The sequence below is a fragment of the Gorilla gorilla genome, chromosome 20, assembly GCF_029281585.2.
Source record: "Gorilla gorilla gorilla isolate KB3781 chromosome 20, NHGRI_mGorGor1-v2.1_pri, whole genome shotgun sequence".
In the NCBI taxonomy this organism is placed as follows: Eukaryota; Metazoa; Chordata; class Mammalia; order Primates; family Hominidae; genus Gorilla; species Gorilla gorilla.
In genome coordinates this window covers 74092693-74236871 of record NC_073244.2, presented here as the reverse complement: position 1 = coordinate 74236871, position 144179 = coordinate 74092693, and positions in this window count along the sequence as shown.

Here is a 144179-nt window from a genome sequence, read left to right as displayed (position 1 = left end):
TATCTACACCGCCATCTGTGTGAACATGGAATATCTTCACCGCCATCTGTATGAACATGGATGTATGTACACCGGCATCTGGATGAACATGGAAATATCTACACCGCTATCTGCATGAACATGGAAATATCTACAGAGCTATCTGAATATACATGGAAATATCTACACAGATTTCTCTATAAATATGGAAATAACTACAGCGCTATCTCTATAAACTTCGAAATATCTACACCGCCATCTGTATGAACATGGAAATATCTACACCGCTATCTTTATGAACATGGAAATATCTACACCGCCATCTGTCTGAACATGGATATATGTACACCAGCATCTGCATGAACATGGAAATATCTACACCGCTATCTGTATGAACATGGAAATATCTACACCGCTATCTGTACGAACATGTAAATATCTACACCGCTATCTGTATGAACATGCAAATATCTACACGGCTATCAGTATATCAATGCAAATATCTACACAGCTATCTCTATTAACATGGAAATAACTACACTGCTATCTGTATAAACATGGAAATATCTACACCGCCACCTGTATGAACATGGAAATATCTACACTGCCATTCGTACAAACAAGGAAATATCTACACCGCCATCTGTATGAACATTTGAATATCTTCACCGCCATCTGTAAGAACATGGAAATATCTACACCGCTAAATGTATGAACATGGAAATGTCTACACCGTTATGGGTATGAACATGGAAATATCTACACCGCTATCTGTATGAACATGGAAATATCTACACCGCTATCTGTTTGAACATGGAAATATCTACACCGCTATCTGTATGAACATGGAAATAGCTACACCGCCATCTGTATGAACATGTAAATATCTACACCGCCATCTGTATGAACATGGAAATATCTACACCGCTAACTGTATGAACATGGAAATATCTACACCGCCATCTGTAAACATGGAAATATCTACACTGCTATCTGTATGAACATGGAAATAACTACACCACTATCTGTATGAACATGGAAATATCTACACCGCTATCTGTATGAACATGCAAATATCTACACCGCTATCTGTATGAACATGCAAATATCCACTCAGCTATCTGTATATCAATGGAAATATCCACACTGCTATCTCTATAAACATGGAAACAACTACACTGCTATCTGTATAAACAGGGAAATATCTACACCGCCATCTCTATGAATATGGAAATATCTACACCACCATTTGTATGAACCTGGAAATATCTACACCGCCATCTCTATGAACATGAAAATATCTACACCGCCATTTGTATGAACATGGAAATATCTACACCACCATCTGTATGAACATGGAAATATCTTCACCGCCATCTGTATGAACATGGATATATGAACACCGGCATCTGCACGAACATGGAAATATCTACACGGCTATCTGTATGAACATGGAAATATCTACACCGCTATCTGTATGAACATGGAAATATCTACACCGCTATCTGTATGAACATGGAAATATCTACACTGCTATCTGTATTTACATGCAAATATCTACACAGCTATCTGTATATCAATGGAAATATCTACACTGTTATGTCTATAAACATGGAAATATCTACACTGCTATCTGTATAAACATGGAAATATCTACACCGCCATCTCTATGAACGTGGAAATATCTACACCGTTATCTGTATGAACATGGAAATATCTACACCGCTCTCTGTATGGACATGGAAATATCTACACCGCTATCTGTACGAACATGGGAATATCTACACCGCTATCTGTATGAACATGCAAAAATCTACACGGCTATCAGTATATCAATGGAAATATCTACACAGCTATCTCTATTAAGAAGGAAATAACTACACTGCTATCTGTATAAACATGGAAATACCTACACTGCCATCTCTATGAACATGGAAATATCTACACCGCCATTTGTATGAACCTGTTAATATCTACACCGCCATCTCTATGAACATGAAAATATCTACACCGCCATTTGTATGAACATGGAAATATCTACACCGCCATCTGTATGAACATGGAAATAACTTCACCGCCATCTGTATGAACATGGATATATGTACACCGGCATCTGCATGAACATGGAAATATCTACACTGCCATCTGTATGAACATGGAAATATCTACACCGCTATCTCTATGAACTTGGAAATATCTATACCGCTATCTGCATAAACATGGAAATATCTACACCGCCATCTCTATGAACATGGAAATATCTACACCGTCATCTGTACGAACATGGAAATATCTATACCGCCCTCTGTATGATCATGAAAATATCTACACCGCCCTCTGTATGAACATGGAAATATCTACACCGCTAACTGTATGAACATGGAAATATCTACACCGCTGTCTGTCTGAACATGGATATATGTACACCGGCATCTGCATGAACATGGAAATATCTACACCGCTATCTGTATGAACATGGAAATATCTACACCGCTATCTCTATGAACATGGAAATATCTACACCACCATTCGTATGAACATGGAAATATCTACACCGCCATCTGTATGAACATGGAATATCTTCACCGCCATCTGTATGAACATGGATGTATGTACACCGGCATCTGGATGAACATGGAAATATCTACACCGCTATCTGCATGAACGTGGAAATATCTACACAGCTATCTGAATATACATGGAAATATCTACACAGATATCTCTATAAATATGGAAATAACTACAGCGCTATCTCTATAAACTTAGAAATATCTACACCGCCATCTGTATGAACATGGAAATATCTACACCGCCATCTGTATGAACATGGAAATATCTACACCGCCATCTGTATGAACATGGAAATATCTACACCGCTAAATGTATGAACATGGAAATGTCTACACCGTTATGGGTATGAACATGGAAATATCTACACCGCTATCTGTATGAACATGGAAATATCTACACCGCTATCTGTTTGAACATGGAAATATCTACACCGCTATCTGTATGAACATGGAAATATCTACACCGCCATCTGTATGAACATGTAAATATCTACACCGCCATCTGTATGAACATGGAAATATCTACACCGCTAACTGTATGAACATGGAAATATCTACACCGCCATCTGTAAACATGGAAATATCTACACTGCTATCTGTATGAACATGGAAGTAACTACACCGCTATCTGTATGAACATGGAAATATCTACACCGCTATCTGTATGAACATGCAAATATCTACACCGCTATCTGTATGAACATGCAAATATCTATTCGGCTATCTGTATATCAATGGAAATATCCACACTGCTATCTCTATAAACATGGAAACAACTACACTGCTATCTGTATAAACAGGGAAATATCTACACCGCCATCTCTATGAACATGGAAATGTCTACACCGCCATTTGTATGAACCTGGAAATATCTACACCGCCATCTCTATGAACATGAAAATATCTACACCGCCATTTGTATGAACATGGAAATATCTACACCACCATCTGTATGAACATGGAAATATCTTCACCGCCATCTGTATGAACATGGATATATGCACACCGGCATCTGCACGAACATGGAAATATCTACACGGCTATCTGTATGAACATGGAATTATCTACACCGCTATCTGTATGAACATGGAAATATCTACACCGCTATCTGTATGTACATGGAAATATCTACACTGCTATCTGTATTTACATGAAAATATCTACACAGCTATCTGTATATCAATGGAAATATCTACACTGTTATGTCTATAAACATGGAAATATCTACACTGCTATCTGTATAAACATGGAAATATCTACACCGCCATCTCTATGAACATGGAAATATCTACACCACCATTTGTGTGAACATGGAAATATCTACACCGCCATCTCTATGAACACGGAAATATCTCCACCGCCATTCGTATGAACATGGAAATATCTACACCGCCATCTGTATGAACATGGAAATATCTGCACCGCTATCTGTATGAACTTGGAAATATCTATACCGCTATCTGCATAAACTTGGAAATATCTACACCGCCATCTCTATGAACATGAAAATATCTACACCGCCATCTGTACGAACATGGAAATATCTATAGCGCCCTCTGTATGAACATGTAAATATCTACACCGCCATGTGTATGAACATGGAAATATCTACACCGCTAACTGTATGAACATGGAAATATCTACACCGCTGTCTGTATGAACATGGAAATATCTACACCGTTATCTGTATGAACATGGAAATATCTACACCGCTATATGTATGGACATGGAAATATCTACACCGCTATCTGTACGAAGATGGGAATATCTACACCACTATCTGTATGAACATGCAAAAATCTACACGGCTATCAGTATATCAATGGAAATATCTACACAGCTATCTCTATTAACAAGGAAATAACTACACTGCTATCTGTATAAACATGGAAATACCTACACCGCCATCTCTATGAACATGGAAATATCTACACCGCCATTTGTATGAACCTGGAAATATCTACACCGCCATCTCTATGAACATGAAAATATGTACACCGCCATTTGTATGAACATGGAAAAATCTACACCGCCATCTGTATGAACATGGAAATATCTTCACCGCCATCTGTATGAACATGGATATATGTACACCGGCATCTGCATGAACATGGAAATATCTACACCGCTATCTGTATGAACATGGAAATATCTACACCGCTATCTGTATGAACATGGAAATATCTACACCGCCATCTGTATGAACATGGAAATATCTACACTGCCATCTGTATGAACATGGAAATATCTACACCGCTATCTCTATGGACTTGGAAATATCTATACCGCTATCTGCATAAACATGGAAATATCTACACCGCCAACTCTATGAACATGGAAATATCTACACCGTCATCTGTACGAACATGGAAATATCTATACCGCCCTCTGTATGAACATGAAAATATCTACACCGCCATCTGTATGAACATGGAAATATCTACACCGCTAACTGTATGAACATGGAAATATCTACACCGCTGTCTGTCTGAACATGGATATATGTACACCGGCATCTGCATGAACATGGAAATATCTACACCGCTATCTGTATGAACATGGAAATATCTACACCGCTATCTGTACGAACATGGAAATATCTACACCGCTATCTGTATGAACATGCAAATATCTACACGGCTATCATTATATCAATGCAAATATCTACACAGCTATCTCTATTAACATGGAAATAACTACAATGCTATCTGTATAAACATGGAAATATCTACACCGCCACCTGTATGAACATGGAAAAATCTACACTGCCATCCGTACAAACATGGAAATATCTACACCGCCATCTGTATGAACATGTGAATATCTTCACCGCCATCTGTAAGAACATGGAAATATCTACACCGCTAAATGTATGAACATGGAAATATCTACACCGTTATGGGTATGAACATGGAAATATCTACACCGCTATCTGTATGAACATGGAAATATCTACACCGCTATCTGTTTGAACATGGAAATATCTACACCGCTATCTGTTTGAACATGGAAATATCTACACCGCTATCTGTATGAACATGGAAATATCTTCACCGCCATCTGTATGAACATGGATGTATGTACACCGGCATCTGGATGAACATGGAAATATCTACACCGCTATCTGCATGAACGTGGAAATATCTACACAGCTATCTGAATATACATGGAAATATCTACACAGATATCTCTATAAATATGGAAATAACTACAGCGCTATCTCTATAAACTTAGGAATATCTACACCGCCATCTGTATGAACATGGAAATATCTACACCGCCATCTGTACGAACATGGAAATATCTACACCGCCATCTGTATGAACATGGAAATATCTACACCGCTATCTGTATGAACTTGGAAATATCTATACCGCTATCTGCATAAACATGGAAATATCTACACCGCCATCTCTATGAACATGGAAATATCTACACCGCCATATGTACGAACATGGAAATATCTATACCGCCCTCTGTATGAACATGTAAATATCTACACCGCCATGTGTATGAACATGGAAATATCTACACCGCTAACTGTATGAACATGGAAATATCTACACCGCTGTCTGTATGAACATGGAAATATCTACACAGTTATCTGTATGAACATGGAAATATCTACACCGCTATCTGTATGGACATGGAAATATCTACACCGCTATCTGTATGAACATGCAAAAATCTACACGGCTATGAGTATATCAATGGAAATATCTACACAGCTATCTCTATTAACAAGGAAATAACTACACTGCTATCTGTATAAACATGGAAATATCTACACCGCCACCTGTATGAACATGGAAATATCTACACTGCCATCCGTGCAAACATGGAAATATCTACACCGCCATCTGTATGAACATGTGAATATCTTCACCGCCATCTGTAAGAACATGGAAATATCTACACCGCTAAATGTATGAAAATGGAAATGTCTACACCGTTATGGGTATGAACATGGAAATATCTACACCGCTATCTGTATGAACATGGAAATATCTACACCGCTATCTGTTTGAACATGGAAATATCTACACCGCTATCTGTATGAACATGGAAATATCTACACCGCCATCTCTATGAACATGTAAATATCTACACCGCCATCTGTATGAACATGGAAATATCTACACCGCTAACTGTATGAACATGGAAATGTCTACACCGCTATCTGTATGAACATGGAAATATCTACACCGCTATATTTCTGAACATGGAAATATCTACACCACTAACTGTTTGAACAGGGAAATATATACACCGCTATCTTCATGAAAATGGAAATATCTACACAGCTATCTGCATATACATGGAAATATCTACACCGCTATCAGTGTAAACATGCATACGTCTTCACCGCTATCTGTATAAACATGGAAATATCTACACCGCTATCTGTATAAACATGGAAATATCTACGCCGCTATCTGTATAAACATGGAAATATCTACACCGCTATCTGTATAAACATGGAAATATCTACACCGCTACCTGTATGAACATGGAAATATCAGCACCGGTATCGGAATGAATATGGAAATATCTACACCGCCATCTCTATGAACATGGAAGTATGTTCACCGCCATCTGTATGAACATGGATATATCTACACAGCCATCTGTATGAACATGGAAATATCTACACCGCTATCTGTATGAACATGGAAATGTCTACACCGCTATCTGTATTAACATGGAAATATCTTCACCGCCATCTGAATGAACATGGATATGTCTACACAGCCATCTGGATTAACATGGAAATATCTACACCACTATCTGTATGAACATGGAAATATCAACACAGCTATCTGTGTAAACATGCATACATCTTCACCACGATCTGTATAAACATGGAAATATCTACACCGCTATCTGTATGAACATGGAAATATCAACATCGCTATCTGTTTGAACATGGAAATATCTACAACAATATCTGCATGAAAATGGGAATATCTACACAGCTATCTGCATATACATGGAAATATCTACACAGCTATCTCTTTACACATGGAAATAACTACACCGCTATCTCTATAAACATGGAAATATCTACACCGCCATCTGTATGAACATGGAAATATCTGCACCGCAATCTGTAGGAACATGTAAATATCTACACCGCCATCTGTATTAAGAAGGAGATATCTACACCGCTATCTGTATAAACATGGAAATATCTACACCGCTATCTGTATGAACATGGAAATATCTACACCGCTATCTGTATAAACATGGAAATATGTACACAGCTACCTTTATAAACATGGAAGTATCAGCACCGCTATCGTTATGAACATGGCAATATCTACACGGAAATCTGTATGAACATGGAAATATCTACACCGCTATCTGTATGAACCTGGAAATATCTTCACCGCCATCTGTATGAACATGGATATATCTACACAGCCATCTGGATGAACATGGAAATATCTACATCGCTATCTGTACGAACATGGAAATATCTACACCGCTATCTGTATGAACATGGAAATATCTACACCGCTATCTGTATGAACATGGAAATATCTACACCGCTATCTGTATGAACATGGAAATACAACACATCTAACTGTTTGAACAGGGAAATATATAAACCGCTATGTGCATGAAATGGGAAATATCTACACCGCTATCTGTATGAACATGGAAATACATACACCGCTATCTGTATGAACATGGAAATATCTACACCGCTATCTGTATGAACATGGAAGTATCTACACCGCTATCTGTATGAACATGGATACATGTACACAGCCCTCTGGATGAACATGGAAATATCTGCACCGCTATCTGTATGAACATGGAAATATCTACACTGATATCTGTATGAACATGGATATATCTACACAGCCATCTGGATGAACAAGGAAATATCTACACCGCTATCTGTGTAAACATGCATACTTCTTCACCGCTGTCTGTATAAAATTGGAAATATCTACACCGCTATCTTTATGAACATGGAAATATCTACACCGCTATCTGTGTAAATATGCATACATCTTCACCGCAATCTGTATAAACCTGGAAATATCTACACCGCTATCTGTGTGAACATGGAAATATCTACACCGCTATCTGTTTGAACATGGAAATATCTACACCGCTATCTGCATGAAAATGGAAATATCTACACAGCTATCTGCATATACATGGAAATATCTACACAGCTATCTCTTTACACATGGAAATAACTACACCGCTATCTGTATGAATTTGGAAATAACTACACCGCCATCTGTATGAACATGGAAATATCTGCACCGCCGTCTGTATGAACATATAAATATCTACACCGCCATCTGTATTAAGATGGAGATATCTACAGCGCTATCTGTATAAACATGGAAATATCTACACCGCTATGTGTATAAACATGGAAATATCTACACCGCTATCTGTATAAACATGGAAATATCTACTCCGCTACCTGTATAAACATGGAAATATCAGCACCGCTATCGGAATGAATATGCAAATATCTACACCGCCATCTCTATGAACATGGAAATATCTTCACCGCCATCTGTATGAACATGGATATATCTACACAGCCATCTGTATGAACATGGAAATATCTACACCGCTATCTATATGAACATGGAAATGTCTACACCGCTATCTGTATCAACATGGAAATATCTTCACCGCCATCTGAATGAACATGGATATGCCTACACAGCCATCTGGAAGAACATGGAAATATCTACACCACTATCTGTATGAACATGGAAATATCAACACAGCTATCTGTGTAAACATGCATACATCTTCACCGCTATCTGTATAAACATGGAAATATCTACCCGCTATCTGTGTGAACATGGAAATATCTACATCGCTATCTTTTTGAACATGGAAATATCTACACCACTATCTGCATGAAAATGGAAATATCTACACAGCTATCTGCATATACATGGAAATATCTACACAGCTATCTCTTTACACATGGAAATAACTACACCGCTATCTCTATAAACATGGAAATATCTACACCGCCATCTGAATGAACATGTAAATATCTACACCGCCATCTGTATTAAGAAGGAGATATCTACACCGCTATCTGTATAAACTTGGAAATATCTACACCGCTATCTGTATGAACATGGAAATATCTACACCGCTATCTGTATAAACATGGAAATATGTACACAGCTACCTGTATAAACATGGAAGTATCAGCACCGCTATCGGTATGAACATGGCAATATCTACACGGCTATCTGTATGAACATGGAAATATCTACACCGCTATCTGTATGAACATGGAAATATCTTCACAGCCATCTGTATGAACATGGATATATCTACACAGCCATCTGGATGAACATGGAAATATCTACACCGCTATCTGTACGAACATGGAAATATCTACACCGCTATCTGTATGAACATGGAAATATCTACACCGCTATCTGTATGAACATGGAAATATCTACACCGCTATCTGTATGAACATGGAAATACCTTCTCCGCCATCTGTATGAACATGGATGTATCTACATAGCCATCTGGATGAACATGGAAAATTCTACACCGCTATCTGTATGAACAAGGAAATATTTACACCGCTATCTGTATGAACATGGAAATATCTTCTCTGCCAACTGTATGTATGAACATGGATATATCTACACAGCCATCGGGATGAACATGGAAATATCTATACCGCTATCAGTATGAACATGGAAATATCTACACCGCCATCTGTATGAACATGGATATATCTACACAGCCATCTGTATAAACATGGAAATATCTACACCGCTATCTGTATGAACATGGAAATATCTACACCGCTATCTGTATAAACATGGAAATATGTACACAGCTACCTGTATAAACATGGAAGTATCAGCACCGCTATCGGTGTGAACATGGCAATATCTACACGGCTATCTGTATGAACATGGAAATATCTACACCGCTATCTGTATGAACATGGAAATATCTTCACAGCCATCTGTATGAACATGGATATATCTACACAGCCATCTGTATGAACATGGAAATATCTACAACGCTATCTGTATGAACATGGAAATATCTACACCGCTATCTATATGAACATGGAAATACCTTCTCCGCCATCTGTATGAACATGGATATATCTACACAGCCATCTGGATGAACATGGAAAATTCAACACCGCTATCTGTATGAACATGGAAATATTTACACCGCTATCTGTATGAACATGGAAATATCTTCTCTGCCATCTGTATGTATGAACATGGATATATCTACACAGCCATCTGGATGAACATGGAAATATCTACACCGCTATCAGTATGAACATGGAAATATCTACAACGCCATCTGTATGAACATGGATATATCTACACAGCCATCTGTATGAACATGGAAATATCTACACCGCTATCTGTATGAACATGGAAATATCTACACAGCTATCTGTTTGAACATGGAAATATCTACACCGCTATCTGCATGAAAATGGAAATATCTACACAGCTATCTGCATATATATGGAAATATCTACACAGCTATCTCTTTACACTTGGAAATAACTACACCGCTATCTCTATAAACATGGAAATATCTACACCGCCATCTGTATGAACATAGAAATATCTGCACCGCCATCTGTATGAACATATAAATGTCTACACAGCCATCTGTATTAAGAAGGAGATATCTACACCGCTATCTGTATAAAGATGGAAATATCTTCAATGCCATCTGTATGAACATGGATATATCTACACAGCCATCTGGATGAGCATGGAAATATCTACACCACTATCTGTATGAACATGGAAATATCTACACCGCTATCTGCATGAACATGGAAATATCTACACAGCCATCTGGATGAACATGGAAATATCTACACCGCTATCTGTATGAACATGGAAATATCTACACCGCTATCTGTATGAACATGGAAATATCTTCAATGCCATCTGTATGAACATGGATATATCTACACAGCCATCTGGATGAGCATGGAAATATCTACACCACTATCTGTATGAACATGGAAATATCTACACCGCTATCTGCATGAACATGGAAATATCTACACAGCCATCTGGATGAACATGGAAATATCTACACCGCCATCTGTACGAACAAGGAAATATCTATACCGCCCTCTGTATGTACATGTAAATATCTACACCGCCATCTGTATGAACATGGAAATATCTACACCGCTAACTGTATGAACATGGAAATATCTACACCGCTGTCTGTATGAACATGGAAATATCTAACCCGCTATCTGTATGAACATGGAAATATCTTCACCGCCATCTGTATGAACATGGAAATATCTACACCGCTATCTGTGTAAACATGCATACATTTTCACCGCTATCTGTATAAACCTGGAAATATCTACACCGCTATCTTTATGAACATGGAAATATCTAAACCGCTAACTGTTTGAGCAGGGGAATATATACACCGCTATCTGCATAAAAATGGAAATACCTACACCGCTATCTGAATGAACATGGAAATATATACACCGCTATCTGTATGAAAATGGAAATATCTACACCGCCATCTGTATGAACATGGAAATATCTACACCGCTATCTGTATGAACATGGAAATATCTACACCGCTATCTGTATGAACATGGAAATATCTACACAGCCATCTGGATGAACATGGAAATATCTACACCGCTATCTGTATGAACATGGAAATATCTACACCGCTATCTTTCTGAACATGGAAATATCAACACCGCTAACTGTTTGAACAGGGAAATATATACACGGCTATCTGCATCAAAATGGAAATATCTACACAGCTATCTGGATATACATGGAAATATCTGCACAGCTATCTCTTTACACATGGAAATAACTACACCGCTATCTGTATGAACATGGAAATATCTACACCACCATCTATATGAAAATGGAAATATCTGAACCGCCATCTGTATGAACATATAAATATCTACACCGCCATCTTTATTAAGATGGAGATATCTACACCGCTATCTGTATAAACATGGAAATATCTACACCGCTATCTGTATAAACATGGAAATATCTACACCGCAATCTGTATAAACATGGAAATAGCTTCACCACTACTGTAAAAACATGGAAATATCAGCACCGCTATCTGTATGAACATGGAAATATCTACACAGGTACCTGTATGAACATGGAAATATCTACACCGCTATCTGTATGAACATGGAAATATCTACACCGCTATCTGTTTGAACAGGGAAATATATACACCGCTATCTGCATGAAAATGGAAATTGCTACACAGCTATCTGCATATACATGGAAATATCTACACAGGTATCTCTATACACATGGAAATAACTACACCGCTATCTGTATGAACATGGAAATATCTACACCGCCATCTGTATGAATATGTAAATATCTGCACCGCCATCTGTATGAACATATAAATATCTACACCGCCATCTGTATTAAGATGGAGATATCTACACCGCTATCTGTATAAACATGGAAATATCTACACCGCTATCTGTATAAATATGGAAATATCAGCACCGCTATCTGTGTGAAAATGGAAATATCTACACCGTTACCTGTATGAACATGGAAATATCTACACCGCTATCTGTATGAACATGGAAATATCTTCACCGCCATCTGTATGAACATGGATATATTTACACAGCCATCTGGATGAACATGGAAATATGCACACGGCTATCTGTGTAAACATGCATACATCTTCACCGCTATCAGTATAAACATGGAAATATCTACACCGCTATCTTTATGAACATGGAAATATCTAAACCGATAACTGTTTGAACAGGGAAATATATACACCGCTATCTGCATGAAAATGGAAATATCTACACCGCTATCTGTATGAACATGGAAATACATACACCGCTATCTGTATGAACATGGAAATATCTACACCGCTATCTGTATGAACATGGAAATATCTACACCGCTATCTGTATGAACATGGAAATATATACACCGCCATCTGTATGAACATGGAAATATCCTCTCCGCCATCTGTATGAACATGGATATATCTACACAGCCATCTGGATGAACATGGAAATATCTACACCGCTATCTGTATGAACGTGGAAATATCTACACCGCCATCTGTATGAACATGGATATATATACACAGCCATCTGGATGAACATGGAAATATCTACACCGTTATTTGTGTAAACATGCATACATCTTCACCGCTATCTGTATAAACATGGAAATATCTACACCGCTATCTTTATGAACATGGAAATATCTAAACCGCTAACTGTTTGAACAGGGAAATATATACGCCGCTATCTGCATGAAAATGGAAATATCTACACCGCTATCTGTATGAACATGGAAATACATACACCGCTATCTGTATGAACATGGAAATATCTACACCGCTATCTGTATGAACATGGAAATATCTACACCGCTATCTGTATGAACATGGAAATATCTACACCGCCATCTGTATGAACATGGATATATCTACACAGCCATCTGTATAAACATGGAAATATCTACACCGCTATTTGTTTGAACATGGAAATATCTACACCGCTATCTGCATGAAAATGGAAATATCTTCACTGCTATCTGCATATACATGGAAATATCTACACAGCTATCTCTTTACACACGGAAATAACTATACCGCTATCTCTATAAACATGGAAATATCTACACCGCCATCTGTATGAACATGGAAATATCTGCACCGCCATCTGTATGAACATATAAATATCTACACCGCCATCTGTATTAAGATGGAGATACTTACACCACTATCTGTATAAACATGGAAATATCTTCACCGCTATCTGTATGAACATGGAAATATCCACACCGCTATCTGTATAAACACGGAAATATGTACACCGCTACCTGTATAAACATGGAAGTATCAGCATCGCTATCGGTATGAACATGGCAATATCTACACGGGTATCTGTATGAACATGGAAATATCTACACCGCTATCTGTATGAACATGAAAATATCTTCACCGCCATCTGTATGAACATGGATATATCTACACAGCCATCTGGATGAATATGGAAATATCTACAAGGCCATCTGTATGAACATGGAAATATCTGCACCGCCATCTGTATTAAGAAGGAGATATCTACACCGCTATCTGTATAAACATGGAAATATCTACACCGCTATCTGTATGAACATGAAAATATCTACACCGCTATCTGTATAAACATGGAAATATCTACACCGCTACCTGTATGAACATGGAAATATCAGCACCGCTATCTGTATGAACATGGAAATATCCACACTGCCATCTGTATGAACATGGAAATATCAACACCGCTATCTGTATGAACATGGAAATATCTTCACCGCCATCTGTATGAACATGGATATATCTACACAGCCATCTGGATGAATATGGAAATATCTACACCGCCGTCTGTATGAACATGGAAATATCTGCACCGCCATCTGTATTAAGATGGAGATATCTACACCGCTATCTGTATAAACATGGAAATATCTACACCGCTATCTGTATAAGCATGGAAATATCTACACCGCTATCTCTATAAACATGGAAATATCTACACCACTACCTGTATGAACATGGAAATATCAGCACCGCTATCTGTATGAACATGGAAATATCTACACCGCTATCTGTATGAACATGGAAATATCTACACCGCTATCTGTATGAACATGGAAATATCTTCACCGCCATCTGTATGAACATGGATATATCTACACAGCCATCTGGATGAACATGGAAATATCTACACCGCTATCTGTGTAAACATGCATACATCTTCACCGCTATCTGTATAAACATGGAAATATCTACACCGCTATCTTTATGAACATGGAAATATCTAAACCGCTAACTGTTTGAACAGGGAAATATACACACCGCTATCTGCATGAAAATGGAAACATCTACGCCGCTGTCTGTATGAACATGGAAATACATACACCGCTATCTGTATGAACATGGAAATATCTACCCCGCTATCTGTAAACATGGAAATATCTACACCGCTATCTGTATGAACATGGAAATAGCTACAGCGCCATCTGTATGAACATGGAAATATCTTCTCCGCCATCTGTTTGAACATGGATATATCTACACAGCCATCTGGATGAACATGGAAATATCTAAACTGCTATCTGCATGAACATGGAAATATCTACACCGCCATCTGAATGAACATGGATATATCTACACCGCTATCTGTATAAACATGGAAATATCTACACCGCTACCTGTATGAACATGGAAATATCAGCTCCGCTATCTGTATGAACATGGAAATATCTACACCGCTATCTGTATGAACATGGAAATATCTACACCGCTATCTATATGAACATGGAAATATCTTCACCGCCATCTGTATGAACATGGATATATCTACACAACCATCTGGATGAACATGGAAATATCTACACCGCTATTTGTGTAAACATGCATACATCTTCACCGCTATCTCTATAAACATGGAAATATCTACACCGCTATCTTTATGAACATGGAAATATCTAAACCGCTAACTGTTTGAACAGGGAAATATATACACCGCTATCTGCATGAAAATGGAAATATCTACACCGCTATCTGTATAAACTTGGAAATACATACACCGCTATCTGTATGAACATGGAAATATCTACACCGCTATCTGTATGAACATGGAAATATCTACACCGCTATCTGTATGAACATGGAAATATCTACACCGCCATCTGTATGAACATGGATATATATACACAGCCATCTGTATAAACATGGAAATATCTAAACCGCTATCTGTATGAACATGGAAATATCTACACCGCTATCTGTTTGAACATGGAAATATCTACACCGCTATCTGCATGAAAATGGAAATATCTACACTGCTATCTGCATATACATGGAAATATCTACACAGCTATCTCTTTACACATGGAAATAACTATACCGCTATCTCTATTAACATGGAAATATCTACACCGCCATCTGTATGAACATGGAAATATCTGCACCGCCTTCTGTATGAACATATAAATATCTACACCGCCATCTGTATTAAGAAGGAGATATTTACACCGCTGTCTGTATAAACATGGAAATACCTACACCGCTATCTGTATGAACATGGAAATATCTACACCGCTATCTGTATAAACACGGAAATATGTACACCGCTACCTGTATAAACATGGAAGTATCAGCATCGCTATCGGTATGAACATGGCAATATCTACACGGGTATCTGTATGAACATGGAAATATCTACACCGCTATCTGTATGAACATGAAAATATCCTCACCGCCATCTGTATGAACATGGATATATCTACACAGCCATCTGGATGAATATGGAAATATCTACAAGGCCGTCTGTATGAACATGGAAATATCTGCACCGCCATCTGTATTAAGATGGAGATATCTACACCGCTATCTGTATGAACATGGAAATATCTTCACCACCATCTGTATGAACTTGGAAATATCTACACCGCTATCTGTGTAAACATGCATACATCTTCACCGCTATCTGTATAAACATGGAAATATCTACACCGCTATCTGTGTAAACATGCATACATCTTCACCGCTATCTGTATAAACATGGAAATATCTACACCGCTATCTTTATGAACATGGAAATATCTAAAACGCTAACTGTTTGAACAGGGAAATATATACACCGCTATCTGCATGAAAATGGAAATATCTACACCGCTATCTATTTGAACATGGAAATATCTTCTCCGCCATCTGTTTGAACATGGATATATCTACACAGCCATCTGGATGAACATGTAAATATCTAAACCGCTATCTGCATGAACATGGAAATATCTACACCGCCATCTGTATGAACATGGATATATCTACACAGCCATCTGTATAAACATGGAAATATCTACACCGCTATCTGTATGAATATGGAAATATCTACACCGCTATCTGTTTGAACATGGAAATATCTACACCGCTATCTGTGTAAACATGCATACATCTTCACCGCTATCTGTATAAACATGGAAATATCTACACCGCTATCTGTATGAACATGGAAGTATCTACACCGCTATCTGTTTGAACATGGAAATATCTACACCGCTATCTGTATAAACATGGAAGTACCTACACCGCTATCTGTTTGAACATTGAAATATCTACACCGCTATCTGCATGAACATGGAAATATTTTCACCGCCATCTGTATGAACATGGATACATCTTCACCGTCATCTGTATGAAAATGGAAATATCTGCACCGCCATCTGTATAAACATGGAAATATCTACACCGCTATCTGTATAAACATGGAAATATCTGCACCGCTACCTGCATAAACATGGAAAAATCAGCACCGCTATCTGTATGAACATGGAAATATCTACACCGCTATCTGTATGAAGATGGAAATATCTACACCGCTATCTGTATGAACATGGAAATATCTTCACCGCCATCTGTATGAACATGGATATATCTACACAGCCATCTGGATGAACATGGAAATATCAGTACTGCTATCTGTATGAACATGGAAATATATACACGGCTATCTGTATGAACATGGAAATATCTACACCGCTATCTGTATGCACATGGAAATATGTTCACCGCCATCTGTATGAACGTGGATATATCTACACCGCTACCTGTATAAACATGGAAATATCAGCACCGCTATCTGTATGAACATGGAAATATCTACACCGCTATCTGTGTAAACATGCATACATCTTCACCACTATCTGTATAAACATGGAAATATCTACACCGCTATATCTATGAACATGGAAATAACAACACCGCTATCTGTTTGAACATGGAAATATCTACACAGCTGTCTGCATGAAAATGGAAATATCTACACAGCTATCTGCATATACATGGAAATATCTACAAAGCTATCTCTTTACACGTGGAAATAACTACACCACTATCTCTATAAACATAGAAATATCTACACCGCCATCTGTATGAATATGGAAATATCTGCACCGCCATCTGTATGAACATATAAATATCTACACCGCCATCTGTATTAAGATGGAGATGTCTACACCGCTGTCAGTATAATCCTGGAAATATCTACACCGCTATCTGTATAAACATGGAAATATCTACACCCCTATCTGTATAAACAAGGAAATATCCACACCGCTACCTGTATAAACATGGAAATATCAGCACCGCTATTTGTACGAATATGGAAATATATTCACCGCTATCTGTATGAACATGGAAATAGCTACACCGTTATCTGTATGAACATGGAAATATCTACACCGCTATCTGAATGAACATGGATATATCTACACAGCTATCTGGATGAACATGGAAATATCTACACCGCTATCTGTAGGAACATGGAAATATCTACACCGCTATCTGTGTATACATGCATACATCTTCACCGCTATCTGTATAAACATGGAAATATCTACACCGCTATCTGGATGAACATGGAAATATCTACACCGCTATCTGTTTGAATATGGAAATATCTAAACCGCTATCTGCATGAAAATGGAAATATCTACACAGCTATCTGCATGTACGTGGAAATATCTACACAGCTATCTCTTTACACATGGAAATAACTACACCGCTATCTGTATGAATATGGAAATATCTACACCGTCATCTGTATGACATGGAAATATCTGCACGGCCATCTGTATGAACATATAAATATCTACACCGCCATCTGTATTAAGATGGAGATATCTACACTGCTATCTGTATAAACATGGAAATATCTACACTGCTATCTGTATGAACATGGAAATATCTACACCGCTATCTGTCTGAACATGAAAATATCTTCACCGCCATCTGTATGAACATGGATATATCTACACAGCCATCTGGATGAACATGGAAATATCTGCACAGCTATCTGTATGAACATGGAAATATCTACACCGCCATCTGTATGAACATGGAAATATCTACACCGCTAACTGTATGAACATGGAAATATGTTCACCGCCATCTGTATGAACATGGATATATCTACACAGCCATCTGGATGAACATGGAAATATCTACACTGCTGTCTGTATGAACATGGATATATCTACACAGCCATCTGGATGAACATGGAAATATCTACACCGCTATCTGTGTAAACATGCATACATCTTCACCGCTATCTGTATAAACATGGAAATATCTACACTGCTATCTTTATGAACATGGAAATATCTACATCGCTAACTGTTTGAACAGGGAAATATATACACCGCTATCTGCTTGAAAATGGAAATGTCTACACAGCTAACTGCAAATACATGGAAATATCTACACAGCTATCTCTTTACACATGGAAATAACTACACTGCTATCTGTATGAACATGGAAATATCTACACCGCCACCTGTATGAACATAGAAATATCTGCACCGCCATCTGAATGAACATATAAATATCTGCACCGCCATCTGTATTAAGATGGATATATCTACACCGCTATCTGTATAAACATGGAAATATCTACACCGCTACGTGTATAAACATGGAAATATCTACACCACTATCTGTATAAACATGGAAATATCTACACCGCTTCCTGTATAAACATGGAAATATCAGCACCGCTATCAGTATGAACATGGAAGTATCTACACTGCCATCTGTGTGAACATGGAAATATCTTCACCGCCATCTGTATGAACATGGAAATATCTGCACCGCCATCTGTATGAACATATAAATATCTACACCACCATCTGTATTAAGATGGAGATATCTACACCGCTTCCTGTATAAACATGGAAATATCTACACCGCTATGTGTATAAACATGGAAATATCTACACCGCCATCGGTATAAACATGGAAATATCTACACTGCTACCTGTATAAACATGGAAATATCAGCACCGTTATCTGTATGAACATGGAAATATCTACACCGCCATCTGTATGAACATGGAAAAACCTTCACCGCCATCTGTATGAACATGGATATATCTACACAGCCAACTGTATCAACATGGAAATATCTTCACCGCCATCTGTATGAACATGGATATGTCTACACAGCCGTCTGGATGAATATGGAAATATCTACACCGCTATCTGTATGAACATGGAAATATCTACACCACTATCTGTGTAAACATGCATACATCTTCACCGCTATCTGTATAAACATGGAAATATCCACACTGCTATCTGTATGAACATGGAAATATCTACACCACCATCTGTATGAACATGGAAATATCTGCACCGCCGACTGTATGAACATATAAATAACTACAACGCCATCTGTATTAAGAAGGAGATATCTACACCGCTATCTGTATAAACATGGAAATATCTACACCGCTATCTATATGAACATGGAAATATCTACACCGCTACCTGTATAAACACGGAAATATGTACACCGCTACCTGTATAAACATGGAAGTATCAGCACCGATATCGGTATGAACATGGCAATATCTACACGGCTATCTGTATGGACATGGAAATATCTACATCGCTATCTGTATGAACATGGAAATATCTACACCACTATCTGTATGAACATGGAAATAGCTACACAGCCATCTGGATGAACATGGAAATATCTACACCGCTATCTGTATGAACATGGATATATCTACACAGCCATCTGGATGAACATGGAAATATCTACACCGCTATCTGTATGAACATGGAAATACATACACCGCTATCTGTATGAACATGGAAATATCTACACCGCTATCTGTATGAACATGGAAATATCTACACCGCTATCTGTATGAACATGGAAATATCTTCACCGCCATCTGTATGAACATGGATATATCTACACAGCCATCTGGATGAACATGGAAATATCTGCACCGCTATCTGTATGAACATGGAAATATCTACACCGCTATCTGTATGAACATGGAAATATCTACACCGCTATCTGTATGAACATGGAAATACCTTCACCGCCATCTGTATGAACATGGATATATCTACACAGCCATCTGGATGAACATGGAAATATCTACACCGCTATCTGTGTAAACATGCATACATCTTCACCGCTATCTGTATAAACATGGAAATATCTACACTGCTATCTTTATGAACATGGAAATATCTACACCGCTAACTGTTTGAACAGGGAAATATATAAACCACTATCTGCATGAAAATGGAAATGTCAACACTGCTATCTGCATATACATGGAAATATCTACACAGCTATCTCTTTACACATGGAAATAACTACACCGCTATCTGTATGAACATGGAAATATCTACACCGCCATCTGTATGAACATGGAAATATCTGCACCGCCATCTGAATGAACATATAATTATATACACCGCCATCTGTATTAAGATGGAGATATCTACACCGCTATCTGTACAAACATGGAAATATCTACACCGCTATGTGTATAAACATGGAAATATCTACACCGCTATATGTATAAACATGGAAATATCTACACCGCTACCTGTATAAACATGGAAATATCAGCACCGCTAATAGAATGAACACGGAAGTATCTACACCGCCATCTGTATGAACATGGAAATATCTTCACCGCCATCTGTATGAACATGGAAATATCTGCACCGCCATCTGTATGAACATGGATATATGTACACAGCCATCTGTATGAACATGGAAATATCTTCACCGCCATCTGTATGAACATGGAAATATCTACACCGCTATCTGTATGAACATGGAAATATCTACACCGCTATCTGTATGAACATGGATATATCTACACAGCCATCTGGAGGAACATGGAAATATCTACACCGCTATCTGTGTAAACATGCATACATCTTCACCGCTATCTGTATAAACATGGAAATATCTACACTGCTATCTTTATGAACATGGAAATATCTACACCGCTAACTGTTTGAACAGGGAAATATATACACCGCTATCTGCATGAAAATGGAAATGTCTACACAGCTATCTGCATATACATGGATATATCTACACAGCTATCTCTTTACACATGGAAATAACTACACCGCTATCTGTATGAACATGGAAATATGTACACCGCCATCGGTATAAACATTGAAATATCTACACCGCCACCTGTATAAACATGGAAATATCAGCACCGCTATCAGTATGAACATGGAAGTATCTACACCGCAATCTGTATGAACATGGAAATATCTTCACCGCCATCGGTATGCACATGGAAATATCTGCACCGCCATCTGTATGAACATATAAATATCTACATCGCCATCTGTATTAAGATGGAGATATCTATACCGCTATCTGTATAAACATGGAAATATCTACACTGCTATGTGTATAAACATGGAAATATCTACACCGCTATCTGTATAAACATGGAAATATCTACACTGCTACCTGTATAAACATGGAAATATCAGCACCGCTATCTGTATGAACCTGGAAATATCTACACCGCCATCTGTATGAACATGGAAAAACCTTCACCGCCATCTGTATCAACATGGATATATCTAGACAGCCATCTGTATGAACATGGAAATATCTTCACCGCCATCTGTATGAACATGGATATGTCTACACAGCCGTCTGGATGAACATATAAATATCTACACCGCCATCTGTATTAAGAATGAGATATCTACACCGCTATCTGTATCAACATGGAAATATCTTCACTGCTATCTGTATGAACATGGAAATATCTGCACCGCCATCTGTATGAACATATAAATATCTACACCGACATCTGTATTAAGAATGAGATATCTACACCGCTATGTGTATAAACATGGAAATATCTACACCGCTATCTGTATGAACATGGAAATATCTACACCGCTACCTGTATAAACACGGAAATATGTACACCGCTACCTGTATAAACATGGAAGTATCAGCACCGCTATCGGTATGAACACGGCAATATCTACACGGATATCTGTATGAACATGGAAATATTTACACCGCTATCTGTATGAACATGGAAATATCTACACCACTATCTGGATGAACATGGAAATAGCTACACAGCCTTCTGGATGAACATGGAAATATCTACACCGCCATCTGTATGAACATGGATATATCTACACAGCCATCTGGATGAACATGGAAATATCTACACCGCTATCTGTATGAACATGGAAATACATACACCGCTATCTGTATGAACATGGAAATAACTACACCGCTATCTGTATGAACATGGAAATATCTACACAGCTATCTGTATGAAGATGGAAATATCTTCACCGCCATCTGTATGAACGTGGATATATCTACACAGCCATCTGGATGAACATGGAAATATCTGCACCGCTATCTGTATGAACATGGAAATATCTACACCGCTATCTGTATGAACATGGATATATCTACAGAGCCATCTGGATGAACATGGAAATATCTGCACCGCCTTCTGTATGAACATATAAATATCTACACTGCCATCTGTATTAAGATGGAGATACCTACACCACTATCTGTATAAACATGGAAATATCTACACCGCTATGTGTATAAACATGGAAATATCTACACCACTATCTGTATAAACATGGAAATATCGACACTGCTACCTGTATAAACATGGAAATATCAGCACCGCTATCTGTATGGACATGGAAATATCTACACCGCCATCTGTATGAACATGGAAAAATCTTCACCGCCATCTGTATCAACATGGATATATCTACACAGCTTCTGTATAAGCATGGAAATATCTTCACCGCCATCTGTATGAACATGGATATGTCTACAGGGCCGTCTGGATGAACATGGAAATATCTACACCGCTATCTGTATGAACATGGAAATATCTACACCGCTATCTGTGTAAACATGCATACATCTTCACCGCTATCTGTATAAACATGGAAATATCCACATCGCTATCTGTATGAACATGGAAATATCTACACCGCTATCTGTTTGAACATGGAAATATCTACACCGCTATCTGCATGGAAATGGAAATATCTACACAGCTATCTGTATATACATGGAAATATCTACACAGCTATCTCTTTGCACTTGGAAATAACTACACCGCTATCTCTATAAACATGGAAATATCTACATCACCATCTGTATGAACTTGGAAATATCTGCACCGCCATCTGTATGAACATATAAATAACTACACCGCCATCTGTATTAAGAAGGAGATATCTCCACCGCTATCTGTATAAACATGGAAATATCTACACCGCTATCTGTATGAACATGGAAATATCTACACCGCTACCTGTATAAACACGGAAATATGTACACCGCTACCTGTATAAACATGGAAGTATCAGCACCGCTATCGGTATGAACATGGAAATATCTACACCGCTATCTGTATGAACATGGAAATATCTACACCGCTATCTGTATGAACATGGAAATATCTTCACCGAAATCTGTATGAACATGGATATATCTACACAGCCATCTGGATGAACATGGAAATATCTGCACCGCTATCTGTATGAACATGGAAATATCTACACCGCTATCTGTATGAACATGGATATAACTACTCAGCCATCTGGATGAACATGGAAATATATACACCGCTATCTGTGTAAACATGCATACATCTTCACCGCTATCTGTATAAACATGGAATTATCTACACTGCTATCTTTATGAACATGGAAATATCTGCACCGCTAACTGTTTGAAAAGGGAAGTATATACACCGCTATCTGCATGTAAATGGAAATGTCTACACAGCTATCTGCATATACATGGAAATATCTACACAGCTATCCCTTTACACATGGAAATAACTACACTGCTATCTGTATGAACATGGAAATATCTACACTGCTATCTCTATGAACATGGAAATATCTACACCGCTAACTGTTTGAACAGGGAAATATATACACCGCTATCTGCATGAAAATGGAAATGTCTACACAGCTATCTGCATATATATGGAAATATCTACACAGCTATCTCTTTACACATGGAAATAACTACACCGCTATCTGTATGAACATGGAAATATCTACACCGCCATCTGTATGTACATGGAAATATCTGCACCGCCATCTGAATGAACATATATATATCTACACCGCCATCTGTATTAAGATGGAGATATCTACACTGCTATGTGTATAAACAAGGAAATATCTACACCGCTATGTGTATAAACATGGAAATATCTACACCGCTATCTGTATGAACTTGGAAATATCTACACCGCTACCTGTATAAACACGGAAATATGTAAACCGCTACCTGTATAAACATGGAAGTTTCAGCACCGCTATCGGTATGAACATGGCAATATCTACACGGCTATCTGTATGAACATGGAAATATCTACACCGCTGTCTGTATGATTAGGGAAATATCTACACCACTATCTGTATGAACATGGAAATAGCTACACAGCCATCTGGATGAACATGGAAATATCTACACCGCTATCTGTATGAACATGGATATATCTACACAGCCAACTGGATGAACATGGAAATATCTAAACTGCTATCTGTATGAACATGGAAATACATACACCGCTATCAGTATGAACATGGAAATATCTACACCGCTATCTGTATGAACATGGAAATATCTACACCGCTATCTGTATGAACATGGAAATATCTTCACCGCCATCTGTATGAACATGGATATATCTACACAGCCATCTGGATGAACATGGAAATATATACACCGCTATCTTTATGAACATGGAAATATCTGCACCGCTAACTGAACACGGAAATATATACACCGCTATCTGCATGTAAATGGAAATGTCTACACAGCTATCTGTATATACATGGAAATATCTACACAGCTATCTCTTTACACATGGAAATAACTACACCGCTATCTGTATGAACATGGAAATATCTACACCGCCATCTGTATGAACATGGAAATATCTGCACCGCCATCTGAATGAACATATAAATATCTACACCGCCATCTGTATTAAGATGGAGATATCTACACCGCTATCTGTATAAACATGGAAATATCTACACCGCTACCTGTATAAACATGGAAATATCTACACCGCTATCTGTATAAACATGGAAATATCTACACTGCTACCTGTATAAACATGGAAATATCAGCACCGCTATCAGTATGAACATGGAAGTATCTACACCGCCATCTGTGTGAACATGGAAATATCTTCACCGCCATCTGTAGGAACATGGAAATATCTGCACCGCCATCTGTATGAACATATAAATATCTACACCGCCATCTGTATTAAGATGGAGATATCTACACCGCTATCTGTATAAACATGGAAATATCTACACCTCTATGTGTATAAACATGGAAATATCTACACCGCTATCTGTATAAACATGGAAATATCTACACTGCTACCTGTATAAACATGGAAATATCAGCACCGGTATCTGCATGAACATGGAAATATCTACACCGCCATCTGTATGAACATGGAAAAATCTTCACCGCCATCTGTATGAACGTGGATATATCTACACAGCCATCTGTATGAACATGGAAATATCTTCACCGCCATCTGCATGAACATGGATATGTCTACACAGCCGTCTGGATGAACATGGAAATATCTCCATCGCTATCTGTATGAACATGGAAATATCTACACCGCAATCTGTGTAAACATGCATACATCTTCACCACTATCTGTATAAACATGGAAATATCCACACCGCTATCTGTATGAACATGGAAATATCTACACCGCTATCTGTTTGAACATGGAAATATCTACACCGCTATTTGCATGAAAATGGAAATATCTACACAGCTATCTGCATATACATGGAAATATCAACACAGCTATCTCTTTGCACATGGAAATAACTACACCGCTATCTCTATAAACATGGAAATATCTACACCACCATCAGTATGAACATGGAAATATCTGCACCGCCATCTGTATGAACATATAAATATCTACACCGCCATCTGTATTAAGAAGGAGATATCTACACCGCTATCTGTATAAACATGGAAATATCTACACCGCTATCTGTATGAACATGGAAATATCTACACCGCTACCTGTATAAACACGGAAATATGTACACCGCTACCTGTATAAACATGGAAGTATCAGCACCACAATCGGTATGAACATGGCAATATCTACACGGCTATCTCTATGAACATGGAAATATCTAAACCGCTATCTGTATGAACATGGAAATATCTACACCACTAGCTGTATGAACATGGAAATAGCTACACAGCCATCTGGATGAACATGGAAATATCTACACCGCTATCTGTATGAACATGGAAATATATACACTGCTATCTGTATGAACATGGAAATATCTACACCGCTATCTGTATGAACATGGAAATATCTACACGGCCATCTGTATGAAAATGGAAATATCTTCACCGCCATCTGTATGAACATAGATATATCTACACAGCCATCTGGATGAACATGGAAATATCTGCATCATTATCTGTATGAACATGGAAATATCTACACCGCTATCTGTATGAACACGGAAATATGTACACCACTATCTGTATAAACATGGAAATATCGACACTGCTACCTGTATAAACATGGAAATATCAGCACCGCTATCTGTATGCACTTGGAAATATCTACACCGCCATATGTATGAACATGGAAAAATCTTCACCGCCATCTGTATAAACATGGATATATCTACACAGCTTCTGTATAAGCATGGAAATATCTTCACCGCCATCTGTATGATCATGGATATGTCTACACAGCTGTCTGGATGAACATGGAAATATCTACACCGCTATCTGTATGAACATGGAAATATCTACACCGCTATCTGTGTAAACATGCATACATCTTCACCGCTATCTGTATAAACATGGAAATATCCACACCGCTATCTGTATGAACATGGAAATATCTACACCGCTATCTGTTTGAACATGGAAATATCTACACCGCTATCTGCATGGAAATGGAAATATCTACACAGCTATCTGTATATACATTGAAATATCTACACAGCCATCTCTTTGCACATGGAAATAACTACACTGCTATCTCTATAAACATGGAAATATCTACACCACCATCTGTATGAACATGGAAATATCTGCACCGCCATCTGTATGAACATATAAATATCTACACCGCCATCTGTATTAAGAAGGAGATATCTACACCGCTATCTGTATAAACATGGAAATATCTACACCGCTATCTGTATGAACATGGAAATATCTACACCGCTACCTGTATAAACACGGAAATATGTACACCGCTACCTGTATAAACATGGAAGTATCAGCACCGCTATCGGTATGAACATGGCAATACCTACACGGCTATCTGTATGAACATGGAAATATCTACACCGCTATCTGTATGAACATGGAAATATCTACACCACTAGCTGTATGAACATGGAAATAGCTACACAGCCATCTGGATGAACATGGAAATATCTACACCGCTATCTGTATGAACATGGATATATCTACACAGCCATCTGGATGAACATGGAAATATCTACACTGCTATCTGTATGAACATGGAAATACATACACCGCTATCAGTATGAACATGGAAATATCTACACCGCTATCTGTATGAACATGGAAATATCTACACCGCTATCTGTATGAACATGGAAATATCTTCACCGCCATCTGTATGAACATGGATATATCTACACAGCCATCTGGATGAACATGGAAATATCTGCACCGCTATCTGTATGAACATGGAAATATCTACACCGCTATCTGTATGAACATGGATATATCTAAAGAGCCATCTGGATGAACATGGAAATATCTACACCGCTATCTGTGTAAACATGCATACATCTTCACCGCTATCTGTATAAACATGGAATTATCTACACTGCTATCTTTATGAACATGGAAATATCTGCACCGCTAACTGTTTGAACAGGGAAATATATACACCGCTATCTGCATGTAAATGGAAATGTCTACAGAGCTATCTGTATATACATGGAAATATCCACACAGCTATCTCTTTACACATGGAAATAACTACACCGCTATCTGTATGAAAATGGAAATATCTACACCGCCATCTGTATGAACATGGAAATATCTGCACCGCCATCTGAATGAACATATAAATATCTACACCGCCATCTGTATTAAGATGGAGATATCTACACCGCTATCTGTATAAACATGGAAATATCTACACCGCTATGTGTATAAACATGGAAATATCTACACCGCTACCTGTATAAACATGGAAATAGCAGCACCGCTATCAGTATGAACATGGAAGTATCTACACCGCCATCTGTATGAACATGGAAATAACTTCACCGCCATCTGTATGAACATGGAAATATCTGCACCGCCATCTGTATGAACATATAAATATCTACACCGCCATCTGTATTAAGATGGAAATATCTACACCGCTATCTGTATAAACATGGAAATATCTACACTGCTATGTGTATAAACATGGAAATATCTACACCGCTATCTGTATAAACATGGAAATATCTACACTGCTACCTGTATAAACATGGAAATATCAGCACCGCTATCTGCATGAACATGGAAATATCTACAAAGCTATCTGCATAAACATGGAAATATCTACATAGCTATCTCTTTGCACATGGAAATAACTACACCGCTATCTCTATAAACATGGAAATATCTACACCACCATCTGTATGAACATGGAAATATCTGCACCGCCATCTGTATGAACATATAAATATCTACACCGCCATCTGTATTAAGAAGGAGATATCTACACCGCTATCTGTATAAACATGGAAATATCTACACTGCTATCTGTATGAACATGGAAATATCTACACCACTACCTGTATAAACACGGAAATATGTACACCGCTACCTGTATAAACATGGAAGTATCAGCACCGCAATCGGTATGAACATGGCAATATCTACACGGCTATCTGTATGAACATGGAAATATCTATACCGCTATCTGTATGAACATGGAAATATCTACACCACTATCTGTATGAACATGGAAATAGCTACACAGCCTTCTGGATGAACATGGAAATATCTTCAGCGCTATCTCTATGAACATGGATATATCTACACAGCCATCTGGATGAACATGGAAATATCTACACCGCTATCTGTATGAACATGGAAATACATACACCGCTATCTGTATGAACATGGAAATATCTACACCGCTATCTGTATGAACATGGAAATATCTACACCGCTATCTGTATGAACATGGAAATATCTTCACCGCCATCTGTATGAACATGCATATATCTACACAGCCATATGGATGAACATGGAAATATCTGCACCGCTATCTGTATGAACCTGGAAATAACTACACTGCTATCTGTATGAACATGGAAATATCTACACCGCGCTCTGTATGAACATGGAAATATCTGCACCGCCATCTGAATGAACATATAAATATCTACACCGCCATCTGTATTAAGATGGAGATATCTACACTGCTATGTGTATAAACATGGAAATATCTACACCGCTATGTGTATAAACATGGAAATATCTACACCGCTATCTGTATGAACATGGAAATATATACACCGCTATCTGTACGAACATGGAAATATCTACACCGCTATCTGTATGAACATGCAAATATCTACACGGCTATCAGTATATCAATGCAAATATCTACACAGCTATCTCTATTAACATGGAAATAACTACAATGCTATCTGTATAAACATGGAAATATCTACACCGCCACCTGTATGAACATGGAAAAATCTACACTGCCATCCGTACAAACATGGAAATATCTACACCGCCATCTGTATGAACATGTGAATATCTTCACCGCCATCTGTAAGAACATGGAAATATCTACACCGCTAAATGTATGAACATGGAAATATCTACACCGTTATGGGTATGAACATGGAAATATCTACACCGCTATCTGTATGAACATGGAAATATCTACACCGCTATCTGTTTGAACATGGAAATATCTACACCGCTATCTGTATGAACATGGAAATATCTACACCGCCATCTGTATGAACATGTAAATATCTACACTGCCATCTGTATGAACATGGAAATATCTACACCGCTAACTGTATGAACATGGAAATATCTACACCGCTATCTGTATGAACATGGAAATATCGACACTGCTATCTGTATGAACATGGAAATAACTACACCGCTATCTGTATGAACATGGAAATATCTACACCGCTATCTGTATGAACATGCAAATATCTAGACCGCTATCTGTATGAACATGCAAATATCTACTCAGCTATCTGTATATCAATGGAAATATCCACACTGCTATCTCTATAAACATGGAAACAACTACACTGCTATCTGTATAAACAGGGAAATATCTACACCGCCATCTCTATGAACATGGAAATATCTACACCGCCATTTGTATGAACCTGGAAATATCTACACCGCCATCTCTATGAACATGAAAATATCTACACCGCCATTTGTATGAACATGGAAATATCTACACCACCATCAGTATGAACATGGAAATATCTTCACCGCCATCTGTATGAACATGGATATATGTACACCGGCATCTGCACGAACATGGAAATATCTACACGGCTATCTGTATGAACATGGAAATATCTACACCGCTATCTGTATGAACATGGAAATATCTACACCGCTATCTGTATGAACATGGAAATATCTACACCGCTATCTGTATGTACATGCAAATATCTACACAGCTATCTGTATATCAATGTAAATATCTACACTGTTATGTCTATAAACATGGAAATATCTACACTGCTATCTGTATAAACATGGAAATATCTACACCGCCATCTCTATGAACATGGAAATATCTACACCACCATTTGTATGAACATGGAAATATCTACACCGCCATCTCTTTGAACATGGAAATATCTCCACCGCCATTCGTATGAACATGGAAATATCTACACCGCCATCTTTATGAACATGGAAATATCTTCACCGCCATCTGTATGAACATGGATATATGTACACCGGCATCTGGATGAACATGGAAATATCTACACCGCTATCTGCATGAACATGGAAATATCTACAGAGCTATCTGAATATACATGGAAATATCTACACAGATTTCTCTATAAATATGGAAATAACTACAGCGCTATCTCTATAAACTTTGAAATATCTACACCGCCATCTGTATGAACATGGAAATATCTACACCGCCATCTGTATGAACATGGAAATATCTACACCGCCATCTGTATGAACATGGAAATATCTACACCGCTATCTGTATGAACTTGGAAATATCTATACCGCTATCTGCATAATCATGGAAATATCTACACCGCCATCTCTATGAACATGGAAATATCTACACTGCCATCCGTACAAACGTGGAAATATCTACACCGCCATCTGTATGTACATGTAAATACCTTCACCGCCATCTGTAAGAACATGGAAATACCAACACCGCTGAATGTAAGAACATGGAAATGTCTACACCGCTATGGGTATGAACATGGAAATATCTACACCGCTATCTGTATGAACATGGAAATATCTACACCGCTATCTGTTTGAACATGGAAATATCTACACCGCTATCTGTATGAACATGGAAATATCTACAACGCCATCTGTATGAACATGTAAATATCTACACCGCCATCTGTATGAACATGGAAATATCTACACCGCTAACTGTATGAACATGGAAATATCTACACCGCTATCTGTATGAACATGGAAATATCTACACCGCTATCTGTATGAACACGGAAATATCTACACCGCTAACTGTATGAACATGGAAATATCTACACCGCTATCTGTATGAACATGGAAATATCTACACCGCTATCTGTATTTACATGCAAATATCTACACAGCTATCTGTATATCAATGGAAATATCTACACTGCTATCTCTATAAACATGGAAATAACTACACTGCTATCTGTATAAACATGGAAATATCTACACCGCCATCTCTATGAACATGGAAATATCTACACCACCATTCGTATGAACATGGAAATATCTACACCGCCATCTGTATGAACATGGAATATCTTCACCGCCATCTGTATGAACATGGATGTATGTACACCGGCATCTGGATGAACATGGAAATATCTACACCGCTATCTGCATGAACGTGGAAATATCTACACAGCTATCTGAATATACATGGAAATATCTACACAGATATCTCTATAAATATGGAAATAACTACAGCGCTATCTCTATAAACTTAGGAATATCTACACCGCCATCTGTATGAACATGGAAATATCTACACCGCCATCTGTACGAACATGGAAATATCTACTCCGCCATCTGTATGAACATGGAAATATCTACACCGCTATCTGTATGAACTTGGAAATATCTATACCGCTATCTGCATAAACATGGAAATATCTACACCGCCATCTCTATGAACATGGAAATATCTACACCGCCATATGTACGAACATGGAAATATCTATACCGCCCTCTGTATGAACATGTAAATATCTACACCGCCATGTGTATGAACATGGAAATATCTACACCGCTAACTGTATGAACATGGAAATATCTACACCGCTGTCTGTATGAACATGGAAATATCTACACAGTTATCTGTATGAACATGGAAATATCTACACCGCTATCTGTATGGACATGGAAATATCTACACCGCTATCTGTATGAACATGCAAAAATCTACACGGCTATGAGTATATCAATGGAAATATCTACACAGCTATCTCTATTAACAAGGAAATAACTACACTGCTATCTGTATAAACATGGAAATATCTACACCGCCACCTGTATGAACATGGAAATATCTACACTGCCATCCGTGCAAACATGGAAATATCTACACCGCCATCTGTATGAACATGTGAATATCTTCACCGCCATCTGTAAGAACATGGAAATATCTACACCGCTAAATGTATGAAAATGGAAATGTCTACACCGTTATGGGTATGAACATGGAAATATCTACACCGCTATCTGTATGAACATGGAAATATCTACACCGCTATCTGTTTGAACATGGAAATATCTACACCGCTATCTGTATGAACATGGAAATATCTACACCGCCATCTCTATGAACATGTAAATATCTACACCGCCATCTGTATGAACATGGAAATATCTACACCGCTAACTGTATGAACATGGAAATGTCTACACCGCTATCTGTATGAACATGGAAATATCTACACCGCTATCTGTATGAACATGGAAATAACTACTCCGCTATCTGTATGAACATGGAAATATCTACACCGCTATCTGTATGAACATGCAAATATCTACACCTCTATCTGTATGAACATGCAAATATCTACACAGCTATCTGCATATCAATGGAAATATCCACACTGCTATCTCTATAAACATGGAAATAACTACACTGCTATCTGTATAAACATGGAAATACCTACACCGCCATCTCTATGAACATGGAAATATCTACACCGCCATTTGTATGAACCTGGAAATATCTACACCGCCATCTCTATGAACATGAAAATATCTACACCGCTATTTGTATGAACATGGAAATATCTACACCGCCATCTGTATGAACATGGAAATATCTTCACCGCCATCTGTATGAACATGGATATATGTACACCGGCATCTGCATTAACATGGAAATATCTACACCGCTATCTGTATGAACACGGAAATATCTACACCGCTAACTGTATGAACATGGAAATATCTACACCGCTATCTGTATGAACATGGAAATATCTACACCGCTATCTGTATTTACATGCAAATATCTACACAGCTATCTGTATATCAATGGAAATAACTACACTGCTATCTCTATAAACATGGAAATAACTACACTGCTATCTGTATAAACATGGAAATATCTACACCGCCATCTCTATGAACATGGAAATATCTACACCACCATTCGTAAGAACATGGAAATATCTACACCGCCATCTCTATGAACATGGAAATATCTCCACCGCCATTCGTATGAACATGGAAATATCTACACCGCCATCTTTATGAACATGGAAATATCTTCACCGCCATCTGTATGAACATGGATATATGTACACCGGCATCTGGATGAACATGGAAATATCTACACCGCTATCTGCATGAACATGGAAATATCTTCAGAGCTATCTGAATATACATGGAAATATCTACACAGATTTCTCTATAAATATGGAAATAACTACAGCGCTATCTCTATAAACTTTGAAATATCTACACCGCCATCTGTATGAACATGGAAATATCTACACAGCCATCTGTATGAACATGGAAATATCTACACCGCCATCTGTATGAACATGGAAATATCTACACCGCTATCTGTATGAACTTGGAAATATCTATACCGCTATCTGCATAAACATGGAAATATCTACACCGCCATCTCTATGAACATGGAAATATCTACACTGCCATCCGTACAAACGTGGAAATATGTACACCGCCATCTGTATGTACATGTAAATACCTTCACCGCCATCTGTAAGAACATGGAAATACCTACACCGCTGAATGTAAGAACATGGAAATGTCTACACCGCTATGGGTATGAACATGGAAATATCTACACCGCTATCTGTATGAACATGGAAATATCTACACCGCTATCTGTTTGAACATGGAAATATCTACACCGCTATCTGTATGAACATGGAAATATCTACACCGCCATCTCTATGAACATGTAAATATCTACACCGCCATCTGTATGAACATGGAAATATCTACACCGCTAACTGTATGAACATGGAAATGTCTACACCGCTATCTGTATGAACATGGAAATTTCTACACCGCTATCTGTATGAACATGGAAATAACTACACCGCTATCTGTATGAACATGGAAATATCTACACCGCTATCTGCAGGAACATGCAAATATCTACACCTCTATCTGTATGAACATGCAAATATCTACACAGCTATCTGCATATCAATGGAAATATCCACACTGCTATCTCTATAAACATGGAAATAACTACACTGCAATCTGTATAAACATGGAAATACCTACACCGCCATCTCTATGAACATGGAAATATCTACACCGCCATTTGTATGAACCTGGAAATATCTACACCGCCATCTCTATGAACATGAAAATATCTACACCGCTATTTGTATGAACATGGAAATATCTACAGCGCCATCTGTATGAACATGGAAATATCTTCACCGCCATCTGTATGAACATGGATATATGTACACCGGCATCTGCATTAACATGGAAATATCTACACCGCTATCTGTATGAACACGGAAATATCTACACCGCTAACTGTATGAACATGGAAATATCTACACCGCTATCTGTATGAACATGGAAATATCTACACGGCTATCTGTATTTACATGCAAATATCTACACAGCTATCTGTATATAAATGGAAATATCTACACTGCTATCTCTATAAACATGGAAATAACTACACTGCTATCTGTATAAACATGGAAATATCTACACCGCCATCTCTATGAACATGGAAATATCTACACCACCATTCGTATGAACATGGAAATATCTACACCGCCATCTGTATGAACATGGAATATCTTCACCGACATCTGTATGAACATGGATGTATGTACACCGGCATCTGGATGAACATGGAAATATCTACACCGCTATCTGCATGAACGTGGAAATATCTACACAGCTATCTGAATATACATGGAAATATCTACACAGATATCTCTATAAATATGGAAATAACTACAGCGCTATCTCTATAAACTTAGGAATATCTACACCGCCATCTGTATGAACATGGAAATATCTACACCGCCATCTGTATGAACATGGAAATATCTACACCGCCATCTGTATGAACATGGAAATATCTACACCGCTATCTGTATGAACTTGGAAATATCTATACCGCTATCTGCATAAACATGGAAATATCTACACCTCCATCTCTATGAACATGGAAATATCTACACCGCCATCTGTACGAACATGGAAATATCTATACCGCCCTCTGTATGAACATGTAAATATCTACACGGCCATGTGTATGAACATGGAAATATCTACACCGCTAACTGTATGAACATGGAAATATCTACACCGCTGTCTGTATGAACATAGAAATATCTACACCGTTATCTGTATGAACATGGAAATATCTACACCGCTATCTGTATGGACATGGAAATATCTACACCGCTATCTGTATGAACATGAAAAATCTACACGGCTATGAGTATATCAATGGAAATATCTACACAGCTATCTCTATTAACAAGGAAATAACTACACTGCTATCTGTATAAACATGGAAATATCTACACCGCCACCTGTATGAACATGGAAATATCTACACTGCCATCCGTGCAAACATGGAAATATCTACACCGCCATCTGTATGAACATGTGAATATCTTCACCGCCATCTGTAAGAACATGGAAATATCTACACCGCTAAATGTATGAAAATGGAAATGTCTACACCGTTATGGGTATGAACATGGAAATATCTACACCGCTATCTGTATGAACATGGAAATATCTACACCGCTATCTGTTTGAACATGGAAATATCTACACCGCTATCTGTATGAACATGGAAATATCTACACCGCCATCTCTATGAACATGTAAATATCTACACCGCCATCTGTATGAACATGGAAATATCTACACCGCTAACTGTATGAACATGGAAATGTCTACACCGCTATCTGTATGAACATGGAAATATCTACACCGCTATCTGTATGAACATGGAAATAACTACACCGCTATCTGTATGAACATGGAAATATCTACACCGCTATCTGTATGAACATGCAAATATCTACACCTCTATCTGTATGAACATGCAAATATCTACACAGCTATCTGCATATCAATGGAAATATCCACACTGCTATCTCTATAAACATGGAAATAACTACACTGCTATCTGTATAAACATGGAAATACCTACACCGCCATCTCTATGAACATGGAAATATCTACACCGCCATTTGTATGAACCTGGAAATATCTACACCGCCATCTCTATGAACATGAAAATATCTACACCGCTATTTGTATGAACATGGAAATATCTACACCGCCATCTGTATGAACATGGAAATATCTTCACCGCCATCTGTATGAACATGGATATATGTACACCGGCATCTGCATTAACATGGAAATATCTACACCGCTATCTGTATGAACACGGAAATATCTACACCGCTAACTGTATGAACATGGAAATATCTACACCGCTATCTGTATGAACATGGAAATATCTACACCGCTATCTGTATTTACATGCAAATATCTACACAGCTATCTGTATATCAATGGAAATAACTACACTGCTATCTCTATAAACATGGAAATAACTACACTGCTATCTGTATAAACATGGAAATATCTACACCGCCATCTCTATGAACATGGAAATATCTACACCACCATTCGTATGAACATGGAAATATCTACACCGCCATCTCTATGAACATGGAAATATCTCCACCGCCATTCGTATGAACATGGAAATATCTACACCGCCATCTTTATGAACATGGAAATATCTTCACCGCCATCTGTATGAACATGGATATATGTACACCGGCATCTGGATGAACATGGAAATATCTACACCGCTATCTGCATGAACATGGAAATATCTACAGAGCTATCTGAATATACATGGAAATATCTACACAGATTTCTCTATAAATATGGAAATAACTACAGCGCTATCTCTATAAACTTTGAAATATCTACACCGCCATCTGTATGAACATGGAAATATCTACACCGCCATCTGTATGAACATGGAAATATCTACACCGCCATCTGTATGAACATGGAAATATCTACACCGCTATCTGTATGAACTTGGAAATATCTATACCGCTATCTGCATAAACATGGAAATATCTACACCGCCATCTCTATGAACATGGAAATATCTACACTGCCATCCGTACAAACGTGGAAATATCTACACCGCCATCTGTATGTACATGTAAATACCTTCACCGCCATCTGTAAGAACATGGAAATACCTACACCGCTGAATGTAAGAACATGGAAATGTCTACACCGCTATGGGTATGAACATGGAAATATCTACACCGCTATCTGTATGAACATGGAAATATCTACACCGCTATCTGTTTGAACATGGAAATATCTACACCGCTATCTGTATGAACATGGAAATATCTACACTGCCATCTCTATGAACATGTAAATATCTACACCGCCATCTGTATGAACATGGAAATATCTACACCGCTAACTGTATGAACATGGAAATGTCTACACCGCTATCTGTATGAACATGGAAATTTCTACACCGCTATCTGTATGAACATGGAAATAACTACACCGCTATCTGTATGAACATGGAAATATCTACACCGCTATCTGTAGGAACATGCAAATATCTACACCTCTATCTGTATGAACATGCAAATATCTACACAGCTATCTGCATATCAATGGAAATATCCACACTGCTATCTCTATAAACATGGAAATAACTACACTGATATCTGTATAAACATGGAAATACCTACACCGCCATCTCTATGAACATGGAAATATCTACACCGCCATTTGTATGAACCTGGAAATACCTACACCGCCATCTCTATGAACATGAAAATATCTACACCGCTATTTGTATGAACATGGAAATATCTACACCGCCATCTGTATGAACATGGAAATATCTTCACCACCATCTGTATGAACATTGATATATGTACACCGGCATCTGCATTAACATGGAAATATCTACACCGCTATCTGTATGAACACGGAAATATCTACACCGCTAACTGTATGAACATGGAAATATCTACACCGCTATCTGTATGAACATGGAAATATCTACACCGCTATCTGTATTTACATGCAAATATCTACACAGCTATCTGTATATCAATGGAAATAACTACACTGCCATCTCTATAAACATGGAAATAACTACACTGCTATCTGTATAAACATGGAAATATCTACACCGCCATCTCTATGAACATGGAAATATCTACACCACCATTCGTATGAACATGGAAATATCTACACCGCCATCTCTATGAACATGGAAATATCTCCACCGCCATTCGTATGAACATGGAAATATCTACACCGCCATCTTTATGAACATGGAAATATCTTCACCGCCATCTGTATGAACATGGATATATGTACACCGGCATCTGGATGAACATGGAAATATCTACACCGCTATCTGCATGAACATGGAAATATCTACAGAGCTATCTGAATATACATGGAAATATCTACACAGATTTCTCTATAAATATGGAAATAACTACAGCGCTATCTCTATAAACTTTGAAATATCTACACCGCCATCTGTATGAACATGGAAATATCTACACCGCCATCTGTATGAACATGGAAATATCTACACCGCCATCTGTATGAACATGGAAATATCTACACCGCTATCTGTATGAACTTGGAAATATCTATACCGCTATCTGCATAAACATGGAAATATCTACACCGCCATCTCTATGAACATGGAAATATCTACACTGCCATCCGTACAAACGTGGAAATATCTACACCGCCATCTGTATGTACATGTAAATACCTTCACCGCCATCTGTAAGAACATGGAAATACCTACACCGCTGAATGTAAGAACATGGAAATGTCTACACCGCTATGGGTATGAACATGGAAATATCTACACCGCTATCTGTATGAACATGGAAATATCTACAACGCTATCTGTTTGAACATGGAAATATCTACACCGCTATCTGTATGAACATGGAAATATCTACACCGCCATCTCTATGAACATGTAAATATCTACACCGCCATCTGTATGAACATGGAAATATCTACACCGCTAACTGTATGAACATGGAAATGTCTACACCGCTATCTGTATGAACATGGAAATTTCTACACCGCTATCTGTATGAACATGGAAATAACTACACCGCTATCTGTATGAACATGGAAATATCTACACCGCTATCTGTAGGAACATGCAAATATCTACACCTCTATCTGTATGAACATGCAAATATCTACACAGCTATCTGCATATCAATGGAAATATCCACACTGCTATCTCTATAAACATGGAAATAACTACACTGCTATCTGTATAAACATGGAAATACCTACACCGCCATCTCTATGAACATGGAAATATCTACACCGCCATTTGTATGAACCTGGAAATATCTACACCGCCATCTCTATGAACATGAAAATATCTACACCGCTATTTGTATGAACATGGAAATATCTACACCGCCATCTGTATGAACATGGAAATATCTTCACCGCCATCTGTATGAACATGGATATATGTACACCGGCATCTGCATTAACATGGAAATATCTACACCGCTATCTGTATGAACACGGAAATATCTACACCGCTAACTGTATGAACATGGAAATATCTACACCGCTATCTGTATGAACATAGAAATATCTACACCGCTATCTGTATTTACATGCAAATATCTACACAGCTATCTGTATATCAATGGAAATATCTACACTGCTATCTCTATAAACATGGAAATAACTACACTGCTATCTGTATAAACATGGAAATATCTACACCGCCATCTCTATGAACATGGAAATATCTACACCACCATTCGTATGAACATGGAAATATCTACACCGCCATCTGTATGAACATGGAATATCTTCACCGCCATCTGTATGAACATGGATGTATGTACACCGGCATCTGGATGAACATGGAAATATCTACACCGCTATCTGCATGAACGTGGAAATATCTACACAGCTATCTGAATATACATGGAAATATCTACACAGATTTCTCTATAAATATGGAAATAACTACAGCGCTATCTCTATAAACTTCGAAATATCTACACCGCCATCTGTATGAACATGGAAATATCTACACCGCCATCTGTATGAACATGGATATATCTACACCGCCATCTGTATGAACATGGAAATATCTACACCGCTATCTGTATGAACTTGGAAATATCTATACCGCTATCTGCATAAACATGGAAATATTTACACCGCCATCTCTATGAACATGGAAATATCTACACCGCCATCTGTACGAACATGGAAATATCTATACCGCCCTCTGTATGAACATGTAAATATCTACACCGCCATGTGTATGAACATGGAAATATCTACACCGCTAACTCTATGAACATGGAAATATCTACACCGCTGTCTGTATGAACATGGAAATATCTACACCGTTATCTGTATGAACATGGAAATATCTACACCGCTATCTGTATGGACATGGAAATATCTACACCGCTATCTGTACAAACATGGAAATATCTACACCGCTATCTGTATGAACATGCAAAAATCTACACGGCTATGAGTATATCAATGGAAATATCTACACAGCTATCTCTATTAACAAGGAAATAACTACACTGCTATCTGTATAAACATGGAAATATCTACACCGCCACCTGTATGAACATGGAAATATCTACACTGCCATCCGTACAAACATGGAAATATCTACACCGCCATCTGTATGAACATGTGAATATCTTCACCGCCATCTGTAAGAACATGGAAATATCTACACCGCTAAATGTATGAAAATGGAAATGTCTACACAGTTATGGGTATGAACATGGAAATATCTACACCGCTATCTGTATGAACATGGAAATATCTACACCGCTATCTGTTTGAACATGCAAATATCTACACAGCTATCTGCATATCAATGGAAATATCCACACTGCTATCTCTATAAACATGGAAATAACTACACTGCTATCTGTATAAACATGGAAATACCTACACCGCCATCTCTATGAACATGGAAATATCTACACCGCCATTTGTATGAACCTGGAAATATCTACACCGCCATCTCTATGAACATGAAAATATCTACACCGCTATTTGTATGAACATGGAAATATCTACACCGCCATCTGTATGAACATGGAAATATCTTCACCGCCATCTGTATGAACATGGATATATGTACACCGGCATCTGCATTAACATGGAAATATCTACACCGCTATCTGTATGAACACGGAAATATCTACACCGCTAACTGTATGAACATGGAAATATCTACACCGCTATCTGTATGAACATGGAAATATCTACACCGCTATCTGTATTTACATGCAAATATCTACACAGCTATCTGTATATCAATGGAAATAACTACACTGCTATCTCTATAAACATGGAAATAACTACACTGCTATCTGTATAAACATGGAAATATCTACACCGCCATCTCTATGAACATGGAAATATCTACACCACCATTCGTATGAACATGGAAATATCTACACCGCCATCTCTATGAACATGGAAATATCTCCACCGCCATTCGTATGAACATGGAAATATCTACACCGCCATCTTTATGAACATGGAAATATCTTCACCGCCATCTGTATGAACATGGATATATGTACACCGGCATCTGGATGAACATGGAAATATCTACACCGCTATCTGCATGAACATGGAAATATCTACAGAGCTATCTGAATATACATGGAAATATCTACACAGATTTCTCTATAAATATGGAAATAACTACAGCGCTATCTCTATAAACTTTGAAATATCTACACCGCCATCTGTATGAACATGGAAATATCTACACCGCCATCTGTATGAACATGGAAATATCTACACCGCCATCTGTATGAACATGGAAATATCTACACCGCTATCTGTATGAACTTGGAAATATCTATACCGCTATCTGCATAAACATGGAAATATCTACACCGCCATCTCTATGAACATGGAAATATCTACACTGCCATCCGTACAAACGTGGAAATATCTACACCGCCATCTGTATGTACATGTAAATACCTTCACCGCCATCTGTAAGAACATGGAAATACCTACACCGCTGAATGTAAGAACATGGAAATGTCTACACCGCTATGGGTATGAACATGGAAATATCTACACCGCTATCTGTATGAACATGGAAATATCTACACCGCTATCTGTTTGAACATGGAAATATCTACACCGCTATCTGTATGAACATGGAAATATCTACACCGCCATCTCTATGAACATGTAAATATCTACACCGCCATCTGTATGAACATGGAAATATCTAAACCGCTAACTGTATGAACATGGAAATGTCTACACCGCTATCTGTATGAACATGGAAATTTCTACACCGCTATCTGTATGAACATGGAAATAACTACACCGCTATCTGTATGAACATGGAAATATCTACACCGCTATCTGTAGGAACATGCAAATATCTACACCTCTATCTGTATGAACATGCAAATATCTACACAGCTATCTGCATATCAATGGAAATATCCACACTGCTATCTCTATAAACATGGAAATAACTACACTGCTATCTGTATAAACATGGAAATACCTACACCGCCATCTCTATGAACATGGAAATATCTACACCGCCATTTGTATGAACCTGGAAATATCTACACCGCCATCTCTATGAACATGAAAATATCTACACCGCTATTTGTATGAACATGGAAATATCTACACCGCCATCTGTATGAACATGGAAATATCTTCACCGCCATCTGTATGAACATGGATATATGTACACCGGCATCTGCATTAACATGGAAATATCTACACCGCTATCTGTATGAACACGGAAATAACTACACCGCTAACTGTATGAACATGGAAATATCTACACCGCTATCTGTATGAACATGGAAATATCTACACCGCTATCTGTATTTACATGCAAATATCTACACAGCTATCTGTATATCAATGGAAATATCTACACTGCTATCTCTATAAACATGGAAATAACTACACTGCTATCTGTATAAACATGGAAATATCTACACCGCCATCTCTATGAACATGGAAATATCTACACCACCATTCGTATGAACATGGAAATATCTACACCGCCATCTGTATGAACATGGAATATCTTCACCGCCATCTGTATGAACATGGATGTATGTACACCGGCATCTGGATGAACATGGAAATATCTACACCGCTATCTGCATGAACGTGGAAATATCTACACAGCTATCTGAATATACATGGAAATATCTACACAGATTTCTCTATAAATATGGAAATAACTACAGCGCTATCTCTATAAACTTCGAAATATCTACACCGCCATCTGTATGAACATGGAAATATCTACACCGCCATCTGTATGAACATGGATATATCTACACCGCCATCTGTATGAACATGGAAATATCTACACCGCTATCTGTATGAACTTGGAAATATCTATACCGCTATCTGCATAAACATGGAAATATCTACACCGCCATCTCTATGAACATGGAAATATCTACACCGCCATCTGTACGAACATGGAAATATCTATACCGCCCTCTGTATGAACATGTAAATATCTACACCGCCATGTGTATGAACATGGAAATATCTACACCGCTATCTGTATGAACATGGAAATATCTACACCGCTGTCTGTATGAACATGGAAATATCTACACCGTTATCTGTATGAACATGGAAATATCTACACCGCTATCTGTATGGACATGGAAATATCTACACCGCTATCTGTACGAACAAGGAAATATCTACACCGCTATCTGTATGAACATGCAAAAATCTACACGGATATGAGTATATCAATGGAAATATCTACACAGGTATCTCTATTAACAAGGAAATAACTACACTGCTATCTGTATAAACATGGAAATATCTACACCGCCACCTGTATGAACATGGAAATATCTACACTGCCATCCGTACAAACATGGAAATATCTACACCGCCATCTGTATGAACATGTGAATATCTTCACCGCCATCTGTAAGAACATGGAAATATCTACACCGCTAAATGTATGAAAATGGAAATGTCTACACCGTTATGGGTATGAACATGGAAATATCTACACCGCTATCTGTATGAACATGGAAATATCTACACCGCTATCTGTTTGAACATGGAAATATCTACACCGCTATCTGTATGAACATGGAAATATCTACACCGCCATCTCTATGAACATGTAAATATCTACACCGCCATCTGTATGAACATGGAAATATCTACACCGCTAACTGTATGAACATGGAAATGTCTACACCGCTATCTGTATGAACATGGAAATATCTACACCGCTATCTGTATGAACATGGAAATAACTACACCGCTATCTGTATGAACATGGAAATATCTACACCGCTATCTGTATGAACATGCAGATATCTACACCTCTATCTGTATGAACATGCAAATATCTACACAGCTATCTGCATATCAATGGAAATATCCACACTGCTATCTCTATAAACATGGAAATAACTACACTGCTATCTGTATAAACATGGAAATACCTACACCGCCATCTCTATGAACATGGAAATATCTACACCGCCATTTGTATGAACCTGGAAATATCTACACCGCCATCTCTATGAACATGAAAATATCTACACCGCCATTTGTATGAACATGGAAATATATACACCGCCATCTGTATGAACATGGAAATATCTTCACCGCCATCTGTATGAACATGGATATATGTACACCGGCATCTGCATGAACATGGAAATATCTACACCGATATCTTTATGAACATGGAAATATCTACACCGCTATCTGTATGAACATGGAAATATCTACACCGCCATCTGTATGAACATGGAAATATATACACCGCTATCTGTATGAATTTGGAAATATCTATACCGCTATCTGCATAAACATGGAAATATCTACACCGCCATCTCTATGAACATGGAAATATCTACACCGTCATCTGTACGAATATGGAAATATCTATACCGCCCTCTGTATGAACATGAAAATATCTACACCGCCCTCTGTATGAACATGGAAATATCTACACCGCTAACTGTATGAACATGGAAATATCTACACCGCTGTCTGTCTGAACATGGATATATGTACACCGGCATCTGCATGAACATAGAAATATCTACACCGCTATCTGTATGAACATGGAAATATCTACACCGCTATCTGTATGAACATGGAAATATCTACACCGCCCACTGAACATGGAAATATCTACACTGCTATCTGTATGAACATGGAAATATCTACACCGCTATCTGTTTGAACATGGAAATATCTACACCGCTATCTGTATGAACATGGAAATATCTACAACACCATCTGTATGAACATGGAAATATCTACACCGCCATCTGTATGAACATGGAAATATCTACACCGCTAACTGTATGAACATGGAAATATCTACACCGCTATCTGTATGAACATGGAAATATCTACAACACCATCTGTATGAACATGTAAATATCTACACTGCTATCTGTATGAACATGGAAATAACTACACCGCTATCTGTATGAACATGGAAATATCTACACCGCTATCTGTATGAACATGCAAATATCTACACCGCTATCTGTATGAACATGCAAATATCTACACCGCTATCTGTATAAACATGGAAATATCTTCACTGCTCTCTGTATAAACATGGAAATATCTACAACGCTGTCTCTATAAACGTGGAAATAACTACAACACTATCTCTATAAACATGGAAATATCTAGACCGCCATCTCTATAAACATGGAAATATCTACACCACCATCTGTATAAACATGGAAATATCTATACCGCTATCTGCATAAATATGGAAATATCTACACCGGCATCTCTATGAACATGGAAATATGTACACCGCCATGTGTACGACCATTGAAATATCTACACCGCCCTCTGCATGAACATTTAAATATCTACACCGCCATCTGTATGAACATGGAAATGTGTACAACGCTAACTGTATGAACATGGAAATAGCTACACCGCTATCTGTATGAACATGAAAATATCTACACCGTTATCTGTATGAACATGGAAATATCTACACCGCTATATGTAGGAAGATGGAAATATCTACACCGCTATCTGTACGAACATGGAAATATCTACACCGCTATCTGTATGAACATGCAAATATCTACACAGCTATCTGTATATCAATGGCAATATCTACACTGCTATCTCTATAAACATGGAAATAACTACACTGCTATCTGTATAAACATGGAAATATCTACACCGCCACCTGTATGAACATGGAAATATCTACACTGCCATCCGTACGAACATGGAAATATCTACACCGCCATCTGTATGAACATGTAAATATCTACACCGCCATCTGTATGAACATGGAAATATCTACCCCACTAACTGTATGAACATGGAAATATCTAAACCGCTATCTGTATGAACATGGAAATATCTACACCGCTATCTGTATGAACATGGAAATATCTACACCGGTATCTGTATGAACATGGAAATATCTACACCGCCCTCTGAACATGGAAATATCTACACCGCTATCTGTATGAACATGCAAATATCTACACAGCTATCTGTATATCAATGGAAATATCTACAATGCTATCTCTATAAACATGGAAATATCTACACTGCTATCTGTATAAACATGGAAATATCTGCATCGCCATCTCTATGAACATGGAAATATCTACAACGCCATTTGTATGAACATGGAAATATCTACACCGCCATCTCTATGAACATGGAAATATCTACACCGCCATTTGTATTAACATGGAAATATCTACACCGCCATCTGTATGAACATGGAAATATCTTCACCGCCATCTGTATGAGCATGGATATATCTACACCGGCATCTGGATGAACATGGAAATATCTACACCGCTATCTGCATGAACATGGAAATATCTACACAGCTATCTGCATATACATGGAAATATCTACACAGATTTCTCTATAAATATGGAAATAACTACAGCGCTATCTCTATAAACTTTGAAATATCTACAAAGTCATCTGTATGAACATGGAAATGTGTACAACGCTAACTGTATGAACATGGAAATAGCTACACCGCTATCTGTATGAACATGAAAATATCTACACCGTTATCTGTATGAACATGGAAATATCTACACCGCTATATGTAGGAAGATGGAAATATCTACACCGCTATCTGTACGAACATGGAAATATCTACACCGCTATCTGTATGAACATGCAAATATCTACACAGCTATCTGTATATCAATGGCAATATCTACACTGCTATCTCTATAAACATGGAAATAACTACACTGCTATCTGTATAAACATGGAAATATCTACACCGCCACCTGTATGAACATGGAAATATCTACACTGCCATCCGTACGAACATGGAAATATCTACACCGCCATCTGTATGAACATGTAAATATCTACACCGCCATCTGTATGAACATGGAAATATCTACCCCACTAACTGTATGAACATGGAAATATCTAAACCGCTATCTGTATGAACATGGAAATATCTACACCGCTATCTGTATGAACATGGAAATATCTACACCGGTATCTGTATGAACATGGAAATATCTACACCGCCCTCTGAACATGGAAATATCTACACCGCTATCTGTATGAACATGCAAATATCTACACAGCTATCTGTATATCAATGGAAATATCTACAATGCTATCTCTATAAACATGGAAATATCTACACTGCTATCTGTATAAACATGGAAATATCTGCATCGCCATCTCTATGAACATGGAAATATCTACAACGCCATTTGTATGAACATGGAAATATCTACACCGCCATCTCTATGAACATGGAAATATCTACACCGCCATTTGTATTAACATGGAAATATCTACACCGCCATCTGTATGAACATGGAAATATCTTCACCGCCATCTGTATGAGCATGGATATATCTACACCGGCATCTGGATGAACATGGAAATATCTACACCGCTATCTGCATGAACATGGAAATATCTACACAGCTATCTGCATATACATGGAAATATCTACACAGATTTCTCTATAAATATGGAAATAACTACAGCGCTATCTCTATAAACTTTGAAATATCTACAAAGTCATCTGTATGAACATGGAAATATCTACGCCGCCATCTGTACAAACATGGACATATCTACACCGCCATCTGTATTAAGATGGAAATATCTACACTGCTATCTGTATAAACATGGAAATATCTGCCCAACTATCTGTATAAACGTGGAAATATCCGCACCGCTATCTGTATAAACATGGAAATATCTACCCCGCTATCTGCATGAACATGGAAATATCTACACAGCTATCTGAATATACATGGAAATATCTACACAGATTTCTCTATAAATATGGAAATAACTACAGCGCTATCTCTATAAACTTTGAAATATCTACACCACCATCTGTATGAACATGGAAATATCTACACCGCCATCTGTATGAACATGGAAATATCTAAACCGCCATCTGTATGAACATGGAAATATCCACACTGCTATGTGTATGAACTTGGAAATATCTATACCGCTATCTGCATAAACATGGAAATATCTACACCGCCATCTCTATGAACATGGAAATATCTACACCGCCATCTGTACGAACATGGAAATATCTATACCGCCCTCTGTATGAACATGTAAATATCTACACCACCATCTGTATGAACATGGAAATATCTACACCGCTAACTGTATGAACATGGAAATATCTACACCGCTGTCTGTATGAACATGGAAATATCTACACCGTTATCTGTATGAACATGGAAATATCTACACCGCTATCTGTATGAACATGGAAATATCTACACCGCTATCTGTACGAACATGGAAATATCTACACCGCTATCTGTATGAACTTGGAAATATCTACACTGCTCTCGGTATAAAATTGAAATTATCTACACCACTATCTCTATAAACATGGAAATATCTACACTGCTATCTGTATAAACATGGAAATATCTACACCGCTATCTGTATAAACATGGAAATAACTTCACTGCTATCTGTATAAACATGGAAATATCTACAACGCTGTCTCTATAAACGTGGAAATAACTACAACACTTTCTCTATAAACATGGAAATATCTAGACCGCCATCTCTATAAACATGGAAATATCTACACCACCATCTGTATAAACATGGAAATATCTATACCGCTATCTGCATAAACATGGAAATATCTACACCGCCATCTCTATGAACATGGAAATATCTACACCGCCATCTGTAAGAACATGGAAATATCTACACCGCTATCTGCATGAACATTTAAATATCTACACCGCCATCTGTATGAACATGGAAATATCTACAACGCTAACTGTATGAACATGGAAATAGCTACTCCGCTATCTGTATGAACATGAAAAATCTACACCGTTATCTGTATGAACATGGAAATATCTACACCGCTATCTGTAAGAAGATGGAAATATCTACACCGCTATCTGTACGAACATGGAAATATCTACACCGCTATCTGTATGAACATGCAAATATCTACACAGCTATCTGTATATCAATGGCAATATCTACACTGCTATCTCTATAAACATGGAAATAACTACACTGCTATCTGTATAAACATGGAAATATCTACACCGCCACCTGTATGAACATGGAAATATCTACACTGCCATCCGTACGAACATGGAAATATCTACACCGCCATCTGTATGAACATGTAAATATCTACACCGCCATCTGCACGAACATGGAAATATCTAAACCACTAACTGTATGAACATGGAAATATCTACACCGCTATCTGTTTGAACATTTAAATATCTAAACCGCTATCAGCATGAAAATGGAAATATCTACACCGTCATCTCTATGAACATGGAAATATCTACACCGCCATTTGTATGAACATGGAAATATCTACACCGCCTTCTTTATGAACATGGAAATATCTTCACCGCCATCTGTATGAGCATGGATATATCTACACCAGCATCTGGATGAACATGGAAATATCTACACCGCTATCTGCATGAACATGGAAATATCTACACAGCTATCTCCATATACATGGAAATATCTACACAGATTTCTCTATAAATATGGAAATAACTACAGCGCTATCTCTATAAACTTCGTAATATCTACAAAGCCATCTGTATGAACATGGAAATATCTACGCCGCCATCTGTACGAACATGGACATATCTACACCGCCATCTGTATTAAGATGGAAATATCTACACCGCTATCTGTATAAACATGGAAATATCTGCCCAACTATCTGTATAAACATGGAAATATCCGCACCGCTATCTGTATAAACATGAAAATATCTACACCGCCATCTGCATAAACATGGAAATATCCACACCGCTATCGGCGTAAACATGGAAATGTCTACACCGCGATCTGTGTAAACATGGAAATATCTACAGCGCCATCTGTGCAAATGTGGAAATATCTACACCGCCATCTGTATAAACATGGAAATATCTACAACGCCGTCTGTATGAACATGGAAATATCTACACCGCCATCTCTATAAACGTGGAAATATCTACACTGTTAACTGTATAAAAACGGAAATATCTACACCGCTATCTGTATAAACATGGAAATATCTTCACCGCTATCTGTATAAACATGGAAATATCTGCAACGCTGTCTCTATAAACTTGGCAATAACTACACCACTATCTCTATAAACATGCAAATATCTAGACCGCCATCTCTATAAACATGGAAATACCTACACCACCATCTGTATAAACATGGAAATACCTATACCGCTATCTGCATAAACATGGAAATGTCTACACCGCCATCTCTATGAACATGGAAATATCTACACAGCCATCTGTATGAACATGTAAATATCTACACCGCCATCTGTATGAACATGGAAATATCTACTCCGCTAACTGTATGAACAGGGAAATATCTACACCGCTATCTGTATGAACATGGAAATATCTACACCGTTATCTGTATGAACATGGAAATATCTACACTGCTATCTGTATGATCATGGAAGTATCTACACCGCTATCTGTACGAACATGGAAATATCTACACCGCTATCTGTATGAACATGCAAATATCTACACAGGTATCTGTATATCAATGGAAATATCTACACAGCTATCTCTATAAACAAGGAAATAACTACACTGCTATCTGTATAAACATGGAAATATCTACACCACCACCTGTATGAACATGGAAATATCTACACTGTCATCCGTACGAACATGGAAATATCTACACCGCCATCTGTATGAACATGTAAATATGTACACCGCCATCTGTATTAAAATGGAAATATCTACACCGCTAACTGTATGAACATGGAAATATCTACACCGCTATCGGTATGAACATGGAAATATCTACACCGCTATCTGTATGAACATGGAAATATCTACACCGCTATCTGTATGAACATGGAAATATCTACACCGCCATCTGTATGAACATGGAAATATCTTCACCGCCAGATGTATGAACATGGATATATGTACACCGGCATCTGGATGAACATGGAAATATCTACACCGCTATCTGCATGAACATGGAAACATCTACACAGCTATCTGAATATACATGGAAATATCTACACAGATTTCTCTATAAATATGGAAATAACTACAGCGCTATCTCTATAAACTTCGAAATATCTAAAACGCCATCTGTATGAACATGGAAATATCTACACCGCCATCTGTATGAACATGGAAATATCTAAACCGCCATCTGTATGAACATGGAAATATCCACACCGCTATCTGTATGAACTTGGAAATATCTATACCGCTATCTGCATAAACATGGAAATATCTACACCGCCATCTCTATGAACATGGAAATATCTACACCGCCATCTGTACGAAGAAGGAAATATCTATACCGCCCTCTGTATGTACATGTAAATATCTACACCGCCATCTGTATGAACATGGAAATATCTACACCGCTAACTGTATGAACATGGAAATATCTACACCGCCATCTGTATGAACATGGAAATATCTTCACCGCCATCAGTATGAACATGGATATATGTACACCGGCATCTGCATGAACATGGAAATATCTACACCGCTATCTGTATGAACACGGAAATATCTACACTGCTATCTGTATGTACATGCAAATATCTACACAGCTATCTGTATATCAATGGAAATATTTACACTGCTATCTCTATAAACATGGAAATAACTACACTGCTATCTGTATTAACATGGAAATATCTACACCGCCATCTCTATGAACATGGAAATATCTACACCACCATTTGTATGAACATGGAAATATCTACACCGCCATCTCTATGAACATGGAAATATCTCCACCGCCATTCGTATGAACATGGAAATATCTACACCGCCATCTGTATGAACATGGAATATCTTCACCGCCATCTGTATGAACATGGATATATGTACACCGGCATCTGGATGAACATGGAAATATCTACACCGCAATCTGCATGAACATGGAAATATCTACAGAGCTATCTGAATTTACATGGATATATCTACACAGATTTCTCTATAAATATGGAAATAACTACAGCGCTATCTCTATAAACTTTGAAATATCTACACCGCCATCTGTATGAACATGGAAATATCTACACCGCCATCCGTATGAACATGGAAATATCTACACCGCCATCTGCATGAACATGGAAATATCTACACCACTATCTGTATGAACTTTGAAATATCTATACCGCTATCTGCATAAACATGGAAATATCTACACCGCCATCTCTATGAACATGGAAATATCTACACCGCCATCTGTACGAACATGGAAATATCTATACCGCCCTCTGTATGAACATGTAAATATCTACACCGCCATCTGTATGAACATGGAAATATCTACACCGCTAACTGTATGAACATGGAAATATCTACACCGCTGTCTGTATGAACATGGAAATATCTACACCGCTATCTGTATGAACATGGAAATAACTACACCGCTATCTGTACGAGCATGGAAATATCTACACCGCTATCTGAATGAACATGCAAATATCTACACTGCAATCAGTATATCAATGGAAATATCTACACAGCTTTCTCTATTAACATGGAAATAACTACACTGCTATCTGTATAAACATGGAAATATCTACACCGCCACCTGTATGAACATGGAAATATCTACACTGCCATCCGTACAAACATGGAAATATCTACACCGCCATCTGTATGAACATGTACATATCTTCACCGCCATCTGTAAGAACATGGAAATATCTACACCGCTATCTGTATGAACATGGAAATATCTACAACGCTATCTGTTTGAACATGGAAATATCTACACCGCCATCTCTATGAACATGGAAATATTTACACCGCCATCTGTATGAACATGTAAATATCTACACTGCCATCTGTATGAACATGGAAATATCTACACCGCTAACTGTATGAACATGGAAATATCTACACCGCTATCTGTATGAACATGGAAATATCTACACCGCTATCTGTATGAACATGGAAATAACTACACCGCTATCTGTATGAACATGAAAATATCTACACCGCTATCTGTATGAACATGGAAATATCTACACCGCTATCTGTATGAACATGCAAATATCTACACAGCTATCTGTATATCAATGGAAATATCCACACTGCTATCTCTATAAATATGGAAACAACTACACTGCTATCTGTATAAACAGGGAAATATCTACACCGCCATCTCTATGAACATGGAAATATCTACACCGCCATTTGTATGAACCTGGAAATATCTACACCGCCATCTCCATGAACATGAAAATATCTACACCGCCGTTAGTATGAACATGGAAATACCTACACCACCATCTGTAAGAACATGGAAATATCTTCACCGTCATCTGTATGAACATGGATATATGTACACTGGCATCTGCACGAACATGGAAATATCTACACGGCTATCTGTATGAACAAGGAAATATCTACACCGCTATCTGTATGAACATGGAAATATCTACACCGCTATCTGTATGAACATGGAAATATCTACACCGCTATCTGTACGAACATGGAAATATCTACACCGCTATCTGTATGAACATGCAAATATCTACACAGCTATCAGTATATCAATGGAAATATCTACACAGCTATCTCTATTAACATGGAAATAACTACACTGCTATCTGTATAAACATGGAAATATCTACACCGCCACCTGTATGAACATGGAAATATCTACACCACCATTTGTATGAACATGGAAATATCCACACCGCCATCTCTGTGAACATGGAAATATCTCCAACGCCATTCGTATGAACATGGAAATATCTACACCGCCATCTGTATGAACATGGAAATATCTTCACCGCCATCTGTATGAACATGGATATATGTACACCGGCATCTGCATGAACATGGAAATATCTACACCGCTATCTGTATGAACACGGAAATATCTACACTGCTATCTGTATGTACATGCAAATATCTACACAGCTATCTGTATATCAATGGAAATATTTACACTGCTATCTCTATAAACATGGAAATAACTACACTGCTATCTGTATTAACATGGAAATATCTACACCGCCATCTCTATGAACATGGAAATATCTACACCACCATTTGTATGAACATGGAAATATCTACACCGCCATCTCTATGAACATGGAAATATCTCCACCGCCATTCGTATGAACATGGAAATATCTACACCGCCATCTGTATGAACATGGAATATCTTCACCGCCATCTGTATGAACATGGATATATGTACACCAGCATCTGGATGAACATGGAAATATCTACACCGCTATCTGCATGAACATGGAAATATCTACAGAGCTATCTGAATTTACATGGATATATCTACACAGATTTCTCTATAAATATGGAAATAACTACAGCGCTATCTCTATAAACTTCGAAATATCTACACCGCCATCTGTATGAACATGGAAATATCTACACCGCCATCTGTATGAACATGGAAATATCTACACCGCCATCTGCATGAACATGGAAATATCTACACCTCTATCTGTATGAACTTGGAAATATCTATACCGCTATCTGCATAAACATGGAAATATCTACACCGCCATCTCTATGAACATGGAAATATCTACACCGCCATCTCTACGAACATGGAAATATCTATACCGCCCTCTGTATGAACATGTAAATATCTACACCGCCATCTGTATGAACATGGAAATATCTACACCGCTAACTGTATGAACATGGAAATATCTACACCGCTGTCTGTATGAACATGGAAATATCTACACCGTTATCTGTATGAACATGGAAATATCTACACCGCTATCTGTATGAACATGGAAATAACTACACCGCTATCTGTACGAGCATGGAAATATCTACACCGCTATCTGAATGAACATGCAACTATCTACACTGCAATCAGTATATCAATGGAAATATCTACACAGCTTTCTCTATTAACATGGAAATAACTACACTGCTATCTGTATAAACATGGAAATATCTACACCGCCACCTGTATGAACATGGAAATATCTACACTGCCATCCGTACAAACATGGAAATATCTACACCGCCATCTGTATGAACATGTACATATCTTCACCGCCATCTGTAAGAACATGGAAATATCTACACCGCTATCTGTATGAACATGGAAATATCTACACCGCTATCTGTTTGAACATGGAAATATCTACACCGCCATCTCTATGAACATGGAAATATTTACACCGCCATCTGTATGAACATGTAAATATCTACACCGCCATCTGTATGAACATGGAAATATCTACACCGCTAACTGTATGAACATGGAAATATCTACACCGCTATCTGTATGAACATGGAAATATCTTCACCGCCATCTGTATGAACATGGATATATGTACACCGGCATCTGGATGAACATGGAAATATCTACACCGCTATCTGCATGAACATGGAAATATCTACAGAACTATCTGAATATACATGGAAATATCTACACAGATTTCTCTATAAATATGGAAATAACTACAGCGCTATCTCTATAAACTTTGAAATATCTACACCGCCATCTGTATGAACATGGAAATATCTACACCGCCAACTGTATGAACATGGAAATATCTACACCGCCATCTGTATGAACATGTAAATATCTACACCGCCATCTGTATCAACATGGAAATATCTACAACGCTAACTGTATGAACATGGAAATATCTACACCGCTGTCTGTATGAACATGGAAATATGTACACCGCTATCTGTATGAACATGGAAATATCTACAGCGCTATCTGTACGAACATGGAAATATCTACACCACTATCTGTATGAACATGCAAATATCTACACTGCTATCAGTATATCAATGGAAATATCTACACAGCTATCTCTATTAACATGGAAATAACAACACTGCTATCTGTATAAACATGGAAATATCTACACCGCCACCTGTATGAACATGGAAATATCTACACTGCCATCCGTACAAACATGGAAATATCTACACCGCCATCTGTATGAACATGTGAATATCTTCACCGCATTCTGTAAGAACATGGAAATATCTACACCGCTTAATGTATGAACATGGAAATGTCTACACCGTTATGGGTATGAACATGGAAATATCTAAACCGCTATCTGTATGAACATGGAAATATCTACAACGCTATCTGTTTGAACATGGAAATATCTACACCGCTATTTGTATGAACATGGAAATATCTACACCGCCATCTGTATGAACATGTAAATATCTACACCGCCATCTGTATGAACAAGGAAATATCTACACCGCTAACTGTATGAACATGGAAATATCTACACCGCTATCTGTAAACATGGAAATATCTACACTGCTATCTGTATGAACATGGAAATAACCACACCGCTATCTGTATGAACATGCAAATATCTACACCGCTATCTGTATGAACATGCAAATATCTACTCAGCTATCTGTATATCAATGGAAATATCCACACTGCTATCTCTATAAACATGGAAACAACTACACTGCTATCTGTATAAACAGGGAAATATCTACACCGCCATCTCTATGAACATGGAAATATCTACACCGCCATTTTTATGAACCTGGAAATATCTACACCGCCATCTCTATGAACATGAAAATATCTACACCGCCATTTGTATGAACATGGAAATATCTACACCACCGTATGTATGAACATGGAAATATCTTCACCGCCATCTGTATGAACATGGATATATGTACACCGGCATCTGCATGAACATGGAAATATCTACACGGCTATCTGTATGAACATGGAAATATCTACACCGCTATCTGTATTAACATGGAAATATCTACATCGCTATCTGTATGAACATGGAAATATCTACACCGCTATCTGTATTTACATGCAAATATCTACACAGCTATCTGTATATCAATGGAAATATCTACACTGTTATGTCTATAAACATGGAAATATCTACACTGCTATCTGTATAAACATGGAAATATCTACACCACCATCTCTATGAACAAGGAAATATCTACACCACCATTTGTATGAACATGGAAATATCTACACCGCCATCTCTATGAACATGGAAATATCTCCACCGCCATTCGTATGAACATGGAAATATCTACACCGCCATCTGTATGAACATGGAAATATCTACACCGCTATCTGTATGAACTTGGAAGTATCTATACCGCTATCTGCATAAACATGGAAATATCTACACCGCCATCTCTATGAACATGGAAATATCTACACCGCCATCTGTATGAACATGGAAATATCTATACCGCCCTCTGTATGAACATGTAAATATCTACACCGCCATGTGTATGAACATGGAAATATCTACACCGCTAACTGTATGAACATGGAAATATCTACACCGCTGTCTGTATGAACATGGAAATATCTACACCGTTATCTGTATGAACATGGAAATATCTACACCGCTATCTGTATGGACATGGAAATATCTACACCGCTATCTGTACGAACATGGGAATATCTACACCGATATCTGTATGAACATGCAAAAATCTACACGGCTATCAGTATATCAATGGAAATATCTACACAGCTATCTCTATTAACAAGGAAATAACCACACTGCTATCTGTATAAACATGGAAATAACTACACCGCCATCTCTATGAACATGGAAATATCTGCACCGCCATTTGTATGAACCTGGAAATATCTACACCGCCATCTCTATGAACATGAAAATATCTACACCGCCATTTGAATGAACATGGAAATATCTACACCGCTATCTGTATGAACTTGGAAATATTTACACCGCTATCTGTATGAACATGGAAATATCTACACCGCCATCTGTATGAACATGGAAATATCTACACTGCCATCTGTATGAACATGGAAATATCTACACTGCTATCTCTATGAACTTGGAAATATCTATACCGCTTTCTGCATAAACATGGAAATATCTACACCGCCATCTCTATGAACATGGAAATATCTACACCGTCATCTGTACGAACATGGAAATATCTATATCGCCCTCTGTATGATCATGAAAATATCTACACCGCCATCTGTATGAACATGGAAATATCTACACCGCTAACTGTATGAACATGGAAATATCTACACTGCTGTCTGTCTGAACATGGATATATGTACACCGGCATCTGCATGAACATGGAAATATCTACACCGCTATCTGTATGAACATGGAAATATCTACACCGCTATCTGTACGAACATGGAAATATCTACAACGCTGTCTGTATGAACATGCAAATATCTACACGGCTATCAGTATATCAATGGGAATATCTACACAGCTATCTCTATTAACATGGAAATAACTACACTGCTATCTGTATAAACGTGGAAATATCTACACCGCCACCTGTATGAACATGGAAATATCTACACTGCCATCCGTACAAACATGGAAATATCTACACCGCCATCTGTATGAACATGTGAATATCTTCACCGCCATCTGTAAGAACATGGAAATATCTACACCGCTAAATGTATGAACATGGAAATGTCTACACCGTTATGGGTATGAACATGGAAATATCTACACCGCTATCTGTATGAACATGGAAATATCTACACCGCTATCTGTTTGAACATGGAAATATCTACACCGCTATCTGTATGAACATGGAAATATCTACACCGCCATCTGTATGAACATGTAAATATCTACACTGCCATCTGTATGAACATGGAAATATCTACACCGCTAACTGTATGAACATGGAAATATCTGCACCGCTATCTGTATGAATATGGAAATATCGACACTGCTATCTGTATGAACATGGAAATAACTACACCGCTATCTGTATGAACATGGAAATATCTACACCGCTATCTGTATGAACATGCAAATATCTACTCAGCTATCTGTATATCAATGGAAATATCCACACTGCTATCTCTATAAACATGGAAACAACTACACTGCTATCTGTATAAACAGGGAAATATCTACACCGCCATCTCTATGAACATGGAAATATCTACACCGCCATTTGTATGAACCTGGAAATATCTACACCGCCATCTCTATGAACATGAAAATATCTACACCGCCATTTGTATGAACATGGAAATATCTACACCACCATCTGTATGAACATGGAAATATCTTCACCGCCATCTGTATGAACATGGATATATGTACCCCGGCATCTGCACGAACATGGAAATATCTACACGGCTATCTGTATGAACATGGAAATATCTACACCACTATCTGTATGAACATGGAAATATCTACACCGCTATCTGTATGAACATGGAAATATCTACACCGCTATCTGTATGTACATGCAAATATCTACACAGCTATCTGTATATCAATGGAAATATCTACACTGTTATGTCTATAAACATGGAAATATCTACACTGCTATCTGTATAAACATGGAAATAACTACACCGCCATCTCTATGAACACGGAAATATCTACACCACCATTTGTATGAAAATGGAAATATCTACACCGCCATCTCTATGAACATGGAAATATCTCCACCGCCATTCGTATGAACATGGAAATATCTACACCGCCATCTGTATGAACATGGAAATATCTTCACCGCCATCTGTATGAACATGGATATATGTACACCGGCATCTGGATGAACATGGAAATATCTACACCGCTATCTGCATGAACATGGAAATATCTACAGAGCTATCTGAATATACATGGAAATATCTACACAGATTTCTCTATAAATATGGAAATAACTACAGCGCTATCTCTATAAACTTTGAAATATCTACACCGCCATCTGTATGAACATGGAAATATCTACACCGCCATCTGTATGAACATGGAAATATCTACACCGCCATCTGTATGAACATGGAAATATCTACACCGCTATCTGTATGAACTTGGAAATATCTATACCGCTATCTGCATAAACATGGAAATATCTACACCGCCATCTCTATGAACATGGAAATATGTACACCGCCATCTGTACGAACATGGAAATATCTATACCGCCCTCTGTATGAACATGTAAATATCTACACCGCCATCTGTATCAACATGGAAATATCTACACCGCTAACTGTATGAACATGGAAATATCTACACCGCTGTCTGTATGAACATGGAAATATCTACACCGATATCTGTATGAACATGGAAATATCTACACCGCTATCTGTATGAACATGGAAATATCTACAGCGCTATCTGTACGAACATGGAAATATCTACACCGATATCGGTATGAACATGCAAATATCTACACTGCTATCAGTATATCAATGGAAATATCTACACAGCTTTCTCTATTAACATGGAAATAACTACACTGCTTTCTGTATAAACATGGAAATATCTACACCGCCACCTCTATGAACATGGAAATACCTACACTGCCATCCGCACAAACGTGGAAATATCTACACCGCCATCTGTATGAACATGTAAATATCTTCACCGACATCTGTAAGAACAAGGAAATACCTACACCGCTAAATGTAAGAACATGGAAATGTCTACACCGCTATGGGTATGAACATGGAAATAACTACACTGCTTTCTGTATAAACATGGAAATATCTACACCGCCACCTCTATGAACATGGAAATACCTACACTGCCATCCGCACAAACGTGGAAATATCTACACCGCCATCTGTATGAACATGTAAATATCTTCACCGCCATCTGTAAGAACAAGGAAATACCTACACCGCTAAATGTAAGAACATGGAAATGTCTACACCGCTATGGGTATGAACATGGAAATATCTACACCGCTATCTGTATGAAAATGGAAATATCTGCAGCGCTATCTGTACGAACATGGAAATATCTACACCGATATCTGTATGAACATGCAAATATCTACACTGCTATCAGTATATCAATGGAAATATCTACACAGCTTTCTCTATTAACATGGAAATAACTACACTGCTTTCTGTATAAACATGGAAATATCTACACCGCCACCTCTATGAACATGGAAATACCTACACTGCCATCCGTACAAACGTGGAAATATCTACACCGCCATCTGTATGAACATGTAAATATCTTCACCGCCATCTGTAAGAACATGGAAATACCTACACCGCTAAATGTAAGAACATGGAAATGTCTACACCGCTATGGGTATGAACATGGAAATATCTACACCACTATCTGTATGAACATGGAAATATCTACACCGCTATCTGTTTGAACATGGAAATATCTACACCGCCATCTGTATGAACATGTAAATATCTACACCGCCATCTGTATGAACATGGAAATATCTACACCGCTAACTGTATGAACATGGAAATATCTACACCGCTATCTGTATGAATACGGAAATATCTACACCGCTATCTGTATGAACATGGAAATAACTACACCGCTATCTGTATGAACATGGAAATATCTACACCGCTATCTGAATGAACATGGAAATATCTACACCGCTATCTGTATGAACATGGAAATATCTACACAGCTATCTGTATATCAATGGAAATATCCACACTGCTATCTCTATAAACATGGAAATAACTACACTGCTATCTGTATAAACATGGAAATATCTACACCGCCATCTCTATGATCATGGAAATATCTACACCGCCATTTGTATGAACCTGGAAATATCTACACCGCCATTTCTATAAACATGAAAATATCTACACCGCTATTTTTATGAACATGGAAATATCTACACCGCCATCTGTATGAACATGGAAATATCTTCACCGCCATCTGTATGAACATGGATATATGTACACTGGCATCTGCATTAACATGGAAATATCTACACCGCTATCTGTATGAACACGGAAATATCTACAACGCTAACTGTATGAACATGGAAATATCTACACCGCTATCTGTATGAACATGGAAATATCTACACCGCTATCTGTATGTACATGCAAATATCTACACAGCTATCTGTATATCAATGGAAATATCTACACTGCTATCTCTATAAACATGGAAATAACTACACTGCTATCTGTATAAACATGGAAATATCTACACCGCCATCTCTATGAACATGGAAATATCTACACCACCATTTGTATGAACATGGAAATATCTACACCGCCATCTCTATGAACATGGAAATATCTCCACCGCCATTCGTATGAACATGGAAATATCTACACCGCCATCTGTATGAAAATGGAATATCTTCACCGCCATCTGTATGAACATGGATGTATGTACACCGGCATCTGCATGAACATGGAAATATCTACACCGCTATCTGCATGAACATGGAAATATCTACACAGCTATCTGAATATACATGGAAATATCTACACAGATTTCTCAATAAATATGGAAATAACTACAGCGCTATCTCTATAAACTTTGAAATATCTATACCGCCATCTGTATGAACATGGAAATATCTGCACCGCCATCTGTATGAACATGGAAATATCTACACCGCCATCTGTATGAACATGGAAATATCTACACCGCTATCTGTATGAACTTGGAAATATCTATACCGCTATCTGCATAAACATGGAAATATCTACACCGCCATCTCTATGAACATGGAAATATCTACACCGCCATCTGTACGAACATGGAAATATCTATACAGCCCTCTGTATGAACATGTAAATATCTACACCGCCATGTGTATGAACAAGGAAATATCTACACCGCTAACTGTATGAACATGGAAATATCTACACCGCTGTCTGTATGAACATGGAAATATCTACACCGTTATCTGTATGAACATGGAAATATCTACACCGCTATCTGTATGGACATGGAAATATCTACACCGCTATCTGTACGAACATGGAAATATCTACACCGCTATCTGTATGAACATGCAAAAATCTACACGGCTATCAGTATATCAATGGAAATATCTACACAGCTATCTCTATTAACAAGGAAATAACTACACTGCTATCTGTATAAACATGGAAATATCTACACCGCCACCTGTATGAACATGGAAATATCTACACTGCCATCCGTACAAACATGGAAATATCTACACCGCCATCTGTATGAACATGTGAATATCTTCACCGCCATCTGTAAGAACATGGAAATATCTACACCGCTAAATGTATGAACATGGAAATGTCTACACCGTTATAGGTATGAAAATGGAAATATCTACACCGCTATCTGTATGAACATGGAAATATCTACACCGCTATCTGTTTGAACATGGAAATATCTACACCGCTATCTGTATGAACATGGAAATATCTACACCGCCATCTGTATGAACATGTAAATATCTACACCGCCATCTGTATGAACATGGAAATATCTACACCGCTAACTGTATGAACATGGAATTATCTACACCGCTATCTGTATGAACATGGAAATATCTACACCGCTATCTGTATGAACATGGAAATAACTACACCGCTATCTGTATGAACGTGGAAATATCTACACCGCTATCTGTATGAACATGCAAATATCAACACCGCTATCTGTATGAACATGCAAATATCTACTCAGCTATCTGTATATCAATGGAAATATCCACACTGCTATCTCTATAAACATGGAAATAACTACACTGCTATCTGTATAAACATGGAAATACCTACACCGCCATCTCTATGAACATGGAAATATCTACACCGCCATTTGTATGAACCTGGAAATAGCTACACCGCCATCTCTATGAACATGAAAATATCTACACCGCCATTTGTATGAACCTGGAAATATCTACACCGCCATTTCTATAAACATGAAAATATCTACACCGCTATTTTTATGAACATGGAAATATCTACACCGCCATCTGTATGAACATGGAAATGTCTTCACCGCCATCTGTATGAACATGGATATATGTACACTGGCATCTGCATTAACATGGAAATATCTACACCGCTATCTGTATGAACACGGAAATATCTACAACGCTAACTGTATGAACATGGAAATATCTACACCGCTATCTGTATGAACATGGAAATATCTACACCGCTATCTGTATGTACATGCAAATATCTACACAGCTATCTGTATATCAATGGAAATATCTACACTGCTATCTCTATAAACATGGAAATAACTACACTGCTATCTGTATAAACATGGAAATATCTACACCGCCATCTCTATGAACATGGAAATATCTACACCACCATTTGTATGAACATGGAAATATCTACACCGCCATCTCTATGAACATGGAAATATCTCCACCGCCATTCGTATGAACATGGAAATATCTACACCGCCATCTGTATGAACATGGAATATCTTCACCGCCATCTGTATGAACATGGATGTATGTACACCGGCATCTGCATGAACATGGAAATATCTACACCGCTATCTGCATGAACGTGGAAATATCTACACAGCTATCTGAATATACATGGAAATATCTACACAGATTTCTCTATAAATATGGAAATAACTACAGCGCTATCTCTATAAACTTTGAAATATCTATACCGCCATCTGTATGAACATGGAAATATCTGCACCGCCATCTGTATGAACATGGAAATATCTACACCGCCATCTGTATGAACATGGAAATATCTACACCGCTATCTGTATGAACTTGGAAATATCTATACCGCTATCTGCATAAACATGGAAATATCTACCCCGCCATCTCTATGAACATGGAAATATCTACACCGCCATCTGTACGAACATGGAAATATCTATACAGCCCTCTGTATGAACATGTAAATATCTACACCGCCATGTGTATGAACAAGGAAATATCTACACCGCTAACTGTATGAACATGGAAATATCTACACCGCTGTCTGTATGAACATGGAAATATCTACACCGTTATCTGTATGAACATGGAAATATCTACACCGCTATCTGTATGGACATGGAAATATCTACACCGCTATCTGTACGAACATGGAAATATCTACACCGCTATCTGTATGAACATGCAAAAATCTACACGGCTATCAGTATATCAATGGAAATATCTACACAGCTATCTCTATTAACAAGGAAATAGCTACACTGCTATCTGTATAAACATGGAAATATCTACACCGCCACCTGTATGAACATGGAAATATCTACACTGCCATCCGTACAAACATGGAAATATCTACACCGCCATCTGTATGAACATGTGAATATCTTCACCGCCATCTGTAAGAACATGGAAATATCTACACCGCTAAATGTATGAACATGGAAATGTCTACACCGTTATAGGTATGAACATGGAAATATCTACACCGCTATCTGTATGAACATGGAAATATCTACACCGCTATCTGTTTGAACATGGAAATATCTACACCGCCATCTGTATGAACATGGAAATATCTACACCGCCATCTGTATGAACATGTAAATATCTACACCGCCATCTGTATGAACATGGAAATATCTACACCGCTAACTGTATGAACATGGAAATATCTACACCGCTATCTGTATGAACATGGAAATATCTACACCGCTATCTGTATGAACATGGAAATAACTACACCGCTATCTGTATGAACGTGGAAATATCTACACCGCTATCTGTATGAACATGCAAATATCTACACCGCTATCTGTATGAACATGCAAATATCTACTCAGCTATCTGTATATCAATGGAAATATCCACACTGCTATCTCAATAAACATGGAAATATCTACACTGCTATCTGTATAAACATGGAAATACCTACACCGCCATCTCTATGAACATGGAAATATCTACACCGCCATTTGTATGAACCTGGAAATAGCTACACCGCCATCTCTATGAACATGAAAATATCTACACCACCATTTGTATGAACATGGAAATATATACACCGCCATCTGTATGAACATGGAAATATCTTCACCGCCATCTGTATGAACATGGATATATGTACACCGGCATCTGCATGAACATGGAAATATCTACACCGCCATCTGTATGAACATGGAAAGATATACACCGTTATCTGTTTGAATTTGGAAATATCTATACCGCTATCTGAATAAACATGGAAATATCTACACCGCCATCTCTATGAACATGGAAATATCTACACCGTCATCTGTACGAATATGGAAATATCTATACCGCCCTCTGTATGAACATGAAAATATCTACACCGCCATCAGTATGAACATGGAAATATGTACACCGCTAACTGTATGAACATGGAAATATCTACACCGCTGTCTGTCTGAACATGGATATATGTACACCGGCATCTGCATGAACATGGAAATATATACACCACTATCTGTATGAACATGGAAATATCTACACCGCTATCTGTACGAACATGGAAATACCTACACCGCTATCTGTATGAACATGCAAATATCTACACGGCTATCAGTATATCAATGGAAATATCTACACAGCTATCTCTATTAACATGGAAGTAACTACACTGCTATCTGTATAAACATGGAAATATCTACACCGCCACCTGTATGAACATGGAAATATCTACACTGCCATCCGCACAAACATGGAAATATCTACACCGCCATCTGTATGAACATGTGAATATCTTCACCGCCATCTGTAAGAACATGGAAATATCTACACCGCTAAATGTATGAACATGGAAATGTCTACACCGTTATGGGTATGAACATGGAAATATTTACACCGCTATCTGTATGAACATGGAAATATCTACACCGCTATCTGTATGAACATGCAAATATCTACACAGCTATCTGTATATCAATGGAAATATCTACACTGCTATCTCTATAAACATGGAAATAACTACACTGCTATCTGTATATACATGGAAATATCTACACCGCCATCTCTATGAACATGGAAATACCTACACCGCTATCTCTATGAGCATGGAAATATCTACACCGCTGTCTGTATGAACATGCAAATATCTACAGAGCTATCTGTATATCAATGAAAATACCTACACTGCTATCTCTATAAACATGGAAATAACTACACTGCTATCTTTATAAACATGGAAATATCTACACCGTCATCTCTATGAACATGGAAATATCTACACCCCCATTTGTAGGAACCTGGAAATATCTACACCGCCATCTCTATGAACATGGAAATATCTACACCGCCATTTGAATGAACATGCAAATATCTACACAGCCATCTGTATGAAGATGGAAATATCTACACCGCCATCTCTATAAACGTGGAAATATCTACCCCGCTATCTGTATGAACTTGGAAATATCTACACTGCTCTCGGTATAAAATTGAAATTATCTACACCACTATCTCTATTAACGTGGAAATATCTACACTGCTATCTGTATAAACATGGAAATATCTACACCGCTATCTGTATAAAAATGGAAATATCTTCACCGCTATCTGTATAAACATGGAAATATCTACAACGCTGTCTCTATAAATTTGGAAATAACTACACCACTATCTCTGTAAACATGGAAATATCTAGACCACCATCTCTATAAACATGGAAATATCTACACCACCATCTGTATAAACATGGAAATATCTATACCGCTATCTGCATAAACATGGAAATATCTACACCGCCATCTCTATGAACATGGAAATATCTACACCGCCATCTGTACAAAAATGGAAATATCTACACCGCCATCTGTATGAACATGTAAATATCTACACCGCCATCTGTATGAACATGGAAATATCTACACCGCTAACTGTATGAACATGGAAATATCTACACCGCTAGTGGTATGAACATGGAAATATCTACACCGCTATCTGTATGAACATGGGAATATCTACACCGCTATCTGAATGAACATGGAAATATCTACACCGCCATCTGTATGAACATAGAAATATCTACACCGCCATCTGTATGAACATGGAAATATCTACACCGTTAACTGTATGAACATGGAAATATCTACACCGCTATCTGTATGAACACGGAAATATCTACACCGCTATCTGTATGAACATGGAAATATCTACACCGCTATCTGTATGAACATGCAAATATCTACACAGCTATCTGTATATCAATGGAAATATCTACACTGCTATCTCTATAAACATGGAAATAACTACACTGCTATCTGTATAAACATGGAAATATCTACACCGCCATCTCTATGAACATGGAAATACCTACACCGCTATCTCTATGAGCATGGAAATATCTACACCGCTGTCTGTATGAACATGCAAATATCTACACAGCTATCTGTATATCAATGAAAATACCTACACTGCTATCTCTATAAACATGGAAATAACTACACTGCTATCTTTATAAACATGGAAATATCTACACCGTCATCTCTATGAACATGGAAATATCTACACCCCCATTTGTATGAACCTGGAAATATCTACACCGCCATCTCTATGAACATGGAAATATCTACACCGCCATTTGAATGAACATGCAAATATCTACACTGCCATCAGTATGAACATGGAAATATCTACGCCACCATCTCTATAAACGTGGAAATATCTACACCGCTATCTGTATGAACTTGGAAATATCTACACTGCTCTCGGTATAAAATTGAAATTATCTACACCACTATCTCTATTAACATGGAAATATCTACACTGCTATCTGTATAAACATGGAAATATCTACACCGCTATCTGTATAAAAATGGATATATCTTCACCGCTATCTGTATAAACATGGAAATATCTACAACACTGTCTCTATAAATTTGGAAATAACTACACCACTATCTCTGTAAACATGGAAATATCTAGACCACCATCTCTATAAACATGTAAATATCTACACCACCATCTGTATAAACATGGAAATATCAGTACCGATATCTCCATAAACATGGAAATATCTACACCGCCATCTCTATGAACATGGAAATATCTACACCGCCATCTGTACAAAAATGGAAATATCTACACCGCCATCTGTATGAATATGTAAATATCTACACCGCCATCTGTATGAACATGGAAATATCTACACCGCTAACTGTATGAACATGGAAATATCTACACCGCTAGTGGTATGAACATGGAAATATCTACACCGCTATCTGTATGAACATGGGAATATCTACACCGCTATCTGAATGAACTTGGAAATATCTACACCGCCATCTCTATGAACATAGAAATATCTACACCGCCATCTGTATGAACATGGAAATATCTACACCGTTAACTGTATGAACATGGAAATATCTACACCGCTATCTGTATGAACACGGAAATATCTACACCGCTATCTGTATGAACATGGAAATATCTACACCACTATCTGTATGAACATGGAAATATCTAAACCGCTATCTGTATGAACATGCAAATATCTACACAGCTATCTGTATATCAATGGAAATAACTACACTGCTATCTCTATAAACATGGAAATAACTACACCGCTATCTGTATAAATATGGAAATATCTACACCGTCATCTCTATGAACATGGAAATATCTACACGGCCATTTGTATGAACATGGAAATATCTACACCGCCTTCTCTATGAACTTGGAAATATCTACACCGCCATTTTTATGAACATGGAAATATCTACACCGCCATTTGTATGAACATGGAAATATCTTCACCGCCATCTGTATGAACAAGGATTTATCTACACCGGCATCTGGAAGAACATGGAAATATCTACAACGCTATCTGCATGAACATGGAAATATCTACACAGCTGTCTGCATATGCATGGAAATATCTACACAGATTTCTCTATAAATATGGAAATAACTACAGCGCTATCTCTATAAACTTCGAAATATCTACACCGCCATCTGTATGAACATGGAAATATCTACACCGCCACCTGTACGAACATGGACATATCTACAACCCCAGCTGTATTAAGATGGAAATGTCTACACAGCTATCTGTATAAACATGGAAATATCTGCCCAACTATCTGTATAAACATGGAAATATCCACACCGCTATCTGTATAAACATGGAAATATCTACACCGCTATCTGCATAAACATGGAAATATCCACACCGCTATCTGTGCAAACATGGAAATGTCTAAACCGCCATCTGTCTAAACATGAAAATATCTACACCGCCATCTCTATAAACATGGAAATATCTACACCGCCATCAGTATGAACATGGAAATATCTACACCGCCATCTCTATAAACATGGAAATATCTACACCGCTATCTGTATGAACATGGAAATATCTACACTGCTCTCGGTATAAAATTGAAATTATCTACACCACTATCTCTATAAACATGGAAATAGCTACACTGCTATCTGTATAAACATGGAAATATCTACACCGCTATCTGTATAAACATGGAAATATCTTCACTGCTCTCTGTATAAACATGGAAATATCTACAACGCTGTCTCTATAAACGTGGAAATAACTACAACACTATCTCTATAAACATGGAAATATCTAGACCGCCATCTCTATAAACATGGAAATATCTACACCACAATCTGTATAAACATGGAAATATCTATACCGCTATCTGCATAAACATGGAAATATCTACACCGGCATCTCTATGAACATGGAAATATGTACACCGCCATCTGTACGACCATGGAAATATCTACACCGCCCTCTGCATGAACATTTAAATATCTACACCGCCATCTGTATGAACATGGAAATATGTACAACGCTAACTGTATGAACATGGAAATAGCTACACCGCTATCTGTATGAACATGAAAATATCTACACCGTTATCTGTATGAACATGGAAATATCTACACCGCTATATGTAGGAAGATGGAAATATCTACACCGCTATCTGTACGAACATGGAAATATCTACACCGCTATCTGTATGAACATGCAAATATCTACACAGCTATCTGTATATCAATGGCAATATCTACACTGCTATCTCTATAAACATGGAAATAACTACACTGCTATCTGTATAAACATGGAAATATCTACACCGCCACCTGTATGAACATGGAAATATCTACACTGCCATCCGTACGAACATGGAAATATCTACACCGCCATCTGTATGAACATGTAAATATCTACACCGCCATCTGTATGAACATGGAAATATCTACACCACTAACTGTATGAACATGGAAATATCTAAACCGCTATCTGTATGAACATGGAAATATCTACACCGCTATCTGTATGAACATGGAAATATCTACACCGGTATCTGTATGAACATGGAAATATCTACACCGCCCTCTGAACATGGAAATATCTACACCGCTATCTGTATGAACATGCAAATATCTACACAGCTATCTGTATATCAATGGAAATATCTACACTGCTATCTCTATAAACATGGAAATATCTACACTGCTATCTGTAAAAACATGGAAATATCTGCATCGCCATCTCTATGAACATGGAAATATCTACAACGCCATTTGTATGAACATGGAAATATCTACACCGCCATCTCTATGAACATGGAAATATCTACACCGCCATTTGTATGAACATGGAAATATCTACACCGCCGTCTGTATGAACATGGAAATATCTTCACCGCCATCTGTATGAGCATGGATATATCTACACCGGCATCTGGATGAACATGGAAATATCTACACCGCTATCTGCATGAACATGGAAATATCTACACAGCTATCTGCATATACATGGAAATATCTACACAGATTTCTCTATAAATATGGAAATAACTACAGCGCTATCTCTATAAACTTTGAAATATCTACAAAGTCATCTGTATGAACATGGAAATATCTATGCCGCCATCTGTACGAACATGGACATATCTACACCGCCATCTGTATTAAGATGGAAATATCTACACTGCTATCTGTATAAACATGGAAATATCTGCCCAACTATCTGTATAAACGTGGAAATATCCGCACCGCTATCTGTATAAACATGGAAATATCTACCCCGCTATCTGCATGAACATGGAAATATCTACACAGCTATCTGAATATACATGGAAATATCTACACAGATTTCTCTATAAATATGGAAATAACTACAGCGCTATCTCTATAAACTTCGAAATATCTACACCGCCATCTGTATGAACATGGAAATATCTACACCGCCATCTGTATGAACATGGAAATATCTACACCGCCATCTGTATGAACATGGAAATATCTACACCGCTATCTGTATGAACTTGGAAATATCTATACCGCTATCTGCATAAACATGGAGACATCTACACCATCTCTATGAACATGGAAAAAGCTACACCGCCATCTGTACGAACATGGAAATATCTATACCGCCCTCTGTATGAACATGTAAATATCTACACCGCCATCTGTATGAACATGGAAATATCTACACCGCTAACAGTATGAACATGGAAATATCTACACCGCTGTCTGTATGAACATGGAAACATCTACACCGTTATCTGTATGAACATGGAAATATCTACACCGCTATCTGTATGAACATGCAAAAATCTACACGGCTATCAGTATATCAATGGAAATATCTACACAGCTATCTCTATTAACAAGGAAATAACTACACTGCTATCTGTACAAACATGGAAATACCTACACCGCCATCTCTATGAACATGGAAATATCTACACCGCCATTTGCATGAACCTGGAAATATCTACACCGCCATCTCTATGAACATGAAAATATCTACACCGCCATTTGTATGAACATGGAAATATCTACATCGCCATCTGTATGAACATGGAAATATCTTCACCGCCATCTGTATGAACATGGATATATGTACACCGGCATCTGCATGAACATGGAAATATCTACACCGCTATCTGTATGAACATGGAAATATCTACACCGCTATCTGTATGAACATGGAAATATCTACACCGCCATCTGTATGAACATGGAAATATCTACACTGCCATCTGTATGAACATGGAAATATCTACACCGCTATCTCTGTGAACTTGGAAATATCTATAACGCCATCTGTATGAACATGGAAATATCTACACCGCTATCTCTATGAACTTGGAAATATCCATACCGCTATCGGCATAAACATGGAAATATCTACACCGCCATCTCTATGAACATGGAAATATCTACACCGCCATTCGTATGAACATGGAAATATCTACACCGCCATCTGTATGAACATGGAAATATCTACACCGCTATCTGTATGAACTTGGAAGTATCTATACCGCTATCTGCATAAACATGGAAATATCTACACCGCCATCTCTATGAACATGGAAATATCTACACCGCCATCTGTACGAACATGGAAATATCTATACCGCCCTCTGTATGAACATGTAAATATCTACACCGCCATGTGTATGAACATGGAAATATCTACACCGCTAACTGTATGAACATGGAAATATCTACACCGCTGTCTGTATGAACATGGAAATATCTACACCGTTATCTGTATGAACATGGAAATATCTACACCGCTATCTGTATGGACATGGAAATATCTACACCGCTATCTGTACGAACATGGGAATATCTACACCGCTATCTGTATGAACATGCAAAAATCTACACGGCTATCAGTATATCAATGGAAATATCTACACAGCTATATCTATTAACAAGGAAATAACTACACTGCTATCTGTATAAACATGGAAATACCTACACCGCCATCTCTATGAACATGGAAATATCTACACCGCCATTTGTATGAACCTGGAAATATCTACACCGCCATCTCTATGAACATGAAAATATCTACACCGCCATTTGTATGAACATGGAAATATCTACACCGCCATCTGTATGAACATGGAAATATCTTCACCGCCATCTGTATGAACATGGATATATGTACACCGGCATCTGCATGAAGATGGAAATATCTACACCGCTATCTGTATGAACATGGAAATATCTACACCGCTATCTGTATGAACATGGAAATATCTACACCGCCATCTGTATGAACATGGAAATATCTACACTGCCATCTGTATGAACATGGAAATATCTACACCGCTATCTGTATGAACTTGGAAATATCTATACCGCTATCTGCATAAACATGGAAATATCTACACCGCCATCTCTATGAACATGGAAATATCAACACCGTCATCTGTACGAACATGGAAATATCTATACCGCCCTCTGTATGATCATGAAAATATCTACACCGCCATCTGTATGAACATGGAAATATCTACACCGCTAACTGTATGAACATGGAAATATCTACACCGCTGTCTGTCTGAACATGGATATATGTACACCGGCATCTGCATGAACATGGAAATATCTACACCGCTATCTGTATGAACATGGAAATATCTACACCGCTATCTGTACGAACATGGAAATATCTACACCGCTATCTGTATGAACATGCAAATATCTACACGGCTATCAGTATATCAATGGAAATATCTACACAGCTATCTCTATTAACATGGAAATAACTACACTGCTATCTGTATAAACATGGAAATATCTACACCGCCACCTGTATGAACATGGAAATATCTACACTGCCATCCGTACAAACATGGAAATATCTACACCGCCATCTGTATGAACATGTGAATATCTTCACCGCCATCTGTAAGAACATGGAAATATCTAGACCGCTAAATGTATGAACATGGAAATGTCTACACCGTTATGGGTATGAACATGGAAATATCTACACCGCTATCTGTATGAACATGGAAATATCTACACCGCTATCTGTTTGAACATGGAAATATCTACACCGCTATCTGTATGAACATGGAAATATCTACACCGCCATCTGTATGAACATGTAAATATCTACACCGCCATCTGTATGAACATGGAAATATCTACACCGCTATCTGTATGAACATGGAAATATCTACACCGCTATCTGCATGAACATGCAAATATCTACTCAGCTATCTGTATATCAATGGAAATATCCACACTGCTATCTCTATAAACATGGAAACAACTACACTGCTATCTGTATAAACAGGGAAATATCTACACCGCCATCTCTATGAACATGGAAATATCTACACCGCCATTTGTATGAACCTGGAAATATCTACACCGCCATCTCTATGAACATGAAAATATCTACACCGCCATTTGTATGAACATGGAAATAGCTACACCTCCATCTGTATGAACATGGAAATATCTTCACCGCCATCTGTATGAACATGGATATATGTACACCGGCATCTGCACGAACATGGAAATATCTACACGGCTATCTGTATGAACATGGAAATATCTACACCGCTATCTGTATGAACATGGAAATATCTACACCGCTATCTGTATGAACATGGAAATATCTACACCGCTATCTGTATTTACATGCAAATATCTACACAGCTATCTGTATATCAATGGAAATATCTACACTGTTATGTCTATAAACATGGAAATATCTACACTGCTATCTGTATAAACATGGAAATATCTACACCACCATCTCTATGAACAAGGAAATATCTACACCACCATTTGTATGAACATGGAAAAATCTACACCGCCATCTCTATGAACATGGAAATATCTCCACCGCCATTCGTATGAACATGGAAATATCTACACCGCCATCTGTATGAACATGGAAATATCTACAACGCTATCTGTATGAACTTGGAAGTATCTATACCGCTATCTGCATAAACATGGAAATATCTACACCGCCATCTCTATGAACATGGAAATATCTACACCGCCATCTGTACGAACATGGAAATATCTATACCGCCCTCTGTATGAACATGTAAATATCTACAACGCCATGTGTATGAACATGGAAATATCTACACCGCTAACTGTATGAACATGGAAATATCTACACCGCTGTCTGTATGAACATGGAAATATCTACACCGTTATCTGTATGAACATGGAAATATCTACACCGCTATCTGTATGGACATGGAAATCTCTACACCGCTATCTGTACGAACATGGGAATATCTACACCGCTATCTGTATGAACATGCAAAAATCTACACGGCTATCAGTATATCAATGGAAATATCTACACAGCTATCTCTATTAACAAGGAAATAACTACACTGCTATCTGTATAAACATGGAAATACCTACACCGCCATCTCTATGAACATGGAAATATCTACACCGCCATTTGTATGAACCTGGAAATATCTACACCGCCATCTCTATGAACATGAAAATATCTACACCGCCATTTGTATGAACATGGAAATATCTACACCGCCATCTGTATGAACATGGAAATATCTTCACCGCCATCTGTATGAACATGGATATATGTACACCGGCATCTGCATGAACATGGAAATATCTACACCGCTATCTGTATGAACATGGAAATATCTACACCGCTATCTGTATGAACATGGAAATATCTACACCGCCGTCTGTATGAACATGGAAATATCTACACTGCCATCTGTATGAACATGGAAATATCTACACCGCTATCTGTATGAACTTGGAAATATCTATACCGCTATCTGCATAAACATGGAAATATCTACACCGCCATCTATATGAACATGGAAATATCTACACCGTCATCTGTACGAACATGGAAATATCTATACCGCCCTCTGTATTATCATGAAAATATCTACACCGCCATCTGTATGAACATGGAAATATCTACACCGCTAACTGTATGAACATGGAAATATCTACACCGCTGTCTGTCTGAACATGGATATATGTACACCAGCATCTGCATGAACATGGAAATATCTACACCGCTATCTGTATGAACATGGAAATATCTACACCGCTATCTGTACGAACATGGAAATATCTACACCGCTATCTGTATGAACATGCAAATATCTACACGGCTATCAGTATATCAATGGAAATATCTACACAGCTATCTCTATTAACATGGAAATAACTACACTGCTATCTGTATAAACATGGAAATATCTACACCGCCACCTGTATGAACATGGAAATATCTACACTGTCATCCGTACAAACATGGAAATATCTACACCGCCATCTGTATGAACATGTGAATATCTTCACCGCCGTCTGTAAGAACATGGAAATATCTACACCGCTAAATGTATGAACATGGAAATGTCTACACCGTTATGGGTATGAACATGGAAATATCTACACCGCTATCTGTATGAACATGGAAATATCTACACCGCTATCTGTTTGAACATGGAAATATCAACACCGCTATTTGTATGAACATGGAAATATCTACACCGCCATCTGTATGAACATGTAAATATCTACACCGCCATCTGTATGAACATGGAAATATCTACACCGCTAACTGTATGAACATGGAAATATCTACACCGCTATCTGTAAACATGGAAATATCTACACTGCTATCTGTATGAACATGGAAATAACCACACCGCTATCTGTATGAACATGGAAATATCTACACCGCTATCTGTATGAACATGCAAATATCTACTCAGCTATCTGTATATCAATGGAAATATCCACACTGCTATCTCTATAAACATGGAAACAACTACACTGCTATCTGTATAAACAGGGAAATATCTACACCGCCATCTCCATGAACATGGAAATATCTACACCGCCATTTGTATGAACCTGGAAATATCTACACCGCCATCTCTATGAACATGAAAATATCTACACCGCCATTTGTATGAACATGGAAATATCTACACCACCATCTGTATGAACATGGAAATATCTTCACCGCCATCTGTATGAACATGGATATATGTACACCGGCATCTGCACGAACATGGAAATATCTACACGGCTATCTGTATGAACATGGAAATATCTACACCGCTATCTGTATGAACATGGAAATATCTACACCGCTATCTGTATGAACATGGAAATATCTACACCGCTATCTGTATTTACATGCAAATATCTACACAGCTATCTGTATATCAATGGAAATATCTACACTGTTATGTCTATAAACATGGAAATATCTACACTGCTATCTGTATAAACATGGAAATATCTACACCACCATCTCTATGAACAAGGAAATATCTACACCACCATTTGTATGAACATGGAAATATCTACACCGCCATCTCTATGAACATGGAAATATCTCCACCGCCATTCGTATGAACATGGAAATATCTACACCGCCATCTGTATGAACATGGAAATATCTACACCGCTATCTGTATGAACTTGGAAGTATCTATACCGCTATCAGCATAAACATGGAAATATCTACACCGCCATCTCTATGAACATGGAAATATCTACACCGCCATCTGTACGAACATGGAAATATCTATACCGCCCTCTGTATGAACATGTAAATATCTACACCGCCATGTGTATGAACATGGAAATATCTACACCGCTAACTGTATGAACATGGAAATATCTACACCGCTCTCTGTATGAACATGGAAATATCTACACCGTTATCTGTATGAACATGGAAATATCTACACCGCTATCTGTATGGACATGGAAATATCTACACCGCTATCTGTACGAACATGGGAATATCTACACCGCTATCTGTATGAACATGCAAAAATCTACACGGCTATCAGTATATCAATGGAAATATCTACACAGCTATCTCTATTAACAAGGAAATAACTACACTGCTATCTGTATAAACATGGAAATACCTACACCGCCATCTCTATGAACATGGAAATATCTACACCGCCGTTTGTATGAACCTGGAAATATCTACACCGCCATCTCTATGAACATGAAAATATCTACACCGCCATTTGTATGAACATGGAAATATCTACACCGCCATCTGTATGAACATGGAAATATCTTCACCGCCATCTGTATGAACATGGAAATATGTACACCGGCATCTGCATGAACATGGAAATATCTACACCGCTATCTGTATGAACATGGAAATATCTACGCCGCTATCTGTATGAACATGGAAATATCTACACCGCTATCTGTATGAGCATGGAAATAACTACACCGCTATCTGAATGAACATGGAAATATCTACACAGCTATCTGAATATACATGGAAATATCTACACAGATTTCTCTATAAATATGGAAATAACTACAGCGCTATCTCTATAAACTACGAAATATCTACACCGCCATCTGTAAGAACATGGAAATATCTACACCGCCGTCTGTACGAACAGGGACATATCTACACCGCTATAAGTAAAAATATGGAAATACCTACACCGCTCTCTGTATAAACATGGAAATATCTGCCCAACTATCTGTATAAACATGGAAATATCCGCACCGCTATCTGTATAAACATGGAAATATCTACACTGCTATCTGCATAAACATGGAAATATCCACACCGCTATCTGCGTAAACATGGAAATATCTACACCGCTATCTGTGTAAACATGGAAATATCTACACCGCCATCTGTGTAAACATGAAAATACCTACACCGGCATCCCTATAAAAATGGAAATATCTACACCGCCATCTGTATGAACATGGAAATATCTACACCGCCATCTCTATAAACGTGGAAATATCTACACCGCTATCTGTATGAACTTGGAAATATCTACACTGCTCTCTGTATAAAATTGAAATTATCTACACCACTATCTCTATAAACATGGAAATATCTACACTGCTATCTGTATAAACACGGAAATATCTACACCGCTATCTGTATAAACATGGAAATATCTTCACCGCTATCTGTATAAACATGGAAATATCTACAACGCTGTCTCTATAAACTTGGAAATAACTACACCACTATCTCTGCAAACATGGAAATATCTAGACCGCCATCTCTATAAACCTGGAAATATCTACACCACCATCTGTATAAATATGGAAATATCTATACCGCTATCTGCATAAACATGGAAATATCTACACCGCCATCTCTATGAACATGGAAATATCTACACCGCCATCTGTACGAACATGGAAATATCTATTCCGCCATCTGTATGAACATGTAAATACCTACACCGCCATCTGTATGAACATGGAAATATCTACACCGCTAACTGTATGAACATGGAAATATCTACACCGCTATCTGTATGAACATGGAAATATCTACACCGCTATCTGTATGAACATGGAAATATCTACACCGCCATCTGTATGAACATGGAAATATCTACACCGACATCTGTATGAACACGGAAATAACTGCACTGCTATCAGCATGAACATGGAAATATCTACTCAGCTATCTTAATATACATGGAAATATCTACACAGATTTCTCTATAAATATGGAAATAACTACAGCGCTATCTCTATAAACTTCGAAATATCTACATCGCCATCTGTATGAACATGGAAATATCTACACCGCTATCTGTATGAACATGGAAATATCTGCACCGCTATCTGTATAAACATGGAAATATCTACACCACTATCTGTATGTACATGCAAATATCTACACAGCTATCTGTATATCAATGGAAAATCTACACTGCTATCTCTATAAACATGGAAATAACTACACTGCTATCTGTATAATCATGGAAATATCTACACCTCCATCTCTATGAACATGGAAATATCTACACCGCCATTTGTATGAACATGGAAATATCTACACCGCCATCTCTATGAACATGGGAATATCTACACCGCCATTTGTATGAACATGGAACTATCTACACCGCCATCTGTATGAACATGGAAGTATCTTCACCGCCATCTGTATGAACATGGATATATGTACACCGACATCTGGATGATCATGGAAATATCTACACTGCTATCTGCATGAACATGGAAATATCTACACAGCTATCTGAATATACACGGAAATATCTACACAGATTTTTCTATAAATATGGAAATATCTACAGCGCTATCTCTATAAACTTCGAAATATCTACATCGCCATCTGTATGAACATGGAAATATCTACACCGCCATCTGTATGAACATGGAAATATCTACACCGCCATCTGTATGAACATGGAAATATCTACACCGCTAAATGTATGAACATGGAAATGTCTACACCGCTATGGGTATGAACATGGAAATAACTACACCGCTATGGGTATGAACATGGAAATATCTACACCGCTATCTGTTTGAACACGGAAATATCTACACCGCTATCTGTATGAACATGGAAATATCTACACCGCCATCTGTATGAACATGTAAACATCTACACCGCCATCTGTATGAACATGGAAATATCTACACCGCTGTCTGTATGAACATGGAAATATCTACACCGCCATCTCTATGAACATGGAAATATCTACACCGCCATTTGTATGAACATGGAACTATCTACACCGCCATCTGTATGAACATGGAAGTATCTTCACCGCCATCTGTATGAACATGGATATATGTACACCGACATCTGGATGAACATGGAAATATCTACACCGCTATCTGCATGAACATGGAAATATCTACACAGCTATCTGAATATACATGGAAATATCTACACAGATTTCTCTATAAATATGGAAATAATTACAGCGCTATCTCTATAAACTTCGAAATATCTACACCGCCATCTGTATGAACATGGAAATATCTACACTGCCATCTGTACAAACATGGACATATCTATGCCGCCATCTATATTAAGATGGAAATATCTACACCGCTATCTGTATAATCATGGAAATATCTGCCCAACTATCTGTATAAACATGGAAATATCCGCACCGCTATCTGTATAAACATGGAAATATCTACACCGCTATCTGCATAAACATGGAAATATCCACACCGCTATCTGTGTAAACATGGAAATGTCTACACCGCTATCCCTATAAACATGTAAATATCTACACCGCCATCTGTATGAACATGGAAATATCTTCACCGCCATCTGTATGAACATGTAAATATCTTCACCGCCATCTGTAAGAACATGGAAATATCTACACCGCTAACTGTAGGAACATGGAAATATCTACACCGCTATCTGTATGAACATGCAAATATCTACACAGCTATCTGTATAACAATGGAAATATCTGCACTGCTATCTCTATAAACATGGAAATAACTACACTGCTATCTGTATAAACATGGAAATATCTACACCGCCATCTCTGTGAACATGGAAATACCTACACCGCTATCTCTATGAGCATGGAAATATCTACACCGCTGTCTGTATGAACATGCAAATATCTACACAGCTATCTGTATATCAATGAAAATACCTACACTGCTATCTCTATAAACATGGAAATAACTACACTGCTATCTGTATGAACATGCAAATATCTACACAGCTATCTGTATAACAATGGAAATATCTGCACTGCTATCTCTATAAACATGGAAATAACTACACTGCTATCTGTATAAACATGGAAATATCTACACCGCCATCTCTGTGAACATGGAAATACCTACACCGCTATCTCTATGAGCATGGAAATATCTACACCGCTGTCTGTATGAACATGCAAATATCTACACAGCTATCTGTATATCAATGAAAATACCTACACTGCTATCTCTATAAACATGGAAATAACTACGCTGCTATCTATATAAACATGGAAATATCTACACCGTCATCTCTATGAACATGGAAATATCTACACCGCCATTTGTATGAACATGGAAATATCTACACCGCCATCTCTATGAACTTGGAAATATCTACACCGCCATTTGTATGAACATGCAAATATCTACAAAGCCATCTGTATGAACATGGAAATATCTACACCGCCATCTCTATAAACGTGGAAATATCTACACCGATATCTGTATGAACTTGGAAATATCTACACTGCTCTCGGTATAGAATTGAAATTATCTACACCACTATCTCTATTAACATGGAAATATCTACACTGCTATCTGTATAAACATGGAAATATCTACACCGCTATCTGTATAAAAATGGAAATATCTTCACCGCTATCTGTATAAACATGGAAATATCTACAACGCTGTCTCTATAAATTTGGAAATAACTACACCACTATCTCTGTAAACATGGAAATATCTAGACCACCATCTCTATAAACTTGGAAATATCTACACCACCATCTGTATAAACATGGAAATATCTATACCGCTATCTGCATAAACATGGAAATATCTACACCGCCATCTCTATGAACATGGAAATATCTACACCGCCATCTGTACAAACATGGAAATATCTACACCGCCATCTGTATGAACACGTAAATATCTACACTGCCATCTGTATGAACATGGAAATATCTACACCGCTAACTGTATGAACATGGAAATATCTACACCGCTAGTGGTATGAACATGGAAATATCTACACCGCTATCTGTATGAACATGGGAATATCTACACCGCTATCTGAATGAACATGGAAATATCTACAACGCCATCTGTATGAACATAGAAATATCTACACCGCCATCTGTATGAACATGGAAATATCTACACCTTTAACTGTATGAACATGGAAATATCTACACCGCTATCTGTATGAACATGGAAATATCTACACCGCTATCTGTATGAACATGGAAATATCTACACCGCTATCTGTATGAACATGGAAATATCTACACCGCTATCTGTATGAACATGGAAATATCTACACCGCTATCTGTATGAACATGCAAATATCTACACAGCTATCTGTATATCAATGGAAATATCTACACTGCTATCTCTATAAACATGGAAATAACTACACCGCTATCTGTATAAATATGGAAATATCTACACCGTCATCTCTATGAACATAGAAATATCTACACGGCCATTTGTATGAACATGGAAATATCTACACCGCCATCTCTATGAACTTGGAAATATCTACACCGCCATTTTTATGAACATGGAAATATCTACACCGCCATCTGTATGAACATGGAAATATCTTCACCGCCATCTGTATGAACAAGGATTTATCAACACCGGCATCTGGATGAACATGGAAATATCTACACCGCTATGTGCATGAACATGGAAATATCTACACAGCTATCTGTATATCAATGGAAATATCTACACCGCTATCTGTATGAACATGGAAATATCTACACCACCATCTGTATGAACATGGACATATCTACAACCCCATCTGTATTAAGATGGAAATGTCTACACAGCTATCTGTATAAACATGGAAATATCTGCCCAACTATCTGTATAAACATGGAAATATCCGCACCGCTATCTGTATAAACATGAAAATATCTACACCGCTATCTGCATAAACATGGAAATATCCACACCGCTATCTGTGCAAACATGGAAATGTCTACACCGCCATCTGTCTAAACATGAAAATATCTACACCGCCATCTCTATAAACATGGAATTATCTACACCGACATCAGTATGAACATGGAAATATCTACACCGCCATCTCTATAAACGTGGAAATATCTACACCGCTATCTGTATGAACTTGGAAATATCTACACTGCTCTCGGTATAAAATTGAAATTATCTAAACCACTTTCTCTATAAACATGGAAATATCTACACTGCTATCTGTATAAACATGGAAATATCTACACCGCTATCTGTATAAACATGGAAATATCTTCACTGCTCTCTGTATAAACATGGAAATATCTACAACGCTGTCTCTATAAACGTGGAAATAACTACAACACTATCTCTATAAACATGGAAATATCTAGACCGCCATCTCTATAAACATGGAAATATCTACACCACCATCTGTATAAACATGGAAATATCTATACCGCTATCTGCATAAACATGGAAATATCTACACCGGCATCTCTATGAACATGGAAATATGTACACCGCCATCTGTACGACCATGGAAATATCTACACCGCCCTCTGCATGAACATTTAAATATCTACACCGCCATCTGTATGAACATGGAAATATCTACAACGCTAACTGTATGAACATGGAAATAGCTACACCGCTATCTGTATGAACATGAAAATATCTACACCGTTATCTGTATGAACATGGAAATATCTACACCGCTATATGTAAGAAGATGGAAATATCTACACCGCTATCTGTTCGAACATGGAAATATCTACACCGCTATCTGTATGAACATGCATATATCTACACAGCTATCTGTATATAAATGGCAATATCTACACTGCTATCTCTATAAACATGGAAATAACTACACTGCTATCTGTATAAACATGGAAATATCTACACCGCCACCTGTATGAACATGGAAATATCTACACTGCCATCCGTACGAACATGGAAATATCTACACCGCCATCTGTATGAACATGTAAATATCTACACCGCCATCTGTATGAACATGGAGATATCTACACCACTAACTGTATGAACATGGAAATATCTAAACCGCTATCTGTATGAACATGGAAATATCTACACCGCTATCTGTATGAACATGGAAATATCTACACCGGTATCTGTATGAACATGGAAATATCTACACCGCCCTCTGAACATGGAAATATCTACACCGCTATCTGTATGAACATGCAAATATCTACACAGCTATCTGTATATCAATGGAAATATCTACACTGCTATCTCTATAAACATGGAAATATCTACACTGCTATCTGTATAAACATGGAAATATCTGCATCGCCATCTCTATGAACATGGAAATATCTACAACGCCATTTGTATGAACATGGAAATATCTACACCGCCATCTCTATGAACATGGAAATATCTACACCGCCATTTGTATGAACATGTAAATATCTACACCGCCATCTGTATGAACATGGAAATATCTTCACCGCCATCTGTATGAGCATGGATATATCTACACCGGCATCTGGATGAACATGGAAATATCTACACCGCTATCTGCATGAACATGGAAATATCTACACAGCTATCTGCATATACATGGAAATATCTACACAGATTTCTCTATAAATATGGAAATAACTACAGCGCTATCTCTATAAACTTTGAAATATCTACAAAGTCACCTGTATGAACATGGAAATATCTACGCCGCCATCTGTACGAACATGGACATATCTACACCGCCATCTGTATTAAGATGGAAATATCTACACTGCTATCTGTATAAACGTGGAAATATCTGCCCAACTATCTGTATAAACGTGGAAATATCCGCACCGCTATCTGTATAAACATGGAAATATCTACCCCGCTATCTGCATGAACATGGAAACATCTACACAGCTATCTGAATATACATGGAAATATCTACACAGATTTCTCTATAAATATGGAAATAACTACAGCGCTATCTCCATAAACTTTGAAATATCTACACCGCCATCTGTATGAACATGGAAATATCTACACCGCCATCTGTATGAATATGGAAATATCTAAACCGCCATCTGTATGAACATGGAAATATCCACACTGCTATCTGTATGAACTTGGAAATATCTATACCGCTATCTGCATAAACATGGAAATATCTACACCGCCATCTCTATGAACATGGATATATCTACACCGCCATCTGTACGAACATGGAAATATCTATACCGCCCTCTGTATGAACATGTAAATATCTACACCACCATCTGTATGAACATGGAAATATCTACACCGCTAACTGTATGAACATGGAAATATCTACACCGCTGTCTGTATGAACATGGAAATATCTACACCGTTATCTCTATGAACATGGAAATATCTACACCGCTATCTGTATGAACATGGAAATATCTACACCGCTATCTGTACGAACATGGAAATACCTACACCGCTATCTGTACGAACATGGAAATATCTACACCGCTATCTGTATGAACTTGGAAATATCTACACTGCTCTCGGTATAAAATTGAAATTATCTACACCACTATCTCTATAAACATGGAAATATCTACACTGCTATCTGTATAAACATGGAAATATCTACACCGCTATCTTTATAAACATGGAAATAACTTCACTGCTATCTGTATAAACATGGAAATATCTACAACGCTGTCTCTATAAACGTGGAAATAACTACAACACTTTCTCTATAAACATGGAAATATCTAGACCGCCATCTCTATAAAAATGGAAATATCAACACCACCATCTGTATAAACATGGAAATATCTATACCGCTATCTGCATAAACATGGAAATATCTACACCGCCATCTCTATGAACATGGAAATATCTACACCGCCATCTGTACGACCATGGAAATATCTACACCGCTATCTGCATGAACATTTAAATATCTACACCGCCACCTTTATGAACATGGAAATATCTACAACGCTAACTGTATGAACATGGAAATAGCTACTCCGCTATCTGTATGAACATGAAAAATCTACACCGTTATCTGTATGAACATGGAAATATCTACACCGCTATCTGTAAGAAGATGGAAATATCTACACCGCTATCTGTACGAACATGGAAATATCTACACCGCTATCTGTATGAACATGCAAATATCTACACAGCTATCTGTATATCAATGGCAATATCTACACTGCTATCTCTATAAACATGGAAATAACTACACTGCTATCTGTATAAACATGGAAATATCTACACCGCCACCTGTATGAACTTGGAAATATCTACACTGCCATCCGTACGAACATGGAAATATCTACACCGCCATCTGTATGAACATGTAAATATCTACACCGCCATCTGCATGAACATGGAAATATCTAAACCACTAACTGTATGAACATGGAAATATGTACACCGCTATCTGTATGAACATGGAAATATCTACACCGCTATCTGTATGAACATGGAAATATCTACACCGGTATCTGTATGAACATGGAAATATCTACACCGCCCTCTGAACATGGAAATATCTACACCGCTATCTGTATGAACATGCAAATATCTACACAGCTATCTGTATATCAATGGAAATATCTACACTGCTATCTCTATAAACATGGAAATGTCTACACTGCTATCTGTATAAACATGGAAATATCTGCAACGCCATCTCTATGAACATGGAAATATCTACAACGCCATTTGTATGAACATGGAAATATCTACACCGTCATCTCTATGAACATGGAAATATCTACACCGCCATTTGTATGAACATGGAAATATCTACACCGCCTTCTGTATGAACATGGAAATATCTTCACCGCCATCTGTATGAGCATGGATATATCTACACCAGCATCTGGATGAACATGGAAATATCTACACCGCTAACTGCATGAACATGGAAATATCTACACAGATATCTGCATATACATGGAAATATCTACACAGATTTCTCTATAAATATGGAAATAACTACAGCGCTATCTCTATAAACTTCGTAATATCTACAAAGCCATCTGTATGAACATGGAAATATCTACGCCGCCATCTGTACGAACATGGACATATCTACACCGCCATCTGTATTAAGATGGAAATATCTACACTGCTATCTGTATAAACATGGAAATATCTGCCCAACTATCTGTATAAACATGGAAATATCCGCACCGCTATCTGTATAAACATGGAAATATCTACACCGCTATCTGCATAAACATGGAAATATCCACACCGCTATCGGCGTAAACATGGAAATGTCTACACCGTGATCTGTGTAAACATGGAAATATCTACAGCGCCATCTGTGCAAACGTGGAAATATCTACACCGCCATCTGTATAAACATGGAAATATCTACAACGCCGTCTGTATGAACATGGAAATATCTACACCGCCATCTCTATAAACGTGGAAATATCTACACTGCTATCTGTATGAACTTGGAAATATCTACACTGCTATCTGTATAAAATTGAAATTATCTACACCACTATCTCTATAAACATGGAAATATCTACACTGTTAACTGTATAAAAACGGAAATATCTACACCGCTATCTGTATAAACATGGAAATATCTTCACCGCTATCTGTATAAACATGGAAATATCTGCAACGCTGTCTCTATAAACTTGGCAATAACTACACCACTATCTCTATAAACATGCAAATATCTAGACCGCCATCTCTATAAACATGGAAATACCTACACCACCATCTGTATAAACATGGAAATACCTATACCGCTATCTGCATAAACATGGAAATGTCTACAGCGCCATCTCTATGAACATGGAAATATCTACACAGCCATCTGTATGAACATGTAAATATCTACACCGCCATCTGTATGAACATGGAAATATCTACTCCGCTAACTGTATGAACAGGGAAATATCTACACCGCTATCTGTATGAACATGGAAATATCTACACCGTTATCTGTATGAACATGGAAATATCTACACTGCTATCTGTATGAACATGGAAGTATCTACACCGCTATCTGTACGAACATGGAAATATCTACACCGCTATCTGTATGAACATGCAAATATCTACACAGGTATCTGTATATCAATGGAAATATCTACACAGCTATCTCTATAAACAAGGAAATAACTACACTGCTATCTGTATAAACATGGAAATATCTACACCACCACCTGTATGAACATGGAAATATCTACACTGTCATCCGTACGAACATGGAAATATCTACACCGCCATCTGTATGAACATGTAAATATCTACACCGCCATCTGTATTAAAATTGAAATATCTACACCGCTAACTGTATGAACATGGAAATATCTACACCGCTATCGCTATGAACATGGAAATATCTACACCGCTATCTGTATGAACATGGAAATATCTACACCGCTATCTGTATGAACATGGAAATATCTACACCGCCATCTGTATGAACATGGAAATATCCTCACCGCCAGATGTATGAACATGGATATATGTACACCGGCATCTGGATGAATATGGAAATATCTACACCGCTATCTGCATGAACATGGAAACATCTACACAGCTATCTGAATATACATGGAAATATCTACACAGATTTCTCTATAAATATGGAAATAACTACAGCGCTATCTCTATAAACTTCGAAATATCTACACCGCCATCTGTATGAACATGGAAATATCTACACCGCCATCTGTATGAATATGGAAATATCTAAACCGCCATCTGTATGAACATGGAAATATCCACACCGCAATCTGTATGAACTTGGAAATATCTATACCGCTATCTGCATAAACATGGAAATATCTACACCGCCATCTCTATGAACATGGAAATATCTACACCGCCATCTGTACGAACAAGGAAATATCTATACCGCCCTCTGTATGTACATGTAAATATCTACACCTCCATCTGTATGAACATGGAAATATCTACACCGCTAACTGTATGAACATGGAAATATCTACACCGCTGTCTGTATGAACATGGAAATATCTACACCGTTATCTGTATGAACATGGAAATATCTACACCGCTATCTGTATGAACATGGAAATATCTACACCGCTATCTGTACGAACATGGAAATATCTACACCGCTATCTGTATGAACATGCAAATATCTACACAGCTATCAGTATATCAATGGAAATATCTACACAGCTATCTCTATTAACATGGAAATAACTACACTGCTATCTGTATAAACATGGAAATATCTACACCGCCACCTGTATGAACATGGAAATATCTACACCACCATTTGTATGAACATGGAAATATCCACACCGCCATCTCTATGAACATGGAAATATCTCCACCGCCACTCGTATGAACATGGAAATATCTACACCGCCATCTGTATGAACATAGAAATATCTTCACCGCCATCTGTATGAACATGGATATATGTACACCGGCATCTGCATGAACATGGAAATATCTACACCGCTATCTGTATGAACACGGAAATATCTACACTGCTATCTGTATGTACATGCAAATATCTACACAGCTATCTGTATATCAATGGAAATATCTACACTGCTATCTCTATAAACATGGAAATAACTACACTGCTATCTGTATTAACATGGAAATATCTACACCGCCATCTCTATGAACATGGAAATATCTACACCACCATTTGTATGAACATGGAAATATCTACACCGCCATCTCTATGAACATGGAAATATCTCCACCGCCATTCGTATGAACATGGAAATATCTACACCGCCATCTGTATGAACATGGAATATCTTCACCGCCATCTGTATGAACATGGATATATGTACACCGGCATCTGGATGAACATGGAAATATCTACACCGCTATCTGCATGAACATGGAAATATCTACAGAGCTATCTGAATATACATGGATATATCTACACAGATTTCTCTATAAATATGGAAATAACTACAGCGCTATCTCTATAAACTTCGAAATATCTACACCGCCATCTGTATGAACATGGAAATACCTACACCGCCATCTGTATGAACATGGAAATATCTACACCGCCATCTGCATGAACATGGAAATATCTACACCTCTATCTGTATGAACTTGGAAATATCTATACCGCTATCTGCATAAACATGGAAATATCTACACCGCCATCTCTATGAACATGGAAATATCTACACCGCCATCTGTACGAACATGGAAATATCTATACCGCCCTCTGTATGAACATGTAAATATCTACACCGCCATCTGTATGAACATGGAAATATCTACACCGCTAACTGTATGAACATGGAAATATCTACACCGCTGTCTGTATGAACATGGAAATATCTACACCGTTATCTGTATGAATATGGAAATATCTACACCGCTATCTGTATGAACATGGAAATAACTACACCGCTATCTGTACGAGCATGGAAATATCTACACCGCTATCTGAATGAACATGCAAATATCTACACTGCAATCAGTATATCAATGGAAATATCTACACAGCTTTCTCTATTAACATGGAAATAACTACACTGCTATCTGTATAAACATGGAAATAACTACACCGCCACCTGTATGAACATGGAAATATCTACACTGCCATCCGTACAAACATGGAAATATCTACACCGCAATCTGTATGAACATGTACATATCTTCACCGCCATCTGTAAGAACATGGAAATATCTACACCGCTATCTGTATGAACATGGAAATATCTACACCGCTATCTGTTTGAACATGGAAATATCTACACCGCCGTCTCTATGAACGTGGAAATATTTACACCGCCATCTGTATGAACATGTAAATATCTACACCGCCATCTGTATGAACATGGAAATAACTACACCGCTATCTGTATGAACATGAAAATATCTACACCGCTATCTGTATGAACATGGAAATATCTACACCGCTATCTGTATGAACATGCAAATATCTACACAGCTATCTGTATATCAATGGAAATATCCACACTGCTATCTCTATAAACATGGAAACAACTACACTGCTATCTGTATAAACAGGGAAATATCTACACCGCCATCTCTATGAACATGGAAATATCTACACCGCCATTTGTATGAACCTGGAAATATCTACACCGCCATCTCCATGAACATGAAAATATCTACACCGCCATTTGTATGAACATGGAAATACCTACACCACCATCTGTAAGAACATGGAAATATCTTCACCGTCATCTGTATGAACATGGATATATGTACACTGGCATCTGCACGAACATGGAAATATCTACACGGCTATCTGTATGAACATGGAAATATCTACACCGCTATCTGTATGAACATGGAAATATCTACACCGCTATCTGTATGAACATGGAAATATCTACACCGCTATCTGTATGTACATGCAAATATCTACACAGCTATCTGTATATCAATGGAAATATCTACACTGTTATGTGTATAAACATGGAAATATCTACACTGCTATCTGTATAAACATGGAAATATCTACATCGCCATCTCTATGAACATGGAAATATCTACACCACCATTTGTATGAACATGGAAATATCTACACCGCCATCTCTATGAACATGGAAATATCTGCACCTCCATTCGTATGAACATGGAAATATCTACACCGCCATCTGTATGAACATGGAAATATCTTCACCGCCATCTGTATGAACATGGATATATGTACACCGGCATCTGGATGAACATGGAAATATCTACACCGCTATCTGCATGAACATTGAAATATCTACAGAACTATCTGAATATACATGGAAATATCTACACAGATTTCTCTATAAATATGGAAATAACTACAGCGCTATCTCTATAAACTTCGAAATATCTACACCGCCATCTGTATGAACATGGAAATATCTACACCGCCATCTGTATGAACATGGAAATACCTACACCGCCATCTGTATGAACATGGAAATATCTACACCGCTATCTGTATGAACTTGGAAATATCTATACCGCTATCTGCATAAACATGGAAATATCTACACCGCCATCTCTATGAACATGGAAATATCTACACCGCCATCTGTACGAACATGGAAATATCTATACCGCCCTCTGTATGAACATGTAAATATCTACACCGCCATCTGTATGAACATGGAAATACCTACAACGCTAACTGTATGAACATGGAAATATCTACACCGCTGTCTGTATGAGCATGGAAATATGAACACCGCTATCTGTATGAACATGGAAATATCTACAGCGCTATCTGTACGAACATGGAAATATCTACACCACTATCTGTATGAACATGCAAATATCTACACTGGTATCAGTATATCAGTGGAAATATCTACACAGCTTTCTCTATTAACATGGAAATAACTACACTGCTATCTGTATAAACATGGAAATATCTACACCGCCACCTGTATGAACATGGAAATATCTACACTGCCATCCGTACAAACGTGGAAATATCTACACAGCCATCTGTATGAACATGTAAATTATCTTCACCGCCATCTGTATGAACATGTAAATATCTACACCGCCATCTGTATGAACATGGAAATATCTACACCGCTAACTGTATGAACATGGAAATATCTACACCGCTATCTGTATGAACATGGAAATAACTACACCGCTATCTGTATGAACATGGAAATATCTACACCGCTATCTGCATGAACATGGAAATATCTACACCGCTATCTGTATGAACATGGAAATATTTACACAGCCATCTGTATATCAATGGAAATATCCGCACTGCTATCTCTATAAACATGGAAATAACTACACTGCTATCTGTATAAACATGGAAATATCTACACCGCCATCTCTATGAACATGGAAATATCTACACCGCTATCTGTATGAACATGGAAATATCTACACCGCCATCTGTATGAACATGGAAATAACTTCACCGCCATCTGTATGAACATGGATATTTGTACACCGGCATCTGGATGAACATGGAAATATCTACACCGCTATCTGCATGAACATGGAAATATCTACAGAACTATCTGAATATACATGGAAATATCTACACAGATTTCTCTATAAATATGGAAATAACTACAGCACTATCTCTATAAACTTCGAAATATCTACACCGCCATCTGTATGAACATGGAAATATCTACACCGCCATCTGTATGAACATGGAAATACCTACACCGCCATCTGTATGAACATGGAAATATCTACACCGCTATCTGTATGAACTTGGAAATATCTATACCGCTATCTGCATAAACATGGAAATATCTACACCGCCATCTCTATGAACATGGAAATATCTACACCGCCATCTGTACGAACATGGAAATATCTATACCGCCCTCTGTATGAACATGTAAATATCTACACCGCCATCTGTATGAACATGGAAATATCTACAACGCTAACTGTATGAACATGGAAATATCTACACCGCTGTCTGTATGAGCATGGAAATATGTACACCGCTATCTGTATGAACATGGAAATATCTACAGCGCTATCTGTACGAACATGGAAATATCTACACCACTATCTGTATGAACATGCAAATATCTACACTGGTATCAGTATATCAATGGAAATATCTACACAGCTTTCTCTATTAACATGGAAATAACTACACTGCTATCTGTATAAACATGGAAATATCTACACCGCCACCTGTATGAACATGGAAATATCTACACTGCCATCCGTACAAACGTGGAAATATCTACACAGCCATCTGTATGAACATGTAAATTATCTTCACCGCCATCTGTATGAACATGTAAATATCTACACCGCCATCTGTATGAACATGGAAATATCTACACCGCTAACTGTATGAACATGGAAATATCTACACCGCTATCTGTATGAACATGGAAATATCTACACCGCTATCTGTATGAACATGGAAATAACTACACCGCTATCTGTATGAACATGGAAATATCTACACCGCTATCTGCATGAACATGGAAATATCTACACCGCTATCTGTATGAACATGGAAATATCTACACAGCCATCTGTATATCAATGGAAATATCCGCACTGCTATCTCTATAAACATGGAAATAACTACACTGCTATCTGTATAAACATGGAAATATCTACACCGCCATCTCTATGAACATGGAAATATCTACACCGCTATCTGTATGAACATGGAAATATCTACACCGCTATCTGTATGAACATGGAAATATCTACACCGCTATCTGTATGTACATGCAAATATCTACACAGCTATCTGTATATCAATGGAAATATCTACACTGTTATGTGTATAAACATGGAAATATCTACACTGCTATCTGTATAAACAAGGAAATATCTACATCGCCATCTCTATGAACATGGAAATATCTACACCACCATTTGTATGAACATGGAAATATCTACACCGCCTTCTCTATGAACATGGAAATATCTGCACCTCCATTCGTATGAACATGGAAATATCTACACCGCCATCTGTATGAACATGGAAATATCTTCACCGCCATCTGTATGAACATGGATATATGTACACCGGCATCTGGATGAACATGGAAATATCTACACCGCTATCTGCATGAACATGGAAATATCTACAGAACTATCTGAATATACATGTAAATATCTACACAGATTTCTCTATAAATATGGAAATAACTACAGCGCTATCTCTATAAACTTCGAAATATCTACACCGCCATCTGTATGAACATGGAAATATCTACACCGCCATCTGTATGAACATGGAAATACCTACACCGCCATCTGTATGAACATGGAAATATCTACACCGCTATCTGTATGAACTTGGAAATATCTATACCGCTATCTGCATAAACATGGAAATATCTACACCGCCATCTCTATGAACATGGAAATATCTACACCGCCATCTGTACGAACATGGAAATATCTATACCGCCCTCTGTATGAACATGTAAATATCTACACCGCCATCTGTATGAACATGGAAATATCTACAACGCTAACTGTATGAACATGGAAATATCTACACCGCTGTCTGTATGAGCATGGAAATATGTACACCGCTATCTGTATGAACATGGAAATATCTACAGCGCTATCTGTACGAACATGGAAATATCTACACCACTATCTGTATGAACATGCAAATATCTACACTGGTATCAGTATATCAATGGAAATATCTACACAGCTTTCTCTATTATCATGGAAATAACTACACTGCTATCTGTATAAACATGGAAATATCTACACCGCCACCTGTATGAACATGGAAATATCTACACTGCCATCCGTACAAACGTGGAAATATCTACACAGCCATCTGTATGAACATGTAAATTATCTTCACCGCCATCTGTATGAACATGTAAATATCTACACCGCCATCTGTATGAACATGGAAATATCTACACCGCTAACAGTATGAACATGGAAATATCTACACCGCTATCTGTATGAACATGGAAATATCTACACCGCTATCTGTATGAACATGGAAATAACTACACCGCTCTCTGTATGAACATGGAAATATCTACACCGCTATCTGCATGAACATGGAAATATCTACACCACTATCTGTATGAACATGGAAATATCTACACAGCCATCTGTATATCAATGGAAATATCCGCACTGCTATCTCTATAAACATGGAAATAACTACACTGCTATCTGTATAAACATGGAAATATCTACACCGCCATCTGTATGAACATGGAATATCTTCACCGCCATCTGTATGAACATGGATATATGTACACCGGCATCTGGATGTACATGGAAATATCTACACCGCTGTCTGCATGAACATGGAAATATCTACAGAGCTATCTGAATATACATGGAAATATCTACACAGATTTCTCTATAAATATGGAAATAACTACAGCGCTATCTCTATAAACTTCGAAATATCTACACCGCCATCTGTATGAACATGGGAATATCTACACCGCCATCTGTATGAACATGGAAATATCTACACCGCCATCTGTATGAACATGGAAATATCTTCACCGCCATCTGTATGAACATGGATATATCTACAACGCTAACTGTATGAACATGGAAATATCTACACCGCTGTCTGTATGAGCATGGAAATATGTACACCGCTATCTGTATGAACATGGAAATATCTACAGCGCTATCTGTACGAACATGGAAATATCTACACCACTATCTGTATGAACATGCAAATATCTACACTGGTATCAGTATATCAATGGAAATATCTACACAGCTTTCTCTATTAACATGGAAATAACTACACTGCTATCTGTATAAACATGGAAATATCTACACCGCCACCTGTATGAACATGGAAATATCTACACTGCCATCCGTACAAACGTGGAAATATCTACACAGCCATCTGTATGAACATGTAAATTATCTTCACCGCCATCTGTATGAACATGTAAATATCTACACCGCCATCTGTATGAACATGGAAATATCTACACCGCTAACTGTATGAACATGGAAATATCTACACCGCTATCTGTATGAACATGGAAATATCTACACCGCTATCTGTATGAACATGGAAATAACTACACCGCTATCTGTGTGAACATGGAAATATCTACACCGCTATCTGCATGAACATGGAAATATCTACACCGCTATCTGTATGAACATGGAAATATCTACACAGCCATCTGTATATCAATGGAAATATCCGCACTGCCATCTCTATAAACATGGAAATAACTACACTGCTATCTGTATAAACATGGAAATATCTACACCGCCATCTCTATGAACATGGAAATATCTACACCACCATTTGAATGAACCTGGAAATATCTACACCGCCATTTCTATGAACATGAAAATATCTACACCGCTATTTGTATGAACATGGAAATATCTACACCGCCATCTGTATGAACATGGAAATATCTACACCGCCATCTGTATGAACATGGAAATATCTACACCGCCATCTGTATGAACATGGAATATCTTCACCGCCATCTGTATGAACATGGATATATGTACACCGGCATCTGGATGTACATGGAAATATCTACACCGCTGTCTGCATGAACATGGAAATATCTACAGAGCTATCTGAATATACATGGAAATATCTACACAGATTTCTCTATAAATATGGAAATAACTACAGCGCTATCTCTATAAACTTCGTAATATCTACACCGCCATCTGTATGAACATGGGAATATCTACACCGCCATCTGTATGAACATGGAAATATCTACACCGCCATCTGTATGAACATGGAAATATCTTCACCGCCATCTGTATGAACATGGATATATGTACACCGGCATCTGCATGAACATGGAAATATCTACACCGCTATCTGTATGAACACGGAAATATCTACACTGCTATCTGTATGAACATGGAAATATCTACACCACTATCTGTATGAACATGGAAATATCTACACCGCTATCTGTATGTACATGCAAATATCTACACCGCTATCTGTATGTCAATGGAAATATCTACACTGCTATCTCTATAAACATGGAAATAACTACACTGCTATCTGTATAAACATGGAAATATCTACACCGGCATCTCTATGAACATGGAAATATCTACACCACCATTTGAATGAACATGGAAATATCTACACCACCATCTCTATGAACATGGAAATATCTACACCACCATTTGAATGAACATGGAAATATCTACACCGCCATCTCTATGAACATGGAAATATCTACACAACCATATGAATGAACATGGAAATATCTACACCACTATCTGTATGAACATGGAAATATCTACACCGCTATCTGTTTGAACATGGAAATATCTACACCGCCATCTGTATGAACATGGAAATATCTACACCGCCATCTGTATGAACATGTAAATATCTACATCGCCATCTGTATGAACATGGAAATATCTACACCGCTAACTGTATGAACATTTAAATATCTACACCGCTATCTGTATGAACATGGGAATATCTACACCGCTATGTGTATGAACATGGAAATAACTACACCGCTATCTGTATGAACATGGAAATATCTACACAGCTATCTGCATATCAATGGAAATATCCACACTGCTATCTCTACAAACATGGAAATAACTACACTGCTATCTGTATAAACATGGAAATATCTACACCGCCATCTCTATGAACATGGAAATATCTACACCGCCATTTGTATGAACCTGGAAATATCTACACCGCCATTTCTATGAACATGAAAATATCTACACCGGTATTTGTATGAACATGGAAATATCTACACCGCCATCTGTATGAACATGGAAATATCTACACCGCCATCTGTATGAACATGGAGTATCTTCACCGCCATCTGTATGAACATGGATATATGTACACCGGCATCTGGATGAACATGGAAATATCTACACCGCTATCTGCATGAACATGGAAATATCTACAGAGCTATCTGAATATACATGGAAATATCTACACAGATTTCTCTATAAATATGGAAATAACTACAGTGCTATCTCTATAAACTTCGAAATATCTACACCGCCATCTGTATGAACATGGGAATATCTACACCGCCATCTGTATGAACATGGAAATATCTACACCGCCATCTGTACGAACATGGAAATATCTATACCGCCCTCTGTATGAACTTGTAAATATCTACACCGCCATCTGTATGAACATGGAAATATCTACACTGCTAACTGTATGAACATGGAAATATCTACACCGCTGTCTGTATGAACATGGAAATATCTACACCGTTATCTGTATGAACATGGAAATATCTACACCGCTATCTGTATGAACATGGAAATAACAACACCGCTATCTGTACGAGCATGGAAATATCTACACCGCTATCTGTATGAACATGCAAATATCTACACTGCAATCAGTATATCAATGGAAATATCTACACAGCTTTCTCTATTAACATGGAAATAACTACACTGCTATCTGTATAAACATGGAAATATCTACACCGCCACCTGTATGAACATGGAAATATCTACACTGACATCCGTACAAACATGGAAATATCTACACCGCCTTCTGTATGAACATGTACATATCTTCACTGCCATCTGTAAGAACATGGAAATATCTACACCGCTAAATGTATGAACATGGAAATGTCTACACCGCTCTGGGTATGAACATGGAAATATCTACACCGCTATCTGTATGAACATGGAAATATCTACACCGCTATCTGTTTGAACATGGAAATGTCTACACCGCTATCTGTATGAACATGGAAATATCTACACCGCCATCTGTATGAACATGGAAATATATACACCGCCATCTGTATGAACATGGAAATATCTACACCGCTAACTGTATGAACATGGAAATATCTACACCGCTATCTGTATGTACATGCAAATATCTACACAGCTATCTGTATATCAGTGGAAATATCTACACTGCTATCTCTATAAACATGGAAATAACTACACTGCTATCTGTATAAACATGGAAATATCTACACCGCCATCTCTATGAACATGGAAATATCTACACCACCATTTGTATGAACATGGAAATATCTCCACCGCCATTCGTATGAACATGGAAATATCTACACCGCCATCTGTATGAACATGGAATATCTTCACCGCCATCTGTATGAACATGGATGTATGTACACCGGCATCTGGATGAACATGGAAATATCTACACCGCTATCTGCATGAACATGGAAATATCTACAGAGCTATCTGAATATACATGGAAATATCTACACAGATTTCTCTATAAATATGGAAATAACTACAGCGCTATCTCTATAAACTTCGAAATATCTACACCGCCATCTGTATGAACATGGAAATATCTACACCGCCATCTGTATGAACATGCAAATATCTACACCGCCATCTGTATGAACATGGAAATATCTACACCGCTATCTGTATGAACTTGGAAATATCTATACCGCTATCTGCATAAACATGGAGACATCTACACCGCCATCTCTATGAACATGGAAAAAGCTACACCGCCATCTGTACGAACATGGAAATATCTATACCGCCCTCTGTATGAACATGTAAATATCTACACCTCCATCTGTATGAACATGGAAATACCTACACCGCTAACTGTATGAAAATGGAAATATCTACACCGCTGTCTGTATGAACATGGAAACATCTACACCGTTATCTGTATGAACATGGAAATATCTACACCGCTATCTGTATGGACATGGAAATATCTACACCGCTATCTGTACGAACATGGGAATATCTACACCGCTATCTGTATGAACATGCAAAAATCTACACGGCTATCAGTATATCAATGGAAATATCTACACAGCTATCTCTATTAACAAGGAAATAACTACACTGCTATCTGTACAAACATGGAAATACCTACACCGCAATCTCTATGAACATGGAAATATCTACACCGCCATTTGTATGAACCTGGAAATATCTACACCGCCATCTCTATGAACATGAAAATATCTACACCGCCATTTGTATGAACATGGAAATATCTACACCGCCATCTGTATGAACATGGAAATATCTTCACCGCCATCTGTATGAACATGGAAATATCTACACCGCCATCTGCATGAATATGGAAATATCTACACCGCTATCTGTATGAACATGGAAATATCTACACCGCTATCTGTATGAACATGTAAATATCTACACCGCCATCTGTATGAACATGGAAATATCTACACCGCCATCTCTATGAACATGGAAATATCTACACCGTCATCTGTACGAACATGGAAATATCTATACCGCCCTCTGTATGATCATGAAAATATCTACACCGCCATCTGTATGAACATGGAAATATCTACACCGCTAACTGTATGAACATGGAAATATCTACACCGCTGTCTGTCTGAACATGGATATATGTACACCGGCATCTGCATGAACATGGAAATATCTACACCGCTATCTGTACGAACATGGAAATATCTACACCGATATCTGTATGAACATGCAAATATCTACACGGCTATCAGTATATCAATGGAAATATCTACACAGCTATCTCTATTAACATGGAAATAACTACACTGCTATCTGTATAAACATGGAAATATCTACACCGCCACCTGTATGAACATGGAAATATCTACACTGCCATCCGTACAAACATGGAAATATCTACACCGCCATCTGTATGAACATGTGAATATCTTCACCGCCATCTGTAAGAACATGGAAATATCTACACCGCTAAATGTATGAACATGGAAATGTCTACACCGTTATGGGTATGAACATGGAAATATCTACACCGCTATCTGTATGAACATGGAAATATCTACACCGCTATCTGTTTGAACATGGAAATATCTACACCGCTATTTGTATGAACATGGAAATATCTACACCGCCATCTGTATGAACATGTAAATATCTACACCGCCATCTGTATGAACATGGAAATATCTACACCGCTAACTGTATGAACATGGAAATATCTACACCGCTATCTGTAAACATGGAAATATCAACACTGCTATCTGTATGAACATGGAAATAACCACACCGCTATCTGTATGAACATGGAAATATCTACACCGCTATCTGTATGAACATGCAAATATCTACTGAGCTATCTGTATATCAATGGAAATATCCACACTGCTATCTCTATAAACATGGAAACAACTACACTGCTATCTGTATATACAGTAAAATATCTACACCGCCATCTCTATGAACATGGAAATATCTACACCGCCATTTGTATGAACCTGGAAATATCTACACCGCCATCTCTATGAACATGAAAATATCTACAACGCCATTTGTATGAACATGGAAATATCTACACCACCATCTGTATGAACATGGAAATATCTTCACCGCCATCTGTATGAACATGGATATATGTACACCGGCATCTGCACGAACATGGAAATATCTACACGGCTATCTGTATGAACATGGAAATATCTACACCGCTATCTGTATTAACATGGAAATATCTACACCGCTATCTGTATGAACATGGAAATATCTACACCGCTATCTGTATTTACATGCAAATATCTACACAGCTATCTGTATATCAATGGAAATATCTACACTGTTATGTCTATAAACATGGAAATATCTACACTGCTATCTGTATAAACATGGAAATATCTACACCACCATCTCTATGAACAAGGAAATATCTCCACCACCATTTGTATGAACATGGAAATATCTACACCGCCATCTCTATGAACATGGAAATATCTCCACCGCCATTCGTATGAACATGGAAATATCTACACCGCCAACTGTATGAACATGGAAATATCTACACCGCTATCTGTATGAACTTGGAAGTATCTATACCGCTATCTGCATAAACATGGAAATATCTACACCGCCATCTCTATGAACATGGAAATATCTACACCGCCATCTGTACGAACATGGAAATATCTATACCGCCCTCTGTATGAACATGTAAATATCTACACCGCCATGTGTATGAACATGGAAATATCTACACCGCTAACTGTATGAACTTGGAAATATCTACACCGCTGTCTGTATGAACATGGAAATATCTACACCGTTATCTGTATGAACATGGAAATATCTACACCGCTATCTGTATGGACATGGAAATATCTACACCGCTATCTGTACGAACATGGGAATATCTACACCGCTATCTGTATGAACATGCAAAAATCTACACGGCTATCAGTATATCAATGGAAATATCTACACAGCTATCTCTATTAACAAGGAAATAACTACACTGCTATCTGTATAAACATGGAAATACCTACACCGCCATCTCTATGAACATGGAAATATCTGCACCGCCATTTGTATGAACCTGGAAATATCTACACCGCCATCTCTATGAACATGAAAATATCTACACCGCCATTTGTATGAACATGGAAATATCTACACCGCTATCTGTATGAACATGGAAATATTTACACCGCTATCTGTATGAACATGGAAATATCTACACCGCCATCTGTATGAACATGGAAATATCTACACTGCCATCTGTATGAACATGGAAATATCTACACCGCTATCACTATGAACTTGGAAATATCTATACCGCTATCTGCATAAACATGGAAATATCTACACCGCCATCTCTATGAACATGGAAATATCTACACCGACATCTGTACGAACATGGAAATATCTATACCGCCCTCTGTATGATCATGAAAATATCTACACCGCCATCTGTATGAACATGGAAATATCTACACCGCTAACTGTATGAACATGGAAATATCTACACTGCTGTCTGTCTGAACATGGATATATGTACACCGGCATCTGCATGAACATGGAAATATCTACACCGCTATCTGTATGAACATGGAAATATCTACACGGCTATCTGTACGAACATGGAAATATCTACAACGCTATCTGTATGAACATGCAAATATCTACACGGCTGTCAGTATATCAATGGGAATATCTACACAGCTATCTCTATTTACATGGAAATAACTACACTGCTATCTATATAAACATGGAAATATCTACACCGCCACCTGTATGAACATGGAAATATCTACACTGCCATCCGTACAAACATGGAAATATCTACACCGCCATCTGTATGAACATGTGAATATCTTCACCGCCATCTGTAAGAACATGGAAATATCTACACCGCTAAATGCATGAACATGGAAATGTCTACACCGTTATGGGTATGAACATGGAAATATCTACACCGCTATCTGTATGAACATGGAAATATCTACACCGCTATCTGTTTGAACATGGAAATATCTACACCGCTATCTGTATGAACATGGAAATAACTACACCGCTATCTGTACGAGCATGGAAATATCTACACCGCTATCTGAATGAACATGCAAATATCTACACAGCTATCAGTATATCAATGGAAATATCTACACAGCTATCTCTATTAACATGGAAATAACTACACTGCTATCTGTATAAACATGGAAATATCTACACCGCCACCTGTATGAACATGGAAATATCTACACCACCATTTGTATGAACATGGAAATATCCACACCGCCATCTCTATGAACTTGGAAATATCTCCACCGCCACTCGTATGAACATGGAAATATCTACACCGCCATCTGTATGAACATGGAAATATCTTCACCGCCATCTGTATGAACATGGATATATGTACACCGGCATCTGCATGAACATGGAAATATCTACACCGCTATCTGTATGAACACGGAAATATCTACACTGCTATCTGTATGTACATGCAAATATCTACACAGCTATCTGTATATCAATGGAAATATCTACACTGCTATCTCTATAAACATGGAAATAACTACACTGCTATCTGTATTAACATGGAAATATCTACACCGCCATCTCTATGAACATGGAAATATCTACACCACCATTTGTATGAACATGGAAATATCTACACCGCCGTCTCTATGAACATGGAAATATCTCCACCGCCATTCGTATGAACATGGAAATATCTACACCGCCATCTGTATGAACATGGAATATCTTCACCGCCATCTGTATGAACATGGATATATGTACACCGGCATCTGGATGAACATGGAAATATCTACACCGCTATCTGCATGAACATGGAAATATCTACAGAGCTATCTGAATTTACATGGATATATCTACACAGATTTCTCTATAAATATGGAAATAACTACAGCGCTGTCTCTATAAACTTCGAAATATCTACACCGCCATCTGTATGAACATGGAAATACCTACACCGCCATCTGTATGAACATGGAAATATCTACACCGCCATCTGCATGAACATGGAAATATCTACACCTCTATCTGTATGAACTTGGAAATATCTATACCGCTATCTGCATAAACATGGAAATATCTACACCGCCATCTCTATGAACATGGAAATATCTACACCGCCATCTGTACGAACATGGAAATATCTATACCGCCCTCTGTATGAACATTTAAATATCTACACCGCCATCTGTATGAACATGGAAATATCTACACCGCTGTCTGTATGAACATGGAAATATCTACACCGTTATCTGTATGAACATGGAAATATCTACACCGCTATCTGTATGAACATGGAAATAACTACACCGCTATCTGTACGAGCATGGAAATATCTACACCGCTATCTGAATGAACATGCAAATATCTACACTGCAATCAGTATATCAATGGAAATATCTACACAGCTTTCTCTATTAACATGGAAATAACTACACTGCTATGTGTATAAACATGGAAATATCTGCACCGCCACCTGTAAGAACATGGAAATATCTACAATGCCATCCGTACAAACATGGAAATATCTACACCGCCATCTGTATGAACATGTACATATCTTCACCGCCATCTGTAAGAACATGGAAATATCTACACCGCTATCTGTATGAACATGGAAATATCTACACCGCTATCTGTTTGAACATGGAAATATCTACACCGCCATCTCTATGAACATGGAAATATTTACACCGCCATCTGTATGAACATGTAAATATCTACACCGCCATCTGTATGAACATGGAAATAACTACACCGCTATCTGTATGAAGATGAAAATATCTACACCGCTATCTGTATGAACATGGAAATATCTACACCGCTATCTGTATGAACATGCAAATATCTACACAGCTATCTGTATATCAATGGAAATATCCACACTGCTATCTCTATAAACATGGAAACAACTACACTGCTATCTGTATAAACAGGGAAATATCTACACCGCCATCTCTATGAACATGGAAATATCTACACCGCCATTTGTATGAACCTGGAAATATCTACACCGCCATCTCCATGAACATGAAAATATCTACACCGCCATTTGTATGAACATGGAAATACCTACACCACCATCTGTAAGAACATGGAAATATCTTCACCGTCATCTGTATGAACATGGATATATGTACACTGGCATCTGCACGAACATGGAAATATCTACACGGCTATCTGTATGAACATGGAAATATCTACACCGCTATCTGTATGAACATGGAAATATCTACACCGCTATCTGTATGAACATGGAAATATCTACACCGCTATCTGTATGTACATGCAAATATCTACACAGCTATCTGTATATCAATGGAAATATCTACACTGTTATGTGTATAAACATGGAAATATCTACACTGCTATCTGTATAAACATGGAAATATCTACATCGCCATCTCTATGAACATGGAAATATCTACACCACCATTTGTATGAACATGGAAATATCTACACCGCCATCTCTATGAACATGGAAATATCTGCACCTCCATTCGTATGAACATGGAAATATCTACACCGCCATCTGTATGAACATGGAAATATCTTCACCGCCATCTGTATGAACATGGATATATGTACACCGGCATCTGGATGAACATGGAAATATCTACACCGCTATCTGCATGAACATGGAAATATCTACACCACTATCTGTATGAACATGCAAATATCTACACTGGTATCAGTATATCAATGGAAATATCTACACAGCTTTCTCTATTAACATGGAAATAACTACACTGCTATCTGTATAAACATGGAAATATCTACACCGCCACCTGTATGAACATGGAAATATCTACACTGCCATCCGTACAAACGTGGAAATATCTACACAGCCATCTGTATGAACATGTAAATTATCTTCACCGCCATCTGTATGAACATGTAAATATCTACACCGCCATCTGTATGAACATGGAAATATCTACACCGCTAACTGTATGAACATGTAAATATCAACACCGCTATCTGTATGAACATGGAAATATCTACACCGCTATCTGTATGAACATGGAAATAACTACACCGCTATCTGTATGAACATGGAAATATCTACACCGCTATCTGCATGAACATGGAAATATCTACACCGCTATCTGTATGAACATGGAAATATCTACACAGCCATCTGTATATCAATGGAAATATCCGCACTGCTATCTCTATAAACATGGAAATAACTACACTGCTATCTGTATAAACATGGAAATATCTACACCGCCATCTCTATGAACATGGAAATATCTACACCGCCATTTGTATGAACCTGGAAATATCTACACCGCCATTTCTATGAACATGAAAATATCTACACCGCTATTTGTATGAACATGGAAATATCTACACCGCCATCTGTATGAACATGGAAATATCTACACCGCCATCTGTATGAACATGGAAATATCTACACCGCCATCTGTATGAACATGGAATATCTTCACCGCCATCTGTATGAACATGGATATATGTACACCGGCATCTGGATGTACATGGAAATATCTACACCGCTGTCTGCATGAACATGGAAATATCTACAGAGCTATCTGAATATACATGGAAATATCTACACAGATTTATCTATAAATATGGAAATAACTACAGCGCTATCTCTATAAACTTCGAAATATCTACACCGCTATTTGTATGAACATGGAAATATCTACACCGCCATCTGTATGAACATGGAAATATCTACACCGCCATCTGTATGAACATGGAAATATCTACACCGCCATCTGTATGAACATGGAATATCTTCACCGCCATCTGTATGAACATGGATATATGTACACCGGCATCTGGATGTACATGGAAATATCTACACCGCTGTCTGCATGAACATGGAAATATCTACAGAGCTATCTGAATATACATGGAAATATCTACACAGATTTATCTATAAATATGGAAATAACTACAGCGCTATCTCTATAAACTTCGAAATATCTACACCGCCATCTGTATGAACATGGGAATATCTACACCGCCATCTGTATGAACATGGAAATATCTACACCGCCATCTGTATGAACATGGAAATATCTTCACCGCCATCTGTATGAACATGGATATATGTACACCGGCATCTGCATGAACATGGAAATATCTACACCGCTATCTGTATGAACACGGAAATACCTACACTGCTATCTGTATGAACATGGAAATATCTACACCACTATCTGTATGAACATGGAAATATCTACACCGCTATCTGTATGTACATGCAAATATCTACACCGCTATCTGTATGTCAATGGAAATATCTACACTGCTATCTCTATAAACATGGAAATAACTACACTGCTATCTGTATAAACATGGAAATATCTACACCGGCATCTCTATGAACATGGAAATATCTACACCACCATTTGAATGAACATGGAAATATCTACACCACCATCTCTATGAACATGGAAATATATACACCACCATTTGAATGAACATGGAAATATCTACACCGCCATCTCTATGAACATGGAAATATCTACACCACCATATGAATGAACATGGAAATATCTACACCACTATCTGTATGAACATGGAAATATCTACACCGCTATCTGTTTGAACATGGAAATATCTACAACGCCATCTGTATGAACATGGAAATATCTACACCGCCATCTGTATGAACATGTAAATATCTACATCGCCATCTGTATGAACATGGAAATATCTACACCGCTAACTGTATGAACATTTAAATATCTACACCGCTATCTGTATGAACATGGGAATATCTACACCGCTATGTGTATGAACATGGAAATAAGTACACCGCTATCTGTATGAACATGGAAATATCTACACAGCTATCTGCATATCAATGGAAATATCCACACTGCTATCTCTATAAACATGGAAATAACTACACTGCTATCTGTATAAACATGGAAATATCTACACCGCCATCTCTATGAACATGGAAATATCTACACCGCCATTTGTATGAACCTGGAAATATCTACACCGCCATTTCTATGAACATGAAAATATCTACACCGGTATTTGTATGAACATGGAAATATCTACACCGCCATCTGTATGAACATGGAAATATCTACACCGCCATCTGTATGAACATGGAGTATCTTCACCGCCATCTGTATGAACATGGATATATGTACACCGGCATCTGGATGAACATGGAAATATCTACACCGCTATCTGCATGAACATGGAAATATCTACAGAGCTATCTGAATATACATGGAAATATCTACACAGATTTCTCTATAAAAATGGAAATAACTACAGTGCTATCTCTATAAACTTCGAAATATCTACACCGCCATCTGTATGAACATGGGAATATCTACACCGCCATCTGTATGAACATGGAAATATCTACACCGCCATCTGTATGAACATGGAAATATCTACACCGCTATCTGTATGAACTTGGAAATATCTATACCGCTATCTGCATAAACATGGAAATATCTACACCGCCATCTCTATGAACATGGAAATATCTACACCGCCATCTGTACGAACATGGAAATATCTATACCGCCCTCTGTATGAACATGTAAATATCTACACCGCCATCTGTATGAACATGGAAATATCTACACTGCTAACTGTATTAACATGGAAATATCTACACCACTGTCTGTATGAACATGGAAATATCTACACCGTTATCTGTATGAACATGGAAATATCTACACCGCTATCTGTATGAACATGGAAATAACAACACCGCTATCTGTACGAGCATGGAAATATCTACACCGCTATCTGAATGAACATGCAAATATCTACACTGCAATCAGTATATCAATGGAAATATCTACACAGCTTTCTCTATTAACATGGAAATAACTACACTGCTATCTGTATAAACATGGAAATATCTACACCGCCACCTGTATGAACATGGAAATATCTACACTGACATCCGTACAAACATGGAAATATCTACACCGCCTTCTGTATGAACATGTACATATCTTCACTGCCATCTATAAGAACATGGAAATATCTACACCGCTAAATGTATGAACATGGAAATGTCTACACCGCTCTGGGTATGAACATGGAAATATCTACACCGCTATCTGTATGAACATGGAAATATCTACACCGCTATCTGTTTGAACATGGAAATATCTACACCGCTATCTGTATGAACATGGAAATATCTACACCGCCATCTGTATGAACATGGAAATATATACACCGCCATCTGTATGAACATGGAAATATCTACACCGCTAACTGTATGAACATGGAAATATCTACACCGCTATCTGTATGTACATGCAAATATCTACACAGCTATCTGTATATCAGTGGAAATATCTACACTGCTATCTCTATAAACATGGAAATAACTACACTGCTATCTGCATAAACATGGAAATATCTACACCGCCATCTCTATGAACATGGAAATATCTACACCACCATTTGTATGAACATGGAAATATCTCCACCGCCATTCGTATGAACATGGAAATACCTACACCGCCATCTGTATGAACATGGAATATCTTCACCGCCATCTGTATGAACATGGATGTATGTACACCGGCATCTGGATGAACATGGAAATATCTACACCGCTATCTGCATGAACATGGAAATATCTACAGTGCTATCTGAATATACATGGAAATATCTACACAGATTTCTCTATAAATATGGAAATAACTACAGCGCTATCTCTATAAACTTCGAAATATCTACACCGCCATCTGTATGAACATGGAAATATCTACACCGCCATCTGTATGAACATGCAAATATCTACACCGCCATCTGTATGAACATGGAAATATCTACACCGCTATCTGTATGAACTTGGAAATATCTATACAGCTATCTGCATAAACATGGAGACATCTACACCGCCATCTCTATGAACATGGAAAAAGCTACACCGCCATCTGTACGAACATGGAAATATCTATACCGCCCTCTGTATGAACATGTAAATATCTACACCTCCATCTGTATGAACATGGAAATATCTACACCGCTAACTGTATGAACATGGAAATATCTACACCGCTGTCTGTATCAACATGGAAACATCTACACCGTTATCTGTATGAACATGGAAATATCTACACCGCTATCTGTATGGACATGGAAATATCTACACCGCTATCTGTACGAACATGGGAATATCTACACCGCTATCTGTATGAACATGCAAAAATCTACACGGCTATCAGTATATCAATGGAAATATCTACACAGCTATCTCTATTAACAAGGAAATAACTACACTGCTATCTGTACAAACATGGAAATACCTACACCGCCATCTCTATGAACATGGAAATATCTACACCGCCATTTGTATGAACCTGGAAATATCTACACCGCCATCTCTATGAACATGAAAATATCTACACCGCCATTTGTATGAACATGGAAATATCTACACCGCCATCTGTATGAACATGGAAATATCTTCACCGCCATCTGTATGAACATAGATATATGTACACCGGCATCTGCATGAACATGGAAATATCTACACCGCTATCTGTGTGAACATGGAAATATCTACACCGCTATCTGTATGAACATGTAAATATCTACACCGCCATCTGTATGAACATGGAAATATCTACACCGCCATCTCTATGAACATGGAAATATCTACACCGTCATCTGTACGAACATGGAAATATCTATACCGCCCTCTGTATGATCATGAAAATATCTACACCGCCATCTGTATGAACATGGAAATATCTACACCGCTAACCGTATGAACATGGAAATATCTACACCGCTGTCTGTCTGAACATGGATATATGTACACCGGCATCTGCATGAACATGGAAATATCTACACCGCTATCTGTATGAACATGCAAATATCTACACGGCTATCAGTATATCAATGGAAATATCTACACAGCTATCTCTATTAACATGGAAATAACTACACTGCTATCTGTATAAACATGGAAATATCTACACCGCCACCTGTATGAACATGGAAATATCTACACTGCCATCCGTACAAACATGGAAATATCTACACCGCCATCTGTATGAACATGTGAATATCTTCACCGCCATCTGTAAGAACATGGAAATATCTACACCGCTAAATGTATGAACATGGAAATGTCTACACCGTTATGGGTATGAACATGGAAATTTCTACACCGCTATCTGTATGAACATGGAAATATCTACACCGCTATCTGTTTGAACATGGAAATATCTACACCGCTATTTGTATGAACATGGAAATATCTACACCGACATCTGTATGAACATGTAAATATCTACACCGCCATCTGTATGAACATGGAAATATCTACACCGCTAACTGTATGAACATGGAAATATCTACACCGCTATCTGTAAACATTGAAATATCAACACTGCTATCTGTATGAACATGGAAATAACCACACCGCTATCTGTATGAACATGGAAATATCTACACCGCTATCTGTATGAACATGCAAATATCTACTGAGCTATCTGTATGAACATGGAAATATCGACACTGCTATCTGTGTGAACATGGAAATAACTACACCGCTATCTGTATGAACATGGAAATATCTACACCGCTATCTGTATGAACATGCAAATATCTACTCAGCTATCTGTATATCAATGGAAATATCTACACTGCTATCTCTATAAACATGGAAATATCTACACCGCCATTTGTATGAACCTGGAAATATCTACACCGCCATCTCTATGAACATGGAAATATCTACACCGCTAACAGTATGAACATGGAAATATCTACACCGCTGTCTGTATGAACATGGAAACATCTGCACCGTTATCTGTATGAACATGGAAATATCTACACTGCCATCCGTACAAACATGGAAATATCTACACCGCCATCTGTATGAACATGTGAATATCTTCACCGCCATCTGTAAGAACATGGAAATATCTACACCGCTAAATGTATGAACATGGAAATGTCTACACCGTTATGGGTATGAACATGGAAATATCTACACCGCTATCTGTATGAACATGGAAATATCTACACCGCTATCTGTTTGAACATGGAAATATCTACACCGCTATCTGTATTAACATGGAAATATCTACAACACCATCTGTATGAACATGTAAATATCTACACCGCCATCTGTATGAACATGGAAATATCTACACCGCTAACTGTATGAACATGGAAATATCTACACCGCTATCTGTATGAACATGGAAATATCGACACTGCTATCTGTATGAACATGGAAATAACTACACCGCTATCTGTATGAACATGGAAATATCTACACCGCTATCTGTATGAACATGCAAATATCTACACCGCTATCTGTATGAACATGCAAATATCTACTCAGCTATCTGTATATCAATGGAAATATCCACACTGCTCTATCTATAAACATGGAAACAACTACACTGCTATCTGTATAAACAGGGAAATATCTACACCGCCATCTCTATGAACATGGAAATATCTACACCGCCATTTGTATGAACCTGGAAATATCTACACCGCCATCTCTATGAACATGAAAATATCTACACCGCCATTTGTATGAACATGGAAATATCTACACCACCATCTGTATGAACATGGAAATATCTTCACCGCCATCTGTATGAACATGGATATATGTACACCGGCATCTGCACGAACATGGAAATATCTACACGGCTATCTGTATGAACATGGAAATATCTACACCGCTATCTGTATGAACATGGAAATATCTACACCGCTATCTGTATGAACATGGAAATATCTACACCGCTATCTGTATGTACATGCAAATATCTACACAGCTATCTGTATATCAATGGAAATATCTACACTGTTATGTCTATAAACATGGAAATATCTACACTGCTATCTGTATAAACATGGAAATATCTACACCGCCATCTCTATGAACACGGAAATATCTACACCACCATTTGTATGAACATGGAAATATCTACACCGCCATCTCTATGAACATGGAAATATATCCACCTCCATTCGTATGAACATGGAAATATCTACACCGCCATCTGTATGAACATGGAAATATCTTCACCGCCATCTGTATGAACATGGATATATGTACACCGGCATCTGGATGAACATGGAAATATCTACACCGCTATCTGCATGAACATGGAAATATCTACAGAGCTATCTGAATATACATGGAAATATCTTCACAGATTTCTCTATAAATATGGAAATAACTACAGCGCTATCTCTATAAACTTTGAAATATCTACACCGCCATCTGTATGAACATGGAAATATCTACACCGCCATCTGTATGAACATGGAAATATCTACACCGCCATCTGTATGAACATGGAAATATCTACACCGCTATCTGTATGAACTTGGAAATATCTATACCGCTATCTGCATAAACATGGAAATATCTACACCGCCATCTCTATGAACATGGAAATATGTACACCGCCATCTGTACGAACATGGAAATATCTATACCGCCCTCTGTATGAACATGTAAATATCTACACCGCCATCTGTATCAACATGGAAATATCTACACCGCTAACTGTATGAACATGGAAATATCTACACCGCTGTCTGTATGAACATGGAAATATCTACACCGATATCTGTATGAACATGGAAATATCTACACCGCTATCTGTATGAACATGGAAATATCTACAGCGCTATCTGTACGAACATGGAAATATCTACACCTATATCTGTATGAACATGCAAATATCTACACTGCTATCAGTATATCAATGGAAATATCTACACAGCTTTCTCTATTAACATGGAAATAACTACACTGCTTTCTGTATAAACATGGAAATATCTACACCGCCACCTGTATGAACATGGAAATATCTACACTGCCATCCGTACAAACGTGGAAATATCTACACCGCCTTCTGTATGAACATGTAAATATCTTCACCGCCATCTGTAAGAACATGGAAATACCTACACCGCTAAATGTAAGAACATGGAAATGTCTACACCGCTATGGGTATGAACATGGAAATATCTACACCGCTATCTGTTTGAACATGGAAATATCTACACCGCCATCTCTATGAACATGTAAATATCTACACCACCATCTGTATGAACATGGAAATATCTACACCGCTAACTGTATGAACATGGAAATATCTACACCGCTATCTGTATGAACATGGAAATATCTACACCGCTATCTGTATGAACATGGAAATAACTACACCGCTATCTGTATGAACATGGAAATATCTACACCGCTATCTGAATGAACATGGAAATATCTACACCGCTATCTGTATGAACATGGAAATATCTACACAGCTATCTGTATATCAATGGAAATATCCACACTGCTATCTCTATAAACATGGAAATAACTACACTGCTATCTGTATAAACATGGAAATATCTACACCGCCATCTCTATGAACATGGAAATATCTACACCGCCATTTGTATGAACCTGGAAATACCTACACCGCCATTTCTATAAACATGAAAATATCTACACCGCTATTTGTATGAACATGGAAATATCTACACCGCCATCTGTATGAACATGGAAATATCTTCACCGCCATCTGTATGAACATGGATATATGTACACCGGCATCTGCATTAACATGGAAATATCTACACCGCTATCTGTATGAACACGGAAATATCTACACCGCTAACTGTATGAACATGGAAATATCTACACCGCTATCTGTATGAACATGGAAATATCTACACCGCTATCTGTATGTACATGCAAATATCTACTCAGCTATCTGTATATCAATGGAAATATCCACACTGCTCTATCTATAAACATGGAAACAACTACACTGCTATCTGTATAAACAGGGAAATATCTACACCGCCATCTCTATGAACATGGAAATATCTACACCGCCATTTGTATGAACCTGGAAATATCTACACCGCCATCTCTATGAACATGAAAATATCTACACCGCCATTTGTATGAACATGGAAATATCTACACCACCATCTGTATGAACATGGAAATATCTTCACCGCCATCTGTATGAACATGGATATATGTACACCGGCATCTGCACGAACATGGAAATATCTACACGGCTATCTGTATGAACATGGAAATATCTACACCGCTATCTGTATGAACATGGAAATATCTACACCGCTATCTGTATGAACATGGAAATATCTACACCGCTATCTGTATGTACATGCAAATATCTACACAGCTATCTGTATATCAATGGAAATATCTACACTGTTATGTCTATAAACATGGAAATATCTACACTGCTATCTGTATAAACATGGAAATATCTACACCGCCATCTCTATGAACACGGAAATATCTACACCACCATTTGTATGAACATGGAAATATCTACACCGCCATCTCTATGAACATGGAAATATATCCACCTCCATTCGTATGAACATGGAAATATCTACACCGCCATCTGTATGAACATGGAAATATCTTCACCGCCATCTGTATGAACATGGATATATGTACACCGGCATCTGGATGAACATGGAAATATCTACACCGCTATCTGCATGAACATGGAAATATCTACAGAGCTATCTGAATATACATGGAAATATCTTCACAGATTTCTCTATAAATATGGAAATAACTACAGCGCTATCTCTATAAACTTTGAAATATCTACACCGCCATCTGTATGAACATGGAAATATCTACACCGCCATCTGTATGAACATGGAAATATCTACACCGCCATCTGTATGAACATGGAAATATCTACACCGCTATCTGTATGAACTTGGAAATATCTATACCGCTATCTGCATAAACATGGAAATATCTACACCGCCATCTCTATGAACATGGAAATATGTACACCGCCATCTGTACGAACATGGAAATATCTATACCGCCCTCTGTATGAACATGTAAATATCTACACCGCCATCTGTATCAACATGGAAATATCTACACCGCTAACTGTATGAACATGGAAATATCTACACCGCTGTCTGTATGAACATGGAAATATCTACACCGATATCTGTATGAACATGGAAATATCTACACCGCTATCTGTATGAACATGGAAATATCTACAGCGCTATCTGTACGAACATGGAAATATCTACACCTATATCTGTATGAACATGCAAATATCTACACTGCTATCAGTATATCAATGGAAATATCTACACAGCTTTCTCTATTAACATGGAAATAACTACACTGCTTTCTGTATAAACATGGAAATATCTACACCGCCACCTGTATGAACATGGAAATATCTACACTGCCATCCGTACAAACGTGGAAATATCTACACCGCCTTCTGTATGAACATGTAAATATCTTCACCGCCATCTGTAAGAACATGGAAATACCTACACCGCTAAATGTAAGAACATGGAAATGTCTACACCGCTATGGGTATGAACATGGAAATATCTACACCGCTATCTGTTTGAACATGGAAATATCTACACCGCCATCTCTATGAACATGTAAATATCTACACCACCATCTGTATGAACATGGAAATATCTACACCGCTAACTGTATGAACATGGAAATATCTACACCGCTATCTGTATGAACATGGAAATATCTACACCGCTATCTGTATGAACATGGAAATAACTACACCGCTATCTGTATGAACATGGAAATATCTACACCGCTATCTGAATGAACATGGAAATATCTACACCGCTATCTGTATGAACATGGAAATATCTACACAGCTATCTGTATATCAATGGAAATATCCACACTGCTATCTCTATAAACATGGAAATAACTACACTGCTATCTGTATAAACATGGAAATATCTACACCGCCATCTCTATGAACATGGAAATATCTACACCGCCATTTGTATGAACCTGGAAATACCTACACCGCCATTTCTATAAACATGAAAATATCTACACCGCTATTTGTATGAACATGGAAATATCTACACCGCCATCTGTATGAACATGGAAATATCTTCACCGCCATCTGTATGAACATGGATATATGTACACCGGCATCTGCATTAACATGGAAATATCTACACCGCTATCTGTATGAACACGGAAATATCTACACCGCTAACTGTATGAACATGGAAATATCTACACCGCTATCTGTATGAACATGGAAATATCTACACCGCTATCTGTATGTACATGCAAATATCTACACAGCTATCTGTATATCAATGGAAATATCTACACTGCTATCCCTATAAACATGGAAATAACTACACTGCTATCTGTATAAACATGGAAATATCTACACCGTCATCTCTATGAACATGGAAATATCTACACCACCATTTGTATGAACATGGAAATATCTACACCGCCATCTCTATGAACATGGAAATATCTCCACCGCCATTCGTAAGAACATGGAAATATCTACACCGCCATCTGTATGAACATGGAATATCTTCACCGCCATCTGTATGAACATGGATGTATGTACACCGGCATCTGGATGAACATGGAAATATCTACACCGCTATCTGCATGAACGTGGAAATATCTACACAGCTATCTGAATATACATGGAAATATCTACACAGATTTCTCTATAAATATGGAAATAACTACAGCGCTATCTCTATAAACTTCGAAATATCTACACCGCCATCTGTATGAACATGGAAATATCTACACCGCCATCTGTATGAACTTGGAAATATCTACACCGCCATCTGTATGAAAATGGAAATATCTACACCGCTATCTCTATGAACTTGGAAATATCTATACCGCTATCTGCATAAACATGGAAATATCTACACCGTCATCTCTATGAACATGGAAATATCTACACCGCCATCTGTACGAACATGGAAATATCCATACAGCCCTCTGTATGAACATGTAAATATCTACACCGCCATGTGTATGAACATGGAAATATCTACACCGCTAACTGTATGAACATGGAAATATCTACACCGCTGTCTGTATGAACATGGAAATATCTACACCCTTATCTGTATGAACATGGAAATATCTACACCGCTATCTGTATGGACATGGAAATATCTACACCGCTATCTGTACGAACATGGAAATATCTACACCGCTATCTGTATGAACATGCAAAAATCTACACGGCTATCAGTATATCAATGGAAATATCTACACAGCTATCTCTATTAACAAGGAAATAACTACACTGCTATCTGTATAAACATGGAAATATCTACACCGCCACCTGTATGAACATGGAAATATCTACACTGCCATCCGTACAAACATGGAAATATCTACACCGCCATCTGTATGAACATGTGAATATCTTCACCGCCATCTGTAAGAACATGGAAATATCTACACCGCTAAATGTATGAACATGGAAATGTCTACACCGTTATGGGTATGAACATGGAAATATCTACACCGCTATCTGTATGAACATGGAAATATCTACACCGCTATCTGTTTGAACATGGAAATATCTACACCGCTATCTGTATGAACATGGAAATATCTACACCGCCATCTGTATGAACATGTAAATATCTACACCGCCATCTGTATGAACATGGAAATATCTACACCGCTAACTGTATGAACATGGAAATATCTACACCGCTATCTGTATGAACATGGAAATATCTACACCGCTATCTGTATGAACATGGAAATATCTACACCGAGATTTGTATGAACATGCAAATATCTACACAGCCATCTGTATGAACATGGAAATATCTACACCGCCATCTCTATAAATGTGGAAATATCTACACCGCTATCTGTATGAACTTGGAAATATCTACACTGCTCTCGGTATAAAATTGAAATTATCTACACCACTATCTCTATTAACATGGAAATATCTACACTGCTATCTGTATAAACATGGAAATATCTACACCGCTATCTGTATAAAAATGGAAATATCTTCACCGCTATCTGTATAAACATGGAAATACCTACAACGCTGTCTCTATAAATTTGGAAATAACTACACCACTATCTCTGTAAACATGGAAATATCTAGACCACCATCTCTATAAACATGGAAATATCTACACCACCATCTGTATAAACATGGAAATATCTATACCGCTATCTGAATAAACATGGAAATATCTACACCGCCATCTCTATGAACATGTAAATATCTACACCGCCATCTGTACAAAAATGGAAATATCTACACCGCCATCTGTATGAACATGTAAATATCTACACCTCCATCTGTATGAACATGGAAATATCTACACCGCTAACTGTATGAACATGGAAATATCTACACCGCTAGTGGTATGAACATGGAAATATCTACACCGCTATCTGTATGAACATGGGAATATCTACACCGCTATCTGAATGAACATGGAAATATCTACACCGCCATCTGTATGAACATAGAAATATCTACACCTCCATCTGTATGAACATGGAAATATCTACACCGTTAACTGTATGAACATGGAAATATCTACACCGCTATCTGTATGAACACGGAAATATCTACACCGCTATCTGTATGAACATGGAAATATCTACACCGCTATCTGTATGAACATGGAAATATCTACACCACTATCTGTATGAACATGGAAATATCTACACCGCTATCTGTATGAACATGCAAATATCTACACAGCTATCTGTATATCAATGGAAATAACTACACTGCTATCTCTATAAACATGGAAATAACTACACCGCTATCTGTATAAATATGGAAATATCTACACCGTTATCTCTATGAACATGGAAATATCTACACAGCCATTTGTATGAACATGGAAATATCTACACCGCCATCTCTATGAACTTGGAAATATCTACACCGCCATTTTTATGAACATGGAAATATCTACACCGCCATTTGTATGAACATGGAAATATCTTCACCGCCATCTGTATGAACAAGGATTTATCTACACCGGCATCTGGAAGAACATGGAAATATCTACACCGCTATCTGCATGAACATGGAAATATCTACACAACTGTCTGCATATGCATGGAAATATCTACACAGATTTCTCTATAAATATGGAAATAACTACAGCGCTATCTCTATAAACTTCGAAATATCTACACCGCCATCTGTATGAACATGGAAATATCTACACCGCCACCTATACGAACATGGACATATCTACAACCCCAGCTGTATTAAGATGGAAATGTCTACACAGCTATCTGTATAAACATGGAAATATCTGCCCAACTATCTGTATAAACATGGAAATATCCGCACCGCTATCTGTATAAACATGGAAATATCTACACCGCTATCTGCATAAACATGGAAATATCCACACCGCTATCTGTGCAAACATGGAAATGTCTAAACCGCCATCTGTCTAAACATGAAAATATCTATACCGTCATCTCTATAAACATGGAAATATCTACACCGCCATCAGTATGAACATGGAAATATCTACACCGCCATCTCTATAAATGTGGAAATATCTACACTGCTATCTGTATGAACTTGGAAATATCTACACTGCTCTCGGTATAAAATTGAAATTATCTAAACCACTATCTCTATAAACATGGAAATATCTACACTGCTATCTGTATAAACATGGAAATATCTACACCGCTATCTGTATAAACATGGAAATATCTTCACTGCTCTCTGTATAAACATGGAAATATCTACAACGCTGTCTCTATAAACGTGGAAATAACTACAACACTATCTCTATAAACATGGAAATATCTAGACCGCCATCTCTATAAACATGGAAATATCTACACCACCGTCTGTATAAACATGGAAATATCTATACCGCTATCTGCATAAACATGGAAATATCTACACCGGCATCTCTATGAACATGGAAATATGTACACTGCCATCTGTACGACCATGGAAATATCTACACCGCCCTCTGCATGAACATTTAAATATCTACACCGCCATCTGTATGAACATGGAAATATGTACAACGCTAACTGTATGAACATGGAAATATCTACACCGCTATCTGTATGAACATGGAAATATCTACACCGCTATCTGTTTGAACATGGAAATATCTACACCGCTATCTGTATGAACATGGAAATATCTACACCGCCATCTGTATGAACATGTAAATATCTACACCGCCATCTGTATGAACATGGAAATATCTACACCGCTAACTGTATGAACATGGAAATATCTACACCGCTATCTGTATGAACATGGAAATATCTACACCGCTATCTGTATGAACATGGAAATATCTACACCGAGATTTGTATGAACATGCAAATATCTACACAGCCATCTGTATGAACATGGAAATATCTACACCGCCATCTCTATAAACGTGGAAATATCTACACCACTATCTGTTTGAACTTGGAAATATCTACACTGCTCTCGGTATAAAATTGAAATTATCTACACCACTATCTCTATTAACATGGAAATATCTACACTGCTATCTGTATAAACATGGAAATATCTACACCGCTATCTGTATAAAAATGGAAATATCTTCACCGCTATCTGTATAAACATGGAAATATCTACAACGCTGTCTCTATAAATTTGGAAATAACTACACCACTATCTCTGTAAACATGGAAATATCTAGACCACCATCTCTATAAACATGGAAATATCTACACCACCATCTGTATAAACATGGAAATATCTATACCGCTATCTGCATAAACATGGAAATATCTACACCGCCATCTCTATGAACATGGAAATATCTACACCGCCATCTGTACAAAAATGGAAATATCTACACCGCCATCTGTATGAACATGTAAATATCTACACCGCCATCTGTATGAACATGGAAATATCTACACCGCTAACTGTATGAACATGGAAATATCTACACCGCTAGTGGTATGAACATGGAAATATCTACACCGCTATCTGTATGAACATGGGAATATCTACACCGCTATCTGAATGAACATGGAAATATCTACACCGCCATCTGTATGAACATAGAAATATCTACACCGCCATCTGTATGAACATGGAAATATCTACACCGTTAACTGTATGAACATGGAAATATCTACACCGCTATCTGTATGAACACGGAAATATCTACACCGCTATCTGTATGAACATGGAAATATCTACACCGCTATCTGTATGAACATGGAAATATCTACACCGCTATCTGTATGAACATGGAAATATCTACACCACTATCTGTATGAACATGGAAATATCTACACCGCTATCTGTATGAACATGCAAATATCTACACAGCTATCTGTATATCAATGGAAATAACTACACTGCTATCTCTATAAACATGGAAATAACTACACCGCTATCTGTATAAATATGGAAATATCTACACCGTTATCTCTATGAACTTGGAAATATCTACACCGCCATTTTTATGAACATGGAAATATCTACACCGCCATTTGTATGAACATGGAAATATCTTCACCGCCATCTGTATGAACAAGGATTTATCTAAACCGGCATCTGGAAGAACATGGAAATATCTACACCGCTATCTGCATGAACATGGAAATATCTACACAGCTGTCTGCATATGCATGGAAATATCTACACAGATTTCTCTATAAATATGGAAATAACTACAGCGCTATCTCTATAAACTTCGAAATATCTACACCGCCATCTGTATGAACATGGAAATATCTACACCGCCACCTATACGAACATGGACATATCTACAACCCCAGCTGTATTAAGATGGAAATGTCTACACAGCTATCTGTATAAACATGGAAATATCTGCCCAACTATCTGTATAAACATGGAAATATCCGCACCGCTATCTGTATAAACATGGAAATATCTACACCGCTATCTGCATAAACATGGAAATATCCACACCGCTATCTGTGCAAACATGGAAATGTCTAAACCGCCATCTGTCTAAACATAAAAATATCTACACCGTCATCTCTATAAACATGGAAATATCTACACCGCCATCAGTATGAACATGGAAATATCTACACCGCCATCTCTATAAAAGTGGAAATATCTACACCGCTATCTGTATGAACTTGGAAATATCTACACTGCTCTCGGTATAAAATTGAAATTATCTACACCACTATCTGTATAAACATGGAAATATCTACACTGCTATCTGTATAAACATGGAAATATCTACACCGCTATCTGTATAAACATGGAAATATCTTCACTGCTCTCTGTATAAACATGGAAATATCTACTACGCTGTCTCTATAAACGTGGAAATAACTACAACACTATCTCTATAAACATGGAAATATCTAGACCGCCATCTCTATAAACATGGAAATATCTACACCACCATCTGTATAAACATGGAAATATCTATACCGCTATCTGCATAAACATGGAAATATCTACACCGGCATCTCTATGAACATGGAAATATGTACACCGCCATCTGTACGACCATGGAAATAACTACACCGCCCTCTGCATGAACATTTAAATATCTACACCGCCATCTGTATGAACATGGAAATATGTACAACGCTAACTGTATGAACATGGAAATAGCTACACCGCTATCTGTATGAACATGAAAATATCTACACCGTTATCAGTATGAACATGGAAATATCTACACCGCTATATGTAGGAAGATGGAAATATCTACACCGCTATCTGTACGAACATGGAAATATCTACACCGCTATCTGTATGAACATGCAAATATCTACACAGCTATCTGTATATCAATGGCAATATCTACACTGCTATCTCTATAAACATGGAAATAACTACACTGCTATCTGTATAAACATGGAAATATCTACACCGCCACCTGTATGAACATGGAAATATCTACACTGCCATCCGTACGAACATGGAAATATCTACACCGCCATCTGTATGAACATGTAAATATCTACACCGCCATCTGTATGAACATGGAAATATCTACACCACTAACTGTAGGAACATGGAAATATCTAAACCGCTATCTGTATGAACATGGAAATATCTACACCGCTATCTGTATGAACATGGAAATATCTACACCGCTATCTGTATGAACATGGAAATATCTACACCGCCCTCTGAACATGGAAATATCTACACCGCTATCTGTAAGAACATGCAAATATCTACACAGCTATCTGTATATCAGTGGAAATATCTACACTGCTATCTCTATAAACATGGAAATATCTACACTGCTATCTGTATAAACATGGAAATATCTGCATCGCCATCTCTATGAACATGGAAATATCTACAACGCCATTTGTATGAACATGGAAATATCTACACCGCCATCTCTATGAACATGGAAATATCTACACCGCCATTTGTATGAACATGGAAATATCTACACCGCCGTCTGTATGAACATGGAAATATCTTCACCGCCATCTGTATGAACATGGATATATCTACACCGGCATCTGGATGAACATGGAAATATCTACACCGCTATCTGCATGAACATGGAAATATCTACACAGCTATCTGCATATACATGGAAATATCTACACAGATTTCTCTATAAATATGGAAATATCTACAGCCCCATCTCTATAAACTTTGAAATATCTACAAAGTCATCTGTATGAACATGGAAATATCTACGCCGCCATCTGTACGAACATGGACATATCTACACCGCCATCTGTATTAAGATGAAAATATCTACACTGCTATCTGTATAAACATGGAAATATCTGCCCAACTATCTGTATAAACGTGGAAATATCCGCACCGCTATCTGTATAAACATGGAAATATCTACCCCGCTATCTGCATGAACATGGAAATATCTACACAGCTATCTGAATGTACATGGAAATATCTACACAGATTTCTCTATAAATATGGAAATAACTACAGCGCTATCTCTATAAACTTTGAAATATCTACACCGCCATCTGTATGAACATGGAAATATCTACACCGCCATCTGTATGAACATGGAAATATCTAAACCGCCATCTGTATGAACATGGAAATATCCACACGGCTATCTGTATGAACTTCGAAATATCTATACCGCTATCTGCATAAACATGGAAATATCTACACCGCCATCTCTATGAACATGGAAATATCTACACCGCCATCTGTACGAACATGGAAATATCTATACCACCCTCTGTATGAACATGTAAATATCTACACCACCATCTGTATGAACATGGAAATATCTACACCGCTAACTGTATGAACATGGAAATATCTACACCGCTGTCTGTATGAACATGGAAATATCTATACCGTTATCTGTATGAACATGGAAATATCTACACCGCTATCTGTATGAACATGGAAATATCTACACCGCTATCTGTACGAACATGGAAATATCTACACCGCTATCTGTATGAACTTGGAAATATCTACACTGCTCTCGGTATAAAATTGAAATTATCTACACCACTATCTCTATAAACATGGAAATATCTACACTGCTATCTGTATAAACATGGAAATATCTACACCGCTATCTGTATAAAGATGGAAATAACTTCACTGCTATCTGTATAAATATGGAAATATCTACAACGCTGTCTCTATAAACGTGGAAATAACTACAACACTTTCTCTATAAACATGGAAATATCTAGACCGCCATCTCTATAAACATGGAAATATCTACACCACCATCTGTATAAACATGGAAATATCTATACCGCTATCTGCATAAACATGGAAATATCTACACCGCCATCTCTATGAACAGGGAAATATCTACACCGCCATCTGTACGACCATGGAAATATCTACACCGCTATCTGCATGAACATTTAAATATCTACACCGCCATGTGTATGAACATGGAAATATCTACAACGCTAACTGTATGAACATGGAAATAGCTACTCCGCTATCTGTATGAACATGAAAAATCTACACAGTTATCTGTATGAACATGGAAATATCTACACCGCTATCTGTAAGAAGATGGAAATATCTACACCGCTATCTGTACGAACATGGAAATATCTACACCGCTATCTGTATGAACATGCAAATATCTACACAGCTATCTGTATATCAATGGCAATATCTACACTGCTATCTCTATAAACATGGAAATAACTACACTGCTATCTGTATAAACATGGAAATATCTACACCGCCACCTGTATGAACATGGAAATATCTACACTGCCATCCGTACGAACATGGAAATATCTACACCGCCATCTGTATGAACATGTAAATATCTACACCGCCATCTGCATGAACATGGTAATATCTAAACCACTAACTGTATGAACATGGAAATATCTACACCGCTATCTGTATGAACATGGAAATATCTACACCGCTATCTGTATGAACATGGAAATATCTAAACCGGTATCTGTATGAACATGGAAATATCTACACCTCCCTCTGAACATGGAAATATCTACACCGCTATCTGTATGAACATGCAAATATCTACACAGCTATCTGTATATCAATGGAAATATCTACACTGCTATCTCTATAAACATGGAAATATCTACACTGCTATCTGTATAAACATGGAAATATCTGCAACGCCATCTCTATGAACATGGAAATATCTACACCGCCATTTGTATGAACATGGAAATATCTACACAGCCTTCTGTATGAACATGGAAATATCTTCACCGCCATCTATATGAGCATGGATATATCTACACCAGCATCTGGATGAACATGGAAATATCTACACCGCTATCTGCATGAACATGGAAATATCTACACAGCTATCTGCATATACATGGAAATATCTACACAGATTTCTCTATAAATATGGAAATAACTACAGCGCTATCTCTATAAACTTCGTAATATCTACAAAGCCATCTGTATGAACATGGAAATATCTACGCCGCCATCTGTACGAACATGGACATATCTACACCGCCATCTGAATTAAGATGGAAATATCTACACCGCTATCTGTATAAACATGGAAATATCTGCCCAACTATCTGTATAAACATGGAAATATCCGCACCGCTATCTGTATAAACATGGAAATATCTACACCGCTATCTGCATAAACATGGAAATATCCACACCGCTATCGGCGTAACATGGAAATGTCTACACCGCGATCTGTGTAAACATGGAAATATCTACAGCGCCATCTGTGCAAACGTGGAAATATCTACACTGCCATCTGTATAAACATGGAAATATCTACAACGCCGTCTGTATGAACATGGAAATATCTACACCACCATCTCTATAAACGTGGAAATATCTACACTGCTATCTGTATGAACTTGGAAATATCTACACCGTTAACTGTATGAACATGGAAATATCTACACCGCTATCTGTATGAACACGGAAATATCTACACCGCTATCTGTATGAACATGGAAATATCTACACCGCTATCTGTATGAACATGGAAATATCTAAACCGCTATCTGTATGAACATGGAAATATCTACACCACTATCTGTATGAACATGGAAATATCTACACCGCTCTCTGTATGAACATGCAAATATCTACACAGCTATCTGTATATCAATGGAAATAACTACACTGCTATCTCTATAAACATGGAAATAACTACACCGCTATCTGTATAAATATGGAAATATCTACACCGTTATCTCTATGAACTTGGAAATATCTACACCGCCATTTTTATGAACATGGAAATATCTACACCGCCATTTGTATGAACATGGAAATATCTTCACCGCCATCTGTATGAACAAGGATTTATCTAAACCGGCATCTGGAAGAACATGGAAATATCTACACCGCTATCTGCATGAACATGGAAATATCTACACAGCTGTCTGCATATGCATGGAAATATCTACACAGATTTCTCTATAAATATGGAAATAACTACAGCGCTATCTCTATAAACTTCGAAATATCTACACCGCCATCTGTATGAACATGGAAATATCTACACCGCCACCTATACGAACATGGACATATCTACAACCCCAGCTGTATTAAGATGGAAATGTCTACACAGCTATCTGTATAAACATGGAAATATCTGCCCAACTATCTGTATAAACATGGAAATATCCGCACCGCTATCTGTATAAACATGGAAATATCTACACCGCTATCTGCATAAACATGGAAATATCCACACCGCTATCTGTGCAAACATGGAAATGTCTAAACCGCCATCTGTCTAAACATAAAAATATCTACACCGTCATCTCTATAAACATGGAAATATCTACACCGCCATCAGTATGAACATGGAAATATCTACACCGCCATCTCTATAAAAGTGGAAATATCTACACCGCTATCTGTATGAACTTGGAAATATCTACACTGCTCTCGGTATAAAATTGAAATTATCTACACCACTATCTGTATAAACATGGAAATATCTACACTGCTATCTGTATAAACATGGAAATATCTACACCGCTATCTGTATAAACATGGAAATATCTTCACTGCTCTCTGTATAAACATGGAAATATCTACAACGCTGTCTCTATAAACGTGGAAATAACTACAACACTATCTCTATAAACATGGAAATATCTAGACCGCCATCTCTATAAACATGGAAATATCTACACCACCATCTGTATAAACATGGAAATATCTATACCGCTATCTGCATAAACATGGAAATATCTACACCGGCATCTCTATGAACATGGAAATATGTACACCGCCATCTGTACGACCATGGAAATAACTACACCGCCCTCTGCATGAACATTTAAATATCTACACCGCCATCTGTATGAACATGGAAATATGTACAACGCTAACTGTATGAACATGGAAATAGCTACACCGCTATCTGTATGAACATGAAAATATCTACACCGTTATCAGTATGAACATGGAAATATCTACACCGCTATATGTAGGAAGATGGAAATATCTACACCGCTATCTGTACGAACATGGAAATATCTACACCGCTATCTGTATGAACATGCAAATATCTACACAGCTATCTGTATATCAATGGCAATATCTACACTGCTATCTCTATAAACATGGAAATAACTACACTGCTATCTGTATAAACATGGAAATATCTACACCACCACCTGTATGAACATGGAAATATCTACACTGCCATCCGTACGAACATGGAAATATCTACACCGCCATCTGTATGAACATGTAAATATCTACACCGCCATCTGTATGAACATGGAAATATCTACACCACTAACTGTAGGAACATGGAAATATCTAAACCGCTATCTGTATGAACATGGAAATATCTACACCGCTATCTGTATGAACATGGAAATATCTACACCGCTATCTGTATGAACATGGAAATATCTACACCGCCCTCTGAACATGGAAATATCTACACCGCTATCTGTAAGAACATGCAAATATCTACACAGCTATCTGTATATCAGTGGAAATATCTACACTGCTATCTCTATAAACATGGAAATATCTACACTGCTATCTGTATAAACATGGAAATATCTGCATCGCCATCTCTATGAACATGGAAATATCTACAACGCCATTTGTATGAACATGGAAATATCTACACCGCCATCTCTATGAACATGGAAATATCTACACCGCCATTTGTATGAACATGGAAATATCTACACCGCCGTCTGTATGAACATGGAAATATCTTCACCGCCATCTGTATGAACATGGATATATCTACACCGGCATCTGGATGAACATGGAAATATCTACACCGCTATCTGCATGAACATGGAAATATCTACACAGCTATCTGCATATACATGGAAATATCTACACAGATTTCTCTATAAATATGGAAATAACTACAGCCCCATCTCTATAAACTTTGAAATATCTACAAAGTCATCTGTATGAACATGGAAATATCTACGCCGCCATCTGTACGAACATGGACATATCTACACCGCCATCTGTATTAAGATGAAAATATCTACACTGCTATCTGTATAAACATGGAAATATCTGCCCAACTATCTGTATAAACGTGGAAATATCCGCACCGCTATCTGTATAAACATGGAAATATCTACCCCGCTATCTGCATGAACATGGAAATATCTACACAGCTATCTGAATGTACATGGAAATATCTACACAGATTTCTCTATAAATATGGAAATAACTACAGCGCTATCTCTATAAACTTTGAAATATCTACACCGCCATCTGTATGAACATGGAAATATCTACACCGCCATCTGTATGAACATGGAAATATCTAAACCGCCATCTGTATGAACATGGAAATATCCACACGGCTATCTGTATGAACTTCGAAATATCTATACCGCTATCTGCATAAACATGGAAATATCTACACCGCCATCTCTATGAACATGGAAATATCTACACCGCCATCTGTACGAACATGGAAATATCTATACCACCCTCTGTATGAACATGTAAATATCTACACCACCATCTGTATGAACATGGAAATATCTACACCGCTAACTGTATGAACATGGAAATATCTACACCGCTGTCTGTATGAACATGGAAATATCTATACCGTTATCTGTATGAACATGGAAATATCTACACCGCTATCTGTATGAACATGGAAATATCTACACCACTATCTGTACGAACATGGAAATATCTACACCGCTATCTGTATGAACTTGGAAATATCTACACTGCTCTCGGTATAAAATTGAAATTATCTACACCACTATCTCTATAAACATGGAAATATCTACACTGCTATCTGTATAAACATGGAAATATCTACACCGCTATCTGTATAAAGATGGAAATAACTTCACTGCTATCTGTATAAATATGGAAATATCTACAACGCTGTCTCTATAAACGTGGAAATAACTACAACACTTTCTCTATAAACATGGAAATATCTAGACCGCCATCTCTATAAACATGGAAATATCTACACCACCATCTGTATAAACATGGAAATATCTATACCGCTATCTGCATAAACATGGAAATATCTACACCGCCATCTCTATGAACAGGGAAATATCTACACCGCCATCTGTACGACCATGGAAATATCTACACCGCTATCTGCATGAACATTTAAATATCTACACCGCCATGTGTATGAACATGGAAATATCTACAACGCTAACTGTATGAACATGGAAATAGCTACTCCGCTATCTGTATGAACATGAAAAATCTACACAGTTATCTGTATGAACATGGAAATATCTACACCGCTATCTGTAAGAAGATGGAAATATCTACACCGCTATCTGTACGAACATGGAAATATCTACACCGCTATCTGTATGAACATGCAAATATCTACACAGCTATCTGTATATCAATGGCAATATCTACACTGCTATCTCTATAAACATGGAAATAACTACACTGCTATCTGTATAAACATGGAAATATCTACACCGCCACCTGTATGAACATGGAAATATCTACACTGCCATCCGTACGAACATGGAAATATCTACACCGCCATCTGTATGAACATGTAAATATCTACACCGCCATCTGCATGAACATGGTAATATCTAAACCACTAACTGTATGAACATGGAAATATCTACACCGCTATCTGTATGAACATGGAAATATCTACACCGCTATCTGTATGAACATGGAAATATCTAAACCGGTATCTGTATGAACATGGAAATATCTACACCTCCCTCTGAACATGGAAATATCTACACCGCTATCTGTATGAACATGCAAATATCTACACAGCTATCTGTATATCAATGGAAATATCTACACTGCTATCTCTATAAACATGGAAATATCTACACTGCTATCTGTATAAACATGGAAATATCTGCAACGCCATCTCTATGAACATGGAAATATCTACACCGCCATTTGTATGAACATGGAAATATCTACACAGCCTTCTGTATGAACATGGAAATATCTTCACCGCCATCTATATGAGCATGGATATATCTACACCAGCATCTGGATGAACATGGAAATATCTACACCGCTATCTGCATGAACATGGAAATATCTACACAGCTATCTGCATATACATGGAAATATCTACACAGATTTCTCTATAAATATGGAAATAACTACAGCGCTATCTCTATAAACTTCGTAATATCTACAAAGCCATCTGTATGAACATGGAAATATCTACACCGCCATCTGTACGAACATGGACATATCTACACCGCCATCTGAATTAAGATGGAAATATCTACACCGCTATCTGTATAAACATGGAAATATCTGCCCAACTATCTGTATAAACATGGAAATATCCGCACCGCTATCTGTATAAACATGGAAATATCTACACCGCTATCTGCATAAACATGGAAATATCCACACCGCTATCGGCGTAACATGGAAATGTCTACACCGCGATCTGTGTAAACATGGAAATATCTACAGCGCCATCTGTGCAAACGTGGAAATATCTACACTGCCATCTGTATAAACATGGAAATATCTACAACGCCGTCTGTATGAACATGGAAATATCTACACCACCATCTCTATAAACGTGGAAATATCTACACTGCTATCTGTATGAACTTGGAAATATCTACACTGCTATCTGTATAAAATTGAAATTATCTACACCACTATCTCTATAAACATGGAAATATCTACACTGTTAACTGTATAAAAACGGAAATATCTACACCGCTATCTGTATAAACATGGAAATATCTTCACCGCTATCTGTATAAACATGGAAATATCTGCAACGCTGTCTCTATAAACTTGGCAATAACTACACCACTATCTCTATAAACATGCAAATATCTAGACCGCCATCTCTATAAACATGGAAATACCTACACCACCATCTGTATAAACATGGAAATACCTATACCGCTATCTGCATAAAAATGGAAATGTCTACACCGCCATCTCTATGAACATGGAAATATCTACACAGCCATCTATATGAACATGTAAATATCTACACCGCCATCTGTATGAACATGGAAATATCTACTCCGCTAACTGTATGAACAGGGAAATATCTACACCGTTATCTGTATGAACATGGAAATATCTACACTGCTATCTGTATGAACATGGAAGTATCTACACCGCTATCTGTACGAACATGGAAATATCTACACCACTATCTGTATGAACATGCAAATATCTACACAGGTATCTGTATATCAATGGAAATATCTACACAGCTATCTCTATAAACATGGAAATAACTACACTGCTATCTGTATAAACATGGAAATATCTACACCACCACCTGTATGAACATGGGAATATCTACACTGTCATCTGTACGAACATGGAAATATCTACACCGCCATCTGTATGAACATGTAAATATCTACACCGCCATCTGTATTAAAATGGAAATATCTACACCGCTAACTGTATGAACATGGAAATATCTACACCGCTATCGGTATGAACATGGAAATATCTACACCGCTATCTGTATGAATATGGAAATATCTACACCGCTATCTGTATGAACATGGAAATATCTACACCGCCATCTGTATGAACATGGAAATATCTACACCGCCATCTGTATGAACATGGAAATAACTTCACCGCCATCTGTATGAACATGGATATATGTACACCGGCATCTGGATGAACATGGAAATATCTACACCGCTATCTGCATGAACATGGAAACATCTACACAGCTATCTGAATATACAAGGAAATATCTACACAGATTTCTCTATAAATATGGAAATAACTACAGCGCAATCTCTATAAACTTCGAAATATCTACACCGCCATCTGTATGAACATGGAAATATCTACACCGCCATCTGTATGAACATGGAAATATCTAAACCGCCATCTGTATGAACATGGAAATATCCACACCGCTATCTGTATGAACTTGGAAATATCTATATCGCTATCTGCATAAACATGGAAATATCTACACCGCCATCTCTATGAACATGGAAATATCTACACCGCCATCTGTATGAACATGGAAATATCTATACCGCCCTCTGTATGTACATGTAAATATCTACACCGCCATCTGTATGAACATGGAAATATCTACACCGCTAACTGTATGAACATGGAAATATCTACACCGCTGTCTGTATGAACATGGAAATATCTACACCGTTATCTGTATGAACATGGAAATATCTACACCGCTATCTGTATGAACATGGAAATATCTACACCGCTATCTGTACGAACATGGAAATATCTACACCGCTATCTGTATGAACATGCAAATATCTACACAGCTATCAGTATATCAATGGAAATATCTACACAGCTATCTCTATTAACATGAAAATAACTACACTGCTATCTGTATAAACATGGAAATATCTACACCGCCACCTGTATGAACATGGAAATATCTACACTGCCATCCGTACAAACATGGAAATATCTACACCGCCATCTGTATGAACATGTACATATCTTCACCACCATCTGTAAGAACATGGAAATATCTACACCGCTAAATGTATGAACATGGAAATGTCTACACCGCTCTGGTATGAACATGGAAATATCTACACCGCTATCTGTATGAACATGGAAATATCTACACCGCTATCTGTTTGAACATGGAAATATCTACACCGCCATCTCTATGAACATGGAAATATCTTCACCGCCATCTGTATGAACATGGATATATCTACACAGCCATATGGATGAACATGGAAATATCTACACCGCCATCTGTATGAACATGGAAATATCTGCACGGCCACCTGTATGAACATATAAATATCTAAACCGCCATCTGTATTAAGATGGAGATATCTACACCGCTATCTGTATAAACATGAAAATATCTACACCGCTATGTGTATAAACATGGAAAAGTCTACACCGCTATCTGTATAAACTTGGAAATATCTACACCGCTACCTGTATAAACTTGGAAATATCAGCACCGCTATCTGTATGAACATGGAAATATCTACAGAGCTATCTGAATATACATGGAAATATCTACACAGATTTCTCTATAAATATGGAAATAACTACAGCGCTATCTCTATAAACTTCGAAATATCTACACCGCCATCTGTATGAACATGGAAATATCTACACCGCCATCTGTATGAACATGGAAATATCTAGACAGCCATCTGCATGAACATGGAAATATCTACACCGCTATCTGTATGAACTTGGAAATATCTATACCGCTATCTGCATAAACATGGAAATATCTACACCGCCCTCTGTATGAACATGTAAATATCTACACCGCCATCTGTATGAACATGAAAATATCTTCACCGCTAACTGTATGAACATGGACATATCTACACCGCCATCTGTAATAAGATGGAAATATCTACAGCGCTATCTGTATGAACATGGAAATAACTACACCGCTATCTGTACGAGCATGGAAATATCTACACCGCTATCTGAATGAACATGCAAATATCTACACTGCAATCCGTATATCAATGGAAATATCTACACAGCTTTCTCTATTAACATGGAAATAACTACACTGCTATCTGTATAAACATGGAAATATCTACACCGCCACCTGTATGAACATGGAAATATCTACACTGCCATCCGTACAAACATGGCAATATCTACACCGCCATCTGTATGAACATGTACATATCTTCACCGCCATCTGTAAGAACATGGAAATATCTACACCGCTAAATGTATGAACATGGAAATGTCTACACCGCTCTGGGTATGAACATGGAAATATCTACACCGCTATCTGTATGAACACGGAAATATCTACACCGCTATCTGTTTGAACATGGAAATATCTACACCGCCATCTCTATGAACATGGAAATATCTACACCGCTATCTGTATGAACATGGAAATATCTACACGGCTATCTGTATGAACATGGAAATAACTACACCGCTATCTGTATGAACATGAAAATATCTACACCGCTATCTGTATGAACATGGAAATATCTACACCGCTATCTGTATGAACATGCAAATATCTACACAGCTATCTGTATATCAATGGAAATATCCACACTGCTATCTCTATAAACATGGAAACAACTACACTGCTATCTGTATAAACAGGGAAATATCTACACCGCCATCTCTATGAACATGGAAATATCTACACCGCCATTTGTATGAACCTGGAAATATCTACACCGCCATCTCTATGAACATGAAAATATCTACACCGCCATTTGTATGAACATGGAAATACCTACACCACCATGTGTATGAACATGGAAATATCTTCACCACCATCTGTATGAACATGGATATATGTACACCGGCATCTGCACGAACATGGAAATATCTACACGGCTATCTGTATGAACATGGAAATATCTACACCGCTATCTGTATGAACATGGAAATATCTACACCGCTATCTGTATGAACATGGAAATACCTACACCGCTATCTGTATGTACATGCAAATATCTAAACAGCTATCTGTATATCGATGGAAATATCCACACTGCTATCTCTATAAACATGGAAATAACTACACTGCTATCTGTATAAACATGGAAATACCTACACCGCCATCTCTATGAACATGGAAATATCTACACCGCCATTTGTATGAACCTGGAAATATCTACACCGCCATTTCTATGAACATGAAAATATCTACACCGCTATTTGTATGAACATGGAAATATCTACACCGCCATCTGTATGAACATGGGAATATCTACACCGCCATCTGTATGAACATGGAAATATCTACACCGCCATCTGTATGAACGTGGAATATCTTCACCGCCATCTGTATGAACATGGATATATGTACACCGGCATCTGGATGAACATGGAAATATCTACACCGCTATCTGCATGAACATGGAAATATCTACAGAGCTATCTGAATATACATGGAAATATCTACACAGATTTCTCTATAAATATGGAAATAACTACAGCGCTATCTCTATAAACTTCGAAATATCTACACCGCCATCTGTATGAACATGGGAATATCTAGACCGCCATCTGTATGAACATGGAAATATCTACACCGCCATCTGTATGAACATGGAAATATCTTCACCGCTATCTGTATGAACATGGATATATGTACACCGGCATCTGCATGAACATGGAAATATCTACACCGCTATCTGTATGAACACGGAAATATCTACACTGCTTTCTGTATGAACATGGAAATATCTACACCACTATCTGTATGAACATGGAAATATCTACACCGCTATCTGTATGTACATGCAAATATCTACACAGCTATCTGCATATCAATGGAAATATCTACACTGCTATCTCTACAAACATGGAAATAACTACACTGCTATCTGTATAAACATGGAAATATCTACACCGCCATCTCTATGAACATGGAAATATCTACACCACCTTTTGAATGAACATGGAATTATCTACACCGCCATCTCTATGAACATGGAAATATGTACACCACCATTTGAATGAACATGGAAATACCTACACCGCCATCTCTATGAACATGGAAATATCTACACCACCATTTGAATGAACATGGAAATATCTACACCGCCATCTCTATGAACATGGAAATATCTACACCACCATTTGAATGAACATGGAAATATCTACACCGCTATCTGTATGAACATGGAAATATCTACACCGCTATCTGTTTGAACATGGAAATATCTACACCGCCATCTGTATGAACATGGAAATATCTACACCGCCATCTGTATGAACATGTAAATATCTACACCGCCATCTGTATGAACATGGAAATATCTACAACGCTAACTGTATAAACATTTAAATATCTACACCGCTATCTGTATGAACATGGGAATATCTACACCGCTATGTGTATGAACATGGAAATAACTACACCGCTATCTGTATGAACATGGAAATATCTACACAGCTATCTGTATATCAATGGAAATATCCACACTGCTATCTCTATAAACATGGAAACAACTACACTGCTATCTGTATAAACAGGGAAATATCTACACCGCCATCTCTATGAACATGGAAATATCTACACCGCCATTTGTATGAACCTGGAAATATCTACACCGCCATCTCTATGAACATGAAAATATCTACACCGCCATTTGTATGAACATGGAAATACCTACACCACCATGTGTATGAACATGGAAATATCTTCACCGCCATCTGTATTAACATGGATATATGTACACCGGCATCTGCACGAACATGGAAATATCTACACGGCTATCTGTATGAACATGGAAATATCTACACCGCTATCTGTATGAACATGGAAATATCTACACCGCTATCTGTATGAACATGGAAATATCTACACCGCTATCTGTATGTACATGCAAATATCTACACAGCTATCTGTATATCGATGGAAATATCCACACTGCTATCTCTATAAACATGGAAATAACTACACTGCTATCTGTATAAACATGGAAATACCTACACCGCCATCTCTATGAACATGGAAATATCTACACCGCCATTTGTATGAACCTGGAAATATCTACACCGCCGTTTCTATGAACATGAAAATATCTACACCGCTATTTGTATGAACATGGAAATATCTACACCGCCATCCGTATGAACATGGGAATATCTACACCGCCATCTGTATGAACATGGAAATATCTACACCGCCATCTGTATGAACGTGGAATATCTTCACCGCCATCTGTATGAACATGGATATATGTACACCGGCATCTGGATGAACATGGAAATATCTACACTGCTATCTGCATGAACATGGAAATATCTACAGAGCTATCTGAATATACATGGAAATATCTACACAGATTTCTCTATAAATATGGAAATTACTACAGCGCTATCTCTATAAACTTCAAAATATCTACACCGCCATCTGTATGAACATGGGAATATCTACACCGCCATCTGTATGAACATGGAAATATCTACACCGCCATCTGTATGAACATGGAAATACCTTCACCACTATCTGTATGAACATGGATATATGTACACCGGCATCTGCATGAACATGGAAATATGTACACCGCTATCTGTATGAACACGGAAATATCTACACTGCTATCTGTATGAACATGGAAATATCTACACCACTATCTGTATGAACATGGAAATATCTACACCACTATCTGTATGAACATGCAAATATCTACACAGCTATTTGTATATCAATGGAAATATCTACACTGCTATCTCTATAAACATGGAAATAACTACACTGCTATCTGTATAAACATGGAAATATCTACACCGCCATCTCTATGAACATGGAAATATCTACACCACCTTTTGAATGAACTTGGAAATATCTACACCGCCATCTCTATGAACATGGAAATATCTACACCACCATTTGAATAAACATGGAAATATCTACACCGCCATCTCTATGAACATGGAAATATCTACACCACCATTTGAATGAACATGGAAATATCTACACCGCCATCTCTACGAACATGGAAATATCTACACCACCATTTCAATGAACATGGAAATATCTACACCGCTATCTGTATGAACATGGAAATATCTACACCGCTATCTGTTTGAACATGGGAATATCTACACCGCCATCTGTATGAACATGGAAATATCTACACCGCCATCTGTATGAACATGTAAATATCTACACCGCCATCTGTATGAACATGGAAATATCTACACCGCTAACTGTATGAACATTTAAATATCTACACCGCTATCTGTATGAACATGGGAATATCTACACCGCTATGTGTATGAACATGGAAATAACTACACCGCTATCTGTATGAACATGGAAATATCTACACAGCTATCTGTATATCAATGGAAATATCCACACTGCTATCTCTATAAACATGGAAATAACTACACTGCTATCTGTATAAACATGGAAATAACTACACCGCCATCTCTATGAACATGGAAATATCTACAC